The sequence below is a fragment of the Giraffa tippelskirchi genome, chromosome 1 (genome assembly GCF_054371585.1).
Source record: "Giraffa tippelskirchi isolate mGirTip1 chromosome 1, T2T-mGirTip1v1.2.pri, whole genome shotgun sequence".
Taxonomy (NCBI): Eukaryota; Metazoa; Chordata; class Mammalia; order Artiodactyla; family Giraffidae; genus Giraffa; species Giraffa tippelskirchi.
Genome location: NC_137275.1, coordinates 48,213,051 through 48,357,229, shown reverse-complemented (window position 1 = coordinate 48,357,229; position 144,179 = coordinate 48,213,051). Strand labels below are relative to the sequence as shown.

Sequence of the window (144,179 nt, the reverse complement as noted above, 5' to 3'; positions counted from 1 at the left end):
AAGGCAGCAAATAATCATCTACATTTTGTACATGTGAAAATAATATGTTCCCTCTAGCTTTGTTCCCTTTTAACAGGGCTACATTGACAAACTCAAGAGTATATTTCCATAGAAATGATCTAGAAGAGCATCTCTTAAAATGAATTCTGTGTAATACTAGTTTGATTAGATTTCCTTTTTCAAAGTGAGAAAAGCATTATGTGATCAAATGGTTTAGGGAAACTGGTTAGACAGACTCCTTTACTGCTCAAATACTTAGCAGCTTCAAAATGCTATTGTGTATCATCTATCTCCAGAAAGGAGATAAAGAATATTGTATTTTCCAAACATACTGACTACAAAATCTTTATTCAACCCTAAAGCATCTTGTGGGAATATTGTTCTACTAAAAACACTTGTAAAATCTCATTCATGTTAATGACAACAGAAGTGGAAGGTCTATTAATTGAGAAAACTGGTATGAGTTAAACAAAGGAGACTACAGAAAAAATCAACAAAACTAAAAGCTGGTTCCTTGAGAAGATAAATAAAATAGACAAATCATTAGCCACACTCATCAAGAAAAAAAGGGAGAAGAATCACATTAACAAAATTAGAAGTGAAAATGTAGAAATCACAACAGACAACACAGAAATACAAATGATCATAAGAGACTACCATCAGCAACTATTTGACAACAAAACGGACAACTTGGAAGAAATGTATGAATTCTTAGAAAAGTACAAGCTTCCAAAACTGAACCAGGAAGAAATAAAAATCTTAACAGACCCATCACAAGCACAGAAACAGAAACTGTAATCAAAATTCTTCCAACAAACAAAAGCCCAAGACCAAATGGCTTCACAGGTGAATTCTACCAAAAATTTAGATAAGAGCTAACACCTATCCTATGCAAACTCTTCCAGAAAATTGCAGAGGAAGGTAAACTGCCAAACTCATTCTATGAGTCCACCTTCACCCTAATAACAAAATCAGACAAAGATGCCACAAAAAAAGAAAACTACAGGTCAGTATCACTGATGAACATAGATGCAAAAATCCTCAACAAAATCCTAGCAAACAGAATCCAAAAACATACTAAAAAGGACATACATCATGACCAAGTGGGCTTCATCCCAGTGATGCAAGAATTCTTCAATATTTGCAAATCAATCAATGTGATACACCACATTAACAAATTGAAAGATAAAAACCATACGATTATTTCAATAGATGCAGAGAAAGCCTTTGACTAAATTCAACATCCATTTATGATAAAAACCCTCCAGAAAGCAAGCATAAAAGGAACATACCTCAACATAATAAAAACCATATGTGATAACCCCACAGCAAACATTATCCTAAATGGTGAAAAATTGAAAGCATTTCTACTAAAGTCAGGAACAAGACAAGGGTACCCACTGTCACCACTACTATTCAACATAGTTTTAGAAGTTTAGGCCACAGCAATCAGAGCAGAAAAAGAAATAAAAGGAATCCAGATTGGAAAAGAAGAAGTAAAACTCACACTATCTGCAGATGACATGATCCTCTACATAGAAAACCCCAAAGACACCACCAGAAGATTACTAGAACTAATCAATGAATATGGCAAAGTTGCAGGATAAAAAATTAACACACAGAAATCCCTTGCATTCCTATACACTAACAATGAGAAAACAGAAAGGGAAATTAAGGAAACATTTCCATTCACCACTGCAACAAAAATAAATAAATAAATAAATAAAATACTTAGGAATACATCTACCTAAAGAAACAGAAGACCTATATATAGAAAACCATAAAACAATGATGAAAGAAGTCAAGGATGACACAAATAGATGGAGAAATATACCATGTTCATGGATCAGAAGACTCAATATAGTGAAAAAGAGTATACTATCTAAAGCAGTCTATAGATTCAATACAATCCCTATCAAGCTACCAAAGGTATTTTTCAGAACTAGAACAAATAAGTTCACAATTTGTATGGAAATACAAAAAACCTCAAATAGACAAATCAGTCTTGAGAAAGAAGAATGGAACTGGAGGAATCAACCTGCCTGACTTCAGACTATATTACAAAGCTACTGTCATCAAGACAGTATGGTACTGGCACAAAGACAGAAACACAGATAGATGGAACAAAATAGAAAGCCCCAGAGATAAATCCACGCACTTATGGACACCTTATCTTTGACAAAGGAGGCAAGTATATACAATGGAAAAAAGACAATCTCTTTAACAAGTCGTGCTGGGAAAACTGGTCAACCATTTGTAAAAGAATGAAACTAGAACACTTTCTAACACCATACACAAAAATAAACTCAAAATGGATTAAAGATCTAAATGCAAGACCAGACACTACAAAACTCCTAGAGGAAAACATAGGGAAAACACTCTCTGACGTAAATCACAGCAGGATCCTCTATGACCCACCTCCCAGAGTAATCGAAATAAAAGGAAAAATAAACAAATGGGACCTAATTAAACTTAAAAGTTTTTGCATAACAAAGGAAACTATAAGCAAGGCTAAAACACAGCCTTCAGAATGGGAGAAAATAATAGCAAATGAAGCAACTGACAAAGAATTAATCTCAAAAATATACAAACAGCTCATGCAGCTCAATTCCAAAAAATAAACGACCCAATCCAAAAATGGGCCAAAGAACTAAACAGACATTTCTCCAAATAAGACATACAGATGGCTAACAAACACATGAAAAGATGCTCAACACCACTCATTATCAGAGAAATGCAAATGAAAACCACAGTGAGGTACCATCTCATACCGGTCAGAATGGTTGCTATCAAAAAGTCTACAAAAAATAAATGCTGGAGAGAGTGTGGAGAAAAGGGTACCCTCTTACACTGTTGGTGGGAATGCAAACTACTACAGCCACTATGGAGAACAGTGTGGAGATTCTTTAAAAAACTGGAACTATAACTGCCATATGACCCAGCAAACCCACTGCTGAGCATACACACCAAGGAAACCAGAATTGAAAGAGATGCAAGGGAGACACAGAGATAAAGAATAGACTTTTGGACTCTATGGGAGAAGACGAGGGTGGGCTGATTTGAGAGAATACCATTGAAACATGTATATTACCATATGTGAAATAGATTGCCAGTCCTGGTTCGATGCATGAGACAGGGTGCTCAGGGCTGGTGTACTGGGACAACCCTGAGGGATAGGATGGGGAAGGAAGAGGGAGGGGTTTCAGAACGGGGGACACATGTATACCCATGACTGGTTCAAGTCAGTGTGTGGCAGAAACCACTACAATACTGTGGAGTAATTAGCCTCCAACTAAAATAAATAATTTTTTTTTAAGTAAAACAGGAATACTTAGAGAAATAGCTGATTCCAGTGAAAGTGCAAGATAATTCTGGAATAACTTATTGTGCCAGAAAGTCTGAGAACCCTCACAAATGAGGAGTCATGTACAAATTACACAAGAGCCAATTTTGACAAATTTCCCACTGTTGACCAAATTTGAGAAGTAAATCTTCAAAATAAGTAATGACGGTTGAAGAATTGATGCTTTCAAACTGTGGTGCTAGAGAAGACTGTTGAGATCCCTTGGACTGCAAAGAGATCAAACCAGTCAATCCTAAAGGAAGTCAACCCTGAATATTCCTATGAATATTCCTATGCTGAAGCTGAAACTCCAATACTTTGGCCACCTGATGGGAAGTGTTGACTCATTGGAAAAGATCCTGATGCTGGGAAAGATTGAGGGCAGGAGAAGGGTACGATTGAGAATGAGATGGTTGGGTGGCATCACCGACTCAATGGCCATGAGTTTGAGCAAACTCTGGGAGATGGTGAGGACAGGGAAGCCTGGCATGCTGCAATCCATGGGGTCACAAAGAGTTGGACACAACTGAGGGACTAAACAACAACAAAATGGATTAAAACACAATAGATATTAAAAAAAAAATTCAGTTCAGTTCAGTCACTCAGTTGTGTCTGACTCTATGCAATCCCATGGACTGCAGCACAGTAGGCTTTCCTGTCCATCACCAACTCCCGAATTATTGTGGAGACCAAAGAGATGCAGTAGGACAATGCAGATATATAGCAGTTCGCACTATCAATTAACAGTGAGAATATTTTCTTGTAAAATTAAATGGGAAGAATTTTACTTGTTTAGTTGTATACAGTATACAAGTATTTTAAAAGAGTAAATGACTCACTTCATTATAATTTCCTAGATGGCCTCCTGATGCAAAGAACCTATTCATTGGAAAAAAAAAACCCTGATGCTGGGAAAGATTGAAGGTGGGAGGAGAAGGGGACGACAGAGGATGAGATGGTTGGATAGCATCACCGACAGGATGGACATGAGTTTTAGTAGGCTCCAGGAGTTGGTGATGGACAGGGAAACTTGGCGTGCTGCAGCCCACGGGGTTGCAAAAAGTCAGACAAGACTGAGCAACTGAATTGAACTGAAGGATGCTGTGAAAATAAAACAGATCTAGTCAATGAAAACAAAAGACAACAAATATGAAAGAACTCATGATTTACATATTAACACTAAAAAACAAGCAATCAAATAAATTGAGGGAGAAGGGAAGGCTCTTACAGTAGAAATCTGACTGATAATTGCCAAAGAATGATAGAATATGCAGAGTGACTCAGAAAACTCAAACCAGGGCTCTGCAACAACCCAGAGGGGTGGGTTGGGGAGGGTGATAGGAGGGAGGTTCAAGAGGAAGGGGATATATGTATACTTATGGCTGATTCATGTTGATGTTTGGCAGAAACCAACACAATCCTGTAAGGCAATTATCCTTCAATTAAAAAATAAATAAATTTAAAATTTAAAAAAGAATGACAGAAAAATCACTATTCTGCAATGTATACGGTAATGATAAATTCAGGCAAGAATGGTCTTTATAGAGTATTTTTTTCTACATTATCTATGGCTTAATTCTTTGTAAGTGAAATTATGAGCAACAATTATAATGTGTAGGCCGTATAAGGAGAAGGAAATGGCAACCCACTCCAGCACTCTTGCCTGGAAAATCCCATGGATGGAGGAGCCTGGTAGGCTGCAGTTCATGGGGTCACTGAGAGTCGGACACGATTGAGCGACTTCACTTTCACTTTTCACTTTCGTGCATTGGGGAAGGAAATGGCAACCCACTCCAGTGTTCTTGCCTGGAGAATCCCAGGGACAGGGGAGCCTGGTGGGCTGCCATCTATGGGGTCGCACAGAGTCGGACACAACTGAAGTGACTTAGCAGCAGCAGCAATAGGCCATATAAATATAAAAAATAAGATTTTATAGAAAAGTTTTATTAGAAGTCTGCATGCTGAACTGACGGTTGTCTTTTTTCATGAAACTATCCTGAATTTAATGATGTGACTTAGAATTCTTAGCAACATTTTGACCAATTATCTAAACTGGGTAGCTTAGACTTCTGTCTCTAGTCTTCAGTCATTATCTCTTTTCTTGATGAATTCTGATGCACCATATGTTCTTTTCCAATTTTCATTTTTGTATCATTTCAGCTAACTGCAGCTAACATCCATGTAGAAAACTGACTATTTTTACCAACACACTCCTTGTTTTGTCTTTTATATAATTGTTTTCTTTAGATATTTCATTGCTAACCACCTGATGTGCAGTACTTTGCATCTACTTTAAAATTTTAAGAACAGTTGCTTATATTTTATATGTTGGTGAAAATTAAGGAAACAATAAAGACATTTATAAGAAATAGTAATAATCTTGGAAAAATTGTTAGCAGCTTTCTAAATTTATCAATTACTTTTTTCAGTTAAATCCATTTTAATAATACTAACTTAAAAAACCATATAGTTTTCACATTCTAAAGTAATAAGTGGTATTTTAGCTAGCTTTGTCAAAATCACTCACAAAATTGTAAGTTTCTACAATTAATGGGACTTGTTTCATTCTTTTTTATATCTTCTTCCCTGGTTTCTAGGAAAGTACAAGTATGCATTATGAGCCTAGAAGATAATTTTGACTTGAGACTAAAAACTAGAAAAAGTTAGTTATTGAAATAGAAAGTCATTTGACAATGTTTGAAATGTATTTATACACACACACACATATGTATACAGTATATATGTTATTGTCTATTTGCTATAAAATGGTTGTGGCTGCAAGCTGTGAACTATGCCAGGATTCATGGCCTCCAGAGGAGAGGAATTTGATCCAGGGCCAGAGACAAGGCTTGATCACTCATATCTTTCATTTAGCATAGTTTTATGAAAGTATAAAAAGAGATAGAGAAAGCATCTGACATAGACATCAGCAGAAAGAGTGCCACCTTACTTGTTTTTAGCAAGGTGTTTTATACCTGCTAGCAAGATGCTAATTAGATAAAAGAAATGCCTTAAGACTGAGAGAGTTGCACCGGGACCCTCTCCCATAATACGCACTTTGAGATAGAATGGTACAAGGGTAGTCATCTTCTGCCATAAAACAATTGAAGTGAGTCCTGAAGAAAGGCAGGTTTCCAAGCAAATACATAGCTTCATTAACATAGTTTAAGAAAACATTTCCAAGAGTAAGACATATTGGTTTGGTGTTATTATTGGCTCAAGGTTTGAGAAAAAGGTTAGTCTTAGATGAATCTGATTTGAAGAAAGGCAGATTCCAAAGCAAATACATACTTTCATTAACATAGCTTTAGAAAAACATTTCATAAGAAAAGAGCATTGGTTAACTCAAGGTTTGAGAAAAGTTAAGTTCAGGTGGAACCAGGTGTAGTCATGACAACACAGGATTAGAAATGAAAAAAAAAAAAAGTCTGCCACTTCAAGTTTATTTCCTCTGCCTCTTGGGGACCTCTGGCCTCCCTGTGGAGGCTATTAACCTTTTCATTATGTCTTTGCAACCCCATGTACTGTAGCCCACCAGGCTCCTCTGTCTATGGGATTTCCAAGGCAAAGAATGGTTCTGGAAGGGGAACACATGTACACCCATGGTGGATTCATGTCAATGTATGGCAAAACAAATACAATCTTGTAAAGTTAAAAAATAAATAAACTAATTAAATGAAAAGAACCCAAACAAAAAAGACAACAACAAAAAAATAAAGTGGGTTCCCATTTCCTTCTTCAGGCAGTCTTCCTGACCCCAGGGATCAAGCCCATGTTTCCTGGTTGGCAGCAGATTCTCAGATTCTTTAGTACTGAGCCACTGCAGAAGCTTATATATATATACACATATATATGTGTGTGTATATATATGTATATATATATAAACATATGTGTATATATATATATATACACATATGTGTGTATATATATACATATATATACACACACATATATATGTGTGTATATATATATACACACACACATATATATATGCAATTTTTGTACAATATACAATGTTATATACACAATTTTGATGTGTTACAAACCTTAGTGTAGTCAAATATCTTGTCATAACGAACATCTGTTTTATCACTACTTAAAAATCTAATTTGGGATATCTTTGATGATGTAGATGAAAACTGACAAATTAAAAAATTATCAAATAAACTTATCTCAGTATAGATGGCTATTAAAACTGCTCAGTCATTCCTTGATTTACCAAATATCCATCTTCTCTGATATAGGGAAATCAGATGTCAAGGCATTTGACAATACTTGCTCTGTAACTAGAACATGTGTTGTGAGAAATCATCTGCACTACATAACATAACTTTGTGTTCTTGTACATTAAAATACCTACACAGTGATCTAGTTTTAGGGTCACTTCTTTAAAGATATTGTCCATGGAAGAAGAATAGAAAATCTAATCACTGAAGAAAATGCAAACATTTTGTTATTAGTCTGAAGAGAAGTGAAGTGGCTCAGTTGTGTCCAACTCTTTGTGACCCCATGGACTGTAGCCTACCAGGCTCCTCCGTCCATGGAATTTTCTAGGCAAGAATACTGGAGTGGGTTGCCATTTCCTTCTCCAGAATATCTTCCCAACCCAGGGATGGAACCCGGGTCTCCTGCATTGCAGGCAGACGCTTTACCTTCTGAGCCACCAGGGAAGCCATTATTAGTCTATGTATATCCAAAATCAACTGGACATGAATTTAGTCCTCCTTTAAAAAGTAGTGCAAATAGTTCTGCTCTTCATGAATTAATAATTACAGCAAACATTGTTTAAGTTTAAAGGGAAGTCGCTTAGTCGTGTCCGACTCTTTGCGACCCCGTGGACTGTAGCCTACCAGGCTCCTCCGTCCGTGGGATTCTCCAGGCAAGAATACTGGAGTGGTTTGCCATTTCCTTCTCCAGGGGATCTTCCTGACCCAGGGATCGAACCCAGGTCTCCCGCATTGGAGGCAGACGCTTTAACCTCTGAGCCACCAGGGAAGTCCAAAAGACCTAGATCTTTTTTTCTCCCTTTAGGTAGAAAAAAAATTATGTCAGTTAGCTTGGCAAGATATTGCAAGAACAAATTAGTCGTCTTCTAAATGGTCTCAAAGCAGTTTATTACAAAGGAAAAGCATAAAGGATAATATCCAACTTCACTGATGTGGAATTAGGGAATATTATCTGAACTGCTGAAAAATCAGAATCATTGGAAAATCACTTAATGACAATCAATTCCTACAAAGAACATAAAATATAAGGTCATTTTAAATACTGCTGCTAGATAAAAATAGTTTACCTGAGCATGCTTTGTAGACTACATCACAATTATGATTAGATTTAGACATCAATTTCTCCTCTGTTAAAGGTAAGAACAAAGGCTATGCTCCATTTAACTTTGCATATGAGATGGCTAACTTACATTATATATGACATGAACATAATACAACTATTCTGCATATAAATGATTGAATGAATGGCTGAATGGATAAAAATGTTTGAGGAGTTTATTTCAATTGAGCAAGATACCCCATAAATTAGTTTTTTTTATCTATAATAATTATATTTTACTTAAAGGTAAAAACTTAAGTTCCATATATAGACCACTAAGAAAATTAGATATGGCTTCACTTTAGTTAAAAAGAGTGCTGGGAGACTATAAACTCAAAAGAATTTGTTGATCATGTGTTCTGGTTTTTAAGACAACAGTTTTATTCATTAAAAATCCTATGTTAAAAAAATACTTAACTGTAGTAATACTTTAATAGAAAATTTAGAAAAAGGCTCTGGGATTAATTATTTAATTCAAAATTGTCACAGAAAGCCATGGAGAAAAATTAAGTAAAGAGTATCAGTTACAGTGAAGAGAGAAGAAAGATGTTGGTATTTAAATGAGTTAGGGGAAGGCTTCCTTGATAAGGTAATATTAGAACAGAGACCTGAAGAAAGAGAAGAGACTAATCATGAAGACATCAGAAGGAGGCTTTTTCAGGCAAAAGGAACAGCAAGTACAAAGTGTGACCTATAGTGTGAGTGGTATATTTGAGCCAACTGCAAGGAAATGTGTATGACTGAGGTGGGAAGACTAGGAAGAGAGTGAAAGTAGATAAAGTCCATAGGATAGATAAAAATTAGGTAAAGTCAGTCAGTTCATGTAACCTGTAGGCCATTTAAGGGACTTAGGATTTTTACTTGAAAAAGATTGTCATTGTTCAGTCACTCAATCATGTTCAACTCTGCAACCCCATAGACCGCAGCACACCAGGCTTCCCTATACTTCACCAATTCCTGGAGCTTACTCAAGCTCATGTCCATCAAGTCACTAATGCCATCCAACCATCTCATCCTCTGCTGTCCCCTTCTCCTCCTGCCTTCAGTCTTTCCCAGTATCAGGGTCTTTTCCAATGAATCAACCCTTCTCAGCAGGTGGCCAAAGTATTGGAGCTTCAGCTTCAACATCAGTCCTTCCAGTGAATATTCAGGGTTGATTTCCTTTAGGATTGAATGGTTTGATCTCCTTTCAGCCCAAGGGACTCTCAAGAGTCTTCTCCAACAACACAGGTCAAATGCATCATTTCTTCAGCATTCAGCCTTCTTTATGGACCAACTCTAACATCCATACATGACTACTGGAAAAACCATAGCTTTGACTAGGTGGACCTTTGTTGGCAAAGTAATGTCTCTGCTTTTTAATATGCTATCTAGGTTGGTCATAGCTTTTCTTTCAAGGAGCAAGCGTCTTTTAATTTCATGGCTGCAGTCACCATCTGCAGTGATTTTGGAGCCCCCCAAAATAAAGTCTGTTACTGTTTCCGTTGATTCTCCATCTATTTACCATTAAATGATGGGACTGGATGCCATAATCTTAGTTTTTTGATGATTGAGTTTCAAGCCAGCTTTTTCACTTTCCTCTTTCACCTTCATCAAGAGGCTCTTTAGTTCCTCTTCACTTTGTGCCACAAGGGTGGTGTCATCTGCATATCTGAGGTTATTGATATTTCTCTCAGCAATCTGATGTACTCTGAATATAAGGTAAATAAGGAAAGGAAAGTGAAGTCACTTAGCCATGTCCAACTCTTTGTGACCCCATGGGCTGCAGCCTCCCAGGCTCCTCTGTCCATGGGATTTTCCAGGCAAGAGTACTGGAGTGGGTTGCTATTTCCTTCTCCAGGGGATCTTCCTGACTCAGGGATCGAACCCAGGTCTCCTGCATTGCAGGCAAACGCTTTACCCTCTAAGCCACCAGGGAGAAGGTAAATAAGCATTGTACAATATACAGCCTTGACATACTCCTTTCCCAATTTGGAACCAGTCTGTTGTTTCATGTCTGCTTCTAACTGTTGCTTCTTGACCTGCATATAGGTTTCTCAGGAGGCAGGCAAGGTGGTCTGGTATTCCCATCTTTTTAAGAATTTTCCACAGTTTGTTGTGATCCACCCCGTCAAAGACTTTATGTAGTCAGTGAAGCAGAAGTAGATGTTTTTCTGGAATTTCTTGCTTTTTTCTATGATCCAATGGTTATTCGCAACTTGATCTCTGGTTCCTCTGCCTTTTCTAAATCTAGATTGAACATCCAGAAGCATAGCCAGTGGGCTGCAGCCTCCAAAGGGAGTTGCAGTCAAAGATTTAGAGCCCCCTACTGGGTCATAATCTTCTCAGTTCACATACTGTTGAAGCCTAGCTTGGAGAATTTTGAGCATTACTTTGTTAGCATGTGAAATGAGATGGGATGTCTTTAAAATGTTTTGAGCAGAGGATTAGAATGATCTGATGTGCATAGGTTTCAAAAGGGTCACTCTGGTTCCAAGAAGAGAAAAATAAAGACTCTATTCAATTCCGTTAAGATGTAATGGTGACTTATTCTTGTGAACAGAGCTTTGGAAGTGCTAGAAGTATCCATTAACTTAATAGAATTTTATGAAAAGCCAACAAAAGATGTAATGGTGACTTATTCTTGTGAACAGAGCTTTGGAAGTGCTAGGAAGTATCCATTAACTTAATAGAATTTTATGAAAAGCCAACAATATTTGCACTTAAATGTTTGGTCAGGGATGAGCCCAAGGTTTTTAGACTGAACTGCAATCTTGAAGGCTGAAGTTACATTGTATAAAATGAAGCAGACTAAAGGAGGAACATACTTGAGAAGATACATATCAAGATCTTGGGGCAGGACTATGAGTCCCATGGGAGAACCAAATCAGGATGTTAAGTTGGCAGCTGGAGTAGAGTTCGTGGATGAGATGGAAACTGGGAAGTCATTAGCATTTAGATAGATAATGTATACTAGATGAAATCACATGGGAAGTGAGTGCATTAGTAAAGAAAATAGTCTAAGGACCAAGATCTATCTACAAATTCTTATACCTTTAAAATAAAATAGAAGACCTTTAAGTTCCTTTATCAGATCTATCAAGTCCCATACTTGCAATTATTGAAAATGAAGATAGCAATAGCTGGTCATTTGTATTCATTTATGAAGTAGCATTCACTTTGAAAATGAAAGTTGCCCAGTCATGTCCTACTCTTTACGACCCCATGGATTATTCAGTCCATGGAATTCTCCAGGCCAGCACAGTGGAATGGGTAGCTGTTCCATTCTCCAGTGGATATTCCCCACCCAGGAATTGAACCGGGGTCTGATGCATTCCGGGTGGATTCTTTACCAACTGAGCTATCAGGGAATAAAAAGAAACACGAGAAAATGTATGTATGAGAGGTCTTGCTTCTGTTTACAAACTTATGTGTGATTTTTCAGGCCCAATCATCAGTTCAGTTCAGTTCAGTCGCTCAGTCGTGTCTGACTCTTTGCAACCCCATGAATTGCAGCACGCCAGGCCTCCCTGTCCATCACCAACTCCCGGAGTTTACCCAAACCCATGTCCATAGAGTCAGTGATGCCATCCAACCATCTCATCCTCTGTCGTCCCCTTCTCCTCCTGCCCTGAATCCTTCCCAGCATTAGGGTCTTTTCCAATGAGTCAACTCTTCGCATGAGTTGGCCAAAGTATTGGAGTTTCAGCTTCAACATCAGTCCTTCCAGTGAACACTCAGGACTGATCTCCTTTGGGATGGATTGATTGGATCTCCTTGCAGTCCAAGGGACTCTCAAGAGTCTTCTCCAACACCACAGTTCAAAAGCATCGATTCTGAGGCACTCAGCTTTCTTCACCGTCCAATTCTCTCATCCATACATGACCACTGGAAAAACCATAACCTTGACTAGACGGACTTTTGTTGGCAAAGTAATATCTCTGCTTTTAACTATGCTATCTAGGTTGGCCATAACCTTCCTTCCAAGGAGTGAGCGTCTTTTAATTTCATGGCTGCAATCACCATTAGCAGTGATTTTGGAGCCCCCCAAAATAAAGTCTGACACTGTTTCCACTGTTTCCCCATCTATTTCCCATGAAGTGATGGGACCAGATGCCATGATCTTAGTTTTCTGAATGTTGAGCTTTAAGCCAACTTTTTCACTCTCCTCTTTCACCTTCATTAAGAGGCTCTTTAGTTCTTCTTCACTTTCTGCCATAAGGGTGGTGTCATCTGCATATCTGAGGTTATTGATATTTCTCTCAGCAATGGCCCAATCATAGGCAATTACAAAGGTTTTAGCTGGTGGGCCTCACTGGGAAAGCTGCCTTCTCCACACCAGAATTGAAGCATAGCCGGTGGACTACAGCTTTTGAAGGGAGCTGCAGTCAAAGATTCAGAGCCCCCTACCTGGTCATAATATTCTCATATTTTCCTTCTTAGTCCAGGCACCTTCTGTCCCAGGTCTTTATCTGGGGCCTTGGGTAGACCAAGGAAGGAGTTCTTTTTTTTTTTTTTTTTTTTTTTTGTAAAATTATATTTTTATTATATTCTTTTTTTTTTTTTTTTTTATAAATTTATTTATTTTACTTGGGGGCTAATTACTTTACAATATTGTAATAGTTTTTGCCATACATTGACAAGAATCAGCCATGGGTTTACATGTGTTCCCCTTCCCGAACCCCCCACCCACCTCCCTCCCCCTCCCATCCCTCTGGATCATCCCACTGCCCCGGCCCCGAGCCCTTGTCACATGCATCGAACATGGAATGGTGCTCTGTTTCACATATGACAATACACATGTCTCAATGCCATTCTCCCAGAACGTCCCACCCTCACCTTCTCCCTCAGAGTCCATAAAATTGTTCCATGCATCTGTGTCTCTCATTCTGTCCCGCATATAGGGTTATCGTTACCATCTTTCAGATTCCATATATATGCATTAGTATACTGTATTGTTGTTTTTCTTTCTGGCTTACTTCACTCTGTATAATGGGCTCCAGTTTCATCCATCTCAGTAGAACCGGTTCAAATGTATTTTTTTTAATGGCTGAGTAATATTCCATTGTGTATATGTACCACAGCTTCCTTATCCATTCATCTGCTGATGGACATCTAGGTTGCTTCCATGTCCTGGCTATTGTAAACAGTGCTGCGATGAACATTGGGGTACACGCGTCTCTTTCAATTCTGGTTTCCTCGGTGTATATGCCCAGCAGTGGGATTGCTGGGTCATATGGCAGTTCTATTCCCAGTTTTTTAAGGAATCTCCACACTGTTCTCCATAGTGGCTGTACTAGTTTGCATTCCCACCAACAGTGTAAGAGGGTTCCCTTTTCTCCACACCCTCTCCAGCATTTATTGCTTGTAGACTTTTGGATAGCAGCCATTCTGACTGGTGTGAAATGATACCTCATTGTGGTTTTGATTTGCATTTCTCTAATAATGAGTGATGTTGAGCATCTTTTCATGTGTTTGTTAGCCATCTGTATGTCTTCTTTGGAGAAATGTCTGTTTAGTTCTTTGGCCCATTTTTTGATTGGGTCATTTATTTTTCGGGAATTCAGCTGCAGAAGTTGCTTGTATATTTTTGAGATTAATTGTTTGTCTGTTGCTTCATTTGCTATTATTTTCTCCCATTCTGAAGGCTGTCTTTTCACCTTGTTTATAGTTTCCTTTGTTGTGCAAAAGCTTTTAATTTTAATTAGGTCCCATTTGTTTATTTTTGCTTTTATTTCCAATATTCTGGGAGGTGGGTCATGGAGGATCCTGCTGTGATTTATGTCGGAGAGTGTTTTGCCTATGTTTTCCTCTAGGAGTTTTATTGTTTCTGGTCTTACGTTTAGATCTTTAATCCATTTTGAGTTTATTTTTGTGTACGGTGTTAGGAAGTGTTCTAGTTTCATTCTTTTACAAGTGGTTGACCAGTTTTCCCAGCACCACTTGTTAAAGAGGTTGTCTTTTCTCCATTGTATATTCTTGCCTCCTTTGTCGAAGATAAGGTGTCCATATGTGCGTGGGTTTATCTCTGGGCTTTCTATTTTGTTCCATTGATCTATATTTCTATCTTTGTGCCAGTACCATACTGTCTTGATGACTGTGGCTTTGTAGTAGAGTCTGAAGTCAGGCAGGTTGATTCCTCCAGTTCCATTCTTCTTCCTCAAGATTGCTTTGGCTATTCGAGGTTTCTTATATTTCCATACAAATTGTGAGATGATTTGTTCTAGTTCTGTGAAAAATACCATTGGTAGCTTGATAGGGATTGCATTGAATCTGTAGATTGCTTTGGGTAGAATACTCATTTTCACTATATTAATTCTTCCAATCCATGAACACGGTATATTTCTCCATCTGTTTGTGTCCTCTTTGATTTCTTTCATCAGTGTTTTATAGTTTTCTATATATAAGTCTTTTGTTTCTTTAGGTAGATATATTCCTAAGTATTTTATTCTTTTTGATGCAATGGTGAATGGTATTGTTTCCTTAATTTCTCTTTCTGTTTTCTCATTATTGGAGTATAGGAATGCAAGGGATTTCTGTGTGTTAATTTTATATCCTGCAACTTTACTATATTCATTGATCAACTCTAGTAATTTTCTAGTAGAGTCTTTAGGGTTTTCTATGTAGAGGATCATGTCATCTGCAAACAGTGAGAGTTTTACTTCTTCTTTTCCTATCTGTATTCCTTTTATTTCTTTTTCAGCTCTGATTGCTGTGGCCAAAACTTCCAAAACTATGTTGAATAGTAGTGGTGAAAGTGGGCATCCTTGCCTTGTTCCTGACTTTAGGGGAAATGCTTTCAATTTTTCACCATTGAGGATAATGTTTGCTGTGGGTTTGTCATATATAGCTTTTATTATGTTGAGATATGTTCCTTCTATTCCTGCTTTCTGGAGGGTTTTAATCATAAATGGATGCTGAATTTTGTCAAAGGCTTTTTCTGCATCTATTGAGATAACCATATGGTTTTTTTCTTTCAATTTGTTAATGTGGTGTATTACATTGATTGATTTGCGGATGTTAAAAAAACCTTGCATTCCTGGGATAAAGCCCACTTGGTCATGATGTATGATCTTTTTAATATGATGTTGGATTCTGTTTGCTAGAATTTTATTAAGGATTTTTGCATCTATGTTCATCAGTGATATTGGCCTGTAGTTTTCCTTTTTTGTGACATCTTTGTCTAGTTTTGGAATTAGGGTGATGGTGGCCTCATAGAATGAGTTTGGAAGTTTACCATCTTCTGCAATTTTCTGGAAGAGTTTGAGCAGGATAGGTGTTAGCTCTTCTCTAAATTTTTGGTAGAATTCCGCTGTGAAGCCGTCTGGTCCTGGGCTTTTGTTTGCTGGAAGATTTCTGATTACACTTTCGATTTCCGTGCTTGTGATGGGTCTGTTAAGATCTTCTATTTCTTCCTGGTTCAGTTTTGGAAAGTTATACTTTTCTAAGAATTTGTCCATTTCTTCCAAGTTGTCCATTTTATTGGCATATAGCTGTTGGTAGTAGTCTCTTATGATCCTTTGTATTTCTGTGGAATCTGTTGTGATCTCTCCATTTTCATTTCTAATTTTGTTGATCTGATTCTTCTCCCTTTGTTTCTTGATGAGTCTGGCTAATGGCTTATCAATTTTGTTTATCTTCTCGAAAAACCAGCTTTTAGTTTTGTTGATTTTTCCTATGGTCTCTTTTGTTTCTTTTGCATTTATTTCTGCCCTAATTTTTAAGATTTCTTTCCTTCTACTGACCCTGGGGTTTTTCATTTCTTCCTTCTCTAGTTGCTTTAGGTGTAGAGTTAGTTGATTTATTTGATTTTTTTCTTGTTTCTTGAGGTACGCCTGTATTGCTATGAACCTTCCCCTTAGTATTGCTTTTACAGTGTCCCATAGGTTTTGGGTTGTTGTGTTTTCATTTTCATTCGTTTCTATGCATAATTTGATTTCTTTTTTGATTTCTTCTGTGATTTGTTGGTTATTCAGAAGCGTGTTGTTTAGCCTCCATATGTTGGAACTTTTAATAGTTTTTTTCCTGTAATTGAGGTCTAATCTTACTGCATTGTGGTCAGAGAAGATGGCTGGGATGATTTCAATTTTTTTGAATTTACCAAGGCTAGATTTATGGCCCAGGATGTGATCTATCCTGGAGAAAGTTCCATGTGCACTTGAGAAAAAGGTAAAATTGATTGTTTTGGGGTGGAAACTCCTGTAAATATCAATTAAATCTAATTTGTCTATTGTATCATTTAAAGTTTGTGTTTCCTTGTTAATTTTCTGTTTAGTTGATCTATCCATATGCGTGAGTGGAGTATTAAAGTCTCCCACTATTATTGTGTTATTGTTAATTTCCCCTTTCATACTTGTTAGTATTTGCCTTATATATTGTGGTGCTCCTATGTTGGGTGCATATATATTTATGATTGTTACGTCTTCTTCTTGAATTGATCCTTTGATCTTTATGTAGTGTCCTTCTTTGTCCCTTTTCACATCCTTTATTTTAAAGTCTATTTTATCTGAAATGAGTATTGCGACTCCTGCTTTCTTTTGGTCTCCGTTTGCATGGAATATGTTTTTCCATCCTTTCACTTTCAGCCTGTGTGTGTCCCTAGTTTTGAGGTGGGTCTCTTGTAGACAGCATATATAGGGGTCTTGTTTTTGTATCCATTCAGCAACCCTTTGCCTTTTGGTTGGGGCATTCAAGCCATTTACATTTAAGGTAATTATTGATAAGTATGATCCCGTTGCCATTTACTTTGTTGTTTTGAGTTCGTGTTGAAACATCCTTTCTGTGTTTCCTGTTTAGAGAAGATCCTTTAGCATTTGCTGGAGAGCTGGTTTGGTGGTGCTGAATTCCCTCAGCTCTTGCTTGTCTGTAAAGCTTTTGAATTCTCCTTCATATCTGAATGAGATCCTTGCTGGGTACAGTAATCTGGGTTGTAGATTATTCTCTTTCATTACTTTAAGTATGTCCTGCCATTCCCTTCTAGCCTGAAGGGTTTCTATTGAAAGATCAGCTGTTATCCTTATGGGGATCCCCTTGTGTGTTATTTGTTGTTTTTCCCTTGCTGCTTTTAATATTTGTTCTTTGTGTTTGATCTTTGTTAATTTGATTAATATGTGTCTTGGGGTGTTTCGCCTTGGGTTTATCCTGTTTGGAACTCTCTGGGTTTCTTGGACTTCTGTGACTATTTCTTTCCTCAATTTAGGGAAATTCTCAACTATTATCTCCTCGAGTATTTTTTCATGGCCTTTCCTTTTATCTTCTTCTTCTGGGACTCCTATGATTCGAATGTTGGGGCGTTTCATATTGTCCCAGAGGTCCCGGAGGTTTTCCTCATTTCTTTTGATTCTTTTTTCTTTTTTCCTCTCTGCTTCGTTTATTTCCATCATTCTATCTTCTACCTCACTTATCCTATCTTCTGCCTCCGTTATTCTACTGTTGGTTCCCTCCAGAGTGTCTTTTATCTCCTTTATTTCATTATTCATTCTATATTGATTCCTTTTTATTTCTTCTAAGTCCTTGATAAACATTTCTTGCATCTTCTCAATCTTTGTCTCCAGGCTATTTATCTGTAACTCCATTTTGCTTTCAAGATTTTGGATCATTTTTATTATCCTTATTCTAAATTCTTTTTCGGATAGATTCCCTATCTCCTCCTCTTTTGTTTGGCTTTGTGGGCATTTCTCATTTTCCTTTACTTGCTGAGTATTTCTCTGCCTTTTCATCTTGTTTAGATTGCTGTGTTAGGCGTGGCCCTTCTGTATTCTGGTAGTATGAAGTTCCTCTTTGTTGTGGAGGTTCCTCACTGCGGTTGGGGTTGGACAGGTGGCTTGTCAAGGTTTCCTGGTTGGGGGAGCTTGTGTCGGTGTTCTGGTGGGTGGAGCTGGATTTCTGCTCTCTTGAGTGTAATGGAGTGACCAGTATTAATTTTTGAGATGTCTATGGATTTGGTGTGCCTCTGGGCAGCCTGTATATTGATGCTCAGGTCTATGTTCCTGCGTTGCTGGAGAATTTGCGTGGTATGTCTTGCTCTGGAACTTATTATCTCTTGGGTGGAGCTTGGTTTCAGTGAATTTATGGAGGCTATTGGATGGTCTCTTATTAATTAATGTTTCCCCTGGCTTTCAGTCTTATTCTTGCAGTAGCCTCAAGACTTCTCCTTCCATACAGCCTCAATAATAAAACTTTTAGGTTAATGGTGAAAAGATTCTCCACAGTGAGGGATACCCAGAAAGGTTCACTGAGTTACATGGAGAGATGAGGTGGGGGGGGTGGGTTGAAGTGACCAGGAGGGGAAGAGGGGAATTCAAATGTGGAGAGAGCAATCTAGCCAGTAAGCACTTCCCTCTGTGCTTTCCACAGTTTGGAACCCTCAGAGTGATTCACAGAGATACATAGAGAGGGGGGAGGAAGGTAACAGAGGTGAGCATGAGTAGAAAGGGAGGAATTAAGAGGGGAGAGAGAGATCTGGGCAGTATCCTGTTCCTGAAGTGTTCTCCGGTACCCAGAACACCCTCAGAGATTCACAGAATTGGGTTGAGAAGAGAAGGAGGAGGGTGGGAGATAGAGGTTCCCTGGGGGAGAAGAAAGAGCATCAATAGGGGGAGAGAGTGATCAGGCCAGTGATCACACTCCTGAGTAAAAATGGGTCCTAAAGATTGGGTTCTTAAATGTACAAAGTTGATATCAAATATGTAAAACACAGATTAAAAATCTAGAGTAGAGGTTAGACTCTTATAAAACTTACAATCTAAAAAAAAAAAAAAAAGAAAAAAGGGAACAGTGTAAAAAGAAAAAAAACAGTAAAACAGTAAAAAAAGAAACAGTAAAAAAATGTAGAACAGGAAAAAAACATTAAAAAAAAAAAAAACACAAAAGGTATAAGATATATGTATGTAGTTTGCTTCAAAAATAGGGGTTTTTTGTTTTTTTTTTGCAAGTTAATAGTGGGTTATGAAAATGAAAGTTAAAGGTGTAATAGAGGACTTGAAGAAAAAGGAAAGAAGAGAAAAAAAAATTTTTTTAATTAAAAAAAAAATAAAAAAAAATTAAAAAAAATAATAATAGTAAAAAATATATATATCCCGGACTTTCTCTGGAGCTGTTGTGAGCAGTGTGGGATCTGCTCAGTTTTAGATAGATCCTTATTCCTGCTTATACTTTTCAAGATCTGTAGGTCCTTTTTAATGCAGTCGGTATTAGCTACAGGGATCTTAATCTGTTGGCCTGTCCCTTCCAAAGCACTTCCCTCTGTTTATTTGGCTTCTGTTTGGAGATCTCTTCAGTATCTAATTTCCGCCCTGCAACAAAGCGGTGGAGGTGATCTCTTTAGGTTCGCTTGTTCAATCGTGCTGTGGGGAGGAAGGAACACTGCAATTCTGGCGTGTGTGTGGTAAGCTCGCAGTGTCTCGGCCGCACTGGGTTCGCCCCCGCTCACGGCGTGTGTGCTTTCCCCGTCTACCCTGCTCAGGCTTCAGGTTACTCGGCCGGGGAGCGGGCCCTGAGCTGCGTGCACTTCCCAGGACTAAGCCGCTCAGGTTCAGGCTCCCGGTTACTCCACAAAGGCGCAGACTCGATTTTGCCCGCGGCTTGTGCCGTTCCCGGTCGGAGCTGCCCAGGCGGCCAGGAGTTTGGCGAGGGCGCTGTCCCCTGTTGGGGCGGTGCGGCTTATCACCTCCCTGGTCCCCGCCTCGGTTTACGGGCGCGCCCGGCTCCGGTGTGCTTTGTGTCGGTTCTGGGGAGCTGGTCTCTGGCTGCGACCCTCCCGGCTGCTGTCGACCCTCCGGGATCTCAGGCAGTCTTTGCTTAAAAACTGGGAGCCTGTTTGCAGTTTGGTAGGGGGTGCCCTCTCTGGAGCCGAGTTTGCCCCTTTCCGGCTCTGGCGGGCCCCGCCTGCCCGCTGTGTCCGGCGGGGGATGGCGCAGTCCGCAGCCGGCTAGCTCTCCTCTGGTATCGCTCAGTCCTTTGTTCTGTGAGCGGGCCGGCAGTGCCTTAGAGTTGGGCTTTTCGCGGGATAGTTCTCTCTCTCTCTCGCTGTCCCACAGTTTAGGTTACTATCTCACGTTAGCTCCCTCAGATTGCCCTCGGGGCACTCGGGCCCGGTCCTTACCCTAGGCAATGCCGCCCGCTCCTCTCCGTTCAGCCCCCACTTGCTGGTGGCGGATGATGCGAGCGTCTGGGGTTCTTTGCTGGGAGTTGCTTTAGGCACGTAATCTGTCGATTTTATTTATTTTTTCCTCCCAGTTACGTTGCCCTCCGAGATAAAAAATCCTCCCCCACACCCGCCGGTGAGAGGGTTTCCTGGTGCTTGGAAATTCCTCCTCTTTTACGACTCCCTCCCCGGGACGGGTCTCCGTCCCTAACTCTTTTGTCTCTCTTTTTATCTTTTATAATTTCTCCTACCTCTTTTGAAGATAATGCGCAGTTTTTGTGAAAGCCTGACGTCCTCAGCCAGCCTTCAGAAGTAGTTTTGTGAAGTTTGGTCAGCGTTCAGATGTTCTTTCGATAAATTTGTGGAGGAGAGAGTGGTCTCCCCGTCCTATTCCTCCGCCATCTTCTGCTCTCACCGGACGGAGTTCTTTTAAAGAATGAGCTCTAAAGCAATCGAATGACCATTTTGAAGAGAGTGATCTTTCTTCAAGAAGGTCACATTAAAAAAATGGCTAAAATATTCCTGTAGTTTGGAAAACAATATTATAAAGGAAAATTCTTGACTTTGGTGAGATGTGGTTGTGACTGTTTGACATCTGCTGTCTTTGAAGTTGCTTAATGATTCTTGATTCAAAAAGTTGGGTCTTATGACCTCAAATGTTTCTACACAAATTCTTAAAACTAGTATATATTATCCTGTATCTAGAAGAAGTTTTTGAAATAGAAATGAATAACATATTTTTCATATACTGTAAAGACTTTTGATTTAGATATTCAAGATGAGATTCGGAATACTTGAACCATATTTAGTTATTCTGAAACTGATAAATGAAAAACTCAGGTGATGTATTTAATGTGATTGGATATAGTAGATGGGTAGTGGTCTGTTTTACTCTAAAGGACTTTTGTTTGTTTCTATAGAAAGACCAGGTGTAACATATGTCAGATGATTACCACTGACAGTCATATAGTCAGAGTTTCAAAAAACAAAAAACATTTTGAAACCTGAAATTTGTAAATGTATCCTTGGGTAAATATCCATTGAAACTCAGTGCTCAACACTTAGTGAAGGTTTTATATATATATATTTAGAAGAATTGGAAGTTAGAAATATTCAGTAGAAAAAATGATGGTGGCAATTAGAGAAAAGCTGAGTCCAAAGTCTTTGTTTGCTTGTATGTGTTGAGTGGCTTGTGACTATTAAAAGCTGTTACCAAAGAATCATATTTATATTCCAGTATATTTCAATAGAAATAAAACAATAGCAAGATTTGTCAAGCACTTTGTGATTATCACAAATAGGTTATTTTCATTTTTCACAGTTTACTAGAAAATGTTTTAGTTTGTTGTTACTTGTTATTTTTATGACTTTTAAAGTCTTATTTCATTAATAGCTGCTCTCATCTATCCCAAGGGCAGTTTGGCTGCACTATATTACTTTGTTAAAGTAGTTTTGAAATAATAGTATGTTTATGTTTGTAGTATTTCAACAATTTAGAAATAAATTATTGTTCTGAAATATCATCTAGAAAAATAATTCATGATGTTTATAATAATATTTCACATTGAGAGCCACCATTTCTAATGTTTCTGTGACTTGTTAATTTATTTTGATAAAATAAACCACATTTCTTTTATCCTTCTCCATATCAAGCCATGAAATAAGGAAACAACACACACACATGTACATACACACACACACACACACACACACACAATGTATTTAGTCAGACTAATCCAAGTTCAACTGTTACTCCAAAATTTAACAACAGCATGACCTGAACAAATAACTCTAGTACCAAAACCTTCAGTTGTTGTTCAGTAGCTAAGTTATGTCCGGCTCTTTTGCAACCCAGCAGACTGTAGCCCACCAGTCTTCTTTGTCTATGGGATTTCCCAGGCAAGAATACTGGAATGGTTTGCCATTTCCTTCTCCAGGGTATTGTCCTGACCCAGGGATTTAACCCATGTCTCTCCTGAGTAGGAAGGAGGATTCTTTACCACTAAGCCACCATAGTGAAGTCTTCCAGCATCTAATTTTCAAATAATTACCTCATAAGGAGATTGGAGGAATTAAATGAAATAATGTATCAAGCATTGCTTGATACATTTAAGCACATGTTGATACATTTAAGCACTATTTAAGCACATGGAGACAATGAATTTTCTTCCCTGATAGGGCTCCATTTCCTAAATTTGCCCCCTCCATGGCAAAGAATTATTCAAATGGTAGAATTAAAGCATCCATAAAATCATTTAGTAAGCTTTTCAAGATGACTCTAAATAAAATGTATTCCATAATTGTGTGTGTGTGTGTGGCAGAGAAAAATTAAAGATGAAGATTGAATGAGCTTAGAATATTCAACTTGGAATAACTCTTCAAAAATACTATTATTGAAAACCCCTTAGTACATATATTTTTCTTCATTACTTAATATGGTTTAAATATCTTCAATAATGGTAAACTTGCCTGAAATAAACAATGTATAAATCCTTTTTCCAACTGCTATTTTTCTTGAAATATTAAAAATATATTTGTGTATGTGCATATTTATTGCTATAAGTTCTTGAGCTAGCAGTTTTAAGTTGTCATATGTATGATATTGTGGAAATGGAAATTTTGTTTTAGGAAAACCCTCTGGGAAGCTCTATCTTTGATCTCTGTGAGGTATTGCTGGTCACAAACCTCTTGGGTCATCATTTTGGAAGCTTTTAGCCATATGTAGCAAATAATATTCTCTGTCAGGTATGGAGCTATGATTGATGAATTTTATTTGTAGAATTTTATATAAAATATAGGTAGTATATTTTATGCAACAGGTCTGTAATTTTATTTCTTTTTTTTCTTTTATGGTTTTCAGATTTTAAAACGTATTTTCTATAAAAATCAAATTGAGAGGTTTTAAAAACTTATTTCTTGTCTATTTCTTAAAATGTAAAATAGTTTCTTATTAAATGTCTGACTCCACTGCCTCTCCCTCTTGATTCACATTGTTGTGGAAATACCTAATACTTTTATGTCAGTCTTGCCTATTTCATGTTGCCTTGCTATTATTGTGTAATTGCACAATGTATTCTAAAATGTCTCAATTATTTCCCTATTTGAGGTTTTATCTCCTTTACATTTACAACTTTGGTTACATGAGTTATCTGTTTTTGTTATTCTCTCATGTTTTAAAAGTGATTTTTCCCTTTTACTTTGTAATTTCCTGCCTGCGTTTATCAATGCATGTTATATTTATCAATTTATATATTTTTTCTTATTATTTTTTTTCTGGTTTTCCTGCATTTGTTGTACTGTTTGATTGAGCTTTTATTCAGTCCTTTTTGTTTTTACTAATTGATAATGATAGCACTAAACTGCCATTTACCTGATTGTGTGTGTGTGTTAGTTGCTTAGTCGTGTCCGACTCTTTGCAACCCCATAGACTGCAGCCTACCAGGCCCCTCCATCCACGGGATTCTCCAGGCAAGAACAATGGAGTGGGTTACCATTTCCTTCTCCAAAAGGAACCATAGAAAGAAAGAAAGTGAAGTCGCTCAGTCGTGTCCGACTCTCTGTGACCCCATGGACTGTAGCCTACCAGGCTCCTCCATCCATGGAATTTTCCAGGCAAGAGTACTGGAGTGGGTCGCCATTTCCTTCTCCATTTACCTGATTATGTATATATATATTACAGTCCATATTTTTTTAAAAGAAAAATTTTGTAGATTTGTTGTAATCAAGGTATAATTATGACTTCTCTTTTGAGTCTTTATTTCAATTTTTCTTTCAAAAATAGTTATTTATTTTGTCTTATGTGATAGCTGCTTTGGCCCTTGACTATCTAAAGCTATAGAGAATGATCTATTAATCAATAATAAATGTGGATTATATACTTATAAAAGCTACCACTTATATAAGTGCTACAAAGTGAATAGTTAGGGCTCAGATCAATCATATACAGAGAATAACTAGGGAGGAACCCACATTTATTGAGTAGTCAGAGGATACCTCCTTTAGATTACAATTAATCTTAGATCTACCATATAAGAAAGGCCAACAAAGCAAATTGTAGGTGAAATGATAGCCTTAGCAGAAATAATAAATTATGCCAAGGTTCTTGTTGTGAACCCTCAGAGTCTTTGAAATGGCACTAGACTAACTTGCAAATGTTTGCAAGTCCAGATACTGCAGAATGTTCCAGGAAATAAGTAACTTAATTAAGTCCTACCTCTTAACTGAAGGAAGGTAAACAATCACATTGTAAAACAAAGAAAGAAATAAATCATATATGCTGTAAAGTGTTGTGGCAACCATTTTTGGAAAACACAATCTGCTGTGCAACAGATTCAGTAAATAATGGAGCTCTGAAAATATGATTTGATACATATGATTTCAAAGAGCCAGTCACATCTTTACTTCACTGAATATATCATTTTCATTTAAATGCTATTCTAATTTTCATCTTGATAGTTTAAGGAAAGCAGGTCATGGTTGAAAACTACACCATTATGAAGCCCATTAGAAAACATACATTTTCCATAATAGTAAAAAAAGCATTTCAGCTTATTAGCTTTCTCTATGATGAATCACAAAATGAATCAGCTTTATACTAGGAAGTCAGCATGGCTCAATAAACTAATCAATGAACTAAGGCTTGAGCATATGGCATACACACTGTACTCCCCCTAAGATATTTTAAGCTTGTCTAAATAGTCCAAACCAGATGTAGATCCATTTTTTTAATGCAACAATAAAGTTTATCCCATAAATGATTTTTTACACATCCTTTGGAGGATTTCACAATATATTCTCATGTATTCTTGTATGTCTATTTTCATCATGGTTCAACCAATCAATCAAAATGTAGTGGAAAGCAACTCTAAAAACTGAGGAAACCTGTATTACAATTGGCTCTTCATAATTATGTATTTATTGGTAAAGGTTAGAAAAGTGATAAAAACATTGAATTAAGACTTACGTGGAGATTGATACCAATGCATTCATCATTAGCATATGCTCAGCATCATAGAACGTGAAATAGGAGACTTGTGAGATCCACAGTTCATCTAGGCACACATGTCTGTCAATAATAATTTTCTGCAGGCAAGTCTCTTTGCTGTTTTCTTCCCTTTGCTTCCTTTAATGCTTGTGATAAGCATATACAGTGTCTGGAAGAATAGAGGGTTTTTTCCCCTTTTTAAAAAAAATCCATGAGGATAAGAAATTCTGGCATAAGTAATATAAGGCTTATATGACAGTTCATCAGCAATATAATGATCTCTACTTTTTCTGTACATCAACTTTTGCACTTAGAAGTCTTCTGTCTGAATCCAAGAAAAAGAGAAGCTGACAAAAGCTGACAGGACTGTGACTGTTTGCAGATACCAGCCTAGTATATTTCTTAAGAAGAAAAAGAAAATCTTGCTAAGGGGGCCACCCAGGCATTTTCTTACATCTACTTAATGAGAATTGGATCATATGGTCATCCTTAGATTATAAGAATGTATGGGAAAATGAATATCTGTTTTCTTTATTTGCCACAATAGTAGAGAAACACTAGAAGACAGAAAGGTATTTATAATATTTTTTTTATTGAAGTATAGTTGTTTTACAATACTGTGCTGTTATAGGTGTACAACAAACTTATTCAATTATATATTTATATGGGCTTCCCAAGTGGCTCAGGGTAAAGAATCCTCCTGCAATGCAAGAGACACAGGCAGATGTGGGATCAATCCCTGGGTCAGGTAGATACACTGGAGGAGAGCTTGTCTGGAGAATATCATGGACCATAGAGCCTGGTGGGCTACAGTCCATAGCATCTCAAACAGTTGGACACAACTGAAATGACTGAGCACACACAAACACACATATATATATACTTTTTCCTACTCTTTTATAATGTAGGTTACGGCAAGATACTGAAACAGTTCCCTGTGCTATAGAGTAAGTCCTTGTTGTTTTTCTATTTTATATATAGAGTGATGCCTATCAGTTAATCCCAAACTCTTAATTTCTCTCCTCCACTTCCCCTTTGGTAACCATAAACTTGTTTTCTACATCTGTGAGTCTATTTCTCTTTTGTAAATAACTTCATATGTATCATTTTTTAGATTACACAAATGAGTAATGTCCTATGATATTTATCTTTCTCTGGAATATTTCTTTGGCACTTCACTTTACAGTATCTGCCTTACATTCTACAGAGCTGGTGCATTTATTATCATTCATGTTGGTCAGCTGAGAGGAATGTGGCTCAAGCCTTGAAGGAGTTAAATGGTTTTCCTAGTGCCATGTGCTCAATAACTAGTGGATATGGGCTGCAAACTTAGCATCTGAATTCCAAGTCACATTTCCAGCTGCTATAAAAAATTTCTTCCTATTAAGTTATTGACCAAAAAATCATTTCAAGAAATCTCCCATTCCCAAGTCTTTTGCCTCATGGAAAGATCAAGTGCACATATTAACAATTTAGGAGCAACTGCAAGGAAAAAATTGTTTTCATAAATTATCTTTAAAAGATACTTTGAAGTATATGTTAGCCCAATTGTTAGACATAAAAAAAAAAATAAACAAGGCTTATAAAGTTAAGTAATTTGTCCATGGCCACACAGAAGCAAGGGAAGGCTAGGATATGATTTCAATCATGGATAACATCAAAACTGTTTCTCTTTTTTACTCTACAACACGGTTTTAATTTTCCTAATTATAATGACTATCGCTGATGCCACTCACCTAGTTCTAGTCTAAAAAGAAAATTATGGAAGTAATTTATCTTCTGTATAGCTGTACATTTAGATGTGTAGTCATATATTTCATTTCAGTTCAGTTCAGTCACTCAGTTTTGTCTGCCTCTTTGCAACCCCATGGACTGCAGCACGCCAGGCCTCCCTGTCTATCACCAACTCCAGGAGTTTACCCAAACTCATGTCCATTGAGTCGGTGATGCCATCCAATCATCTGTTCCTCTGTTGTCCCCTTCTCCTCCTGCCTTCAATCTTTCTCAGCATCAGGGTCTTTTCAAATAAGTTAGCACTTTGCATCAGGTGGCCAAAGTATTGGAGTTTCAGCTTCAACATCAGTTCTTCGAATGAACACCCTGGACTGATTTCCTTTAGAATGGACTGGGTGAATCTTCTTGCAGTTTAAGGGACTCTCAAGAACTTCTCCAACACCACAGTTCAAAAGCATCAATTCTTTGGCACTCAGCTTTCTTGACAGTCCAACTCTCATATCCACACATAACTACTATAAAAACCATAGCCTTGACTAGATGGACTTTGGTTGGCAAAGTAATGTCTCTGCTTTTTAATATGTTATCTAGGTTGGTCACAATTTTCCTCCCAAAGAGTAAGAATCTTTTAATTTCATGGCTGCAGTCACCATCCTCAGTGATTTTGGAGCCCCCAAAAATCAAGTCAGCCACTTTTTCCACTGTTTCCTCATCTATTTGCCATGAAGTGATGGGACTAGATGCCATGTCCTTAGTTTTCTGAATGTTGAACTTTAAACCAACTTTTTCACTTTCCTCTTTCATTTTCATCAAGAGGCTCTTTAGTTCTTCTTCATTTTCTGCCTTAAGGGTGGTGTCATCTGCATATCTGAGGTTATTGATATTTCTCCCAGCGATCTTGATTCCAGCTTGTGCTTCCTCCAGCCCAGTGTTTCTCATGATGTACCCTGCATATAAGTTAAATAAGCAGGGTAACAATATACAGTCTTGAAGTACTCTTTTTCCTATTTGGAACCAGTCTATTGTTCTATGTCCAGTTCTAAATGTTGCTTCATGATCTGCATACAGATTTCTCAAGAGGCAGGTCTGGTGGTCTGGTATTCCCATCTCTTGAAGAATTTTCGAGAGTTTATTGTGATCCACACAGTCAAAGGCTTTGGCATAGTCAATGAAACCGAAATAGATGTTTTTCTGGAACTCTCTTGTTTTTTCAGTGATCCAGTGGATGTTGGCAATTTGATCTCTGGTTCCTCTGCCTTTTCTAAAACCAGCTTGAACATCTGGAAGTTCACGGTTCACATATTGCTGAAGGCTGGCTTGGAGAATTTGAGGATCACTTTGCTAGCGTGTGAGATGAGTGCAATTGTGCCATAGTTTGAACATTCTTTAGCATTGCCTTTCTTTGGGACTGGAATGAAAACTGACCTTTTCCAGTACTGTGGCCACTGCTGAGTTTTCCAAATTTGCTGGCATATTAAGTGCAGCACTTTCACAGCATCATCTTGTAAGATTTGAAATAGCTCAACTGGAATTCCATCACCTCCGCCTGCTTGGTTTGTAGTGATGCTTCCTAAGGCCCACTTGACTTCACATTCCAGAATGTCTGGCTCTAGGTGAGTGATCACACCATTGTAATTATCCAGGTCATGGAGATTTTTTTTGTATAGTTCTTCTGTGTATTCTTGCCACCACTTCTTAATATCTTCTGCTTCTGTTAGGTCCATACCATTTCTTTCCTTTATTGAGCCCATCTTTTTTTGAAATTTTCCCCTGTTATCTCTAATTTTCTTGAAGAGATCTCTAGTCTTTCCCATTCTGTTGTTTTCTTCTATTTCTTTGCACTGATCACTGAGGAAGGCTTTCTTCTCTCTCCTTGCTATTCTTTGGAACTCTGCATTCAGATGGGTATATCTTTCTTTTTCTCCTTTGTTTTTCGCTTCTCTTCTTTTCTCAGCTATTTGTAAGGCCTCCTCAGACAGCCATTTTGCTTTTTTGCATTTCATATATTTAGCTGTGATTAAAAAAACAATAAAATTTGTTTCTTAATCTGTGTAGTTCAGTTGTGTTAACTACATATACTTTATTGTGCAGCAGCTCTCTAGAAGTTTTCCATCTTGCAAAACTGAAACTCTGTTTCCATTGCACAGTTGACAATTTCTCTCCTCCCCAAGCCTTTGTACCCTTCTACTTCTTGTTTCTATGAATTTCACTGCTTTAGATACTTCATAAAGGAGAAACTTCAGTGCACATATGCCCCACTTTTCAAAAGTTTACCTCATGCCACTTCACTTTTATGGAAAGACCTTCATTGGTACTTGATTTTACTGAAATAAAATCCTAGGAGGATTTTCACTTTTACAAAAAAGGCAAAAAATGAAAATACTGTTCAGCATTTGTGCACCAAGCTTCTTCTCCAGGAACTACACAACATCTCAACATCAGTCCACCAGAGCTCTCAACTATATAAGTGTATGTACTTTACTTATTTTGAGCATCTGTTAGCAAGATGTGTTTTAAGGTAATTGTCTCCTTGCTTTACATGGTTTATAGGAAAGATTTCATAGTCATTATCTGCCTTTGGATAGCTGGGGAAACCTGTATTTGTCTTCTTATGACTGGCTTATTTCACTTATTGGCCCAAATTTTATCCATGCTCTAGCATGTGACAATTTTTTTTCTTTTTAAAAGCTGAGTAATATCCCTTTGTATGTATAAACTACATTTTCTTTATCCATTCATCTATTGATAGTTATAGGGCTTCCCTTGTAGCTCAGTTAGCAAAGAATCTGCCTGCAATGCAGGAGACCAGAGTTCAATCCCTAGGTTGGGAAGATCCCCTGGAGAAGGAAATGGCAATCCACTCCAGTATTCTTGCTTGGATAATCCCATGGACAGAGGAGCTGGCGGGCTACAGTCCATGGGGTTGCAAGAGTTGGACACGACTTAGCAACTAAGCCACCACCACCATATATAGCTCTTGGTTTGCTTCCACATTTTGGCTCTTGTAGATCATTCTCTAATGAACATGGGTGTTCAAATATCCCTCTGAGATCCTGCTTTTAATTCTTTTGGATCATTGTAGAAATAATTTTAATTAATAAAAAGCTATAAAACCTGAAATCTGTAGATTCCATTTGGATGTTTCCCCTTTTTTCTTCCTCCTTAATCCCTGCAGTCTCTTGCTAGGACAATTAACATTTGTCCTCTGACTTCCCAGTTATATAGATTAATATAAATAACATTGTTTCTCCAATTTGTCAGACCCTTACTGAAATCTTTTGTTTTTAATCACATTATGAACATTCATCTTCTGCTATTTTCCAAAGTGATAGACTTCTCTCTCTATATATATATATCAGTTCAGTCGCTCAGTCATGTCCGACTCTTTGCGACCCCATGAATTGCAGCACGCCAGGCCTCTCTGTCCATCACCAACTCCTGGAGTCTACCCAAACCCATGTCCATCGAGTCGGTGATGCCATCCAACCATCTCATCCTCTGTCATCCCCTTCTCCTCCTGCCCCCAATCCTACCCAGCATCAGGGTCTTTTCCAATGAGTCAACCCTTCGCATGAGGTGGCCAAAGTATTGGTGTTTCAGCTTCAACATCAGACCTTCCAATGAACACCCAGGATTGATCTCTTTTAGGATGGATTGATTGGATCTCCTTGCAGTCCAAGGGACTCTCAAGAGTCTTCTCCAACACCACAGTTCAAAAACATCAATTCTGCGGCGCTCAGCTTTCTTCACCGTCCAACTCTCACATCCATACATGACCACTGGAAAAACCATAGCCTTGACTAGACGTACTTTTGTTGGCAAAGTAATGTCTCTGCTTTTAAATATGCTATCTAGGTTGGCCATAACCTTCCTTCCAAGGAGTAAGCGTCTTTTAATTTCATGGCTGCAATCACCATCAGCAGTGATTTTGGAGCCCCCAAAAATAAAGTCTGCCACTGTTTCCACTGTTTCCCCATCTATTTCCCATGAAGTGATGGGACCAGATGCTATGATCTTAGTTTTCTGAATGTTGTTCAGAAATGTATATATATATACATATATATATACACACATATATAGTGTATATATATGGCTGGGTATATATGCATGTATATGCACATATATATGTGTGTGTGACATCTATTCATATTAATATGTTAGGAGTCAGGCTGAGTATGTGGATCCTGTATGCTTAGAGAGGCAATTTGTAGAGTGATGTAGAGAACAGACTCTTAGGCGGGCATACCAGTGTTTAATCCCAGGTGTACTATTCACTTTCTCTGCATCCTTGAACAAGTATGTCAAATACTCTGTGCCTCAACTTCCCTGTGTGTAAATTACAAATAAATTACTAACTACTACTTCGGAATGTTGTAAAACTTAAAGTAGTTAATATGTCAAGTATACATTATGTACTGGTTAAAATTACTTTTTCTTTTTTTGTTTTTTTTTAATTTTTTTTCTTATTTTTATAATTTATTACCCACTCTTTTTTTCTCAGAAGCCATTTCCTCTCCTCTCACAATTCCTCCTAGAAAAACATGGCTCATTCTCACTATACTTAGATCAGTGTGTCACCTTCAATTTCCTATATTATAGTTATTTGTCAAAGGTAGTTAAATCAGAATTGAACTATAGTATATTTGTGTATCACAGATGTTCAATTACAGACCAGTCAATAACATCAATATATTTTGAAGTTTCACCCTTATATGTGATTGAATTTTTGTAAATAGTTCTGGGTACATAGTGAAAACTCAGCATATGCTATTACACTTTAGTTTATAACAATTATTGAAGTCGGAAAGTGTCATATTCCTTGTTATAATCCCAGGAAAAAGGGAAAAGCTAGAAAGACCAGAATACTGTCTCTCTTGGTCCTGCTTCCTCCATTCAAATAATCAAGAAAAAGAGGTGTACAGTATAGACAAACAAACAAACAAAAATAACAAACACTTAAAATAATTGGAATTTTGGTAACAAATGTCAATTGAAAAAAAAAATCTATAAATTTTGCCCTTAGAACAAACATATACCTAAAAATGCACTGTATCATTGTGTCAAAATTAATACCTGCAGGTGTCAGAGAAAATAGTACTGAGGACAGACAAGCTTATTTGATGCATAGGTCAAGTTTGCCAAAGCATTCTAGTCTATCCTTGGCTAGTGACTGTGCAGTTAGAAGCACATAGCTCAGAGATTCCAGAGTCTGCCTTAACTCTGGTTTTCCAGACAGAGAGAAAATAATTATGCAACCATAAAGTTCATTAACTGGGTAACGAGTTCTTAAATTTCTCAGTGAAAAAGTGAAAGTGAATGTTAATTGCACAGTAGTGTCCAATTCTTTGTGATCCCATGGACTGTAGCCTGCCTGGCTCCTCTGTCCATGGAATTCTCCAGGCAAGAGTATTGGAGTGGATTGCTATTTCCTTCGCCAGGGGATCTTCCCAACCCAGGGATCGAATCTGGGTCTCCTGCATTGCAGGCAGATTCTTTACCAATTGAGCCACTAGGGAAGCCCTAAATTTCATAATAGGATCCTCAAGTGTTGTTCTGGATGCTTTCCACTTTGCCCTCCAAAAATCTCCAGTCTTATGATTTCTTCTCTGTGTCTCAGAAAATGGACCTATATGAATTAAATCAAATGTCCTTTGCTCTCTGGCTTCCAGTTAAGATTTGCCAATGAAAATCAATGTTGTGGCAATCCAAGTGTGGATTGGAAAAGAATTTCCAGACGCAGAGTATTTCAAATGGAGGTGAGTTTATTAAGGGCAAGGAGCAGAGATAATGAAAGTGCTGCAAATGCAGTGGGCCAGGGAAAGCTGACTGTTAGGACAGAGGGCCAGCTCATGTGACCCATGGTCTATAGCCCAGGAGACGTCTCTGTCTGTGGAATTTTCCAAGCAAGAATATTGCAGTGAGTTGCCATTTCCTACTCCAGAGTATCTTCCCAAAACAGGGATAAAACCTGGATTTTTTATGTCTCCTGTATTGGCAGCTGGATTCTTTACCACTGCACCATCTGGGAATCCCTTTCTTGGGATTCTTAGTAGCCAATTTTTATAGCCTAGAGACAAAGAAAATTCCTATTGGAAGGGTAGTGTTAGGTGATTGGCCCGGGTGCTATAGAGTGAGTACTGGGGTGGGCATTTTTGCCTAATTTGGAGTCAGGAAGCTGCCTGGCAAAGATCAGGGGGCTTTTGGCAATGGTTACAAAAGGACTCAGTGAGTTTCAGAGGTGACTTTGTTCTAGGCTCCACACCTGTGGCCTCAGTTTAGAATGCCACAAGCACTTAACAGATGATCAGAAGGAAGAAGGGAAATGATGTTTTTCCAGAAGGTCCTCCAACAGGGTTGCCACAGGTTGCCAGTGTCCTTCAACTGAAGATCATAGCACCTGTCAAATGTCCCTTTGCCTACAGTTACTTCTTTCTTGCTCTCTGCAACTACTCCCTCCCCTCTGATCCTTTGGCACCAGCCCTTCCTTCTGGAATTTCAGGATTCTGGAAGATGCCTAGGGACTTTCCTAATGCTCACATTTTTGTAAAGTGTCCTTTTGTTAAACCCTCCTCAAGTTACACAATTAAACAATCCCATCACGCTCCTGGGACTATGACTGAAAAACACATTAAAACACTTTTAGTTAAGAGTACATTTTCTTATTCTTAGTTTTTTAAGGAGTTTCCATACTGTTCTCCATAGTAGCTTATCAATTTACATTCCCATTAACAATGCAAGAGGGTTCCCTTTTCTCCACACCATCTCCAACATTTATTATTTGCAGATTTTTTGATGATGGCCATTCTGACTGGTGTGAAATGAACCTCATTGTAGTTTTGATTTACATTTCACTAATAGTGAGTGATGTTGAACATATTTTCATGTGTTTAGTAGCCATATGTATGTCTTCTTTGGAAAAATGTCTGTTTAGGTCTTCTACCCACTTTTTGATTGGGTTGTTTTGTTTTGTTTTTCTGGTATTGAGCTGCCTGAGCTGCTTGTATATTTTAGAGATTAATCCTTTGCCATTTGTTTCATTTGCTATTATTTTATCTCATTCTGAGGGTTGTATTTTCACCTTGTTTATAGTTTCCTTTGCTGTGCAAAAGTTTTCAAGTTTAATTAAGTCACATTTTCTTATTTTTGTTTTTATTTCCATTACTCTAGGAGGTGGGTCATAGAGGATCTTGCTGTGATTTATGTCAAGGTGTGTACTGCCTATGTTTTCCTCTAGAAGCCTTACAGTTTCTGGCTTTACATTTAAGTCTTTAATCTATTTTGAGTTTACCTCTGTGTATGGTGTTAGGAGATGTTCTAATTTCATTCTTTTACATGTAGCTGTCCATTTTTCCCAGCACCACTTATTGAAGCTGTCTTTACTCCATTGTATATTCCTGCTGCCTTTGTCAAAGATAAAGTGCCAACAGGTGCATGGGTTTATCTCTGGGCTTTCTAGCTTGTTCCACTGGTTTATATTTCTGTCTTCATATCAGTATCATACTATCTTGATGATTGTAGCTTTATAGTAAAGTCTGAAGTCAGGAAGCTTGATACTTTCAGCTCTGGTTTTCTTTCTCAAGATTACCTTTACAATTCAGGGTGGTTTTTTTTTTTTTACACATTTCCATGCAAATTGTGAAAAATTTTGTTCTAGTTCTGTGAAAAATACCATTGGTAGTTTGATAGGAATTGCATTGTATCTGTAGATTGCTTTGGATAGTATAGTCATTTTCACAATATTGATTATTCCAACCCAGAAACATGGTATGTTTCTCCATCTGTTTGTGTTATTTTGATTTCTTTCGCCAGTGCCTTGTAGTTTTCTGCCTACAGGTCTTTTGTCCTTTTAAGTAGGTTTATTCCTGAGTATTTTATTCTTTTTGTTTCAGTAGTGAATGGGACAGTTTTCTTAACATGTCTTTCTGATTTTTCTTTGTTAGTGTAAAGGAATACAAGCAATTTCTGTGTGTTTGTTTTATATCCTGTGACTTTACTGTATTCATTAATTAGCTCTAATAATTTTCTGGTGGCATCTTTAGGGTTCTCTATGTATGGTATCATGCCTTCTGCAAGCAGTGAGAGTTTTGCTTCTTCTTTTCCATTCTGGATTATTTTTAATTTCCTTCTCTTCTCTGATTGCTGTGGTTAGGACTTCCAAAAATATGTTGAATAATAGTGGCAAGAGTGGCACTCTTATTTTGTTCCTGACCCAACAATTCCAATACTGGGCATATGCTCTGAGGAAATCATAATTGAAAAAGATACATATACCCAAATGTTCATTGTAGCACTATTTACGATAGCTAGGACATGGAAGCAATTTATATGTCCATCAATAGACGAATGGATAAAGAAGTTGTAGTTCATAAATGCAGTGGAATATTACTCAGCCATAAAAAGGAATGCATTTGAGTTAGTTCTATTGAGATGGATAAACCTAGAGCCTATTATACAGAATGAAGTAAGTCAGAAGGGGTAAAACAAATATTGTATATTAACACATATATATGGAATCTAGAAAAATCATACTGATGAACCTATGGTACTGATGAACCAGCAGTGAAGACACAGACATAGAGAACAGACTTGTGGACATGGTGGGGTAAGAAGAAGGTTGGAAGAATAAAGAGAGTAGCATTGAGACAGATACATTACTATATGTAAAATAGATAGCCAGTGGGAATTTGTTGTATGACACATGGAGCTCAACCCTGGGCTCTGTTACAACCTAGAGGGGTGGAATAGGGTGAGAGAGGGCAGGGAAGTTTAAGAGGGAGATGATGTATGTATACTTGTGGCTGAATCATGTTAATGTTAGGTAGAAACCAGCACAATATTGCAAAGCAATTATCCTCCAATTCAAAATAAATTTAAAGAAAAGAGTATAGGTTCTTTCTTTCCTTATTCATTCTTGAGAAGAGACAGGGAAGGTGGGAGGGATTATGCACACAGTACAGATGGCTCTAATTCTTCTGTAATGTTCCTTAAAATCCAGAGTTTACGTTATAAACTTACAAGCAAAAGACTTGAACCTGACATGTGCCATGTTATCTGTGTCACCCAAGCCTATGGCTTCTAGCTGACCAAATGGAATGCTTACTATTGGTTATTCATGAGGCATAAGCTTTGTTACTTGTCAGCTGAGAGCATTAATTTAAAAATGTGTAGCAAAAGATTATTCTAATACTAATTATTAAGATTAATGCAAAGTGAGATTTTCACCGTTTCAGAATAATCTTTTGAAAAGGCAAGCCATAATGAAGAGTTGAATTTTTTGCACAGAATTTGAAGGTAAAAAGTTAAAAATTAAAAATCTAAATCTTAATATGAATATAAATAATTTTTCAGTAGTGTACTTGAATCAGTATTCAGAGATTTATGGTAAATGTTGAATATGTCATTACTAAAGTTACCTATTATATAGTATTATATTAAAGATGCTTTCCTATTTAGTCAGAGTATACAACTTTTAACAAACTAATTTTTGTGACTATTGGAATTGTAAATTTTAATTACTGAAGTGCACATACTGAAATGCAGAGAGAAAGCACATGAGTAATGTGCAAAGTAAATCAAATATTTATTCCAATAAAGTTATTCAGAAAGAGCTGTTCAGATTTTGATACTGGGAAAAATGTTAAAAGCAAGATAATACATTGGCACAAACAGCTTTAATGAAGAAACATACTTTATGCTGTCTAAAGAGGGAAAATATTAAAATTACTTTAGTAGTTGCATTTATCACTTTTCTTTTACTTAAAGCTTCTTGTGTCAATTTTAATGGTAGCAGCACTCTTCTCTCTAGATTAATCTACTTTATCTACTTCAGAAACATTGAAATAATTATGAAGCATGCATTTGAATTAATAAAACAGATTCACAACAGTTTTTTAAGCAGATTAAAAAAAAATAGATCATAGCTGTAACTAATGTCTCTGAGAGGAATTGAGACTGGAAAGTACAGTGAAGAGCAATGAATTGCATTCTTGGGTTGGCCAGAAACCTCATTCAGATTTTTCTGTAAAATATTATGGAAAAATTCACAAAAACTTTTTGGCCAATGCAGTATTTTTTAAAAATTAAGAAAATGCATTTAAAAACATGTGATGCCTTTTAAATAGCACAATAAAGTTATTTCAAAACAGGAGGCAAATTTTTTTCTGTGAAGTGCCAGAGGGTAAATATTGATGCTTTATGGACCACTTGATCTCTGGTACCTACTCAACTGGGCTTCCCATCGGCCAATGCAGGAGACATATAAGAGGCATGGGTTTGACCACTGGGTTGAGAAGATCCCCTGGAGGAGGGCGTGGCAATCTATTCCAGTATTCTTGAGAATCTCATGAATAGACAAGCCTGGTGAGCTACAGCCCAAAGATTTGCAAAGAGTTGGACACGACTGAAACACTTAACACATATGCACACACACCTCTACTCAACTCTGACAATACAGTAGAAAAACAGCCCCAGACAATACATAGATGAAGGGGTATGGCTGTGAACCAATAACTGTTGCTCTGATAGAGTACCACCTTCTTTTCTAAAAGCTAAATGTAGGCATAGCTCACTTTATTGTGCTTTGTAGATCTTGTATTGTTTACAAATTGAAGATTCGTGGCAACCCTGGGTCAAACTAGTCTGTTGGCGCCAACCTGTCCAACTGCATTTGCATATCCTATTTCTCTGACACATTCTGGTAATTTTCCCAATATTTTGAAACTTCCCACTGTTTGTTTTGGTAATCTCTTATCAGTGATCTTTGCTGTTACTCTTATAATTATTTGGTGGTGCCACAAAGCATCTCAGATAAGGTGGCAAACTTGATTGTTGAAATGACAACAAAAAATTGAGAATATTACATAAACTTAGTTGACAAAGCCAAGGTAGGGTTTGAGAAGATTAACTTCAATTTTGAATGATGGTCTTCTGTGGGTAAAAAGCTATCAAATAGCACTCCCTACTACAGAAATATAATTCTTGAAAAGAAGAGTCAGTTGATATGGAGAACTCCATTTTTTGTCTTACTTTAAGAAATTGCTGCAGCCACCCAATCTTTAGTAAACACAACCCCAGATCAGTCAGTGGCCATTAACATCTAGGCAAGACTCTCCACCAGGAAAAAGATTATGGCTTGCTGAAGGTTCAGATGATGATTAGTATTTTTCAGCAATATTTTAAGTTAAGGTATGTACTTTTTTTATAAACAAAACTATCATACACCTAATAGACTATAAGTTTAAATATAAGCTCACTATTAACTGTATTGGGAAACCAAAAAGTTTGTGTGGCTCATTTTATTGTGATATTCATTTTATTGCAGAGGTGTAAAACTGAACCCACAGTATCTCTGAGGCATGCTGTGAGGTCTGTATTATATTTGATTAGATATCAGGGTAATTTTTCAGAACACTTTAGCACCTGTTTAAAATGTTTCAGCTGACATTAAGTCCACATTTGATAAAGATTATGTTCTTACTGAATAATATAAGATTTCTGTGCCTCAAACACAATTGAGTAGTTTTTTTTTTTAAAGTCTAAATGCCTCTTTTGGAAAGGAATCTTGTTCTAATGTTGAAATATGAACAATTATGTTGTCATCAGAGTAGTTTCTTGTAATTGAAAGAGAAGCATCTGTACAACTTAAGGTACATATGTTTCTTTAGGTATGTGAGCTTAGAGAATGCATTTAACATATTGATCCTCAAATTTTCCATATGTTACATATAACTCTTTACTTTGAAGACTAGGCTATTCATATATAATGCACTTAAAGTTCTAGATACATGGCAAGTGCTCAAAAAACGCTAAAACCTCCCACATCTTATTCAGTTTTTTATAAAAACAGCATTGGACTTTAAAGAAGACTCACAACCACCACCACCACCCCCCCCCACCCCCGCTTTTTCAAAGTACTGTATTTTAGTGGTAGAGAATTTTCCTTCACTAGCTGTTTCCTCAAATGAAATAATAAATTTTCATAGCAGGGTATTTGGAATGGCCCGGGTATTAATCCTAGCTAATATATATTGTTCTCATAGATTCATATGGGGAATACTATCTGGCTGTTCTGATTAAGATGAAATCACAGGTTGTTGAAATAATCCAGAGATTCATTGTTTTTGCAGTGAGAATCATGCATAAACATTAACTATCTTTGCCTAACCTTTTAGTTCATTTAGCTTAATTCATTTTCATATCTCTGTGTCAAAGAGAAACTCTTAAATTTATTTCCTTAATTGGAAAAAATGTGAAATAACTTTATCAGAAATTAACTTCGATGCTAAAATCATGATTACATATTGAGAACCAAAAAAGTGACCTATTTGTATGAAAACTACAAAAAAGACACGTTGTAAGAGAATGTAATTTTTTATTTCATAATAAGTTACTGTATTTATTTGCACTTAGAATCATTAAAGGACAGAAGACTGATAAACTGAGATACTTTTGCCACACACTCACAAAATGCTCCTCAAAATGATGAGTCAGAAGCTGACAATAGAAGCCATTGCAATCACAAGCCATAAAGTTTTATTATACAAAGTGACTATGTATGGACACAAATAACTGTTATGACAGTGGTTTATCAAGATCTAAACCATTTATATTTAGATCATCTATATCTTAAAAGTCTTTTAATTAGTAACTCTTTTCAGCTTAACTGCATTATAGTTATCACAGCCTCATCTTAACTATTCACACAGATTCAAAGGTAACAGGTACATTCCATTGTCCAACAATAATTTATTTTGAGACAAATATTTCAGAAATTGTTTGAGAATCAGAATTCAACTTCTTGGATTTGTCTGGTCAGCAGCCTATTTGTCTCAGCAGCCTATTTCTATTCACACTTCTCCTCCCATCCTCTCTTTGTCCAAATATAGTATTTTTCCTTAGTTAGAAAGAAAGAAGAGAAAGTTACTTGAAGAGAAAGCCCTTTCAGTGAGGGAACAGATTTTTACAAAATAATAATAATCTGGACAGATTGTACTTCAGGAGATTATTCTTGTTTGTCATCCCTAATGTGGGAAAACCTTAGATCAGTAGGAAAAATAAGCATTTGATTAAAATGTTACAAGTAACAACAAGATCATAATATATCTGAAATTACCTTGTAATGTTTTAGTGTCAGTTTACACTCACATACCTGCTATGCAATACAGGATCCCCTTTCTTACACACAGCATGTTGCTTAGTTAATTCATCTGTTAATCACAGCTTCTTGTTTCCCATTTTTTCCTTTTATTTCAGGATCTATCTTTCACCCTACTCCATTGAACTTCTATTCCCAGCATACTGACCTTCATTCTCTCTCCTTCCATGTATTATAGTAGAAGCTTCCTGACTGGTTTTTCTTATTCTAAACATCACACAGCAATAGGATGAAACTTTTGTGATATTAATAATGATGATTCTGTACTCACGTAATATCATAAACTCTTCAAGAATTGGTATCACCCAGTTCAGTTCAGTAGCTCAGTCATGTCTGACTCTCTGCGACCCCGTAGACTGCAGCACGCCAGGCTTGTATCACCCAGCCCTCTGAAATTTGTATTCTTGCCTCTCTATCATGGGGCTAGACATACCTATCTGGCTTCATCTTTGCTGTACCTGTAAGAATTTTAACCTTCAATTAAAATGAACTTTCATTTGTACCCAAATAAAAGCAAACTTTTATTTGATTCTGTTTTTTTTATTTAAGCTGTTTACTCAACTGGAAAATGTGTTCTCTATTAACCTCACCTATTGATATATTGAATTCTCAAACTTCCATTTCTAAGCACATATTCTCCAAGAAACTTTCTCAGAGTTATCCTCCCTCCCTTAAATTGTATAACTAGTCTTCTGATTATATGATAATTTTCCTATGGAAAGTTCATTTTTATATCCCCTATTGTACCTCATTACCTTATACATAGGAAGTGCTGCATAAATATTTGAATTAGGTTATTTTCAAAATGCAAACACAAGAAAAGCAGACCTGACCTTACACTGACTAGAGTAGTGTGGTCAATAGTGTCTGGAAACTCCATTTAGAAAATTTTGTTAGAAGTTTGGGAATGGTTTCCATGACTTTACTATGCTTTGTCAAAGGCTCTCCAGCAGCAAAAACCATAATGACCAATAGAAACAATAGCAAGTAAGTCTGGACTTTGTTTGGTGTGACATGGGAGTTACATAAATTTGATGATGTAAAGAAAAATAGCTTGGTCAGAAATTATTTTCAAAATGTTATTCTTGGGACAAATGCTAAATCATTAAATGTCTATGGAACCACTTACACTCCAGCACTAAGATCAATGAAATATTGTAATTGCAAATGTGGTAACTTGCTGAATTTTTCAAGAGTGAAAATAGGCACTGGTATAAAACTTTGGGGACTTCCCAGGTGGTTCAGTGGTAAATAATCTGCCTGCCAATGCAGGAGACACAGGGAGTACAGGTACAGTCACTGAATCAGACATATCCCCTGGAGGAAGAAATGACAACCTGTTCCACATATTCTTGCCTGAAAAAATCCCATAGACAGAGGAGCCTGGTGGGCTACAGTTGATGGGGTCATAAAAAGTCAGACATGACTGAATGACTGAGCAACAAATAAATAAACTGGTGATTTTATACATGTGTTTATTTATTTATTATGCATTTATTCAATTATAGGTAATCAATTTAAATTTTAAATTCCAACATATCATCTTATCTAAATCTCTTGCATAATCAAAGTATAAGATGCCTTTCTTCACAACACGCTTGACTTGAAATACAATTTCACATCTTACAGTTATGGGCCTTTGATGTGGGAGCTCTGTCAATCATTATTTTTAATGCTGAATCCTTGGAAAGGATGTAGCTCTCAATATGTGTCTTGTTATTAAGCTGAAATATAAGATATTTTAAGATTAAATTTAATATCAGAATATGGGAACACACTAAAGGGGGAAAAAACCCTGGGGGTTGTTTCTATATTTACCCACATTTATTGTGAAAAGTGAAATGTTAGTCACTCAGTTGTGTCCAATCTGTGACCCCATCAACCGTAGGCAGCCAGTTTCCTAAGTCCATGGAATACTCCAGGCAAGAATACTGAAGTGGGTTCAGTATATCTTAGTATACTGAAATACTGAAGCTATTCCCTTCTCCAGGGGATCTTCCCAACCCCTGCCTGCAATGGTGAATGAACCTGAGTCTACCTCATAGCAGGCAGGTTCTTTACCATCTAAGCCACCAGGGAAGCCCATATTTATTGTACTTTAACCTAAAGTTAACAAGTTTTAAAAACTCCTTAATGAAATCTATATCTTTAAAATATAATGTATCCAATGAATTGTCTAATTTCTGCTTACATTAACACCTTCTATTTAGTTAGATTTACACTTGAATTATGCCCTTTCCATACTGACTTCTCAGAAAATCTAAATTCTTTTTTTTTTTTCCAGAAATGACTTGACATTTTAGGAATTTGATTTCAATTGAGTCTATATGCAATTCAAAAATAGATAAAATATTTTCATTCAATCATAAATCCAAGAGAATAAAATCATGCTAGTCATGGTTTTCCTTTTCAATACTTCTAGATCCTGGAAATATATTTAGAGGATAGTGCTATGTGAATTAACACTTCTCCAAATTATTTTAAGTCCCTGTGGTCCAACTATCCTTTCTCTATCTATATCTTTTTTTTTTTTTTTTTTGGTGTGCATTATTCGGTGTATATTTAAACAGTCAGAAAACACAACCAGTGAATCCAATAAAATCAAGATGTAGCTCACCTGGAGAAAGAGGAAGATTTGTTTTTAAGAATTCTTTCTTAAGATAATAAAACTAATACTTGAAAGAAGAGAGAAACAGGGATTAGACTGCATTTCCTTTTAAACTAAGATCTACTTGATTTCTTGTAAAAATAATCTAATTGGAACTTCTTTTCATTCTCATTTTTAGAAGGAATAAAATTGTACACACTTCCCTTTCTGATCTGTATGTTTAAATAGAACTGCTCAGAATACCACTGGCTTTGAAAACAAATCACATGTCTTGATGGTATATACAATGAATGTATGAGGAAAGGATCTGTCATATTTTTATATAATTTTTATCATCGTATTTTATTTTCACTTATTCACAATGTGAATATTGTTAACAGTAAAGTCGAGTTATTGGAACACAGTGAGAAAAGCAAAGTTGTTGATATTAATTTTTAAGAATTTTGAAGTATGGTCATGCTCAGATAGACTTGAAAGAATACCAGAATTAAAACTGCCCCCCTAATAATGAGCAGGCTAGAGCTTAAAATGTGGAAATATCCATGATACATTTTAGTGAAATGATTTATTCTTCATTGGTACTTCATTTTTCATTTATCTTTAAATGAATGTTTACCTTAAGAATATCCGTCAATATGCAATGTTATAAAAATGAAAGCATGAGCACTTTGTAAGTGAATATATACATGGCCAAAGTTTAATTTGGCTCTCCATTCAAAAAAAGCAGTGTCGGTGGATATTTGGGCAGTATCACTTAATTTATGGTTACTTTTCCCCAAGATTTATAAGCAAAGTGAAAAAATTCAGATGTAGGCTGTTCTTACAAAATGAAATATAATAGACTAGAAAAACCCCTATATATTCTAAAAACCTAAGTATAACCATGCCAGAGCATACTCATGTATTCACTAACCACATGGTGTCAAGTGCACAAGGGAGAGCTTCCTCCACATACCATAAGATGGGTCAGGATCATCAAACTCTTTGTCCTGATAGTTGCTGTTGACAATGCAAACAATTTTTAAAGGCTACCCTCAGGATCACCCTGGTGATTTTCCAAATGATTAGGTGACGGTGAATGAATAGGGAGTTCTTATAAATAATTGATATGCTAACTAGTTACAGGAATATAGTAATTAAAGCCTGAGTTTAACTCGCTTCTTAACAAAACAGACATTTGGAAACTATTAACTAACAGGCTCTAAACTATAGTAAAATTATTTTTGTTCCTGTCTCTCAGAGTTGAGAGAGTTCCATACACTCATTTTCATTAGAGGAACCGCTAACAGAATTTCACCTTTAATATAATTTCTGTGCCTGCTCACATTTTCTATAAAAAGAGAATGTCATTACAATTTATAACAAATTCGTAAAGCTGACCAAGTTGAAATTTAGGAACTGGAAAAGACAATATACAACACAGGCCTGAAACTGTGTTTCCAGAGTATTACTGGTCTGAAAAATGTTAATAGCATGTACTTAAGACAATATCCTCAAATTGAATTTCAGATCAATTTGCTGGATAATATTCTTTAGCCACATGAGTAAATACAAGCCCTGTTCCTCAATGTTTGTTGTTGTTGTTAATTTAAGGAATATAACACTTCTGTAGAAGGTTAAGAAAAAGTCATTTAATTTCAAGGTTGGTAGATATAAACATTTCAGTATTAATCTCTTTGTTCTTCATAAATGCTATGAGACAGAGAATAAAATGGTTAAATGTAATATTTTTCATTTCTTTTCACTGCTTATTTAAGTGTCTTTGATAGTTTCCATCCTAGTTTGCAAGCCACCAAACCTAAATATTTCATCAGGAAATGAACTAGATTAAAGGTAAGCTAAAAACTGGCTTTTTGTTCTTTAAAAAATTAAAATTAAAAATCAATTTGTTTGGAGGAGTAAAGCTTCTTAGAAATCAACCCAATGAAATCATGGTTTAATGTTTTCAACTAGTTATATTCCAAACAAAGCATAAATATAAAAAGCAAAAAAAAAAAATCAAATTAACACTATTTTCTAGGCAAAAAAAGATTACATATTATTAGGCATTAGATTAGGCTACCATTACAAATGATTGGTTAAATTTAAATAAAATTTGTAATAAATTATTCCATCTTTAAAATATGAATCACAGAACTCATAAATTCAAACTCCTAATAAGATATATGCAAAAATAAAGAAAATTAAAGTACAAATATACAATATTATTTTAATAGGCTAAATTTTGAAATAATCCATTTTACATAAAGTACATTAATCTGAAAGCTGCTACTTTATTTGCCTATGAAAGCCATAAAATAGGTAAAATAACTATTCACATTTAAACCATTGGTTTCTCTGCATTTTGAATTCAAACTTCATGCTATTGAAGGACAGTAGATTATATTGAATTTAGTCAGACTTCTTTTTCATTTTCCTAGTAAGTAGAATTTATAAGTAAAGATAGCCAACCCAATAAACCAGATTGAACAGGGCAAAAGCTGTTGGGAAAAATATTCGAGAATAGGAATCAATTTTGGCAATGCGTATGTGTATCCTCCCTTCCCTCCACGACCCTGTTCTGCAGTCTTCAAAGCAACAGAAGAAGCTGGCACAATCTTTGCCCTCCAAACACTGGTAGCCATAATCATCTTCTCCTTGCGGCAGAGAAAGGCTATTCATTGGAATCAGAGTAGATCCAGGATGGAGTCCAGAGGACATCTGAGTAAGATAGTAAATGAGTGTTGAGAAAAAAATAGCATAAAAAAGATCAATTTGTCCCCTCAAGGCAAACTCTTAAGAGTGATATGCGGTAAAAAATAATCTTATTTTTCACAAATCAAACAAATATTCAATCTTAACATCTGTTTTAGACTATATTTTGTAGCATATAAAAATATTATTTTATATTCCAAAGATTTTGAAGGAAATAGACACTAAAAAATGAAATATATTTTTATACCTATAAAAAGATGATCTACTAACTTATCGTTGACCATGAATCTAATTATAAAATGAGGATAAACTATATTTTTCTATGATATTTTACAGTAAAATATTTACAATACTATAAACGTCTGTTGGTTTGCTGTGGTTATACTCTGTACTGTATTTTAGTCATAATGAGAACAAATAATAAAGATTGACAAGTTGGTATTAATTTTCTTATCACTTAATAGTTAAATAGCATATGTTCCAGTGTTAATCAGAGTGAAAGTGGTTAAAATACAAGATTGTTAGTACCTGATTTTGATAAAGCAGAAAATTTTGAAAAGGTGTAAATGAATAAAAAATATTTGAGGTCTGGAGTTGTGGCTAAGCACAAAGCATTGTGTTTGGGAGAAAGAATGTGCGGGAGTTAAAAACTCAGCTTGGAAACAACTGATATTCAAAAGTTTGCTCATTCTACCAAAATTCATCTCATTCCAGTCCTCCCCATAGCTGGGGAAGAATTACCTTAATGAATGCTTAAACAAAATGGCAAGTAAATTATGAATGAAAATCGCAGTCTTTAGTAACCCTTATTCTTCAGGACATCCACGTATTTCAGGGGTTATTTTAGATGTGAATCTCACAATATAGTATAATCAGTGGTTTTATTTTGTAAACATTGAATACAATGCCAAGATTATAACAATTGTTTTATCCTGATTTTAAATTCTAATGAAAATGTTTATAAAAATTTTTCATCCTAAATTCTAAAATAAATCTCAAAGCTATGAAAATTAAACACTGCATGAGAAAGATTTTGAAAATTAAGAACAAAAATGAGAATTTAAAAACATTTGGACCTATATTCAAACCCACTTTATTTTTAAAATAAACATAGAATCTGAACCACTAAATATTAAACATTCAGTAGATGCAAAAAGCAAATAATCACATTTAGTGATGTTTTAAAAAGACAAATCCATCACACAAGTTATACTATCCATATTAGAAACAAATTGTGCAGCCCAAAGATAAACAATGCCCTAAAAACAAATAAATTTGTGGCTGAACTTGTGCACATGTATCATGAAAAACAGAGGCAATATATTATTATGTGTTAATGATGATCTTCTGAGATTGTCACTTGGGGATACTTGACTCCTAAATTTTAGTGGAGCACTAACTTATGTACAAAAATGAGACAAATTGGTATTAATTTTCTTATCACTTGATACTTAAATAGCATATGTTCCAATGTTAATCAGAGTGAAAGTGGTTAAAATGTAAGATTGTTAGTATGCAATTTCAAGGCTATAAGACATAAAACATATTCCCTTTATCACTCAGAACTGCCGTAAATGGAGACAGTGTGTTTGTTGGAAGATATCAATTTTGCATGAGAAGGATGATCAAACATTAAAGTGCACAAAAATGGAGGAAAACTGCAAATGTTTCACTTAAAATATGAACCAATCCCTGGTGGCCAAAATCATGGAGAACATCTACTGCAGTGACACTTTAGATTGATGGTTTTCTAGTTTCCTGCTATCTCCCTCAAAATGCCACTAATCATAAATTGAAACTATACATCATTAAATGATGAATGTGGCTTGAAGTGAATTTTCTATGTGCTGAGAAAAATAGCTAAAGAGTTGATATAGTATCAGTAAAATAAAATATTTGTGACATACAGATTTGTAATCTGGAACCACTGAAATATCAAAAATATAAACATTATAAACTTTACTTATCTGAAGTACAACTGCATAGCCTACCTTATAATTTCTCAAATAAAGATCCTGATGTCCCCCCAAAATAACAAACATTGAGAATATAAAATATATCTGTTTAAATAATATAAAGAAAACAACAATCAAATAGAATTTTCTTTTACTTCAAACGATGTAGTTTTGAGAATATACATCTTTTTGTTATTTCAAAAAAATCACTAAGAATATAGCTGAACTTAATATTTTGAGAAATCAATCCCATTGTATTAAAGATACGTATGTATCTGGTTATATACTAAATACTCTATTACTTATAGATTAATCATATAGTTAATATTCAAAATATATTTTAAGCACCAAGGCCAATACTTACTATTTAGATCATATACTACTACTATTAATAATATTAAGTATTAGCAATTGGCAGACATTGCAGACATTATTAGGTCATGTTATTGGTATTATGAAATATTGACTAGTATCACTATAATTAATTTTTCATCAAAAAGTTACACATGAGAATAATTAGCTAATTATCAGTCAAAATTTCAAATATTACAAAACCATATTAGTGTTAAAATAGACATGAGGTAGATTTTCATCATTCTGAGTTGTCAGTCTTGGTACTTCAAGAATATAGAAGTTAATGGAAATAATTATCAGAGGAAAGTAAAAAATAGAAAGTTAAAAAAAACAAACAAATAAACCTAATTCTGAGGGTTGGGACTGAGAGAGTCATTTCCTAGGCAGGTTGATAAGAAGTCCAGGGGTCCCCAAGGGGAGAAGGGTCTGGAATTCTCAAGGAGGAAGAAAGGACAAACTATTTTTTTTTCCCTCTACATTCCTTAGGATTATATAACAATAATGTATCCTGCTTGAGGACAGTCTCTGGAAAAAACCTTCTGGCTAATTCTGTCATCTTAAATTGTAAATTATGGGAGTAGGTCTGGTGAGGTCTTTACAACCTCCAGACATTCTTTTGATTCACTGTAATAACTAATTTGAGAGTATATAATTCCACTGCTAACGCTAGCAAGGGGGTACTCTTTCTGCCCCCTTCTGATGTCTATGTCAGAAGCTTTCTCTATCCCTTTTATACTTTAATAAACTCTATTGCACAAAAGCTCTGAGCGATCAAGCCTCGTCTCTGGCCCCAGATTGAATTCTTCTCCTCCAGAGGCCAAGAATCCCGGTGTCTTTTCGTGGGTTCAACAACAACCTTTTAGGACCAAGGCTGCTAAGCAGAGAATTGTATTTTCACTTGTACATTTATACATTATTTGATTTGTTCATTTGTTTCAACCATACACAAGTAAGCTTCTTACTGTATTTCAGATTTCACTAATATCAAATAATCATTCCTGGGAGCTTTACCAAATACCATTATAGGAAAGAAAGTTTATAATCGGTGAAACTTTGTATTGATACAGCTTTTCATTATTTTTGTGCTCTAAAAGGTGGAAGATACCTTATTCATAAAGATATGATATGTATTAGCTGAAGAATGGGCTGTGGGTTGGTTACTGTGGCCAAAACAAATACACGCACACAAAAATACCTTTCACACTTTTTTTCCACTCTTATTTCTAGTTCCATTCTCAGTAATCTGTTACATCTTGAACTTTTGCAATAGTCTTTATCTCCTTGCTTCTGTTGTAATTCAAATGTATTCCATGCTACTTATAATTGTCTTTCGAAAATATAGAAACAAATATGCCATCTTCCTTGAAAACATTCATAGCTTATCAGTGCTGACAGGGCAAAATTTAAATTTCTTAACATTGTGCTGGAGACTTCAACATCTTGGCGATAAACTACTTTTCTATCCTCAACTTTGTTTAATTTCTTTCCTAAGATTCCTATTTTCAAACCAGCACTGTCCAGTAGAAGTTTTTACTTGTTATATGTGGCTATTAAGCACTTAAAATGTGACCACTGCTACTAAGATATAAATTTTAAAATTTTGGTTGATTTTAGTTAGTTTAAATCAACCTAGCTAGTGGTTATTGTATTAGGCAAACAGCTTGAGAAATACACCAGTCTGCTTTTTATTCTTATATGTAAACCTCAACATGGATTACATGGTTCCTTCTCTCAAATGTTCTTGCTAATTTGTTTTCCTGAAAACTGCAATCTATTCTTCAGAGAACTACTTCAATGATGTGCTTTCTCTGTAGTTTTCTCTATCAAATTCCCACTTGGAAGAATTAGTTTACATACATTTTGAATAAATTATTTAGAGTGAAATGAGAGAAGCCCACCCACTGCACTGTCGCTCACAATGGTGTAGCCTCTTTCAACACTATGTGCTTATTAGTGCTTCACAAACTATATTCCATAATGTCTCAAGATTCCCTCTGTGTATGAGACAGCCCACTTAGTTCAGACTCTGTGGTGGCTATCTCTATTTCAGTAAGAACATCGTCAAATATTCTTAAGTTATACCTGTCTTAGAAAATATATTGCTGCTGAAAAGGTATTTGAAACCAGTCATCTAACTTCTTCCTTACAGTGTCTTTGTTTACTTTTGATTTTTACTTGGACTGTTATTTGTACTGTATTTCTTATCTTCTGTTTATACTTCTAATTCATTTTGCCACGACTTGATTTAAAGATTCCCTGAAAGCAGAGAATGCATTCTGTCATTATTCTCTTCATAGTGTCTTGTCCATTCTTAGTCACTCAGTCATGTCCAACTCTATGCAACTCCATGGACTGTAGCCCACAAGGCTTCCCTGTCCATGGAATTCTCCAGGCAAGAATACTAAAGTGGGTAACCAACCATTCCCTTCTCCAGAGGATCTTCCTGACCCAGGGATCTAACTTGGGTTTCCTGCACAGCATGGAGATTCTTACTTCAGAGCCACTAAGGAAGCCCGTCTTGTCCATTGTTGGTGAAATAAACTTCAAACATTTAACATTTCCACTGAGAGATTACAAATAAGAAAGTTCCATCTGCAAATGGGTATACCAGGCTCCTAATATAGGTATAAAATAGTTTTCTGATATTTTTATCATCAAGGGGCTGAATATTTGAGTTTTAAAATGAATGACTCTTTATTTGGATTGTTTATTACTATTGCTTTTCTGAGATCTTTACTTATTTCATAGGGGATCTTGATTCTATAATTCAATATATTTAGCATACTAGATTTAACTGAAAATAGATATTGATACAAACAAACCTGAATCATAGTCTCAATGAATAGAAATAAAAACCTAGTAAAATATATTCAGTTCAGATGCTCAGTCGTGTCCAACACTTTGTCACTCTAGGGACTACAGCATGCCAGGCTTCCCTGTCCGTCACCAACTCCTAGAGCTTGCTCAAACTCATGTTCATCCAGTCAGTGATGCCGTTCCAACCATCTCATCCTCTGTTGTCCCCTTCTCCTCCAGCCTCCAATCTTTCCCAGCATCAGTGTCTTTTCCAATGAGTCAGTTCTTCGCATCATGTGGCCAAAGTATTGGAGCTTCAGCTTCAGCACCAGTCCTTTCAAAGAATATTCAGGACTGATTTCCTCTAGGATTAACTGGTTGGATCTCTTTTCAGTCCAAGGGACTCTCGAGAGTCTTAAACATAACAGTTACAAAGCATCAATTCTCTGGCTCTCAGCTTTCTTTATAGTCCAACTCTCACATCCATACATGACTACTGGAAAAACCATAGCATTGACTAGACAGATCTTTGTTGGCAAAGTAATGTTATTGGCTTTTTAATATGCTGTTTAGGTTTGTCATAGCTTTTCTTCCGATAAGCAAACGTCTTTTAATTTCATGGCTGCAGTCAGCATCTGCAGTGATTATGGAGCCCAAAAAAGTAAAGTCTCTCACTGTTTCCACTGTTTCCCCATCAATTTGCCATAGAGTGATGAGACTGGATGCCATGATCTTAGCTTTTTGAATGTTGAGTTTTAAGCCAGCTTTTTCACTCTCCTCTTTCACCAAGAGGCTCTTTAGTTCCTCTGTATTTTCTGACATAAGAATGGGGTCATTGGCCTATCTGAGGTTATTGATATTTCTTCAGCAATCTTGATTCCTGCTTGTGTTTTATCCAGCCCAGCATTTTGCATGATGTACTCTGCATATAAGTTAAATAAACAGGGTGACAATATACTACCTTGACGTACTCCTTTCCCGATTTGGAAGCAGTCTCTGGTTCCATGTCCAGTTCTAACGGTTGCTTCTTGACCTGCATACAGATTTCTCAGGAGGCAGTTCAGGTGGTCTGGTACTCCCATCTCTTTAAGAATTTTCCAGTTTGTTGTGATACACACAGTCAAAGGCTTTGGCATAGTCAATAAAGCAGAAGTAGATGTTTCTCTGGAACTCCCTTGCCTTTTCAATGACCCAATGGATGTTGGCAATTTGATCTCTTGTTCTTCTGCCTTTTCTCAATCCAGCTTGAGCATCTGGAAGTTGGGTTCACGTACTGTTGAAGCCTGGCTTGGAAAAATTTGAGCATTAGTTTGCTAGTAAGTGAGATGAGTGCAATCAAGCAGTAGTTTGAACATTCTTTGGCAGTGCCCTTCTTTGGGATTGGAATGAAAACTGACCTTTTCCAGTCTTGTGGCCACTGCCGAGCTTTCCAAATTTGCTGGCATATTGAGTGCAGCACTTCCACAGCATCATCTTTTAAGATTTGAAATAGCTCAACTGAAATTCCATCACCTCCACTAGTTTTGTTTGTAGTGATGCTTCCTAAAGCCCATTTGGCTTCACATTCCAGAATGTCTGACTCTAGGTGAGTGATCACACCATCATGGTTATCTGGGTCTCAGAGATCTTTTTTGTATAATTCTTTTGTGTATTCTTGTCACTTCTTCTTAATATCTTCTGCTTCTGTTAGGTACATGCCATTTCTGTCCTTTATCGAGCCCATCTTAGCATGAAATGTTCCCTTGGTACCTCTAATTTTCTTGAAGAGATGTCAAGTCTTTCCCATTCTATTGTTTTCCTCTATTTCTTTGCATTGATCACTGAGAAAGGCTTTCTAATCTCTCTTTGCTATTCTCTGAAACTCTGCATTCAAATGGGTATACCTTTCTTTTTCTCCTTTGCCTTTAGCGTCTCTTATTTTCTCAGCTATGGTAATAAAGACCAAGTCAAAATGGCACTGACATTCATAATAAAAGATAAAGAAGAAAGAAATAAAGAAATACGGACATAAGAAAATGACAGAAGGAAGAAAGGAAGGACAAAAGATGGAAGGAAGGAAGGGGGGCATGTACCTAACAGAAGAAGAAGATATTAAGAAGAGGTGACAAGAATACACAGAAGAATTATCAAAAAAGAAGTAAGAGAAAGAGGGAAGAGGTCTATTATATAATATCACATGGATAATAAGGTAGAAAGCATTTTTATTAACTTATATTTTTCTTAGAGGGGTCATTGAAGCTGAAAATCTATTGTGTTCAAGTATCATCTCTTTCTCCTGGAGGAGGGCATGGAAACCCACTCCAGTATTCTTGCCTGAAGAATCTATGGACAGAGGAGCCTGGACGGCTACAGTCCATAGGGTTGCAAAGAGTCAGACACAACTGAAGCAACCTAGTACGTATGCATGCATCATCTCTTTCTAAGCAAAATAAATTGAACTTTTCAGGGATTCTCAGCTAAGCAGGCAAAGAGATCTCAAGAATGGCCTTGAGTATCATTTAAAAATAGACACATTGACCTTTCAATAACTACAGGCACGATCTTTGGTCCTGGCCCATTGCCATAAATAATTTGGTGAAGGAAAAGAAATGCTTGGTTTTAAACTTTTCACAATTTGGAACTTATAAAATAAAGTAGGGTGGTGGCAGAACAGAGAGATAGAGAATGAGAAAGGAAGATAAACTCACAAACTATTGAAACAGGTGTAAAGGCAATGTGCTGCAGCACATTTCTGCAAGATTTCTGGGTCTAGGCTTGTATTTGATTCTCCTGGCTGGAACAGAAGAAAAACACAGATTCCACAAAGCCCTTAAATAGAACATTTTGAGACAACAGCACACAGAGCCATCTATTCTTCATAAAAGTGTGTTCTGATTTACCTGATTAGCGAGACCATATGGTTGAACACTGCACTAGGCAGGGAGTCAGCTTTGATTAGTGATCCAGTTTTTCACTCAAAGTGTCATTTAGTATTGAAAGAGCTAATGAAGCATGTAACTGAACAGAAAGAAGATACTATAGAATTTCATTTTAGATGGCTCTACATATTTTTCTTCTCTAGGTAGTCAATTACTTGTTTAACTTTTTGATATTTATAATTTATGCTTTTAAGCACTCATTTATTTTTCTCATTTATTTTTTATTCCTTAATTTTTTAGCTTTAGTATTTTGCTTTTAGGGCTTGGTGATATATTGTAAATATTCAACATATAGATAATTTTTTCTTAAATAACTATACGAGAACAATACCTAGAACCTGGGTGTCCTTAATAAATATTTGATGAATGAACGAGTACATGAACATCATGATTTTAAAGCTTGCACTCCAGTGTTTCAGCTTCCTGAGCGAGGCATCTGGTAATGTGGTTGAGAGCACATGACCTGGAGTCGAACTGATTATCTGTAGTCCTACAATAGCCTTAGACAATATTAGTATCTATATTACATATTCTTAGAATGAAATTCTAGAATCCATGTGAGACTGTACATTGTTAACCTATAAAGTCAATTATTTTTATTTTAAATATTTTCATTCACAATGTTCAGAAATAAAATTGTCAAGGTAGTAATTGAGCATAGTTGTGGATGAGTAAATGATGAAATGGAAAATCCAGAGAGGATGCTTGGCTTGGATTAAAGGAAGAAAGTAGAAAACCTGTGCTTTTCTTTACTTAAAAAAATAGCAAATGGTTATTAAACTTGAAATCATCGCCTCCTGATGCTTTATCCATTCAGAGACCATAGTAAATCTTATTAATAAGCTAAAATTACATCAGCTTGAGAGAATCACAGGCTAATTCTGCCACGTAAGTTCTGAAACATGTACCACCAACAATGTGTTCTTCCTTCTTGGAATATTGTGGGAATCTGGAAGCAAATATATAAGGCTTTGTCCTTGGAGTACAACATAGAAAGTAAAATATTATTTTAAAGTATGGGAAAATTATATAAACAAACTGATGAAAAATGAGGGGCAGGAGAAAAAGCATTATATCCTAGAACTTACAAATTTAGCACATAACCTGAAAAATCCCATACTTCATTATGTATCTGCTATGGTAGGTTTGGGCTTCCCAGGTGTTGCTAGTGGTAAAGAACCCACCCACCAATGCATGAGACACAAGAGACTCGGGTTCAATCCCTGGGTCAGGAAGATACCCTGGAGGAAGATCCCCACTAGTCTGGCTGGCTACAGTTCATAGGGTTGCAAAGAGTCAGACACCACTGAAGCGACTTAGGACACACGCACGCATGGTAAGTTTACAAGCATGCCACTCATGCATAACTGTTTTATATAGTTTTCAAGTATATTGTTATTATAGAACAAATCTGCTTGGAAAGCATTTAGTGAAATTAGCAGTGAAGTGTCTTATTTTTCAGAATCTTTTAAGAACAGACAACATAAAAGAAGGGTTACAAGCTTGACCTCTGGAACCAAAAAAGACCTGAGTTTGTCTTGGATTCTTCACTTTCTAAGGTTGTCCTTGTGCAAAGTATTTACTAGGTGCCTATGAGCATAAATGAAAACATGTATGTAAAATAGAGGAGTTCCAGGCACACTCAGTAAAAGTTCAGTTCAGTCACTCAGCCGTGTCCAACACTTTGCGAACCCATGAATCAGAGCACGCCAGGCCTCCCAATCCATCACAAACTCCTGGAGTTCACCCAAATTCATGTCCATCAAGTCGGTGATGCCATCCAGCCATCTCATCCTCTGTCGTCCCCTTCTCCTCCTGCCCCCAATCACTCCCAGCACCAGAGTCTTCTCCAATGAGTCAACTGTTCGCATTAGGTGGCCAAAGTATTGGAGTTTCAGCTTCAACATCAGTCCTTCCAATGAACACCCAGGACTGATCTCCTTTAGGATGGACTGGTTGGATCTCCTTGCAGTCCAAGGGACTCTCAAGAGTCTTCTCCAACACCACATTTCAAAAGTATCCATTCTTCAGTGCTCAGCTTTCTTCACAGTCCAACTCTCACATCCATACACGACTACTGGAAAAACCATTGCCCTGACTAGACGGACCTTTGTTGGCAGAGTAATGTCTCTGCTTTTAAATATGCTATCTAGGTTGGTCATAACCTTCCTTCCAAGGAGTAAGCGTCTTTTAATTTCATGGCTGCAATCACCATCTGCAGTGATTTTGGAGCCCCCAAAATTAAAGCCTACCACTGTTTCCCCATCTATTTCCCATGAAGTGATGGGACCAGCTACCATGATCTTAGTTTTCTGAATGTTGAGCTTTAAGCCAACTTTTTCACTCTCCTCTCTCACTTTCATCAAGAGGCTTTTTAGTTCCTCTTCACTTTCTGCCATAAGGGTGGGGTCATCTGCATATCTGAGGTTATTGATATTTCTCCCGGCAATCTTGATTCCAGCTTCTGCTCCTTCCAGCCCAGTGTTTCTCATGATGTACTCTGCGTATAAGTTAAATAAGCAGAGTGACGATATACAGCCTTGACGTACTCCTTTTCCTATTTGGAACCAGTCTGTTGTTCCATGTCCAGTTCTAACTGTTGCTTCCTGACCTGAATACAGGTTTCTCAAGAGGCAGCTCAGGTGGTCTGGTATTCCCATCTCTTTCAGAATTTTCCACAGTTTATTGTGATCGACACAGTCAAAGTCTTTGGCATAGTCAATAAAGCAGAAATAGATGTTTTTCTGGAACTCTCTTGCTTTTTCAATGATCCAGTGGATGTTGGATCTCTGGTTCCAATTTGATCTCTGGTTCCTCTGCCTTTTCTAAAACCAGCTTGAACATCTGGAAGTTCACAGTTCACGTATTGCTGAAGCCTGGCTTGGAGAATTTTGAGCATTACTTTACTAGTGTGTGAGATGAGGACAATTTTGCGGTAGTTTGAGCATTCTTTGGCATTGCCTTTCTTTGGGATTGGGATGAAAACTGACCTTTTCCAGTCTTGTGCCACTGCTGAGTTTTCCAAATTTGCTAGCATTTGAGTGCAGCACTTTCACAGCAGGATTTGAAATAGCTCAACTCAAATTCCATTACCTCCACTAGCTTTGTTCGTAGTGATGCTTTCTAAGGCCCACTTGACTTCACATTCCAGGACGTCTGGCTCTAAGTGAGTGATCACACCATCGTGATTATCTGGGTTGTGAAGATCTTTTTTGTACAGTTCTTCTGTGTATTCTTGCCACCTCTTCTTAATATCTTCTGCTTCTGTTAGGTCCATACCATTTCTGTCCTTTATCAAGCCCATCTTTGCATGAAATGTTCCCTTGGTATCTCTAATTTTCTTGAAGAGATCTCTAGTCTTTCCCATTCTGTTGTTTTCTTCTATTTCTTTGCATTGATGGCTGAGGAAGGCTTTCTTGTCTCTCATTTCTATTCTTTGGAACTCTGCATTCAAATAAGAATATCTTTCCTTTTCTCCTTTGCTTTTCGCTTCTCTTCTTTTCACAGCTATTTATAAGGCCTCCTCAGATAGCCATTTTGCCTTTTTGCATTTCTTTTCCATGGGGATTGTCTTGATCCCTGTCTCCTGTACAACGTCACAAACCTCTGTCCATAGTTCATCAGGCACTCTGTCTATAAGATCTAGTCCCCTAAATCTATTTTTCACTGCCACTGCATAATCTTAAGGGATTTGATTTAGGTCATACCTGAATGGTCTAGTGGTCTTCCCTACTTTCTTCAATTTCAGTGTGAATCTGGCAGTCAGGAGTTCATGATCTGAGCCACAGTCTGCTCCTGGTCTTGTTTTTGCTGACTGTAAAGAGCTTCTCCATCTTTGGCTGCAAAGAATATAATCAACCTTTTTTCGGTACTGACCATCTGGAGATGTCCATGTGTAGAGTCTTCTCTTGTGTTGTTGGAAGAGGGTGTTTGCTATGACCAGTCGTTTTCTTGGCAGAACTCTATTAGCCTTTGCCCTACTTCATTCCATATTCCAAGGCCAAATTTGCCTGGTACTCCAGGTGTTTCTTGACTTCCTACTTTTGCATGCCAGTCCCCTATAAGGAAAAGGACATCTTTTTTGGGTGTTAGTTCTAAAAGGTCTTGTAGGTCTTCATAGAACCGTTCAACCTCACCTTCTTCCGCATTACTGGTCGGGGTATAGACTTGCATTACCGTGATGTTGAATGGTTTGCCTTGGAAACGAACAGAGATCATTCTGTTGTTTTTGAGATTGCATCCAAGTACTGCATTTGGACTCTTTTGTTGACCATGATGGCTACTCCAGTTCTTCTAAGGGATTCCTGCCCACAGTAGGAGATATAATGGTCATCTGAGTTAAATTCACGCATTCCAGTCCATCTTAGTTCGCTGATTCCTAGAATGTTGATGTTCACTCTTGTCATCTACTGTTTGACCACTTCCAATTTGCCTTGATTCATGGACCAACATTCCAGGTTCCTATGCAATATTGCTCTTAACAGCATCGAACCTTGCTTCTATCACCAGCCCATCCACAACTGGGTGTTGTTTTTTTGGGGGTCCATCCATTCCTTCTTTCTGTAGTTATTTCTCCACTGATCTCCAGTAGCATATTGGGTACCTACCGACCTTGGGAGTTCATCTTTCAGTGTCCTATCTTTTTGCCTTTTCATACTGTTCATGGGGTTCTCAAGGCAAGAATACTGAAGTGGTTTGCCATTCCCTTCTCTAGTGAACCACATTCTGTCAGACCTCTCCACCATGACCCGTCCATCTTAAGTTTGATATAATGTCATTATAAAAAGAAATTATAGTTAGTCATCCAATACTTAAGTATTTTAGAGTCAGTAGAATTAATTCTAATTTACCAACTTGATGTTTTATGGTAAGGTAGACATATGCTTAGGAAGGGCAAGTAAGTGAGTACAACTGTATCTGTACAAAAGCCAAACAGATATCTTTTCTATGACATAGAACGCTGCATCTTCCAAACACAGTTGAATACCAACATTAAAGAGAGATATTTATCTCTAAAAATTAGGTTTGTGGGGCAACCATATTAGAAATTAAATCCTATGACAAAAATACATTCAAAGAGAGAGCTTAAATGAGTTTTCTAGGGCAAAGAATTTGCTACTTGTGGAACACTTCACAGCACAATAACCACTCTTTGCAGAGGTAATTCAAAAGTACTTTCTAGGAAAAAAAATATAAGTATACTTCTGCTAGTGGGAAATGTTACGTACTCAGTTTGATTTTAATATTTTTTATATTTGTCAGGGTACCTCTAGCATCTATATCAGTCTAAGAAAATATAACATGAGAACTCAAAAGAGTATCTCCAACAAAAGTTGTTTATATATATATATATATATATATGCATATATATATATATATATTTTTTTTTTTTTTTTTTTAACATACCGAGGTCTTGATTTTTGGCTTTTTTTCTCTAGTAGTCTTAACTTTTTTGTTGCTGGTAAAATAATGCAAGGTGCCATACTCCATCAAAGCTGCAAAAACAAAAATGAAACAAACAGAAACAAAGAGATCCATCGCAGTCACATAAGAAACCTTAGGTAAGGACTTCCTGGCAATTGTACTCAGAGTTGTCATAGTCAGCACTGTGGTGATACCTGTGGAGGAAGGGAAGAACAATAGATGATGAAAATGATCTTAGACCATTTTTATTATTCCATTTGATATGGCATATTGTTTGCATAAATAAGCAATAGAAACAAAAGAATATGATTACTCATGATTTACAGGGGAAAGAAATCTGGTAACCATAGCTACATTGTGTTCAGTGTGTTCTTTGTATGACTTTTAATCATGTAAATTCTCTGGACTGCAAGTAGGTAACTCTCCATTCCTGTCCTTGCCTTCTTCCAGAATAATAGACTATCCAATTTTTAGCTGGCCTGTGCCTGCCTGGAAGTACACATTTATTTGCTAGCTTCCTTTAACTATGTATGGCCACAGGCTGAAATGTAGCCAAGAAGAATCAAGTAAAGGGTGTAAACAAGGACCAAAGATGTCCTTAGACATTAGAGAGATAAGAAATGCCCTTCTTTTCCTCTTTCTCAATTGATTTCTGCTGGAATATGGTGGTCAGACCATCAGAAGCCACGTTAGACCTCTGTCTAATTTAATCTACAGTGATTTAAGGTTTCTTGTCACACACAGTTAAAATTAATCCAAATTGCCACAATAATTTTATAACTTGTATTAAACCTATTTTTTAGTCTCAGTAAAGAATACAGGCAAAATGATATCAAGCTACTATTTTAAAAAGACAAGAGTAAATCATGTTTTGAAGAAGTCAATATATAAAATGAGGATGTCCCCCTGGACCCAAGCCCTGTATAGGGATCTTTGAGGCTATTTCTTTTTATCCATGGCCTTCTTGTGGTTTTTACCACTGCTCATTTTAGTCCCCCTTACAGATGCACATGCGCTATCTCTTCTTATCTAAACTGCCTTAATTCTCATTCTTTGTCTCATGAAATAGAGCACCATTAGTGGAATTGTTTTCTCTCCAAGAAGTACTAAATACAATGCCAGATGAATCTTAATTTGGCCAATTATTTACAGACTGGCAATATCTGGGTTGAAAAAAATAGCACCTCTTTTGTATGATGAAGTTAATAGTCAACTTTTTCCTTCATGTCTACATTCAAACACACCTTAATAATAATGCTTTTCATATGCCCATCTTTTTATTTTTGTCATCACTTAGGATTGAAAAAAATTAAGGAAGATACAGTTGCGATGGATTGGAAGTCATGGAGACAAGTTAAGTTCAAATTCTGACCTATTAACTCTGTGACCTCAGGGAAGTTTCTTAACTTCAGGGAAGTTTATAGTTTAATATATTAGAAATATTCATCTAACTACAGTCAGACAAAAATGGACAGATACTCTAGTGCAGTGTGATGTTGAAGTGAATATATGTAAACAAGTAAGAAATAGAATTGTAAAAACATGAAAATCTCAGAAATGTTTTTAATAGAGATCAAGGGAAGCATAAAAGCTAAATAAGAATTAATGCATGAAAATCATACATAATCCATGCATCTTAAACGTGGTCAGTATTGTCAATACTTTTCATCAAACTTAGTTTTTAGCTGAATCACTAATAGGCAGTATTTATTGACTAGTGTGTATTTAGAAGGCTTTGAAATCCCTGTTCTTACAATGGTACTAATGAATAGTCAACTATTCCAAAGGACAGGGACAAGAAGTTTCTGGGCTTCTGTTATCTATAAAATGTGTTATTATTCTGTGAACTTTTGAGAGTTGCCTGTATAATAACACTGATTAAAAGGGTAATTTATAATTTGTACTTGATAAAAGAAACTTTTTCTTTCTTTCTTTAACAATCTGTTGCAATAATCAGTGTAATCAGTAATTAGGCATAAGAAAATATGTCTAATCACTATACATTTGTTTAAAAGAAAATGATAACCTAAACTCTTGTATAGATATACAAAAATAAATTATTGATTAATTGATTACTTCCCCACATCAGTATAGTACATGAATCTCACTACTGATAATTGTGTCTTAAAAACATAAAAAATGTTGGGACAGTTTCTATTTTCAAAAATAAAGAGATTTTCCTGTGGTTCTATTGCAGCTGGTAAATAACTCCATTTAGTAAATGATAAAAAAAAAATTGTAAATTGTAAATTATATGTTTATAAACATATAAAGTTGTATGACTCTATAGCATAATATTACATCATACCCAAAGATGTTCTTGCAGGTACTGCATCTTTATTGATCCAAAAAGATACCCAAGAAAGTACAACTGTCAGAATACATGGAATGTACGTCTGAATAGTGAAATATCCCATTCGTCTGCTCAGGTCAAAGAAAATTGTCATGATAATATAGTCCCCTGGAAGAAAAAAATATATTTTGGCTATAAAATACAAATAAGTATAGGATTTCAAGCCATAGATTTAAATACAAATGCCGCTTGATGCTAGCATTAGTCATTGATTTGTGTTCCTTTCTTACCAGAGATTGTGTGAGAGATTTCAGTTGTGTTCCGTAATCCTACAAATGCAAACTGATATAATCTCCAGTATTTAGGATCAGCCACTTCTACAGAAGGTTTTTTCCACTTATACTCAATTTCATTTTTAGGGTATCCATCTAGGTAAAAATTAAAATTATATATATATACATTAGCAGATCCAAATCTGTTACTGTTGCAATACCAACATTATCAAAAGACAAATGTTTTGAAATTCTTTCTCATTTTTACATGTTAATATAGAAAAATACTGCATAAAATTGGTGAGTATAGTATAAAGAATAATCCTAATGATTAAATAATGATAGTCCATGCTAATTACACTTAAATCAAGTAATAAAATCTTGCTAGCATCTAAGAAAAACCATGCATCCACTCCAGTATAGTGTTTCCTCTCTCAACCAGAGATAACCACTGACCTGATTTATGTGATAATCCTCTCCTTATGATTTTGGTTATATATATATATATATATATTTGAGAGGCAATTATGAAAAATATAGTTTAGTTTAGGTTCTTTTTGAACTCTGCTTGATTTTTGCCATGCTGGATGTATTATTTTGTATCTTATTTCTTTTAATATAGTGTTTATAATCATCATTCATGCTATTTTATGTAGCAGTAGTAAATTTGTTCTGTTGTAAAGATATGCCAAAATTTATTCATCCATTTTACTGTGTCCACACTTGTAATCTTTCCTGTTGGCTATTACTAACACTTCAGTTTACAATATTACTGTACATGTCTCACAAAACATATATATGCAAAAATCTCTCTGGTATAAATACTTAAACATGAAATAGCTGGGTTGTGGATTACATATACTTCCCACTTTATGAGATAGTGTCAATCTTTTTTCCATAGAGAATATATTAATCTCATCTCTCACCAGCCAGAGTTTGAAAATGGGTGTTGATCCATGTTCTCATTAAAGTTTATGTGGACAGGCTTCTTTATTTTCACTGTAGAGTGTATTTTTTTTTTTCCTGAATACAAATAAAATCTAGAACAAATTTCACGTGCTTATTAGATTCTTGAGTTTCTTCTTTGGATCATTGCTTATTCAATTGCTCATTATTTTACTGTTTTTTTTTTTCCTATCTTTTCTTGGTCTGAATTCTTATATATGTTCTGGATACTAGACCTTTGTTAGTTATTTGTGTTGAAAACATCTGCCTTCTCTATAGCTGTCTAGAATGGAAGTGCATTCTTTTAAAAAACACATGCTTTTATTTTTGTTACATGTCCTAGAAATACACAAGGCTATTTTGGACCAAGTTAAGGAAATTTGGGAAAATCCAAGTTGGGTGGGCTTGTGATTAAATCCTCGCAAGGAGTTAATTCATTCAGGTATGCTGATTTAGACCTTAGTCAAATAAGACAGTGAGCTAGTTACTTAACCACTCTAAATTTCATGATTTTGAGTCTTAAAATGGGAACTATAATGACATCTTCTAAATATATTTGTTGTGAAATATTAGATGGAGAAGGCTTAATTCTCTATTGGACTCATACAGAGTGTGTGAAAAAAAGATGATTATAATTATTATGTTGATGTTAGTGACACCCAATTGCACTAACAGGGATAGAATATTCCCAGTAAAGACAGTCAAAGCTAAAGAGATACCACACCAAGATTTTAGGCATGATATCTAGAGGAGAATATAGTATATCTTCAAATATTTGTGTATCAGCTATCCCTTGAATGCTCCTATTAATCAAATCTTTGTTGTTAATTGACTGTTTTATTCATTGAGAGGTCAATGCTAGAAAATCAAAGCAGAGAGACATGAGATTATGAATTAAAAAGGACATTTTAGTGAGATGAAAATTTTAAAAAGTCAAGAAAATCCTTAATAAAGGGCAACAAGAGATACATGAGAATGCTTAAAGTGAAGAAGCAGGATAAAGACTTATGAATACTCATAATCTACTGTAAGTAAATTCCAGAACATGATATCTTAAAAAAAAATCAATTTTAAAATAGGAAAATAGAATTATATCATTCATAGACATAGACAATATCATTTTTAAAGGCATTTTATGTGTTTTAAAGACTTGCTCAATTATATATTATGAAGAAAAATATTTTTATAAAAACATCTGTGAGAATAAATATGTTAATAAATATAAAATAAAACTGATATTAGTATAGAAAGATTATAGCTATTTCCTTGCAACAAATATTCAGTTTGCGTACCTAAATTATTTCTCTCTAGTAATTTCTCTTTGTTTCATTCATTCTTTTGAATGAAATAAACTTATTTCTTCCTTGATTTTTCCAATTCATTAAAGTCTTCCTAAATATTTGCTACTTATGTGGTAAAATTCTTCACCAGACCAATTAAATATATTTTAAAATACAATGTAATAAACTTAAATTGGGCCTCCTGGAAGATGAATAAAATTTCGATCAACTTTTTATTCATGGCAGTGTAAAAATATTTGAATACAAATCTATCTTCAGTAAGTCCTTTAGTTAATCAAAATAGGAAAAGGACAAGATATAATGAATATATGTAAATAATAAGATATATATATTCAGTATGCATTTATTATCACTTTTTAAAGTAAGAAATAAATGTTATTTATAAATTTATCTAAGACAGTTAAACATAATGTAAACTTCTGATAATTGTGTAAATTATGGTTTATCTCACATCATTGTACATTTTTAAATAAAAAGGACCATAGGCTATAAAGTTCTATGAAAATATTAAGTATTTTATCACTTACAACTTGAAAATTCCAATGGACATGAATGTTCATCCATAGGAAAGTTATGAAGCTGAAGGTAACATTCTGCATTAATTGTCAGTCTATTTAGATGGAAAAATAAATATTAAATAATGAGATATAATTTCAGGCATTAAAAATATTTTCTCTAATTTTAAAACATAATTTTGTCTAACAATAATGGACTGTGATACAATATAAAATAATATTAATTCTGAAGTCTCAAAATCTTGAGTAGTAATATTGTACCATTCATAAATGATTAATAAAATTCTGACATTTTTCTCTCCAGCAAACTAAGGTGCCTAAATTAGCCCAAGTGTGGTTTCTGTGTTTGTGATTAAAATTTTATACTTCAGAATCTCAACAAACACACAGGCATGCATACATAGGCAGATTAACAGAGTGTACCCAGTTAAGTATGGTAATTTTTTTCCTTTGGATTATAAACCACTTTCCATTAAGAGATGATTTATAATGCATCAATATGTTCAAGACAATGAATTAAATAACTTGAATCTTACCTATCAACCCTTATTTAATCCTCTGTTAGGGATGTTTTACTACACCACTGAAAATCAGAGCATTTTAAAATGTTATAGCTGGGTGGACTCCTAAAGAAAATCTTTGTCAATCATTTGCCTTATAGGTTTAAAAATATAGTGTTTATGCCACAGCCTTTTCTGCTTCAAAACAGGGAAATCAAGTTTTTCCTCTTTGCTTTCAGTCCTATTCACATAATGGTAACGTCAAGCTTAAACAAGTGTTTCCACAATATTTCACCTTTTTAAATTTTAGTATATAAAAGAAGCTTCATATTTATTACTTCGCAACTTTGAAAAAGGGAAATTTGTGAGTTTGAAATATTAATATGGAAACTAAATTAGAGCAACTACAAGATTTTTTTTTTAAACAGCAATACCTTAGAGTATATAGAACTCGTCCATCATTCCATATTCGAAGAAGACGATTAGGAGTTGTTATCCAATGAGCATCAGATTTTCTTGAGTTTCTGAAGAAAGTGTCAGGAATCCAAATTTTCCCAACCATATTACTGTTAAGCATGAGCACTTTCATGGTACTATTGAATTTTAGACGACTATCAAGCCAGGTTTGAGCAAAAATTATATCTATTGTGTATTCCTAAAGGATAGAAAGAGAGTAATGACTCATGATAGTAAAGCTTCTATTTTAGACATTCTCTTCAGAAGTTTGAACTGTTATATTTTAAAATTTCTGTAAGTAAATAGCACTTGAACTCAGTCTTTTCATAGAAAAGTATATGCCATTATCTTAACCTTCCTTTTTCATTGTTTTCATGAGTCATGTAAAATAAAATCCAAAGTTTCTAGCAATAACTGCTGTCCAGTGTCACTTCACATACTTTCTGTAAATTGTATTCAACATTTTATAATATGGTTATTAATATAAAGGTCAGTCACTTTCATGTTAACAACTATATTAAATTTTGTGATATTTATGAGTGATTAAGTCACACAAAAAGGCACAAACTAAAATATCAAAATTTAAGCATTCACCAAATTATCTAAAAGCCATCACATTATCCTTTGTCCAGAAAACTAATTTCAGTCATTTAGATTCAAATGTTTTAAAGCAACCACACTCTCTTTCTCTCTCTCTCTTTCTTTCACACACACACACACACACACACACTCCATTAAGCACTTATAATATGCTAAGTATTGTGTTGAGTTTTGCCAGTATCAAAAATTGAGACAGAGAGAGAGAAATAGAGTTTTGCATGTATCAGGACTTCCCTGATAGCCCAGTTGGTAAAGAATCCACCTGCAATGCAGGAGACCCTGGTTCAATTCCTGGGTAAGGAAGGTCCACTGGAGAAGGGATAGGCTACCCACTCCAGTACTCTTGGGTTTCCCTTGTGGCTCAGCTGGTAAAGAATCCACCTGCAATGAGGGAGACATGGGTTCTGATCCCTGGGTTGGGAAGATCCCCTGGAGAAGGGAAAGGCTACCCACGCCAGTATTTTGGCCTGGAGAATTCCATGGACTGTATGAATAGTCCATGGGGTTGCAAAGAGTCAGCCATGACTGAGCGACTTTCACTTGCAAGCATCATGTCATTAAATTCTTACTACAGCCCTATGAAATAAGTACTACTATAATATTTATTTTTAAGGAATGTTTATTAATGGAGACATAAAATAATTCTCCCTACATCATGGAGTAGATGGTATGAAAGCTGAGGCATTGTAAGTTGAATCCCAAATCCACATATATAGCAACCACATATAATGGTCATCATAGTGAAGCCTGATGGGTGCCATAATTAGAGAAAAACCTCTGTTCATAATCAGAAAGACTATAAATAGGAAATTGCATGGTTACGAGAGAATTCTTAGAAGTAGGTGTTTAGGTATAACCTACCTTTGTATCCTGACAGTTATGCCTGCCATATTATAAAAGTAAAAAATAATTTGATAAAATTAATGAATAAGAATGTGTAACCAATGCTACTGAGAAAGGAAAGTAAGTGTATGTATGTGTGAAACTTTGATGTTAGAAGATTAGGAAAAGAGTAAACTGAAAAGTATGAAGTTTTATATGAGTCATTTGAGGTGGGAGAGATTGCTTGCTCACTCTTGATGTAATGCTAGCTCTTGTCCAAACTTACCCAGAAAGAAATATTTAATATAATAAATAGAAGTATAATTGAGAGTTTGACTAATGAAATAAAAATCTTTAAATGGTAGAGAGAACTGAACAGCAGAAACTGCTTAAAATAAAGTAAGAGGCTAACATGCCCCACCAGGATTATGTATTAGCAAAGATACAACATTGGTTGGTAAAGGAAACCTTAAGCTACTTAGTAGGTATATTGGCTGCAGTATTCCTAATGAACAGGGCATTAAAAATGACACTTGAGAACTAGCTTGTATAGGGCTGGGAAACAGCCCAGCAAACAGTTGTGGATCCGGTTTTTCAGCTGACAGTTCCTTCTTTAGCAGACCTGTTAGTGCTAATCACTGTTGGATGAGTTATGACTTCCAAAGGGTCAAATTCCCCCAAGCAGAGATTTTGGGGAAAATGGGAAGATTTTTTTTCTGCTCACAATTCCCTCAATCTAGGTTCAAGAAGAGAAAGATACAGAGCATGTGTCTTGATAATCCATCCTTCCTAAACTTTTTGCAGAGGTTAATACTTGGAAGCTCTTTTAAATTACTAATCCTTAATAAATGCTTCATTGAGATAAGAAGTTATTCAAGCCTGTGCCATTTTATATGTAAATGAAAATTCCCATTTTATTTGCTCGTTTGTATTAGTGTAGTTTCAAGAAAATGATCAAACCATGTTCTTGTACTTCATGTTCCTATTTACAGGTTATAATTATCTACATAATAAATAAGCAAAAGAAACATGAAAAGGAACTTCCAGTCACTCAGAACAACAAGCAGAATAGCATCTAGGATAAACATTTCAAGATGAGGAGCAGTGCATTTAGCATTTGAGATTGTATGTACATTATGAAACTTTGCCTCTTTGTAGTTAGCCCAGAAAATAGCATTAATGGGTAAAGGTGAAGAACTGAGCCCTCTTGACTTCTAACTCAATCAATCAAACCATAATTGATGAAAGTGAGTGTCATGCCCTTTTCCTACTTCACTGTCAGCTTTGCAATTATGTGCTGTGTCTAAAACTTAAATGCACAGGTTAACTCTATCATTTTTGGTAATGAAATTAACATCATACAAAATGCAGACCTAAATAATTAACTTAGGTGCATAATTACATCATGAAATTGGGTTGATTCTCATCTGATCTTATGAACCTGGCACTCATCTCTCCCTAAACTATTGATTCACATGGCCAAAACAGTAAGATAGATCAGTGGTTAGCAGTGAATCAGATACTAAGGCTATAAACATGTAGAGAAAATGTACAAGTGTAGCTAATCACCAGCACAAATAGCTTCAGTGATGCAAGTTCATAGGATTCTTCCCCACTTTACTCAATTATTATAAAAGCGCCAACTTCTTGATACTGTCACAAGATAAGAAAAAGACTCGGTTTCCTTCTTTCAAATGGAAAAGAAAAAAAGGTTTTTCAGATACTTAAATCGTTAAAGTCAGTCATCAATACATTAAAGGATATTATGACATAAGTCCTGCATTCAGTTACCAACTGGGTTCTATTTTTATGTTCGTAAATTTAGATTGCCAAAAGTACATAATGCCATGTACATTCATCAAATAAATTTTTAACAAATATTTTTCAGTGCTCAAGTTACTTCTGTATTATTCTCAGTTTACAAAGATGAATGTGAAGTTTTTCTGTTAGGTATATTTACATAATAAAATTGGAAATTAATACTACTTAGGAGAGACAGAATTAAAGAGAAATAAAAACAATAGAGATTATTTTCAGCTAGGAGAAATTAATAAAGACTTCATGATGGAAATTATATTTAACCTGAATTGACTTTTAAACAGTTGCAAACTAACATTAGAGATTTATATCTCTAAAACAAAAGTTAGTTATGCTGTCCAAGTTCAAATACTAACACAAACATAGAATCAGAGAATTTCTGACATATCAGTATGCTACTAGGATAGAACTCTTCACAGTATTACTGGAAGTGCTGGCTTCCAGTGTTTACTTCGGTAGGTTAGATCAAATCTGTACATATCACAAAATGGAGTGCTCTTTGCAGATAAAAATCAAAGCCTATTGCAGGACTTGCACAGCTTCTCCTAGAGAGATTTGTCATGATTTCCATTATAGCAAAACATTAAAAGTGGAGACATTTAACAAAATTTATCTACTTCAGATTTTAATAAAACTGATGTGAGTTAAAATCCATTGCCAATCTGAAACCTAAGGTTTTCATACATTATTTAAAAGACTTTGAACTGAATATATATATACATATATATATATATATATATATACACATGTATATATATGTATATATATATAACACAACTAAGGACTAGGACATTGTCTTTAATTGTATACATAATTTTAAATACTTTTAAGATAAACTACAACAAATACATCAAATGTGTGTTATAGTGAGAAGTTATGATGTAATCTAAAGAATACTGGTTGAATGGAGACAGGAAATCATGTCAGACTCCCAGTTCTGTGAGTTCCTAAAGTAGGAAGCTGATCAAGTCTTTTAATCTTTCTCAATGGAAAAATGAGGGCACTACATAAAATTATCATTCTTATCTTTCCTAGCTGTAAGTTTCAGTGATCATAATCTAAACATAAATAAGAATAAAGGCATTATGGACATGATAGCATCCAGTGACCTATCCTCATAAAAATACTTCTGATCTAATGGCATTGAGAGAGTCAATTCCTAGGCAGGTTGATAAGAAGTCCAGGTTTCCCGAGAAGGAGATTTTTTCTTTTTTTTCTTTTTTCTCTACATTCCTTAGTGTTAGTCACATAAAATGTTTTTTTTCTTTAAGCCCTGAACTGATGATTACACAAAAAACAACTCAGTTTAAACTCTGCACTAGGGATTATATAACAACAATGTATCCTGCTTGAAGGCGGTTTCTCCTTCCTGAAAACCTTCTGACTAATTCTGATATCTTAGAATGTACATTATGGGAGTGGGTCTGGTCAGTTCAGTTCAGTCACTAAGTCTTATCTGACTCTTTGAAACTCCATGGACTGTAGGCCTCCCTGTCCATCACCAACTCCCAGAGTTTACTCAAACTTACGTCCATTGATCAGTGATGCCATCCAACCATCTCATCCTTTGTCATCCCCTTCTTCTCCCGCCTTCAATCTTTCCGAGCATCAGGGTCTTTTCAAATGAGTCAGTGCTATGCATCATGTGGCCAAAGTATTGCAGTTTCAGCTTCAACATCAGTCCTTCTAATGAATATTCAGAATAGATTTCCTTTAGGATGGACTGGTTTGATCTCCTTGCTGTCCATGGGACTCTGAAGAGTCTTCTCCAACACCACAGTTCAAAAGCATCAATTCTTCAGTGCTCAGCTTTCTTTACAGTCCAACTCTCACATCCATACACGACTACTAGAAAAACCATAGTTTTGACTAGACGGACTTTTGTTGGCAAAGTAATGTCTTTGCTTTTTAATATGCTGTCTAGATTGGTCATAATTTCTCTTCTAAAGAGTAAGCGTCTTTTAACTTCATGGCTGCAGTCACCATCTACAGTGATTTTGAGCCCCCAAAAATAAACTCTGCCACTATTCCACTGTTTCTCCATCTATTTGCCATGAAGTGATGGGACCGGATGCCATGAACTTTGTTTCTGAATGTTGAGCTTTAAGCCAACTTTTTCACTCTCCTCTTTCATTTTCATCAAGAGGCTCTTTAGTTCTTCTTCATTTTCTGCCATAAAGGTGGTGTCATCTTCATATCTGAGGTTATTGATATTTCTCCCAGCAATATTGATTCCAATTTGTGCTTCATCCATCCAGCGTTACTCATGAATTACTCAGCATAGAAGTTAAATAAGCAGAGTGACAATATACAGCCTTGACGTTCTCCTTTCCCGATTTGGAAACAGTCTGTGGTTCCTTGTCCATTTCTAACTGTTGCTTCCTGACCTGCATATGGATTTCTCAAGAGGAAGGTCAGGTGATCTGGTATACCCATCTCTATCAGAATTTTCCAGTTTATTGTGATCCACACAGTCAAAGGTTTTGGCATACTCAATAAAGCAGAAATAGATGCTTTTTCTGGAACTCACTTGCTTTTTAAATGATTCAGCGGATGTTAGCAATTTGATCTCTGGTTCCTCTGCCTTTTCTAAAACCAGCTTGAACATCTGGAAGTTCGTGGTTCACGTATTGTTGAAGCCTGGCTTGGAGAATTTTGAGCATTACTTTACTAGCGTGTGAGATGAGTGCAATTGTGTGGTAGTTTGAGCATTCTTTGGCATTGCCTTTCTGTGGGATTGGAATGAAAACTGACTTTTTCCAGTCCCATGGCCACTACTAAGTTTTCCAAATATGCTGGCATATTGAGTGCAGCAATTTCACAGCATCATCTTTCAGGATTTGAAATAGCTCAACTGGAATTCCATCACCTCCACTAGCTTTGTTCATAGTGATGCTTTCTAAGGCCCCCTTGACTTCACATTCCAGGATGTCTGGCTCTAGGTGAGTGATCACACCTTCGTGATTATCTGGGTCATGAAGATCTTTTTTGTATACTTCTTCTTTGTATTCTTGTCACCTCTTCTTAATATCTTCTGCTTCTGTTAGGTCCATACCATTATTGCAGAGACATTACAACAGAGACGTTATTTGCTGTAAGGTCCATATAGTCAAATTTATGGTTTTTCCAGTAGTCATGTGTGTATATGAGAGTTGGAGCATAAAGAAAGCTGAGCATCGAAGAACTGAAGCTTTTGAACTGTGGTGTTGGAGAAGACTCTTGAGAGTCCCTTGGACTGCAAGGAGATCCAATCAGTCCATCCTAAAGGAAATCAGTCCTGAATATTCACTGGAAGGACTGATGCTGAAGCTGAAGCTCCAATACTTTGGCCACCTGATGTGAAGAACTGACTCATTGGAAAACACTCTGATGCTGGCAAAGATTGAAGGCATGAGGAGAATAGGCAACAGAGGATGAGATTGTTGAATGGCATCACCGACTCGATGGGCATGAGTTTTAGCAAGCTCCAGGAGTTGGTGATGGACAGGAAAGCCTGGTGTGCTGCAGTCCACAGGGTTGCAAAGAGTTGGACATAACTGAGTGACTGAACTGAACTGAACTGAATCTCTAAAATGGTGAAATATGATCCCTTTGAAGTGATCGTTAGTCCATGATAAGTCATTACCTTATGTGCTAAACTGCTTTTTCCTATTCATTGTTTTTCTGTTTTTTTAATAAATATCATTAGCAACATATTACCATTTGTCACTCTCATGTAAATAAGTTTTATATTAAGAAATGAAACAAAGTGGTTGCCTAATAACTTTGAACTCATCTTTGAAAACCCTTGGTGGGTACCATATAACTCAATTTAAATAAAGAGGTGAAAACTGTAGACTTATAAGGTATAGCTCTATTAACTATAACATTTGACAAATGAAATAGGGCCTTAAATTAGCTCGATAGGAAGCAAAGCTAAAAACCAGATTTTAACCACATTTTGACAGAACTTTCCCCCTAATCCTAACCTGAGGCCAGAACTGCCAAGCAGTACTAGCCCATTATAGAACATTCTATATCTACTAGTTCATAAAGAATTCAAAATTATAGCTAACCTGGGAGGCATATCATTAAGAAGGACTTCAACATTAGACACCTCCAAAGACTGACCACAGTATTGGATAATGAATTATTAAATATATTTTAATATATGAGGCAATATTTAATGATATTTTTAAACAGAAATTAAGTGCAATAATAGTCATGATATAATACATGGAAAGATACCATGTTATAGTAAAAATATGTGTAATAATATAGCATTTGGGGAAACCATGTACATAAAGTTATTAAAATGTTAAAATAGTAGCTAACAGTGGTAACCACTGTATAATGATAATCCATGATATTATTTGAAAATATTTTAGAAAATATAGCATAGGGTCACCATTTGCAAGTTAAAATATGTATGGATTCATAACAGGATTTTTCCTGACCCTTCCTCCTGTGTATTGATCTAATTTAATATTTTAAGCCATCCTCCCACTAGGTTTTATGCTTCTCCAAAGAAGGCCATATATTTTCTAACTTAGTAATCAATGTATCAACTGTCACAATAGAAGTATTACATAAATAAAAGACAAATAGGATCACAGAATAAAAATTTTAAAGTGTTTTTTAACATTAAGAAATAGTATAAATTATTTTAATAATTTTTGGAGTTTTAGAGATCAATTTAATTTCTTTATTAGAGGAACTCTTAACTGCCTATTCTTAGAGCAAATGAGCATTCCGCATCAAAGCAGCACAGAGATGAAAATAACACTCATTTATTTATAATTTTTAATTTTATTTCTGTTAGTGTTGAGTCAAAAGGTACCTAAATTAGAGCCAGTGAAAAGAAATTGACTTTAAAGGATATAATTAAAAAAATAAATCTTAATGTAATATGCAAAAAAAGAAATAAAAACTATGGTAGCAAGCTTTAAAATATTGTATGAATGAAACAAACAAACTTAATGTGTTGCTGTTTTATAATTCCTAAAAGTAATATAGCTGGCAAGGAGTGACTATTTCCTGTTAATACAGAAAGAAAAACGTGGGGTTAATTTAATATATAGAAGCTATGTTTAAATCTTTGTTTCCTTAAATCTGGAAGCATCAGTAATAAAAAAAGAGAAGAAAGAAAGAAGAGAAATGGGAAGGGAAAGAGAGTAGAGAGAAATAAACCCCGAGAGAGAGAGGGGCAGGAAGAGACAAAAACAGAGAAATGGAAGAACTTATGAACATTGGGTGGAGAAGGAACTGGCAATCCACTCCAGTATTCTTGCCTAGAGAATCCTATGGGCAGAGGAGCCTGGCGGGCTGCTGTCCATAAGGTAGCAAAGAGTCAGACACAACTGGAGAGACCTAGCATGCATGCATTCATTGGAGAAGGAAATGGTGACCCATTCCAGTATTCTTGCCTGAAGAATCCCAGGGACAGAGGAGCCTGGTGGGCTGCTGTCTATGGGGTCGTGCAGAGTCAGACACGAATGAAGCAACTTAGCAGCAGTAGCAGCATGAACATTGGGACCGATTGTATGAACCATGCTAAAGAAATGTGCTCCTTGAAAGAAATTCATGGTTCATGAAGAAAAAAATTCTCCCCGAGCACCAGCTTTCTCAGTATATTTGTAATGGTTAAACAAAAGTTATATGTCTAGGGATTTAATTATAAACATTGAGTTTGATAAAATAAGGTAAAATTTTAAAAAAATCTTAAAAGTCAGTTCTCACCATTCTCAAATAAATTATTTAACTATACCTTATCCTCTAACTATACCTCATGGGCTTCCCAGGTGGCTCAGTGGTAAAAAAAATTTGTGCTAATGCAGAAGCCACAGGAGACACCTGTTTGATCCCTGTTTCAGCAAGATCCCCTGGAGAAGGAAATGGCAACCCACTCTAGTATTCTTACCTGGGAAGTCCCATGGACAGAGGAGCCTGGCATGCTACAGTTCATGGGATCACAAAGAGTTGGACTTAACTTAGTGACTAAACCACCTCCCTCTCTATGGTGGCTCAGTGGTAAAGAATCTGCCTACAATGCAGGAAGCCTCAGGAGCCAGGGTTCTGTCTCTGGGTTGGAAAGATCCTCTGGAGTAGGGCATGACAACCCACTCGAGTATTCTTCCCTGGAGAATCCCAAGGACAGAGAGGCCTGGCAAGCTACAGTCCATGGGGTCGCCAAGAGTCGGACACGACTGAAGTGACTTAGCATGCACACAGGCACCTTCTATACAGACATTTGATGCTTGCCCATTCTGCTTAAATGATGGAACAAAACTTATTTACTGAAAAAACTCTTAACCCCCTTATTTTATTTCCATGCAATAATAATTAATGTTTATAACTTTTGTAGGTTCACCTATACTTCAAGATTATTTATACTTTTATAGGGAACAGTTGAACTTTCCTTTTCTGGTAAAAAGGGCCTGAAAGGGGGCATTATTGTTAAATATTTCTACACTGGCCAGAAAGAAAACAACTTGTCTTTTGCTAAATTCAATAAATCCCATTTGTGTACTGCTCAGACCCTGATGCTGGGAAAGATTGAAGGCGGAAGGAGAAGGGAATGACAGAGGATGAGATGGTTGGATGGCATCACTGATTCGATGGACATGAGTTTGAGTAAACTTCAGGAGTTGGTGATGGACAGGGGACGCCTGTCATGCCCAGCCCAGGGGGTTCCAAAGAGTCGGACACGACTGAGTGACTGAACTGAACTGAACTGCCCTGTGCTGTCACTACAGCAGGTGGTTACTCTGGAGTCTAGACCAGCTGGTGCCCTGGCTTCTTTCTAATTTTCCCTCTTTATAACAGGTGCCTTCATTCTTCGGCCCTGTCTCCAGTACCAAAACCAATAAAAATTTCAAGCCTGAAGAATGTATCCAGCTTAGGAACCATATTCTCAGATCATGTGACCTATGACCCTGGCATTTACAATGATATAAAGTTAAATTCTATAGACATGATTTGGGATCTTGTTCTTGAGAAGTTTTTTATCACTGTTTTTCTCTCTGGTCTGACACTTTCAAAGAACCTATACTGATAATCTCTTAATATTGTGCTATATAAGGGTGTACTACTTCCTATAAGTAAACCCATGTCCAAACTATAGCTTTAATTTTCAGTAATTACTGTTCTGTACTTACTCCCCTTGTGTTAGATACCCATTATATCATCTTGGAGTCACTGGAGCTTTCACTGATTTTTACTTTATTCAAGGAATTTCATAACCCTTGACTGTTATATGTGCTACCAGAGGATAACTACAATTGTTTAATTATCCTGATACATTTACTCAAAAGAGTGAAAACACATAATCTCCTCAAAACCTGAAAAATTAAGAGGATGAAATGCTTTAATTTCAGTCTAATAACCTCTATTAACATTTTGTGCCTTCAGTGTTTATTGTATTTTTTTTTCTGCTTACATTTAGATAGTTTTAATTAGAGCATGCATAGTTGAATGGCCTCTTTCCAAGTTAGTTTTTTTTTTTTTCATTTCTGATTAGTTGCACCTGATACTCACTTTTCACTCAAATTTTCAAAAATAGAAATTATGGGATAATCTATTTATTGACTAATTTATTCATTCTTTTAACATGAAATTATTGAATACCCAATGTTTGACAGTGACACCAGGATTGAATCCATTAACCTAACCTTGAATTTAAAAAAAAAAAGAGGAAAAATATATATGATTGTAGAGTGATACTGTTTTAAGTCATATCAATAATCTACAGATACTATTTTATGCAGCCAAGTTTGAAAAATAAAAAGCATTTTGTACTAAACCATATTTTATTTCATTTCAAAAAGTAAAATTATTAAACCTATATAATAGCTTTGTTCCTTATCAGTACCTTAAGTTGTATATGTAGTCAAGAGGGGAAAAAAGACTTGCTTAATTCTATTCAAGTCTGCTTGTTTTATTACAGTCACAGTCAAAGCAATTCTATTCATTTTATAATAATTGAATTCTAATGTTCCTGCATTGTTTAGTTAAAAGTTTTCTCTGTAACCTGTTCCTTTGTTCCTAGTATGACATGCTTCTGTTTCAATAAACACTATTAAATATTCTAGTTTTTTTCTTATATGTGCTTTAGTATCACCAATTTTAATAGTAATTTCACTTAATTAGCTTTAAAATAAAAACTATCACTGTCCAAGATTACAAGTGTGTGATTTGCCCCACTGGAAACTAAATATTTAATACTATGAAACTTTTATGCAGGAATATCATCACAGAAGTCTCTTGATAGCTATTCTTGTCAAAGTATTTCTGGAATACTAATTCAGTCTTGAATTCTACTTCTTTTTAATAACCACATTTTTTCTTTAATGAATTCATTCAAATTGAAGACAAAAAGCTCAAATAATAAATATACAATGCAGGAAAATTTAGACTTCCACATCCCCAAATGGGTTTACCTAAGCATTAGTAGAGATTGAATATTTTAAGATTCTTTTAAAGAGAAAATTAACATCTTAGTAAGGCATTACTTTATAAAATCTTATATTTGCATAATGTTAAATTAGTACACACAGCTATATAAACTTCTTTATCTTTATGAAAACCAAGTTGTTGTATACATCTTCGTTTGGAGTTAGAAGGAAAACTAAAACACTTTCAAATTTTACCTTCCTTTGCTTTATCTTCATTTTCTTGTCAACTTATCAGTTTAATTTGCTATCTCAGCTTCATCTTTCAGGTCCTTAAATGTATATATTCCTCAAGGTCTGATATTGTTTATTTTCCCTTGTCTCTTTACTTTCAGACTTTCCATTTCCTCGGAGGTTTAGCTAATGCCTGACAAATATTTGCTCCAACCCTTTACCCTGAGAGCCAGTTCCAATTTTCAGACTATCAAATTCAACTTATCCACAGTCAGTTCATATTCATTTGCATTAAGGCGACAAAGATGTCCATTATTGTGTGGCCAGAATCCTGTCACTATGGTGATCAATATAGGCAGCTGTGAAAATTAATGACAATCACATGAACATCATGTTGAGTAAGAGAAAAACCGATCATGACTGTAATACTATAGGATAAAGTATACATAGATAATTGTTAGGTTTATAATGATGATTATCCAGGTAAAATAAAGGGCTTCCCAATTGGCTCAGTGGGAAAGAATCGCCTGCCCATGCAGGAGGTACAGGTTTGATTCCTGGGTCAGGACTATCCCCCTCAAGTAAGACATAGCAACCCACTCCAGTATTCTTGCCTAGGAAATCCCATGGACAGAGGAGCCGGGTGGGCTACAGTCCGTGGAGCCACAAAAGAGTCAGACATGACAATGACTAAACAAAAACATTCAAGTATAAAATGGTTAAGATTAGAATAAGGGGACAATTTGTTGTAATAATGAATAAATGAAGTTGGGGAGAAAAATCATCAAAGCATTAGAAAATTATCTTTGCATGGTATTATGCACTGAACGGTGTCCTCCCACAATTTATATGCTGAAGGCCTAACCCCCTATACCTTAGAATATGACTGTTTTGGGAGACAGGGCTTTTAAAGAGATGATTAACTTAAAATGAGGTTGTTATGGTGGACCTGAATCCAATCTGACTGCTGTTCTTATAATAAGGGAAAGTTTGGATATTTGGATGAAATTTGGATGAAAATTTGGATACACAAAGAGCACAAGGGAAGCAGATGCACTGAAGAAAGCCCGTATGATTCAGCAAAAAGAAGGACATATGCAAACCAAGGAGGGCGGTCTTAGAAAATAGCAAAGTTGCTGACACCTTGATTTGACTTCTGTCCTTCAGAACTTGAGACATAAATGTCTATTGTTAGAGCCATCCATTCTTTGATACTTTGTTATGGCAGCCTGAGAGGCTAACATGCTGCTGCTGCTGCTGCTAAGTCGCTTCAGTCATGTCCGACTCTTAGCGACCCCATGTGTGTGCGACCCCATAGATGGCAGCCCACCAGGCTCCGCCGTCCCTGGGATTCTCCAGGCAAGAACACTGGAGTGGGTTGCCATTTCCTTCTCCAATGCATGAAAGGGAAAAGTGAAAGTGAAGTCGCTCAGTCGTGTCCACCTCTTAGCGACCCCATGGACTGCAGCCTACCAAGCTCCTCCATCCATGGGATTTCCCAGACAAGAGTACTGGAGTGGATTGCCATTGTCTTCTCTGGAGGCTAACATGGGTGTCCATCTAAGGAGATGAATATAACACATGATAGAACCCGTTGAAAGGCATCAAGTAGTCTGACTCAGAAATGGGATTATTAGGGTTTGCATCAGTACATTTTCAATCTACTTGAAATAATGTCTATGGCTTATATTGTAGGTGTTAATTATGTCTTTCAAATGATATGAAAAACTACTCATTCTACATGTAAGAGATAAAGCATAGTTACACACTTTTATTAGTTTTCAGCCTAAATGACCTTCCCTTGGCATTTTTTCATATTCTCTCTCTTGCTCTTATTTCTCTTACACTCTCTTCCCTCTCTACCATCAACTTCTTATCTCATTCTCTTCTAAGTCAAGTTTCTTAAAATAGTAGTTATAGTGTAAGTCAGTTTTCTCAAAATAGTAGTTCATAAAATTAACCTGCATTCCCACTTAATCTACATCACCTTGAAATCAGCACATGGTTTCATGTCTGTTCCTGCAGAACCTGTATTTCACGGCTCTGTGCCAAGAAGTTGGGTATGAGACCAATTTTGAGGCTGGAGGAGAGACATATGATTCAGCTCTTAATCTTTTCTTACTTTCAGCATTCCTCTGAATTTTATCTGAGAGAACCAGTACCATCTAGCCAATATCAGCAGGCCCAATTTAATTCATTTATCATTGGATTCTCACGCACATAGACAATTGTTTATTAATTCCTTCTTCTTCATCCTCTTTTCTTCCTCAGATAATTTAATATCATCTTCTCCCTGCTTCTCTTACCCTCTGACTTTTCTGAGTATGTCCCTTTTCTGCACTTCTCTTTTTTCCCACCTGTAGTTTATACACATTGGCCTCATTTTACCATCTGATCATCAGATCTGTGTTCTTCTTAATATGCATCTCCCTTGGATCACTTCTTGAGGCTTCAAACTATATCTTATACTGCTTGTTCTTCCTCCCTTCTCAATTTATATCTATTTCCAAATCAATTTATTCCCTGAACTTAAAATCCAAATCATTGCTGGACAGTTCCTCCTGAGTGTGCCTTTAGCATTTGAGGGCACATGTGACTATATTCTCAATCTCAAAAGATGACTCGGCTGTCCACAAAGTCATCTCTATACCTTGGAGTCACCCTATGCACAACTGGTGAATCACTGCACCTTTTCACCCTGAACTCATTCAGAATTAGCTCTCAGAAATTGCTTACATATTCATTCTATTGCTGTGGTATGTACTCAAGAACTGTATGCAAATAATAATTTTTAATATTCATAACTCACCATATTTATGGGATCAACTGGTCCAATGCTGTTTACATAAACATCAGTTTCAATTACTGTGGGCCTCACTGCAAAATACCAATACCAAAGAATGTTCAAAGATATAATCAGAGGGGGTGTTAAACCTTATTTAAATAAGTCTTTACTAATCATTAATACTTTATCATTTTAGTTATAAAACATTTTTCACTATGAAATGAAGAAGCATGACTCATTTTATAAATATAACAATCTTTTAAATCAATTATGTAACTAAAAATGACCATTTTTGACTAAAAATATTCCAGTGTACAGCCTAAAAATGTTAAAACTGTTTAAACCGTCCATGAAAATTAATAAAGTTAATTCAGTTAAAAATGTTAGATAATTTACTCTGCAACAGTTATAGAATTTAGGATCAGATGGATTTTAGAGCCTAAATATTGTTATTTAAGCCTGTGTATGCACATATATTCAGTCACTTCAGTCGTGTCTGACTCTTTGCGACTCTATGCACTGTAGCCTGCCAGGCACCTCTGTCCTTGGTATTCTCCAGGCAAGCGGGAGCGGGTTGCTATCCCCTCTTTCAGGGGATCTTTCTGACTCAGGGATCGAACCCGTGTCTTCTGCATTGCAGGTGAATTCTTTACAGATAAGCCACCTGGGAAACCTGTTAATCTACTTAGTGCATATCAGTGGTGTGCTAGCAAATGTTACCAAGCTTACTCTTAGAGATGAGTGAAAAAGCCCTGATTTGTACCTTTTGCTGATTTTAATGTTGCAAATACTCCCACAGTGACTGATGTAGAGATACCAGTGTGAAGTCACTGAGTGCAGAGTGGGGACAATATGTAATTAATGGCTGTTGTGAGCCAGTATAAACCAGTTCCAGCAATACTAGAATTTGAAGCACAGTTATGATAATTAAAGGAGGTGATGAATGTAAAGCATCTACCTCTAGGTCTGATTCTTATGAGGAGCATAATCTATGTATTTACACCTCCTTCCTCCCTTGTTAACAATATTCCTTTGGATTGTTTATAGTTGGCTCCAAGGAAAGGTGTATTTTCATCTAATTCTCAGAGTATACTGTATAGCCACCACTGTGAACTTCATCTGTTGTGTTTTGTACACAGCCATTTGTGCTTTCTGAGTTAGTCTTTAAATGTCTACAGTCTTATATTCTATCAAAATGTGTAGCACAGGTCAGCCTTTTAAACATTTACTGAATCATCTGGTTAACTAATACCCTCAATAGTGAATATATTGTAATTACTAAATAGTGGTTGTGATTTAGGCTTTCTACCTTTGTCAGGTATTTTTGGCTTCCTATAATGAGATTTACCATAGTAATGATAATTTATACTCATGAGATTTTTTTGTTTACTATGAAAAACATTTTCACATAGTTTCTTTTTATTCCCTACTCCTCCAAAGGTTCATTTATTGTTTCTACAAATACTTGTTGAAGAATACATGTAAAGGTTTCGTAAGTAGACAAGAAGGGAACAAACATTGTGAGAAAAAAATCTATAATAGATCTCATAGAGATTTACATAGAGGTAATGCAAATTAAAGCAGAAAAACCACCTTGTACATTAAAAGTTTCTAAAGTAAGCATGTTTCTAGTAATATTTATTCAGTCATCCTTTCTGGATAACTTTATGTGATTCCCTTTCTGGCCCAGTGTTTATCATTCTTTCAATGCAAACACTATATTAGACCTGGCAGGATGAATCTTCTTTATTGTGTAGCTGAGTCTGCTTGTCTGATTCCCTAGCCTGTCCCAAATCTCCCTGCCTTGGTAACCTACTCTGGCAGAGCCTCCAGGCTGGTAAGCTTCCACGGAAAACTTAAGGCATTTTGAGAAACAGTGCTCATATTATTTTAAAACTATATTTATTTTTAATCTTTGATATTGTAAATAGTCTCAGTATGCAAAACTATACGTTTCTGCACTTCAGTGCTCAGTTGCTCAGCCCCACTCTTTACATCTGACTCTGTGACACCATGGACTGCAGTCTGCCAAGCTCCTCTGTCCATGGGGTTTTCCATGCAAGAATATTGTTCAGTTCAGTCGCTCAGTCATGTCCAACTCTTTGCGACCCCATGAATCGCAGCACGACAGGTCTCCATATCCATCACCAACTCCCAGAGTCTACCCAAACTCATGTCCACTGAGTCGGTGATGCCATCCAACCATCTCATCCTCTGTCATCCTCTTCTCCTCCTGCCCCCAATCCTTTCCAGCATCAGGGTCTTTTCCAATGAGTCAACTCTTCACATGAGGTGGCCAAAGTATTGGAGTTTCAGCTTCAACATCAGTCCTTCCAATGAACACCCAGGACTGATCTCTTTTAGTATGGACTGGTTGGATCCCCTTGCAGTCCAAGGGACTCGCAAGAGTTTTCTCCAACACCACAGTTCAAAAGCATCAATTCTTCGGCACTCAGCTTTCTTCACCATCCAACTCTCACATCCATACATGACAACTGGAAAAACCATAGCCTTGAATAGACGAAACTTTGTCAGAAAAACACTGTCTCTGCTTTTTAACATGCTGTGTAGGTTGGTCCTAACTTTCCTTCTAAGGACCAAGCATCTTTTAATTTCATAGCTGCAATCACCATCTGCAGTGATTTTGGAGCAAAAAAAATAAAGTCTGACACTGTTTCCACTGTTTCCCCGTACATTTCCCATGAAGTGATGGGACCAGATGCCATGATCTTAGTTTTATGAATGTTGAGCTTTAAGCAAACTTTTTTACTCTCCTCTTTCACTTTCATCAAGAGGCTTTTTAGTTTCTCTTCACTTTCTGCCTAAGAGTGGTGTCATCTGCCTATCTGCTATTTCTCCCAGCAATCTTGATTCCAGCTTGTGCTTCTTCCAGCCCGGGGTTTCTCATGATGGACTCTGTATATGAGTTAAATAAGCAGGGTGACAATATACAGCCTTGACATACTCGTTTTCCTATTTGGAACCAGTCTGTTGTTCCATGTCCAGTTCTAACTGTTGCTTCCTGACCTGAATACAGGTTTCTCAAGAGGCAGCTCAGGTGGTCTGATATTCCCATCTCTTTCAGAATTTTCCACAGTTTATTGTGATCCAAACAGTCAAAGGCTTAGCATAGTCAATAAAGCAGAAATAGATGTTTTTATGGAACTCTCTTCCTTTTTTGATGATCCAGTGGATGTTGGATCTCTGGTTCCAATTTGGTCTCTGGTTCCTCTGCCTTTTCTAAAACCAGCTTGAACATCTGGAAGTTCACGGTTCACGTATTGCTGAAGCCTGGCTTGGAGAATTTTGAGCATTACTTTACTAGTGTGTGAGATGAGGACAATTGTGCAGGAGTTTGAGCATTTTTTGGCATAGTCTTCCTTTGGGATCGGGGTGAAAACTGATCTTTTCGAGTACTGTGGCCACTGCTGAGTTTTCCAAATTTGCTAGCATATTGAGTGCAGCACTTTCACAGCATGATCTTTCAGGATTTGAAATAGCTCAACTGGAATTCCATCACCTCCACTAGCTTTGTTCGTAGTGATGCTTTCTAAGGCCCACTTGACTTCACATTCCAGGACGTCTGGCTCTAGATGAGTGATCACACCATCGTGATTGTCTGGGTCGTGAAGATCTTTTTTGTACAGTTCTTCTGTGTATTCTTGCCACCTCTTCTTAATATCTTCTGCTTCTGTTAGGTCCATACCATTTCTGTCCTTTATCGAGCCCATCTTTGAATGAAATGTTTCCCTGGTATCTCTAATTTTCTTGAAGAGATCTCCAGTTTTTCCCATTCTGTTGTTTTCTTCTATTTCTTTTCATTGATTGCAGAGGAAGGCTTTCTTATCTCTCCTTGCTATTCTTTGGAACTCTGCATTCAAATGGGAATATCTTTCCTTTTCTCCTTTGCTTTTCACTTCTCTTCTTTTCACAGCTATTTGTAAGGCCTCCTCAGACAGCCATTTTGCTTTTTTGCATTTCTTTTCCATGGGGATGGTCTTGATCCCTGTCTCCTGTACAATGTTACGAACCTCCGTACATAATTCATCAGGCACTCTATCAGATCTAGTCCCTTAAATCTATTTGTCACTTCCACTGTATAATCATAAGGGATTTGATTAGGTCATACCTGAATGGTCTAGTGATTTTCCCTACTTTCTTCAATTTAAGTCTGAATTTGGCAATAAGGAGTTCATGATCTGAGCCACAGTCAGCTCCCAGTCTTGATACTTGATATCCTGTTCAGAATACTGTAGGGTGTTGCAATTTCCTCCTCTAGGTATAGGCTTCTAGACTTACAAAATACATGACAATGTAATTGGATCTACTAACCAACAATTAGATTTCTTAAATAAAAGTAGGTCCTATAAAGTAGAGAAGGTTTTATAGCTTAACTTAAACTGATGACTTCCAAATGAGTTCTTTTAATCAGCTGCCATTTATTTTTGACTAGCTATGAGTTGTAACAAATAAATATCATGTTATTATGCTAATTATAACTAGACTCAGAGTGGTTTTTATGCAAGTCAATTAATAACAAGACAACAGGTTTATTAGTTTCATTTGCAAGTAGATTTATTACTTGTTATAAGCAGTTAACTGCAGTGTACCTGTCTTATTTGATTAGATTTTTGGTTCATCTGATAAACCAACAAACACTGAATACCTGCTCTTTATTGCATCATACTTGAGGCCGTACATAGTCTACACCAAGAACTAAATGATTCTTGAGGACATTATTGGGCTTCCCTGATAGCTCAGTTGGTAAAGATACCACCTGCAGTGCAGGAGACCTGGATTCGATTCCTGGGTTGGGAAGATTCCCTGGAGAAGGGAAAGGCTACCCACCTCAGTATTCTGGCCTGGAGAATTCCATTGATTGCATAATCCATGGGCTTGCAAAGAGTCAGACACGACTGAGCAACTTTTACTTTCACTTTCAATCATTAAAAATGTGAGCATCTTTTCATCTGCCTGTTGACAAGCTATGTGTATTCTTTGGAAAAATGTCTGTATATGTCTTGTGCCTACTTTGGGATTGGGTTATCTTTTTTTTTTAATATCGAGTTGTAGTTACTGTTTGTATACTTTGGATGTTAACTCCCCATTGGTCACATCATTGCACATATTTTCTCCTATTCCATAGGTTGTCTTTTTGTTTTGTCAGTGATTTTCTTTGCTGTGCAGAAGCTTTTAAGTTTAATTAGGTACAAATTGTTTATATTTTGCTTTTATTGATTTTTCCTCAGGGTACTAATCTAAGAAAATATTGCTACAATTTATGTCAGAGAATGTTTTGCCTATGTTCTCTTCTAGGAGTTTTATGTTGTCATGTTTTTATTTAGATCTTTAAGCCATTTTGTGTTTATTTTTGTGTATGGTATGAGGGAGTGTTCTAATTTCATTGATTTATAAATAGTTGTTGAGCTTTCCCAATACCAGTTTTTGAAGAGACTAAAGTCATTTATTATATATACTCTGAGATGAAAAGATAAAATGCTACTTTGTACTGTACATTTTGTTGTTGCTGTTCAGTTGTTAAGTCATGTCTGACTCTTTGTGACCCCGTGAACTGCAGCACGCCAGACTTTCCTGTCCTTCACTATCTCCCAAAGTTTGCTCAAACTAATGCCTATTGAGTCATCCAACCATCTCATCCTCTGTCACCCCTTCTCCTCTTGCCTTCAATCTTTCCAGCATCAGGATCTTATCCAGTGAGTCAGCTCTTCATATCAGGTGGCCAAAGTATCAGAGCTTCAGCTTCAACATCAATCCTTCCAATGAACATTCAGTGTTGATTTCCTTTAGGATGGACTGGTTGGATCTCCTTACTGGCCAAGGCACTCTCAAGAGTCTTCTCCAATGCCACAGTTTGAAAGCATCAGTTCTTCTGTGCTCAGCCTTCTTTTGGCACAACATCCATACATGACTACTGGAAAAACCATAACTTTGACTATATGGACCACTGTCGGCAAAGTGATATCTCTGCTTTTTAATATGCTGTCAAGGTTGTCATAGCTTTCCTTCCAAGAGCAAGTGTCTTTTAATTTCATGGTTGCAGTCACCATCCAAAGGGATTTTGGAGCCCGAGAAGAGAAAATCTGTCACTATTTCTACTTTTTCCCCATCAATTTGTCATGAAGTTATGGGACTGGATGTCATGATTTTAGTTTTTTGAATACTGAGCTTTAAGCCAGCTTTTTCACTCTCTTCTTTTTCCCCCATCAAGAGGCTCTATATTTAGACAAAAATTAATTAAGAAAACTTGAATTTAGATGTACTTGCTTAGCCATAATAACACGTTTCAATACTCAGTAGTCAATAACCATTTTCAAATATCCAATACTCATAAATATAAGGCTATTATTAATATATATGACATATAATTAATACATATAAGTTTAATTATTGAGAGTGTCTTGTTAGAGAATGAAAGACTGATCTCTAGTTCTGAATAAATGTCTCTTTAGGCAGAAGGCTGACAAACTTACTCCAGGGCTTATACCTAATCAAGAGTGAAGAAAAAGAGGAGTGGTAAGATTTAAAGAAAGAGAAGTAGTGGAGTCTATAGACACCCACTCTTTAGAATGTCTCAGTTCAGTTCAGTTGCTCAGTCATGTGCGACTCTTAGCAACCACATGGACTGCAGCACGCCAGACTTCCCTGTCCATCACCAACTCTTGGAGCTTGCTCAGACTCACCTCCATTGAGACAGTGATGCCATTCAACCATCTCATCTTCAGTTATCCCCTTCTCCTCTAGCTTTCAATCTTTCTGAGCATCAGGGTATTTTCAAATGAGTCAGTTCTTCACATAAGAAGACCAAAGTATTGGAGTTTCAGCTTCAACATCAGTCCTTCCAATGAATATTCATGACTGATTTCATTAGAATTGACTGGTTTGACCTCCTTGCCATCCGAGGGACTCTCAAGGGTCTTCTCCAACACCACAATTCAAATAAATCAATTTTGGGGGCTTTGCTTTCTTTATACTTCAATGCTCACATCCATACATGACTACTGGAAAAAAAATAGTTTTGACTAGATGGACCTTGGTTGGCAAAGTAATGTCTCTATTTTTTAATATGTTGTATAGATTGGTCATAACTTTCCTTCCAAGGAGCAAGCATCTTTTAATTTCATGGCTGCAGTCACCATCTACAGTAATTCTGGAGCCCCACAAAATAAAGTCATTTACCATTTCCATTGTTTCCCCATCTATTTGCCATGAAGTGATGGGACCAGATGCCATGATCTTAGTTTTCTGAATGTTGAGCTTTAAGTCAACTTTTTCACTCCCTTTTTTCACTTTCATCAAGAGGCTTTTTAGTTCTTCTTCACTTTCTGCCATAAGGGTGGTATCATCTGTGTATTTGAGGTTATTGATATTTCTCCAAGCAACCTTGATTCCAGCTTGTGCTTCATCCAGGCCAGTGTTTCTCATGTACACTGCATATATGATAAATAAGCAGGGTGACAATATACAGCCTTGATGTACTCCTTTTCCTATTTGGAACCAGTCTGTTGTTCCATGTCCAGTTCTAACTGTTGCTTCCTGACCTGCATACAGGTTTCTCAGGAGGAAGGTCAGATGGTCTGATATTCCCATCTCTTTAAGATTTTTCAACAGTTTTCTGTGATCCACACAGTCAAAGGTTTTGACATAACCAATAAAGAGAACTATATGTTTTTCTGGAATTCTCTTGCTTTTTCAAATACCCAACGGATGTTGGCAATTTGATCTCTAGTTCCTCTGCCTTTTCTAAAACCAGCTTGAACATCTGGAAGTTCACGGTTCAAGTATTGCTGAAGCCGGGCTTGGAGGATTTTGAGCATTAGTTTACTAGCATGTGAGATGAGTGCAATTGTGTGGTAGTTGAACATTCTTTGGCATTGCCTTTCATCGAGATTGGAATGAAAACTGACCTTTTCCAGTCCTGTGGCCACTGCTGAGTTTTCCAAATTTGCTGGCATATTGAGTGCAGCACTTTCAAAGCATGATCTTTCAGGATTTGAAATAGCTCAACTGGAATTCCATCACCTCCACTAGCTTTGTTCGTGGTGATGCTTCCTAAGGCCCACTTGACTTCACATTCCAGGATGTCTGGCTCTAGGTGAGTGATCACACCATTGTCATTATCTGGGTCATGAAGATCTTTTTTTGTACAGTTCTTCTTTGTATTCTTGTCACCTATTCTTAATATCTTCTGCTTCTGTTAGGTCCATACCATTTCTGTCCTTTATTGCACTCATCTTTGCATGAAATAGTCCTTTGGTATCTCTAATTTTCTTGAAGAGATCTCTTGTCTTTCCCATTCTATTGTTTTCCTCTATTTCTTTGCACTGATTACTGAGAAGGGCTTTCTTATCTCTCCTTGCTATTCTTTGGAACTCTGCATTCAAATGGGTATAGCTTTCCTTTCCTCCTTTACCTTCACTTCTCTCATTTTCTCAGCTATTTGTAAGGCCTCCTTAGAAAACCATTTTGCTTTTTTTATATTTCTTTTTTTGGGGGATGGTCTTGATCACTGCCTCCTGTACAATGTCACAAACCTCCGTCCATAGTTCTTCAGGAACTCTGTCTATCAGATCTAATCCCTTGAATCTGTTTGTCACTTCCTTATGTATAATCATAAAGAATTTGATTTGGGTTATACCTGAATGGTCTAGTGGTTTTCCCTACTTTTTCAATTTAAGTCTGAATTTTGCAGTAACGAGTTCATGATCTGGGCCACAGTCTGCTCCCGGTCCTGTTTTTGCTGACTTTACAGAGCTTCTCCATGTTTGGCTGCAAAGAATATAATCAATCTGATTTCAGTATTGACCATCTGGTGATGTCCATGTGTAGAGTCTTCTCTTGTGTTGTTGGAAGAGGATGTCTAGGATATTTTATTTTCTTATGGGTACCATTCACATGAAAGGAAAATATCTGGACCAGAGACAACGTGCCATTTTTTTGGCTACTAGCAGTACATATCTACAGACTAGATTGTTGATGAAAGTAGATAACACAGGTGAAAGATATAGAGTATCATCCTAGATCCAAGTCAAGGAAATGAGCAATTTAAAATGTCTATGAACAACAGCAAAAGCATTCCTATACTCCTACCTATGAAATAGTCATTATGTATATGCTTGCTTCTCAACTTAAAAATGCAGATGTGAGTTCTATGCTATTCTTTGATCACTCCTCCCCTTGGTATATTTGTTCTGTCACTGTATAGCAATAGTGTCTAAACAAAATACAGTGGCTTAGAACTTGTTCCTGTCCCACAGGGATTTAAATCAGACAATCCACAATCAACTTTCCCTCATGGTATGCACTAATTCCTAAATTGTGTATGTGCACATGTGATGCTGAGAAACAAATATAAATCAGCTTCTGAACTCTAAATTAATATGTAGAGATTTCAGCTATTTAGAGAAGTCTAGGGCCACCAAGTAGAGGGAATCCTAGTACAACACTCAGGCTATAAGTTGAGAAATTTCAAATGGCTGTGCCATAGGACAAATGAAAGTTTCACAAAATGAAATACACCAATTTTGGCCAAATGAAGTTTGGCCAAACTCAGCCTGACTACACAAGCAAAATTACATCAACTTTGCAGGAAGTAACATCATCTAGAATGTCTATTGTTTTTAATATGCCTTAGTGGCATTCAATAAAAAAAATTAACACACATTTCATGAAACAGAAGCAAATCACCTTTAACTAAGACATAAATTTTTCAAAAATTTTTTGAAAGTTACACAAGTAATCAAGTTATTGTGATTATCAAAGACTTTAATATAACTATGAGAAAATAGATGAGATGATGTCAAATTTGATAAAATGCCTAAAGTTGATTTAAAAGTTATTAATGTTTATTCTCCATTGTATATTCTTGCCTCCTTTGTCAAAGATAAGGTGTCCATAGGTGCGTGGATTTATCTCTGGGCTTTCTATTTTGTTCCATTGATCTATATTTCTGTCCTTGTGCCAGTACCATACTGTCTTGATGACTGTGGCTTTGTAGTAGAGCCTGAAGTCAGGCAGGTTGATTCCTACAGTTCCATTCTTCTTTCTCAGGATTGCTTTGGCTATTTGAGGTTATTTGTATTTCCATACAAATTGTGAAATTATTTGTTCTAGTTCTCTGAAGAATATCGTTGGAAGCTTGATAGAGATTGCATTGAATCTATAGATTGTTTAAAAGTGATTTTTAACAAAAATAATCAAAGAAAATGGAGTAATGTGTATAAATTTTGAAAAGGCAATAATAGCCATTCTGGGGTTTTGCATACATTGAAAATATTATTCAAACTGAAGGCCACACAAAAGTATTTTCATATAAAAACTGAAATAAATTTTTGCCAGGACACTTACACCAAAAGAAATACTATAGGGCATATGTCTCTAAATGGAAATACAGTTCTGAAAAGAGGAAAGAATATCAGAAAGAGTAATTTCTTGGTTAAAGTTAATTGTTGTTCAACATTTTAAAATAATAGTTTCTTTTAGTATTTATGAAACTCCAATACTTTGGCCACCTCATGCGAAGAGTTGACTCATTGGAAAAGACCCTAATGCTGGGAAGGATTGGGGGCAGGAGGAGAAGGGGACGACAGAGGATGAGATGGTTGGATGGCATCACCGACTCGATGGACATGGGTTTGGGTAAACTCCAAGAGTTGGTGATGGACAGGGAGGCCTGGCGTGCTGCTATTCATGGGGTCGCAAAGAGTCGGACATGACTGAGTGACTGAACTGAACTGAACTGAACTTAGTATTTCAAAATATAAAATGAAAATATGTGAATGTAATAGCAAAAATAAATAAGGACTAAAGTTTATGTAGTAAATGGCTTGTGAGGTCCTTAAATCATGCTAAAGTTACTAATGTATGAGTAAATCTAATAAAGAAGGCATATTTTAATCACTAAAATTGATAAACAATTGTATATATAATAAGAATAAATAATAATAAAAAAATAAAATTATAACTAGATGAATTCAAAAGAGGGAATGAACTGAGGAAAAATAAAATCTGGATAAAATTGATAGTACAGCAAAAAAAAGAGAGCCAATACATTGGAAACCATGCAACCCCTCACTCACCAACAACCAAATATACACCACCCACAACAACGAATCCATTCAAAGTTGAGATTTTGCTGTACTGACATAAGAAATACTGATAAGCTAGTAATCTTACAAAACATTCATAAATAGCAGAAAGAAAGGAAAATAGCAAGGAAAGGATCCATATCAAAATGTTGAAGAAATAAGAAATCAATTCAAATTAACTGTGGAAAATCCCCTCAATACATATAAGCAGAAAAAAAAAAAAAAACTGTTAAAAAAATCCAAAAAATAGTTACACATAGTCAAGCAATCACTTGGGGATAAGAAAAACCTCCTTGTTTCAGAAACTCAGAAACTAACAATGTGCTTTTCCCCCTATACAAACATGTACATAGGAAGAGATAAACAGGAAATTTATTGAACTTAGGAAAGAAATGGAAGGCAATATTATAACAAAGAGAAATAAATAAATGAACTAAAAATAATGAATAAAAATCAAAGAAAATATCAAGAGAATATAAATGAGTTAAAGAGAGAATTCAAAGAGAATGATAGAAAATAGAAAGCTATGATTAACACACTTGTAACTTAAAAAGAAAAAAAACAGTTAAAGAGAATCAATATTCAACACTATAATGTAATAAATAAATAAATCTATCCAGAGATGAAAGAAAACCTGAAATTGCATTTTAAAAAGACATTGATTACCCAGAAAAAATGCTACCCAAAATGAACAACTCTAAGATACATCTTAACAACAGTATCCAGCTGAAAGACAAAGAAAAATCCATAAAGTCCTCTAGCTTTCATAAAACAGAGATTGAATCAATAACCAGGGCAAGAAAATTGTATTGGCATCAGATTTTCTCAAAAATGACACTACAACTCAACATCAAAAAAATAAATCTAATTAAAAAACAGGCAGAGAACCTGAATAGATGTTTTTCCAAAGAAGACACACAGACATATGGAAAAATGTCCAGCATCACTAATATCAAGGAAATACAAATCAAAACCACACTGAGGTATCACTTCATGTCTGTAAGAAGGACTTTATCAAAATGACAAAAAATAACAAGTGTTGGTGTGGATGTAGAGAAAAAGAAGCCCTAGTGTACTGGTGTGTGTGTGTGTGTGCTCAGTCACTCAATCGCATCTAACTCTTTGTGGTCCCGTGGACTGTAACCCACCAGGCTCCTACGTCCATGGAATTTCCAGGCAAGAATACTGGAGCGAGTTGCCATTTCCTAACCCAGGGCATGTTCCCGACCCAGACTTTGAACCCATGTCTCTTGTGTCTCTTGCATTGGTGATGGGTTCTTTACCACTAGCACCATCTGAGAAGCCCAGGGCACTATTTGTAGGAATGTAAATTGGTAGGGCCACTTTACAGGAAAATAGTCTTGGAGATTCTTTAAAAAATTAAAGATAGTTATTCTGCCCATTTTTTAATTGGGTTGTTCATTTTTGATGCTGAGTTGTATGAGATGGTTATATGTTGGATACTAAACACTTATCAGTCATATTATTTGCAATTTTTTTCCTATTAAGTAGTTTTTCATTTTATTTTTGATTTCCTTTGCTGTGTAGAAGTTTTAAGTTTAATTAGGCCTCATATGTTTAGTTTTTCTTTTATTTCCTTTGTTTTAGGAGACAGATCTGAAAAAATATTGCTATGGTTTATGTCAAAGACTAATATGCCTGTGTTTTCCTCTAGGAGTTTTATAGTTTCCCATCTTACATTTAGGCCTTTAAGCCATTTGGAGATGTTCAACAGAACTAGTCATGTTGCCATTTGCAACAATATGGGTAGATTTTGAGGGTATTATGCTAAGTGAAATAAGTCAGAGTAAAACAAAGTAAATTTAATCTCACATGTGTAATCTGACAAACAGACAAACCACCCCTCCCGCCTGCCAAATGCAGACTAATAGATACAGAAAACAGTTAATTGGCATAAAGGAGAGTGGTGGGGTAGGGACAAAATAGGTGAAAGAGATTAAGAGGTACAAACCTACAGTTATAGAATGAATAATTCATGGGTATATAATATAAAACATAAAGAATATGATCAATAATAGTTTTACATTTTATCAGACCAGGCAATTACTAAATGTATCATGGTGACCATTTCATAATGTAAAGAAATGTCAACCACAAAGTAGTACACTTGACACAATATTGTACCTCAGCTATATATATATTTTAAAAGAAATACACAAAGAATGTCAGCTCTGAAACAGTCTAATAAAAGAAAACTCAGTGAAGGAAAGCATGAGCTAAGAAGATCATATGCAGCCAATGTGTCTTTAAAGCACTGGGTCAATGAAAAAGAGTTTTCAACATAGAAAAACTTCTCAAAAAAATGTACTCAATTGGAGAGAACTGGGAAAATAGCAGGAAAAAAAAATGCTAATGGTGAGCCTTTTAACACATATCCATGCTGATCAAATACTAAAACAAATATTGAGACAAGTATATGAGACTAATCTATAATTGTTATATGTTGTTGTAAAGCAGAAAATATGCTAACTAAAAATAATAAAGCATTGGAGAGGAAAAAATTGAAACCAAGAAAAAGGTTGCTGATTCATGGATAATAGGTGGGAGTTAAATTATACCAAAATCATCTGATAATAGAAAGATCAAAGACTTTTAAAAAGGGGACTAATCCCATTAGGAAAGTTAAAAATATAAAGGTAAAGTAGAACAAAAATATAAGGCTTTAAAAATACTAAAATACAAACATTATCAATTAACGTGCAAATAATCCAATCTCATATAGAAAGACAGTAACTATGACTAAAATGTTATGACAGAATTGAGAACAAACCTATCAGTCATATTGACAAATATAATGGAATCAAATGATCTGTTGAAAGAAAAATACCTAATTGTCTTTATCTTGGACTACAGAACAAGACCTAATGACATGGTGCATACAAGAGACACAGCTAAAACAAAGAGATCTATAGAAGCAAAAATTAATGAGGACAAAAAGATACAGGCAAGTGGAAACAGTCAGAATACAAGGATTAGCAATATCTTGATATCAGATGAAGGAAAATGTAAGTGAACAAGCCTTGCGATCTGCTGTGCTCAGTCATGTCTGACTCTTTGTGACCCCATGGACTGTAGCCCATCAGGCTCCTTTGTCCATGGAATTTTCCAGGCAAGAATACTGGAGCAGGTTGCCATTTCCTCCTCCAGGGAATCTTCCCAACCCTGGCATTGAACCCATGTCTCTTGTGTCTCTTGCAGTGGCAGGCAGTTTTTATTCTTTACCACTGAGCCACCAGGGAACCCCTCAAAAACCTTAAAGGTGACAAATAAGTTCTCTTTTTAATGTTTAAATCCATAAGTCAGTATGAAGCTATAACACAAAATATTTCTACACTAAATAAAAAGCAGCTACTTTTGCTTCCCTGGTGGCTCAGCAGTAAAAGAATCTGCCTGCAATTCAGGAGATGCAGGTTCAATCCCTGGGTCTGGAAGGTCCCCTGAAAAAGGAAATGGCAACCCTTCCCAGTATCCTTGCCTGCAAAATCCCAAGGACAGAAACCTGGTGGGTTACAGTCCATGAAGTCACAAAAGAGTCAGACACAATGACAAAACAACAACATTTATGAAGTAAAATATACATGGGGAAAAAAAAAGGGAAACACAGAGAGTAACACACCAAAACTTAAAGAGGGAAACTAAATCATTAAATTTCAAGCTCAAAAAACACAAAACAAAATAAAATACAAAATAAAATAAAATAAAGGTTATAATAAAGACACAGTAGGAATTATGAGATAGTTGGTAGAAAACCACTAGAACTAATTTGCTATTATAATAAATGGAAATCCTGAAAAAATCCACCACTCATAATTTTCTTCATTAGAAAAAATGGGCTAATAATACAAAATATAAAGTAGGAAATAACAAATGGGAACTAAACATTGAAGCAGAAAAAAAAAGATCAAATGATTAACTATTTCCTAATAGCACAAGACCTGGATGAATTTATAATAGAATTCTACCAAATTTCCAAGAGTCAGACAATGCTAACATCTGGACAAAGAAAGTGTTAGATCTTTGTTGAGCATCTTTTCACATGCCTCTTGGCCATCTGTATGTCTTCCTTGGAGAAATGTCTATTTAGATCTGTCATTTTTGGGGGGGGGGGTTGTTTGCTTGTTTTATATTGAGCTGCATGAGCTATTTGTATATTTTGGAAATTAATCCCTTGTTGGTAATTTATTTGCAAATATATTCTCCAACTCTGAGGGATGTTTTTTCATTTTGTTTATGGTTTATTTCACTGTGCCAAAGCTTTTAGGTTTAATTAGGCCCCATTCAACATCATTGTTTACTAGAGAAATACAAATCAAAACTACAATGAGGTATTCTCTCACCCCAGTCAGAATGGCCATCATCAAAAAATCTACAAACAGTAAGTGTTGGGGAGGGTGTGGAAACAAGCACATATACAAAGTTGGTGGGAATATAAATTGATAGAGCCACTGCAGAGAACAGACACGGAAGCTCCTTTAAAAACTAAAATAGAGCTACCATATGATCCAGCATTCCCACACCTGGGTTAATATGTGGAGAAAAGCATGATTTGAAAAGATTCATGTAGCCCAATGTTCTAGACCATTCAGGTATGACCAAAATCAAATCCCTTATGATTATACAGTGGAAGTGAGAAATAGATTTAAGGGACTAGATCTGATAGACAGAGTGCCTGATGACCTATGGACAGAGTTTTGTGACATTGTACAGGAGACAGGGATCAAGACCATCCCCATGGAAAAGAAATGCAAAAAAGCAAAATGGCTGTCTGAGGAGGCCTTACAAATAGCTGTGAAAAGAAGAGAAGTAAAAAGCAACGGAGAAAAGGAAAGACATTCCCATTTGAATGCAGTGTTCCAAAGAATAGCAAGGAGAGATAAGAAAGCCTTCCTCAGCGATCAATGCAAAGAAATAGAGGAAAACAACAGAATGGGAAAGACTAGAGACCTCTTCAAGAAAATTAGAGATACCAAGGGAACATTTCATGCAAAGATGGGCTCGATAAAGGAAAGAAATGGTATGGACCTAACAGAAGCAGAAGATATTAAGAAGAGGTGGCAAGAATATACAAAAGAACTATACAAAAAGGATCTTCATGATCCAGTTAATCACGATGTTGTGATCAGTCACCTAGAGCCAGACATCCCGGAATGTGAAGTCAAGTGGGCCTAAGAAAGCATCACTACGAACAAAACCAGTGGTGGTGATGGAATTCCAGTTGAGCTATTTCAAATTCTGAAAGATGATGCTTTGAAAGTGCTGCACTCAATATGCCAGCAAATTTGGAAAACTCAGCAGTGGCCACAGGACTGGAAAAGGTCAGTTTTCATTCCAATCCTGAAGAAAGGCAATGCCAAAGAAGGCTCAAACTACTGCACAATTGCACTCATCTCACACACTAGGAAAATAATGCTCAAAATTCTGCAAGCCAGACTTCAGCAGTACTTGAACCGTGAACTTCCAGATGTTCAAGCTGGTTTTAGAAAAGGCAGAGGAACCAGAGGTCAAATTGCCAACATCTGCTGGATCATCGAAAAAGCAAGAGAGTTCCAGAAAAAACATCTATTTCTGATTTATTGACTATGCCAACGCCTTTGACTGTGTGGATCACAATAAACTGTGGAAAATTCTGAAAGTGATGGGAATACCAGACCACCTGACTTGCCTCTTGAGAAACCTGTATGCAGGTCAGGAAGCAACAGTTAGAACTGGACATGGAACAACAGACTGGTTCCAAATAGGAAAAGGAGTATGTCAAGGCTGTATATTGTCACCCTGCTTATTTAACTCATATGCAGAGTCCATCATGAGAAACCCTGGGCTGGAAGAAGCACAAGCTGGAATCAAGATTTCTGGGAGAAATATCAATAACCTCAGATATTTAAATGACACCACCATTATGGCAGAAAGTGAAGAAGAACTAAAGAGCCTCTTGTTGAAAGTGAAAGAGGAGAGTGAAAAAGTTGGCTTAAAGCTCAACGTTCAGAAAACTAAGATCATGGCATCTGGTCCCATCACTTCATGGGAAATAGATGGGGAAACAGTGGAAACAGTGTCAGACTTTATTTTTCTGGGCTCCAAAATCACTGCAGATGGTGCTTGCAGCCATGATATTAAAAGATGCTTACTCCTTGGAAGGAAAGTTATGACCAACCTAGTAGCATATTAAAAAGCAGAGACATTACTTTGCCAACAAAGGTCCATCTAGTCAAGCCTATGGTTTTTCCAGTAGTCATGTATGGATGTGAAATTTGGACTGTGAAGAAAGCTGAGCGCCGAAGAATTCATGCTTTTGAACTGTGGTGTTGGAGAAGACTCTTGAGAGTCCCTTGGACTGCAAGGAGATCCAACCAGTCCATCCTAAAGGAGATCAGTCCTGAGTGTTCATTGGAAGGACTGATGTTGAAGCTGAAACTCCCATATTTTGGCCACCTCATGGGAAGGGTTGACTCATTGGAAAAGACCCTGATGCTGGGAAGGATTTGGGGCAGGAGGAGAAGGGGACAACAGAGGATGAGATGGATCATGGCATCACCGACTCGGTGGACATGGGTTTGGATAAACTCCAGGAGTTGGTGATGGACAGGGAGGCCTGGTGTGCTGCGATTCATGGGTTTGCAAAGAGTCGGACACAATTGAGCGACTGAACTGACCTGAATGTTCTTTTCATTTTCATTTAGTTGCCAGGTCATGTCTGACTCTTTTGTGACCCCATGGACTGTAGCCTGCCAGGCTCCTCTTTCTGTAGTATTTTCTGGGCAAGAATAACTGGAGTGGGTTCTCATTTCCTTTTCCAGGCGATCTTCCCAACCTAGGGATTGAACCTGCATCTCCTGCATTGCAGATGGATTCTTTTACTGCTAAGCCACCAGGGAAACCCAACCCCAATGTTTAGTGTAGCACTACGTACAACAACTAGGATGAGGAAGCAGTTTAAATGTCCATCAACAGGGGAATGGATAAAGAAGATATGGTACATATATGCAATAGAATATTTCTCAGCCATAAAAAAATAAATAAATAAAGCCATTTGCAGCAACATGGATGAATCAAAAAATTGCTATGCTGAGTAAAGTAAGTCTCACAGAAGGAAATAAAGATCATATGATATCACTTATATATGGAATCTAAAAAAAATGTACAAATGAACCTATTCACAAGTAGAAATAGAGTTACAGATGTTGAAAACCAACTGATGGTTCCCAAGGGGGAAACAGGTGGGAGGGATAAATTGGAAAAATTGAAATTGACATATATACACTACTATCTATAAAATAGATAACTAATAAGAATCTAATAAATAGCACAGAGAACTCTACTCAATACTCTGCAATGACCTATATGGAAATAGAATCTAAAAAACCATGGATATATGTATACATATAACTGACACACTTTGCTGTACAGCAGACATTAACACAACATTGTAAATCAACTGTACTAAAATAAAAATTAATTTTAATAAGTGCTAGACCTTTGAGAACGAAGGAAAACACCCGTTCATGAAACAAATGTAAAAGGTAACAAAACATATGAAAATGTACTCAAAAATAAAATGGAAGATGAATATCACTTATAAATACCAATGCAAAATACTAAATAATATAATAGCAAGCAGAATCCAACACCTTGATATGTATATCTTTAGTCCAGAATTCAAATAGTTTCAATTACTATTCTATACCATACTAATAGATTTAAGGAGAGTAAAACTCAAACTTATTTCCATAAATGTTGAAAAAGATTGAAAGATTTCAACATTGATTCTTGATTTTAAAACTAAATCAAATGAATCAAGGGATAAGTTCTTAATGTGAATATTCATATAAAGAGATACTTGAATCGTTTCCATAAGAACGAGAACAAGACAAAGTTACCCATCATCTCCACTATTATTTATTATATTAGACAATGAGACATTGTAATGTTTTTAGACAAGAGAATTCAATAAATTTCATATGAATTGATAAAGAAAAAATATTTTTTTGCATATGGTGTGATAGCAAAATTTTGAAAAGAAATAATGCTTAAACTAACGAAAATTGATTAAGGTAATAAGATAAAATAAACATTAATAAATCAATAGCTGCTGCTGCTGCTAAGTCGCTTCAGTCGTGTCCAACTCTGTGCGATCCCATAGACGGCAGCCCACCAGGCTCCGCCGTCCCTGGGATTCTCCAGGCAAGAACACTGGAGTGGGTTGCCATTTCCTTCTCCAGCGCATGAAAGGGAAAAGTGAAAGTGAAGTCGCTCAGTCGTGTCCGACTCTTAGCGACCCCATGGACTGTAGCCTACCAGGCTTCTCCGTCCATGGGATTTTCCAGGCAAGAGTACTGGAGTGGAGTGCCATTGCCTTCTCCATAAATCAATAGCACTGAAATACAAAAACAACAATCAGAGGACATTATGTTTGAGGAAGTATCATTTACAGAAGAAAAACTTAAATATATAGGATTCAATTTAAGAACTGTGAAAAAAATCAATGACTAAATCTTAAAACATTCCACAGAGATATAAAATAAGCATGAAGATTTAGAAAGACAGCCCATGCTCCTGTTTTAAATGACTCAATGTTATAAAGATGCTAGTTCTCCCAAAGTTAACTCACAAGTTTAACACAATCCCAATAAAAATACCAAAAAATCTTTTTCAAGTGGATATAAACTTGTTGTTCCTATATACAGGAATAAAGCTATGTGTATATATATATATATATATACATACATACACACACATATATACATATATATATACACATACATATATGTATATATATACATATATATACGTATGTATATATATATATATACACATACGTATATATATATATATATACACATACGTATATATATATATATATATATACACGTATATATATATATATAAAGACACACAATAGCCAGGAAAACTTAAAAGGAAAAACAAACTAAAATGAAAATATGAGGTGGGGCCAGCTTTAGGGAAGGCATTAAAATACTTTACAAGGCATTACAAGTCTCAAAATATTATTGAATCTCTACTGTTAATATAGTGTGGTGGCAAATAAATAGAAAAACAAGTAAGACAATGGAATAGAAAGGTCATAAATAACCAAAATACATAAGAAAATATAATATATAGTTGACATCTCAAGTAATGGAAGCAAAGATTGACTTTTTAATAAATCATGCTGAGTCAACAGAAAAGCCATTTGAAAAAGATAAAAATTAGATTCATACTTTACACCATACACAGGATAAAGTTCAAGTGCATTAAGGAATTAAATGAAATAAAACCATACAAATGCTTAAAGTAAATATAGATGAATTCCATTCAAAGTGGAATATAATCAGTAACACTGAAACCAAACTGTTAAAAAATGAGTAACATAACAACACCAAACAGGGATAGGGAAGAAAAGAACTAAGTAACTTTGGGGAACAGTGCTTTCATTACATACTTCAAAAATAAACACAAAAATAATTGTACATGAAGTGTTTTATTCATGTTAATTTTTAATAAAATTATAGAGCCACTTTATGTATTTATTAGAATTGAACAAACAAGAAAATATACGATGGGAAGATGAGAACCAGGTACCTATTTGTTGGAAAAAAGAAGTTACAAACAAGGAAAAGTGAAAGGTTTGGACTCATGGTTCATAATACATGTGCACATGGATACACACAGGAATGCCTGTGAATGTGTAAGTAGAACGTATATTTTCTCTGTCTGTCCAATGAAATCAAGAAGCAATGACCCTCACTATTAATGAATATACCAAGGACCCTTGTACGGGTGTCTGACATTGCGACCCCATGGACTTATACATTCCATGGAATTCTCCAGGCCAGAGTACTGGAGTGGGTAGCCTTTCCCTTCTTGAGGTGATCTTCCCAACCCAGGTCTCCCGTATTGTAGGCCGATTGTTTACCAGCTGAGCCACAAGAGAATCCCAAGACTACTAGAGGGGGTAGCCTATCCCTTCTCCAGGGGATATTTGCAACCCAGGAATCCAACCAGGGTCTCCTGCATTGCAGGTGGATTCTTTACTAACTGAGCTATCAGGGAAGCTTCCCTCATAGCTCAGTTGGTAAAGAATCTGCCTGCAATACAGGAGATCCAGGTTTGATTCCTGAGTTGGGAAGATTCCCCTGGAGAAAAAAAAAGGCTACCCATTCCAGTACTCTTGCCTGGAGAATCCTATGGACAGAGGAGCCTGGCAAGCTACAGTCCATGGGGTCACGAGAGTTGGATGGCTTAGCGACTAAACCACCACCACCACCAAGTACCCAGATCTTGGTTTCTAAATATCATTCTACAAAATGAGGATCCAGGAATTTTTAGAGATATAGTGAATTCCATTCCTGGATCAAGATGAGCCTGAAATATCTTATGTGCTAGAAAGGAAAGGATATGCTCAGGAAATTATATAAAAGTGAAAGGAAAGAGCAGTCAAATTATAGGAGGTTGTAGTTCAGTCCCTAAGTCATATCTGACTCTTTGCAACCCCATGAACTGCAGCAGGCCATCTCCTGTAGTTTTTTAAAATTCATGTCCATTGAGTTGATGATGTCATCCAACCATCTCCTCCTCCGTTGTCCGCTTCTCCTCCTGCCTTCAATCTTTCCCAGAATCAGTGTATTCTGTAATGAGTCTGCTCTTTGCATCAGATGGCCAAAGTATTGGAGCTTCACTTTCAGCATCAGTCCTTCTAATGAATATTCAGGGTTGATGTCACTAAGGATTGAATGGTTTGATCTCCTTGCAGTCCAAGAAACTCTAAAGGGTCTTCCCTAGCACCACAATTCAAAAGCAGCAATTCTTTGGTGCTCAGCCTTCATTAGGGGGCTTCCCTCTTTGCTCAGTTGGTAAAGTTGGTAAATCTGTCTGCAATGAAGGGGACCAGGGTTCGATTCCTGGACAGGTAAGACCCCCTGGAGAAGGAAATGGCAACCCACTCCAGTATTCTTGCCTGGAGAATCCTATAGACAGAGGAGCCTGACAGGCTACAGTCCATGTGGTCACAAGAGTCAGACACGACTTAGCGACTAAACCACCACAGCCTTATTTATGGTGCACTCTCTCATCTGTACATGACTACTGGAAAAAACATAACTTTCACCATAGGGACATTTGTCAATAAAGTGATATCTCTGTTTTTTAATAAACTGTCTAGGTTTGTCATAGCTTTTCTTTCAAGGAGCAAACGTCTTTTAAATTTGTGGCTGCAGTCACCATTTGCAGTGATTTTGGAGCCCAAGAAAATAAAATCTGTCACTGCTTCCATATTTTCCCCTTCTATTTGCTGTGTAGTGATGGAACCAGATAACATGATCTTAATTTTTTGAATGTTGAGTTTTAAGCCAGCATTTTCACTCTCCTCTTTCACCTTCATCAGGACACTCTTTGCTTTCTGCCATTTGAGTGGCACCATCTGCATATCTGAAGTTACTGATATTTCTTCCGGCAATCTTGACTTCAGCTTGTGATTCATCCAGCCCAGCATTTCACATGATGTATTCTGCATATAAGTTAAATAAACGGGGTGACAATACATAGCTTTGTCATATTCCTTTCACAATTTTGAACCAGTAAGTTGATCCATGTAAGGTTCTAACTATTGCTTCAGGCTTCACAGGAGACAGGTAAGGTGGTCTGTTATTCCCATCTCTTTAAGAACTTTCCAGTTTGTTGTGACCCACACAGTCAAAGGATTTAACATAGTTAATGAAGTAGAAGTAGATGTTTTTATGTAAATCCTCTGCTTTCTCTATGATCCAATGAATGTTGGCAATTCGATCTCTAGTTCCTCTGCCTTTTCTAAATCCATCTTGTACATCTAGAAGTTCTTGGTTCATGTACTGCTGAAGCCTCGCTTGAAGGTTTTTGAGCATAACATTACTAGTATGTGAAATAAACACAGTTTTATGGTAGTTTGAACATTCTTTGGCACTGCCTTTCTTTGGGATTGGAATGAAAACTGACCTTTTCCAGTCCTGTGCCCACTGTTGAGTTTTCCAAATTTGCTGACATATTTAATGCAACACTTAAACAGTGTCATCTTTTAGGATTTTAAATAGCTCAACTTGAATTACATCACCTCACTGGCTTTGTTCATAGCAATGATTCATAAGGTCCAGTTAAGTTCACACTCCAGGGTGTGTGGCTCTAGGTAACTGAACACACCATAGTGGTTATCTGGGTCATTAAGACATTTTTGTATAGTTATTTTGTGTATTCTTTCCACCTCTTCTTAATCGTTTCTCCTTCTGTTAGGTCCTGTTTCTGTCCTTTATTGTGCCCATCCTTGTAGGAAATGTTTCCTTAATATCTCCAATTTTCTTGAAGAGATCTCTAGTCTTTCCCATTTTATTGTTTGTTTCTACTTCTTTGCATTGTTCATTTAAGAAGGTCTTCTTTTCTCTCATGTTATTCTTTTTGTGTGTGTGTGTGTCTTTTTTTTTTAATTTGTTTATTTTCTATTTTTTAACTTTACAATATTGTATTTGTTTTGCCATACATTGACATGAATCCACCATGGGTGTACATGTTTTCCCCTTCCAGAACCTGAATTCTGCATTCATTCAGGTATATCCTTCTCTTTTTCCCTTGCTTTTCATGTCTCTTCTTTCCTCAGCTATTTGTAAAGCCTCCTTAGACAACCACTTTGCTATCTTGCATTTCTTTTCCCGTGGGATTGTTTTGGTCTACCAGATCTAATCTCTCTATCAGTTCTAATCCCTTGAATCTATTTGTCACTTCCACTGTATAACTGTAAGGGGTTTGATTTAGGTCATACCTGACTTGCCTAGTGATTTTTCTTACTTTCTTCAATTTAAGTCTGAATTTTGCAATAAGGAACTGATGATCTAAGCCACGGTCAGTTCCAAGTCTTGTTTTTGCGGATGGTATAGTGCTTCTCCATCTTCGGCTGCAAAGTTTATAATCAATCTGATTTCACTATAGACCATCAGGTGATGTCCATGTGTAGATTTGTCTCTTGGGTTGTTGGAAGAGGGTGTTTGCTGTGACCAGTGTGTTCTCTTGGCAAAACTCTGTTAGCCTTTGCCCTGCTTCATTTTGTGAGCACATGTGCAGAAAAGCACAAAATATCAGTCTGTGGTATTCTTGGCAAAAATGCACTAGCATAATTCAATAACAAAAATATCAGACAAATTGAGTGGTTTACTCTGGCTAATATACTTTAAAGTTATCAAGTTCATGAACCAAAGAGAAAAACTGAGAAACTATACCAGATTGGAGGAGAGTATGGAGACATGAGTACAAAATGCAATGTATGACCTTGGTTAGGGTTCTGAACGAGAAAAAAAGGTCATTAGTGAAGTATCTAGCATAATTTGAATAAGGTCTGTAGATTAGTTAATATTATTGTATTGATACTACCAATTTATTGATTTAGGTAATGGTTCTATGATTACATAAATGTTAACAGTAATTTAAAAGGTTTATAGGAATTCCATGTACAGATAGCATTTTGTTGTTGTTGAGTCACTTAGTCATGTCTGATTCTTTGCAACCCCATGAACTGTACCCCTCCAGGCTCCTCTGTCCAAGGGATTTTCCAGGCAAGAATAGTAGAATGGATTGCCATTTCCTTCTCGAAGCAATCTTCTTGACCCAGACATTGAACCCACATTTCCTGTACATGCAGGAGAATTCTTTCTACTACCGAGCCACGGGGGAAGCCCAGATAGTATTTTACTAAGTCTAAATTCTATTTTGAAATGAAATATTTAAAACAATGTAGGAACACAGGAAATTAAACACACAGAACATAAATTAACATAATAAACAAAATAGTGACATTTAAGAAATTTTCCAACAAAGAAATTTGACAGAGCCAATATTTCATTTTATGACAAACTGATAAAAAGTTTTGAGTCCTTCAAGATTTATTCATAAGTGAAAGAATGTTTATCAATATGAGTGACAAAGGGGAAAAATCCTTAGCGCTAAAAATCACTAAAAATATCAAAAAAGTTTTATGAAACAATTTAACATTAGTAAATTTAAATTCCTTGAAAGCCCACCAAAACTGATTATTGAAGTAATTGAACTGTTAAAAATTTTTCCTAAAATGCAAACTCTAGGTCAACATGATTTTACCAAATAATCCTTTCAAATTTCTAAAAGAAAGAGTACCCATTTAAAATAATTCTTTCAGTGAAGAAAAAAAGGGGAAAACATAACTCATTTGTAGATGCTAGAATAATCTTGACTTTATAACTGAAAAAAAAATTTTTAAGTAAAATAATTTTCTTCCTGAACATATATATAAAATTCTAAAACAAAATATTATCAAATGGAATCTAGTGATATTTTAAATATCTTACCATGTCACAACCAAGTGACATTTATTATAAGCATGCAAATTTGGTTGATGTTTTAAAAATCAGTCAAATTTATAGAACAAATGGTAATAGAATAAAGAACAAAATATGATCAATATGATTGTTTCAATAGATGCACAGAAACATTTTAAACATTAGGGAGGAAGAAAGAGCCCTAGCATAATTTTTGAAAATGAAGTAAAAATTCATTATTTGAAAAATGGACACTATTGGCAAAGTAGTCATTACTTATAATAATCATCATTCAATACATAAAGTTGATATATTTAGCAAGGCTGCTGAGGATACAATAGATAGAAAAATGTCTATTGTATTTCCATATGCTGCTAATAAAAACTTACAAAATAAAATTTAAAAAAAAACTATTTATCAAAAACTCCAAATATAGACAATTAAATGTAGCAAAATATATTCAGAACTTCTTTCAGAAAATATTAATAAAAATATAATACCTATAGAAGGATATATGATGATCATAAATTTGGTTTGGTAAAAATTCAATATGGTAATATTTCAATTTCCCTATATTGATCATAGATTGAATGCAATTTCAATAAAAATCTTTGCTGACTCATTAATGTATTTTGCTCCTTTATTTTAAATTGTCACGGGAGAAACAGAAGTTAATCATGTTATAAGTTGTATACAAAAATACACAGAACTGAGACTAACAATTTTGACAAAGAAGAACAAAGTTGGATTACCTACACTAAATATACTCTCAAGGCTTATAATTCTACATTATCTAAGACAATGCAGCAGTACTGTACAGAATTAGAACTCTTAGTTACGTTTGAAATATTCTGTTTTATGAAATAACTCTTAGCATTTCATCAAAACTTGGATGGCTATTTTCTCAAAACTTTGCTATTGTACCCTTTGTTGTAGCAGTTGTAAAATAATGACATCAAAAATATTTAGATATCTTTCCACATCAAACTGTGAATCTTTCGAAGCAGTACTAGTCTAACTAATAAGTGTCAAACCTAGCAGTTTATAACATTTGTCAGAAAATCAAGAAATATGGATATGATTAAAGTAACATCAGTAAGTGTGGCTTTCATAGGCACCAAAATCCCAAAATGATTACTCAAACTTACCTCCTATATCTGGGCGAAGTTTATTGTCATAGCCTTGAAGCAAAGAGTTGAGAATTTGTGTTATATCTCCTTCGTGAATCTTTGGTGCCAAGACCCAAGTTTTGTTCACTGTTAAGTCCTCATCATCTTCATCATCTGCTTTATCAACACTAAGGAATTCAAAGAAAAATTTGTATGATATTTCAGTCAAAAAAGGATTTTAGAAAATAGTTTAAGGTTGCTATAATTGTGTGTGGGAGTAATAAGAGATGAAAAAAAAACATTAGAAATATCTTATACTAAGTAAGCCTAATACCTAATACCTTTATCATATGAACTGTCCTATTTCAGTAATATTCAAAAATGAAGAAATCAATACAAGGAATAATCATGTAATATTAATATAATAAAATAAAATTTTTCCATCCCACAACTGTTGTTTACAATGACAGAGATCATGCAGATGATAGTGTGAGTAGTGGCCACAGATTTGCACAGACCACAATCTGCAGAGTCATATAGTGATTCTAAACCAGACACTAAAATAAAAATTAAAAGGTGAATATATGTAGGAAAAGTTACAATAATTAGTCTAGGAAATGTATTTAAAATACAAGTAGAAAAAAGAAGACAAGGAAAGATGAGTGAAATAGAGTTCAAAGAATAAAAAGAAGAAGTGTTAAACACATCTGGTCACAGCAAACACCCTCTTCCAACAACACAAGAGAAGACTCTACACATGGACATCACCAGATGGTCAACCAAAATCAGATTGATTATATTCTTTGCAGCCAAAGATGCAGAAGCTCTATATAGTCAGCAAAAACAAGACCAGGAGCTGACTGTGGCTCAGATCTTGAATTCCTTATTGCTAAATTCAGACTTAAATTGAAGAAAGTAGGGAAAACCATTAGACCATTCAGGTATGATCTAAAGCAAATCCCTTACTATTATACAGTGGAAGTAACAAATAGATTTAAGGAATTAGATCTGATAGAGTGCCTGAAGACAATGGACGGAGATTAGTAACATTGTACAGGTGGCAGTGATCAAGACCATCCCCAAGAAAAAGAAATGCAAAAAGGCAAAATGGTTGTCAGAGGAGGCCTTACAAATAGCTGCAAAAGAAGAGAAGCAAAAGGCAAAGGAGAAAAGGAAAGAAATACCCATTTGAATGCAGAGTTCCAAACAATAGCGAGGAGAGATAAGAAAGCCCTTCTCAGTAATCAATGCAAAGAAATAGAGGAAAACAATAGAATGAGAAAGACTAGAGATCTCTTCAAGAAAATTAGAGATACCAAGGGAACATTTCATGCAAAGATGGGCACAATAAAGGACAGAAATTGTATGGACCTAACAGAAGCAGAAGATATTAAGAAGAAGTGACAAGAAAACACAGAAAAACTGTACAAAAAAGATCTTCATGACCCAGATAATCACAATGGTATGATCACTCACCAGAGCCAGGCATCCTGGAATGCGAAGTAAAGTGGGCCTTTGGAACAATCACTATGAACAAACCTAGTGGAGGTGATGAAATTCCAGTTGAGCTATTTCAAATCCTAAAAGATGATGCTGTGAAAGTGCTGCACTCCATATGCCAGCAAATTTGGAAAACTCAGCAGTGGCCACAGGACTGGAAAAGGTCAGTTTTCATTCCAATCCCAAAGAAAGGCAATGTCAAAGTATGCTCAAGCTACGGCACAATTGCACTCCTCTCACACGCTAGCAAAGTAATGCTCAAAATTTTCCAAGCCAGGCTTCAACAGTACGTGAACCATGAACTTCCAGATGCTCAAGGGATTTAGAAAAGACAGAGGAACCATAGACCAAATTGCCAGCATCTGCTGGATCATTGAAAAAGCAAGCGAGTTCCAGAAAAATATCTACTTCTGCTTTATTGACTAAGTCAAAGCCTTTGACTGTGTGGATCACAACAAACTGTGAAAATTCTGAAAGAGACAGACCACCTTACCTGCCTCCTGAGAAATCTGTATGCAGGTCAAGAAGCAACAGTTAAACTGGACATGGAAAAACAGATGATTCCCAATCAGGAAAAGACTTTGTCAAGGCTGCATATCGTCATTCTGCTTATTTAAGTTATATGCAGAGTACATCATGAGAAATGTTGGACTGGATCAGGCATAAGCTGAAATCAAGACTGCCAGGAGAAATCTCAATAACCTCAGATATGCAGATGACACCATACTTACGGCAGAAAGTGAAGAAGAACTAAAGAGCCTCTTGGTGAAAGTGAAAGAGGAGAGTGAGAAAGTTGGCTTAAAGCTCAACAATCAGAAAACTAAGATCATGGCACCTGTTCCCATCACTTCATGGCAAATAGAGGGCGAAATAATGGGAACAGTGACAGACTTTATTTTGGGGTGCTCCAAAATCACTGCAGATGGTGACTATAGCCATGAAATTAAAAGATGCTTGCTCCTTGGAAGGAAAGTTATGGCCAATCTGGACTGCATATTAAAAAGCAGAGACATTATTTTGCCAACAAAGGTCCATCTAGTCAAAGCTATGGTTTTTCCAGTAGTCATGTATGGATGTGAGAGTTGGACTATAAAGAAAGCTTAGTGCCAAAGAATTAATGCTTTTGAACTGTGGTGTTGGAGATGACTCTTGAGAGTCCCTTGGACAGGAAGGAGATCCAACCAGTCCATCCTAAAGGAAATCAGTCCTGAATATTTATTGGAAGGACTGATGCTGAAGCTGAAACTCTAATACTTTGGCCACCTGATGCATAGAAATGACTGATTTGATAAGACCCTGATGCTGGGAAGAGAAGTGGATTATAGAGGATGAGATGGTTTGATGGCATCACCGCCTCAATGGACATGAGTTTGAGAAAGCCCCGGGAGTTGGTGATGGACAGGGAAGCCTGGAGTGCTGCAATCCATGAGGTTCCAAAGAGTCAGACCCTACTGAGTGACTGAACTGACTGAACTGATGCTTCTTCCTTCTAAGTGAGAAGAACCCAGACCCCAGACACTTATTCCAACAATTTGGTTGGAGATTGTCTTTTCAAATCATAAGTGAATGACTCACTCTCCATATATACATAATTGAAAACTCTGATTATCAAATCTTAGGACTAGAATTTAGACTTTAGGGATCAAATAACCCACTGCCTTATTTTGTAAAGAGGAAACTGAAGTTTGCAGGGAACTAAAGAAAGCACAAACTCATTTGTTTGCAATACTGAAACTCAAAACCTGGTCCCACAGCAAATGTTTCTTGCTATACCTATGTGTTTAACAAGCATAACGTTTCAATTTACTTAGGAATTATATTAGAAACATATTGTGGTAGCAATGTGTGTGTGTGTGTGTGTGTGTGTGTGTGTGTGTGTGTGTGTGAGCTCAGTCTCTCAGTCATGTCCAACTGCTTGCGATTCCCTGGACTCTAGCCACAAGGCTCCTCTGTCTATGGAATTTTCCAGGCAAAATACTGGAGTGGGTGACGATTTCATACTCCAGGGAATATTGCCAACCCAGGGACTGAGCCCAAATCTCTTGCATCTGCTGCATTGGCAGTCAGATTCTTTACCACTGTGCCACCTGGGAAGCCTCAGCTGCAATATATTCATCTTTGAAAAGTCAAAGTCGCTCAGTTGTGTCCTACTCTTTGCCAGTCCATGGTATACTCCATGAAATTCTCCAGGCCAGAATGCTGGAATGTGTAGCCATTCCCTTCTCCAGGGAATCTTCGCAACCAAGGGATCGAACCCAGCTCTCCCACATTTCAGGCAGATTCTTTACTAGCTGAGCTACTAGGGAAGCTGAGGCACCAGGATGAAAAATATTCATCTTTATTACCCATGAATTATCCAATCATCATTTGAGTGAGATCATCCTAGACTTACACTCACCTTTAGTAAATCTTAGTCCCCAGTGAAAAATATATATAAACTTTTATATTGGTAAAATTAGGTAAATCTATAATAAATTATTTACTTACATACATTTCAGAGATGGGCTTCCCTCCCACAATAGATATTGATGTTTATCATAATAGCTTTAGTTGTTATTTCTACACTATTCATTCAGCTCTCTTTTGCTGTGGACCTAAACATCTTAGCTAATTCAGTCCTTATCTCTTTTAGCATTTTTTCCAGTTTTATTGATATATAATTGACTTACAACGTTGTATATGTGTAAGGTGTACAACACAATGATTTCATCTATTTATACAGCAAGATGACTACCACAGTAAGTTTAGTTAACGTTCATCCTTTTTATTCTTGTAAAGAGTATAAATTAACATTGTAAATAAAAACTTAACCTTTGAAATATTTGTGCCTCGTTTCATCTTCACAGTCCCTATATTGATAGTTATTAAAGATAATGGGATGTGTTAGTCTTCTCAATATTTCTCATCTTCTTCCTGTCAGATAATTATAGTTTTCACTTCACTGGCTTCTAACTTGGTCATGTGACCTGAGTTCTCCTTCCTCAAAGAGAATTATACATCCCTGACTCACTAAACTCAAGTTTGGCTCAGTAGTTTGTTTTGCCTAATGGAATATGTAACATGTGCCACTACCAAGCAGAAGATCTAATGTCAATGCATGTTTACCATATCTTTCTTGTCCTTCTGTGAAAAGACCCAGTCACACTCAGAGGCGACTACTCTATGACTTCTCTATCAGAGTGAAGGCAACCTAAACAGAGCCACAGTTGACCTACAATGGACACGTAGCCTGAGTGAGAAATAAACATTTAGAATTGTAAGTCACTAAGATTTGGGAGTAGTTTATTACTAGAGTATATAATTTTATCCCTTTTGTAAGCTACTGAGACTTGGGGGTAGTTTATTACCACAGTATACAAATTTTACACTCCTAATATATTAACAAATTTTTAATGAAGTGTTCATTCATAATTATTTTGCTGTATTTAACTTAAAAAGCATATACTACTGAAATATAGTTATATGATTTCCTTCAAATAATTTCCTATTTTCTCTCAATAAAAGGTATATATATGTACATAGATACATTCATTTATGAACTAAGGAGTTGAAAATACTGAAGTATTAGGAATCCCTGCTGGTGTGTCCTCCAGCAAAATTTTATGAATTAGAATTGCTGAGATATTGTCAATAACCAAAACTTTAAGCCATACATCTAGCTTTAAACCCTGGTTTTATAAAAAAAAATCTGATGGATAGAGAAGATCATTACACATAAAAGAACTTGATTTTTCTTTGCAATATGATTGTAGTCAAATGGATGTTCCCAGAAAATATAAAAGCTTTCCCTATTTTTTAGGGCAACAAAATCTTGGTAATCCCAAAAGTACATGCTCACACTGATGTATATTCCCATTTTCCCAGAAATCTCAGAGGTAATATTAAAATTTACCTGAATGATATTACAAAGCTAACTTTCCTCAGTTTTGGTAATAACAGAAAGGAAATTTCATTATATTAATAGTTTATTATTCTACATTTTCTTCTACGTTTTCTAAATTGCCTTCAGAATATTAACTACTTTAATATCATATTGGTATTATTTTATGGATTAAAAAACACTTGTAATAGGTTAAACATAGTTTACGCAGCATATCAATGTCTCACTGTCTTTCATAGGCTGGAAGATCTGTAACATTTATGCATGTTGAGTGAACATTCATTTGGGGGAAACAAGTAGTATTTTCTTAGGAAATTTCCCTGGGAATTTCTAGATTCATTCTCAAGCACTTCTTTTAAATAATTTGAATAGATATAATTTTATCATTCCTGGAAATACATAGACCCCTCAGTATATAATTTTATAATTTGTTTATTTTAATGATTGAAGTTTTCATTGTTATTATCAACTGTTGAGTGCCGGTAATGCACCATTAAGTTCCTATTATGTTTTCTGAACTGTGTGCAAAGTTTCTTCCATATTAAGTTATGCTATTTAATACAGAGTAATCCTATTAAATAAATATTACTATTCCTATTTTACAAATGAGAAACAATAGATATACAGAATTTCCAGGACCCACACTATTAAACAATAGAGGCAGAATTTGAAACAAGATTGATTTAGTTTGAAGACTCATTTTCTCTTTGAAGTTTCCGTGGTATCTTATCATTATTAAACAATCCAGTGTGGTTGAATTTTGAGTCTTCTACTTTATAAGAACACAACACTTGTAAATAGTTAGCAAGTGCATTTGGGTTGTGCATGTGTAGGATGCTTAGTCGCTGCTTTGAGTTCTGAGAAGTTAGGATGATAATTTCAAGGAATCACACATGCTATCTCTGATGAAAAAGATTTCCTCACAGGTATGCTTGATCTTCAATCCAATGCTTTCATTCATTTATAGAGGAAATAACAAGTGCTACAAATATGTCAACTACAGAAAACATAAAGACAAATAAAGCTGTATTCCTGATCTAAATGATCATGTCATTGTTATTGTTTAGTCACTAAGTTGTGTCTGATTTTTTGGAACCCCATGGACTGTAGCCCATCAGGCTCCTCTGTCCATGGGATTTTCAAGGCAAGAATATCAGAGTGGGTTGCCATTTCCTCCTCCAGGGGATCTTCCCAACCCAGGGATCGAACCCGAGTCTCGCACATTGGCAGGCAGATTCTTTATCACTCACCCCTGTATGATATTATTTTCTATTAAAGGAGATAACTATTCAAACAATCGGGCTTCTGTGGTAGCTCAGCTGGTAAAGAATCTGCCTTCAATACACTCCAGTATTCTTGGGCTTCCCTTGTGGCTCAGACAGTAAAAGTCCACCTGTAATGCAAGAGATGTAGGTTCAATCCCTGGGTCGAGAAGATCCCCTGGAGGAGAGCATGGCAACCCACTCCAGTATTCTTGCCTGGAGAATCCCCGTGGACAGAGGAGCTTGGGAGGTCAGAGTCCGTGGTGTCTCAAAGAGTCAGACATGACTGAGCAACTAAGCACAGCACAGCACATTCTAACAGTACAGAAAACCATTATATACAAAGATGCTTATCACAATGTTATGTCTAGTAGCACAAACTTTAAACAGCAAGATCATGTTTAAGTAAATTATTATATGCCTATAGCATCTAATGGATTTATCCACTCAATTGGTGATTGTGAAGTGTCTTGTAAAAATATAAAATTATTTTCATAATTTAGTGTTATATGCAAAGTAACATAATAATTTGCTTTTATCAAACCCTAGGTATAAAGTAGTGAAATATTTAATAAGAAAGTAGTATAATGAATGTACTAAGTGTTCTACACTCATGGAGCTATAGAAAATTTAATTTTTATGTATATTAATAGTATGCTGCTATAATTTTGCATAATTTTATAATATAAATACATGAAAAGCAGTTCATTTGACATTAATACCTACCTAAAAATGAACTGCATCTTCCTATACACCAGATAATTCCCTGAAATAAATTTCTAATCATAAAAATTAAATAATTAAATAGAGGCTTTTATGGAGAGAAGTAGAACTTTATATTCTGCCAGGAAAATGAATATGGCAGCCCTAAAAAGTTGCCACTCAGCTCTCCTGGGATGGGAATATGGTTTACTGACAGCCCAGCTGCCAGTTCTCTGGACCAGCACTGTGTCTGCACCAGATCCAAGCTCCCCAGGGCAGCTTTCAGGCAATAACTCCCCATTGTGGCAATGGTAGTACAGACCCATTCCTCCAGGATGATGGCAACTTTGGTGGGATGAATCCGGAAGGCCTGACTAAAGCTTGTTGAGAGGGTACTCTATTCTGAGACACTTTTGAATCAAACATTTTCTTTGCCTTATTCTTTCATAGGGGTCAGATCTCCATTATTATCTGAAGGCTCTCTCTGCTTACTTCCACTTCCTCTCCTTTACCCTGCTGGGCATCTCTCTCACAAATCTTTTACATGTCTAATCCCATCTTCGCATCTGCTTCCCTGAGGCTTTTGCTTCTCACATTCCTTGATTGACCCTTGTGCCCAGTTACTAAAGAAAGCTTTTTGAGTCGCCTGTATCAATATTGGGCTTCCCTGACAGCTCAGTTGGTAAAGAATCCACCTGCAATGCAGGAGACCCTGTTTCGATTCCTGGATTGGGAAGATCCACTGAGAAGGGATAGGCTACCCGCTCCAGCATTTTGGGGCTTCCCTGTGGCTCAGCTGGTCATGAATCAGTCTGTATTTATGTCTTACTAAGCTATTTTAATACATTTACAAGTCTGATTATAGTAAATATATAGTAAATTATTCAATGTAAAAATACTTTAATGAGTATATTACTCTTCTTAATACAGTAAGTAAAAATTTAAACTTATGATAACTAAGAGATAGGTTAAGTATAGACAAGATATGCTAATGCATATAATCATGAAAGAATTCATCTCTACAACTAGAAAAAAAAAAATATATATATATAACAAGTCAATCAATCAATATAAACTATTTTTCATAAATAGGGTAAACATTCATCAAGATTTGCCCAGGACAATCTTGATTTGCACCTGTTGTCCCAGAATAATTATAAATAGTACACTCTTTCACTCACAAAAAGCCTAATTTGAATTATAAATTGTATAGTCACCCTGTATATAGTTCATATAAAGTTGACTTCAATGCAGGTGTCCTTGTTCTGACATCTGGGGAAGATCCTTCCATTAATCTGTTAAGTCAGTGCAGATGAAACTCAAAAGCCAGTTCTCGTCGGTGAACTGTTGCTCATGACAAATTAGTGTTTTTTTTGTAAACATCAGATACATTTCCATAAGTCACCTGACAGATTCCAGGGAAGAAATATAATGTTCTAACGCTTCTAAGTAGACTCTAACTTAAAGTCAAAGCCTACAGGAGCTAACTTTTAAAGAGTATTTTGGTCTGAGCGCGCCTGCGTGGTGCGCTCCACTCGGGGAGGCGGCGGCGACGCACGGGCGGCAAGATGGAAGACTACCAGGCCGCCGAGGAGACTGCTTTTGTTGTTGATGAAGTGAGCAACATCGTAAAAGAGGCCATAGAAAGTGCCATCGGTGGCAACGCCTATCAGCACAGCAAAGTCAATCAGTGGACCACAAACGTAGTGGAACAGACCTTAAGCCAACTCACCAAGCTGGGGAAACCATTTAAGTACATCGTGACCTGTGTGATCATGCAGAAGAATGGAGCGGGCCTGCACACGGCAAGCTCGTGCTTCTGGGACAGCTCCACCGACGGGAGCTGCACCGTGCGATGGGAGAACAAGACCATGTACTGCATCGTCAGCGCCTTCGGACTCTCCATCTGACAGCCTCGCCCCCCACACTTTCTCCTTCCACCCCATCACTTCTTTCCCATCTTCTAACCACCAGCTGTCTATTCATTGATGACCTTTCTCATTCTAAGTGTGTTTGTGGCACGCTCAACATGTAGAGGAAAAACCAAATGACCACACTGCTCTCGGACCCGCACACCGAGTCAGAGGCTCCGTCATCGCAGGCCGTCAGGAACCCGTTCTGCCCCTTGTCTTAACTCGGAATGTTTCTTCTCAAAGGTGCTAAAAGCCGAAATCTGCTAGTGCGAAACTTTTCTCTACTCTCTGAAACGATTCGAATACACTAATTTTCCATACTTTGTACTTTTTGTTAGAATAATAAATTATTCTGATTTAAAAAAAAAAATAAAGAGTATTTGTAGGCACTGATTTTAGATTTAAAAGTGAGAGAAAATAAAATTTTAAAAATTTAATTCTTTTTCTTCTTTTTGCCTGTATATTCTACAGCTTATTTATTTAGTATAGAGTTCTTCTTAGGGTAGTGATGCTGAATCATTTTCATTGTTGATAAATGTTGGTAGGGAAGCAAAGTAAGTAAGAGTGATAGATAACAATGTTACAGATTTGAACCTTCAGAGGTGAAATGATAGTCTACTCAATTCTGTGATTATCTTATAAGCACAAAAGAATTTGGGACCCATCACTTAAGGCACTAGAGAAGAATGAATGCTTTGGAAGCCTGAGGAGGGAGAAGGGAAGCATGCCTAGAGTATTAAGTAAGTGTATTCCACCCTGTGCTTCCAGTCTATTCAGTGCTTAACTCTATCATAAATTAATCACATTGCATCTTATTCAATTACTTTATTTATTTATGGTGCTCTATAAGCTCCTTGAAAGCCAGGGCTAAGCTTTTCAATATGATAACATTATTGCTTAGTCTGACATACAGTGCACAATAAAAGAAAATTCACAAAATAAGTGAATAATAATGTAAAGAATATTAGAAATCCTCTTGATGTTCATAGGTAAAATTATAGTGACTAAAGAAAATAAACGACTAAGAACTGTAAATATTGGCTTTAATCAGAGAATTCATTATTGTTCAGTTCAGTTCAGTCGTTCAGTCATGTCGGACACTTTGCGACCCCATGGACTGCATCACACCAGGCTCCCCAGTCCATCACCAATTTCTGGAGCTTACTCAAACTCATGTCTATCGTGCCGGTGATGCCATTCAACTATCTCATCCTCTCTTGTCCCCTTCTCCTCCTGCCTTCAATCTTTCCCACCATCAGGGTCTTTTCAAATCAGTCAGTTCTTTGCATCAGGTGTCCAAAGTATTGGAGTTTCAGGTTCAGCATCAGTCCTTCCAATGAATATTCAGGACTGATTTCCTTTAGGATGGAATGATTGGATCTCCTTGCAGTCCAAGGGACTCTCAAGAGCCTTCTCCAATACCACAGTTAAAAAGCATCAATTCTTTGATGCTCAGCTTTCTTTATAGTCCAACTCTCACATCCATACACGACTACTGGAAAAACCATAGCTTTGACTAGATGGACCTTTGTTGGTAAAGCAATGTCTCTGCTTTTTAATATGCTGTCTAGGTTGGTCATAGCTTTGCTTCCAAGGAGCAAGCATCTTTTAGTTTCATGGCTGCAGTCACCATCTGCAGTGATTTTGGAGCCCCCAAAAATAAAGTCTGTCACTGTTTCCACTGTTTCCCCATCTATTTGCCAGGAAGTGATGGGACTGGATGCCATGATCCTAGTTTTGTGAATGTTGAGTTTTAAGCCAACCTTTTCACTCTCCTCTTTTATTTTCATCAAGAGGCTCTTTAGTTCTTCTTAAGCTTTCTGCCATAAGGGTGTAAACTGCATATCTGAGGTTATTGATATTTCTCCAGAAATCTTCATTCCAGCTTGTACTTTATCCAGGCCGGCATTTCACTGATGTACTCTGCATATAAGTTAAATAAGCAGGGTGACAATATACAACCTTGACATACTCCTTTCCTGACTTGGAAACAGTCTGTGGTTCCATGTCCAGTTCTAACTGTTGCTTCTTAACCTGCATACATTATTGTAATTTTTACCTAATATAAAATTAATTTTAAAAACACAGTAGCTTTCTCATTCTAGTACTAATCTATCATAAACTTCAGAAAAAACAATGACAATACAATCTAAAAAACAGTTACAAAAAAAATAGCAGGAAAGGTGTACATCTATGTGAGGAAACTAAAAAACTAATTGAAGAATATAAATAGAAAAAATAAAGGTAAAGCAAATATTTTGGCTATAAAACAGTCATATTAATATATAATTCTCAAACTAGTTTATAAATCTAAGAAATCTATATTTTAAAAATTTTGTTGATGTTTTGCAGAAACTAAACCAATATTGTAAAGCAATTATCCTTCAATTAAAAATAAATTAACAAAAAGAAAGCTTCAATTAAAATCCACAGTTCCTATGTAAAATGTTAAAATCGTTATACTGTAGTTAACCCTCAATATGAAGATTACAAGAAATTTTTGAAAAATAGATTGTGAGATGAAATTTGCCTTGCCAGAATAAAGAGAAAAACAAAGTAAAGTTACTGTAATCAAAACCATATTGTGATAACACAAAAAGAAATCAGTGAGAATGAAATCAAACATTCAAAGTGAGATACCAAGTGTCCAGAAATTCAGTATATGATAAATGTGACTAGTCAGCGTAGAAATGAAAACCACTACAATATTGTAAAGTAATTATCCCCCAACTAAAATAAATAAATTTATTAAAAAAAAAAAAAAGGAATGAGAGCATGAGTAATTCAGTAAATGCCTGTTAAAACATTTAGAAAAAATAAATTACTACTTACACAATAAATTACTGATATACCCAGGTGGGACTAGTGGTAAAGAAACTGCCTGCCAATGCAGGAGAAACAAGAGATGTGGTTAAATCCCTGGATCTGGAAGATCCCTGGAGAAGGAAATGGCAACCCATTCCAGTATTCTTGCCTGGGAAATCCCATGGACAGAGGGACCTGGAGGGCTATATAGTCCAAGGGGTCTCAAAGAGTCAAAGTGACTGAAGCGACTCAGCATGCATACTAAAGATCAAAATATAATAAAGTATAAAACAATTAAAGAAAATATCGAAAATATTTATTTTCTAACTTTTTGGGGTAAAGAGTTCTTTCTACACAACATATTGTCAAACCAGGAGAGTAAAAAAACTGACAAAAAAGGAAAAATAAATTATGAAGGACATTAAACAGAATTCAGACAAAAACTAAAGACAAAGGATAAAACAAAGATATTTACAACATAACTTGTACAGGAATTTCAGAGGGAAGAGAAGACTAATAAATACATGAAATTATGCTAACATTTACTGGTAGCAAGGGAAAATAAGTTTAAAATGTGACAAATTTTAGCCATCACACTGGTAAAACATTAAAAGTTTTGGTACTAGTATATTCAGTACTAGCAATAATATAGATAAATGGCATTTTTATAACCATTTGCGTTCAGTCACTCAGTCATGTTTAACTCTTTGTGACCTCATGGACTGAAGCACACCAGGCTTCCCCATTCTTCACTATCTCCTGGAGTTGCCTCAAACTCATGTCCATTGAGTTGATGATGCCATAAATAGAATAAATTACTCTAATAGAACAAATTGGGTAACATGGAAACATTGATGAAGTAATGAAATTAAAACATGAGAATCCAATGGACAGAGGAGCCTGTGCAGGCTATAGTGCATAGGGTTGCACGGAGTCGAACATGACTAAAGTGACAACACACATGCAAGCACATATGTATATATGAACACAGTAATAAAACACCTGTGTGACTTGGAAGAAAAGCTATGACTAACCTATACAGCATCTTAAAAAGCAGAGACATTACTCTGCCAACAAAGGTCTGTAGAGTCAAAGCTATGGTTTTTCCAGTGGTCATGTATGGATGTGAGAGCTGGACCGTAAAGAAAGCTGAGCACCATAGAATTGATGCTTTTGAACTGTGGTGTTGGAGAAGACTCTTGAGAGTCTCTTGGACTGCAAGAGATCAAACCAGTCAATTCTAAAAGAAATCAGTCCTAAATAGTCATTGGAAGGACTGATGCTGAAGCTGAAACTCCAACACTTTGGCCACCTGATGCAAAGAACTGACTCATTGGAAAAGACTCTGATGCCCGGAAAGAATGAAGGCAGGAGGAGAAGGGGATGAAGTATGAGATGGTTGGATAGCATCACCGACTCGATGGACATGAGTTTGAGCAAGCTCCGGGAGTTGGTGCTGGACAGGGAAGACTGGAGTGCTGCAGTCCACGGGGTCATAAAATGCTGGGACATGACTGAGCAACTGAACTGAGATACTTAGTCCCTCCTTTTAATGATGATGTGGTATTCTATATTACAGAAGTATGATTCAGTTAGTCCATAAACAGTGAAGAGGAACTAAAAAGCCTCTTTATGAAGGTGAAGGGGGAGAGCAAAAGAGCTGGCTTAAAACTAAACATTAAAAAAAACTAAGATCACAGCATCTGGCCCCATTACTTCACGGCAAATAGAGGGGGAAAAGGTAGAAGTAGTGACAGATTTCCTCTTTCTGGGCTCTAAAATCACTGTGAATGGTGACTGCAGCCATGAAATCAGAAGACATTTTCTTCTTGGCAGGAAAGCTATGACAAACCTAGACAGTGTGTTGAAAAGCAGAGAGATTACTTTGCCAACAAAGACTGTAGTCAAGGCTATGGTCTTCCCAGTGGGCATGTACAATTGTGAAAGCTGGACAGTAAAGAAGGCAGTTCAGTTCAGTCGCTCAGTCGTGTCCAACTCTTTGCTACCCCATGAACTGCAGCATGCCAGGCTTCCCTGTCCATCACCAACTCCCAGAGTCCACCCAAAAGAAGACAGAGCAATGAAAAATTGATGCCTTTGAACTATGGTGCTGGAGAAGACTCCTGAGAGTCCCTTTGACAGCAAGGAGAACAAATCAGTCAATCTTAAGGGAAATCGACCTTGAATACTCATTGGAAGGACTGAGGCTGAAGATGAAATTCCAGTATTTTGGTCATTTGATGCGAACACCTGACCCACTGGAAAAGTTCCTGATGCTGGGAAAGATTGAGGACAGACGGAGAAGAGGGTATCAGAGGATGAGGATGGCTGGATGGAATCACCGATGCAATGGACATGAACTTGGGCAGATTTAGGGAGATGGTGAGGGACAGGGAGGCCCGGCATGCTACAATCCATGGGGTTGCAAAAATTCAGACATGACTAGGCAACTGAACAACAACAACTAAGTATGTGTATATAAATCTAGAAAAATACTTTTGATATTAGTTGTGTGACAAAAACAAGTGTTAGATTTCATTTGTATAAAAAAATGTACACACAAATGTGTATACACATACTTGTTTAAACTTACAGAAAAATCTGGAGGTATAGGCTTCAAATGGCTAAGTAATTTTGAGGAGTAGAAATGTAATAAGTATTATTCTATTATTATTAACATTACATGATCAAAAACATTATGACACTAGGGAAAAAAGTTTTATTTTTTTCCATGTACTTCAACAACATATAGGAGAAGGAAATGGCAACCCACTCCAGTATTCCTGCCTGGAGAATCACAGGGACAGAGGAGCTTGGTGGGCTGCTGTCTATGGGGTCGCACAGAGTCAGACACGACTGAAACATCTTAGCAGCAGCAGCAGCAACAACATATATGTATATCATTAAGAGATTATTTAAATTATTTAAGAAAATAAAGAAAAATAAATTCTAATTATTTGTGGTAAAAAAACTTAAAATATTTTATGTCCACAGAATAGAATAGAAATTGGATTAAATATTAATGATTCTACAATTTGAGAAGTGGAATATTAGTCTAGAAGAAAAAATAAAATATGATATCTTCACCCACTGTGAACTTTACGTGACTTTCTTGATAAAGTAGAATACATAGAATCCTTCAAATTACATTAAGGTTAAGAAAATAATGGCCATAGAGATTGCTTGGGCACACAGTGCTTCATTCTTAGTTTCAAAAAGGAGTATGACAAATTCCTAAATCTAGTAAAACATAGTTTGATCTGATTAGACTAGATATAGGAATGTAGAGTTATAATAGTTAATAAGTAAAGGGAAAGACTCATATCAGAATATATTTTTAAAAATTAATTAGTATAGTGACATATATTTAGAAAGAGAACAAAAGAGAAAATTACAAAATAAAACAGCTTAATTTTTCTTAACTTCTTTGCTCATAGTTATGAAATTCTCATGGTTTAGTGATTGATCCAAAATTACTAATAATAAAACAATGTTTTGTGCAAATTTGGGATTTTTTTATTTGCTTTGTTTGGTACACCAATTCTATTTTCTTGAAATTTTATGAAACTGGGAGCCATGCTTCCAAAGAATAATATTTAGGGAGGTGGTGAATACACAGAGATTATAAATGTTTTTTGAGCCTGTTTCCAAGTGAATATTTTTTGGAGGAAGGGAAATAAACCACAATTTTCTTCAGTCTATTAAAAAATTACTGCTGGATTGAAAGTATATTAAAATGAACACCAAGTTTTTCATTATTTCACTTTATATTCATAGAACACAACACAACATAAATTAGACTTAGAAACAATATAACTCTTAATGACATTCACATTCTCTAAGCCTTTGATGCTCAGATAAATTATATAAGGCTGCTAAAATTTTTGCAAAATTGAGGCATAATATTGAGGTTATTAAATTATAAAAGATGAAAAGATCTTTAAATGGAAGAAAGAAATGAGAATTTGTTCTTTTGAATGCAGAAAGGTATACTTTTTCCTAAGTCTTGAGATCGTAAAGTAAGAGGTAAAATATTTTCACTGACTTAAGTATCCTCTCAGAACTTTCACTTGAAAAGGGAAAGAATACAAATGAGTGGAACAGAAACAACAAAACACTCTAGTCAACTACAGGTATGACAATCAGAAGGCTTTCAGAAAGAATTGTTGCTAAGGAAACGACAGGAACAAATGTACACTCACAAATCACCTGCACAGAGTAAGAAATCAGTTAATAGAACACAGATGTCTGATTAAAACTTAAATTTAATCTAACCAATAGAGCTACCTTGTTTCAGTCAATATGGCTCTTTAGTAGAAAAGTAATCCTTGCTCAAAACCCTCTACTACATGTGTTGGGAAATTATTCTGACAGTTATACACACCTAGGATGACTGAGAGGTGAATGACGTGCCTTTGTTAAAGCAATTCTCAAATTCTGCAAGCACGAATCATGGTCCTAGTAACATACCCAAAGATTAACTTGTTTTCCAGAACCCTTGATTCTAATAGTCCTATAGTTATGTAGCAAACTGAATCATACCCTGATCATAACAGTGTTAAAGTTTTATATTAAACCTACTATTTTCTAATCATAAGCCTTCTGATATGCCCATCCACCTACAGGTTGAAGTTCAGGATCTATTTTAATTTTCTTTCTATATCCCTGTGTTACTCAAAATATTTGTCTAAAAGTAAGGAGAAATGTTAAATCTCCAAATGGATTGTATTCAGGAGGAAAGGATTTCTACAGTTCAAAAATTTACTGTTTAACTCAATTATATGGATTTTAACAGGATGTTAGAAAGTGAAAGTCACTCAGTCGTGTCTGACTCTTTGTGACCCCATGAACTATACAGTGCATGGAATTCTCTAGGCCAGAATACTGGAGTGGGTAGCCTTTCCCTTTTCCAGGTGATCTTCCCTACCCAGGGATCAAACCCAGGTCTCCCGCATTACAGGTGGATTCTTTACCAGCTGAGCCGCAAGGGAAGCCCAAGAAAACTGGAGTAGGTAGTCTATCCTTTCTCCAGTGGATCTTCCCCACCCAGGAATTGAACCAGGGTCTCCTGCATTGCAGGCGGATTCTTTATCAACTGAGCTGTCAGGGAAGCATTGCCATTTTAATGAAACACATTCAATGACCAAAGTAAAGAATATCCTGGGAATATAGTTTACAAAAGGCTCACCAAAATGTAAGGCTATATCTCTGGCCACAGAATATAGTGTTCTCTCTCTATGCATATTTTTTACTAACACTGACCTGAACTTATGTATATGACAGCTAAGAATATTAGTCTTTTCCTAGAGTTGCAACTGATGCCAGTCTCCTTAATACCTCATTATAGCTCATCTAGAATTCTGAGGAAGAGTTATAGTATTTTATTGTTTTTACTTTTATATTGACAGACCATTTCAATACCAACTACTAGAATTTAAGTCCATGGGGGGTGGGGCTGTGCCTTCTTTGTCCAGCACATATACTATCACATATATGTCCTGTCTACAATATACAAACACTACTAGGACAAAGACTATGTCTTGCTTACCACTATATCCCAGTTCCCAGACTCTGCTTAATACATAGTAGGTACTGAGTAAATATTTGTTGAATGAATGCTAATGTTTAATAACTGTTTACTGAATTAATAGCTAAGACTCTTTCCTGAAACATGGGGCTTCAGTTGGCTAAACTATTTTAGTACAGATAGAATTAGATCCTGAGCTATTTAAAAATAGAAGAAAACCATAGATTTCATCTCCTGCTAACAAGTTTCTGCTAAAAGTCTAGTGATAAGGCATCTGTTACTTTGTTAGAAGACTTTTGTATGGATGAAAATCTGTCTTCACATAGCTTTCACTACTTAGTTATGGATTGTTTATAACATCTATACGTAGTAAATTCAAGCATGATTTTCTCTGGCATCCTTAAGAATATAAGATGCCTCAATACAAGTTTCCTGCATTCCAAATTCTTGCTTTTAACTCTTTATCCAGTGGGGTTTTTTTCTAGATCAAGAAGTTCAGTTTGTTGAAGTTTTTTTTCCTAAAATATTTAATCCAGCACCTCACATAATATTCTAGATTATGTGTCAGGTACGCAGTGGATAGTACCTACTGTGCCTCTCTCAATTGCACTCAAGTGTCTCCTCCCCTCTCTTCTCTGCTCCTCTCTTTTTCTCTCCATTCCCTTCTTCATCCTATCCCTCCTTCCCTTGCTTTCGTCATCCACAGTTATGTTAATGGCTTTGATTTACATGGCATTTGTAATCTTAGAGGAAAGGTGATTAAAAATGCGGGTTCTGTGCAGAGAGCACGTGGATCTGAGTCATGGATTCAGCATTATCAGCAAAATGATCTTTGTTTTTGTTTATTTAGCTGCTCTACTATGTATCATTTTGGGCTTCCCTGAGAGCTCAGTGGGTAAAGAATCCGCCTGCAATGCGGGTGACCTGGGTTCCTCCCTGGATTGGGAGGGTCCCCAGGAGAAGGGATAGGCTACCCACTCCAGTATCCTGGCCTGAAGAATTCCATGCACTATACAGTCCATGAGGCAGCAAAGAGTCGGACAGGACTGAGCGACTTTCACTTTCTTTCTATGTATTATTTATTGCCTACTCTGTATTATTTTTTGGGCTCCAAAATCACTACAGATGGTTACTGCAGCCATGAAATTAAAAGACCTTTGTTCCTTGGAAGAAAAGCTATGACCAACTTAGATAGCATATTAAAAAGCAGAGACATTATTTTTCCAACAAAGGTCTCTCTAGTCCGAGCTATGGTTTTTCCAGTAGTCATGTATGGATGTGAGAGTTGGGCCATAAAGAAAGCTGAGCACCGAAGGATTGATGCTTTTGAACTATGGTGTTGGAGAAGACGCTTGAGAGTCCCTTAGACTGCAAGGAGATCAAACCAGTCAATCCTAAAAGAAATCAGTCCTGAATATTCATTGGAAGGACTGATGCTGAGGCTGAAACTCCAATACTTTGTCCACCTTATGCAAAGAACTGACTCATTGGAAAAGACTCTGATGCTGGGAGAGATTGAAGTCAGCAGGAGAAGAGGATGACAGAGGATGAGATGGTTGGATGGCATCATCGACTCATGTCTGAGTTTGAGCAAGCTCTGGGAATTGGTGATGGACAGGGAATGGATGCAGGGCGTGCTGCAGTCTATGGGGATGCAAAAAGTCGGACACAACTAAGCGACTGAATTGAATTGAATTTAGCTATGTAGTTGTGTCAAACTCTTTTGTGAACCCATGGACTGTAGCTAGCCAGCCTTATCTGTCCATGGGATTTCCCAAGCAAGAATACTGGAGTGGGTTGCCATTTCCTCCTTCAGGGGATCTTTCAGACCCAGGATCAATCCTGTGTCTCCAGCATTGCAGGAGGATTGTTTACCACTGAGATACCTGGCATCTTTAGTGAATTCCTAAAAATTGATGTGCCCTGATTTTTCCATCTGTAAAATTGGGAGAATAACAATATCTATTCATTGGAGAAGGCAATGGCACCCCACTCCAGTACTCTTGCCTGGAAAATCCCATGAACGGAGGAGCCTGGCGGACTGCAGTCCATGGGGTCACTGAGTCGGACACGACTGAGCGACTCCACTTTCACTTTTCACTTTCATGCCCTGGAGAAGGAAATGGCAACCCACTCCAGTACTCTTGCCTGGAGAATCCCAGGGACGGGGGAGCCTGGTGGGCTGCCGTCTATGGGGTCGCACAGAGTCGGACACGACTGAGGCGACTTAGCAGCAACAATATCTATCCTTTATTTTTCCTTCATGCTTGATTGTAGTTTCACTAAATATAACATTCTAGGTTGAACATGTGTCTTTATTTTGGAGACATTTCCTCCATGGTTTTCTGGTATTGTCAATGAGTAATCTCATGGTGTTCTAATTTTCTTGCCTTGAATGTAATATTTTCTATTAGCACCTTCTAACCTTAAAAATTTATACTCCTCTGTTTATCTTTGGAGTTAAGGTGTATTTCCTTATTTTGACTACAAGACATTTTCCTTTAAGTAATATCATAAATCTCAGCCTTAGCAGTGAGTATAACAGTAGTGAAGTGAAGTCCCTCAGTCGTGTCCGACTCTTTGCGATCCCATGGACTATAGCCTACCAGGTTCCTCGGTCCATGGAATTTTCCAGGCAAGAGTACTGGAGTGGGTTGCCATTTCCTTCTCCAGGGGATCTTCCCGACCCAGGGATCGAACCCAGGTCTTCCACATTGCAGGCAGACACTTTACCGTCTGAGCCACCAGGGAAGCAGATACATAACAGTAGTACTCATGTAAAATACTGGACACAAGTACTGTCCATATGGTTAGTACTCATGTCTAGTTTATTCACCACTGTAAACCCAGCAAGTTGTACTGTGTAGAGCATAGCCGGTATTCAGTAAATATTTGTTGAATGAAAGACTGATCTTTCTCATAATTCAAAACTGAAAGTGTGAAAGTGTTAGTCACTCAGTAGTGTCTGACTTTTTGTGATCCCATGAACTGTAGCCCATCAGGCTCCTGTCTGTGGAATTCTCCAGGTAACAATATTGGAGTGGATAGCCATTCCATTCAGAATTCCAGGAGATCTTCCCAACCCAGTCTCCTGAAATGCAAGTGGATTCTTTACCATCTCAGCCATCAAGGAAGCTTCTGATGGCTCGATGGTATATCTAATTCAAAAGAGATTTAATAATATGAAAAGTAGTTTCATAGTTCAGTTCATTGTAAGATATTTAATAATAATGCATAAGAATTCAAGGAGTTTACTGAGCTTGACTTTAACTAGAATAAATAATTCTAGAGTTACTATGATTCTGAGAATATCTGTTATGTCATTTCAGTTAAAAATTTAGGTGACATTACTTTGCACAAATTTTCTCTCTTGGTCTTAAAACAAGCTCGAAAGGTAGATGTCATTTCTGCTTTTCACAGATGAGGACTCTGCCTCAAAGATTTGCCTGAAATCACCCTAGTGGGAAGGGGTGTAGCTGAAACTAGAAGTTATATCTAATGATCAGGTCCAGGATTCTCAGTCGGTAGCATGCATATATGTGAATTAATCTCTGGAGGCCTGTGGCAGTCATTTCACCATATTTTGATATTATCTCAAGAGCCAATTTTTTTTTTCAGTTTTCCACCCTGCTTTGCCTCCTCTTGGCTGGGACCCCACCATCATTATTATTTTCTTAGATAAATCTTAATCACCTGTATATAAATATAAAACACCAGATTTGTCTATTTCATTTTTAAATGAAAAATCAGACATTTCCTTTTGTTGCTTAACCAAAAATGTGTCTCATAGTATATAATGGGATAAAAGGGAAGAAGAGTATACCGAAAAGACTCTATAAACATGGGATTTATTAATTATGCACTTGCATTTTATCTTCAAAATTATTTTGTCTCTCATTTCTTCTTTGAATATTTAATTATTATAGAACATTATTAGTCATTTTGTCTATAAATTTGCACCCATATTTTATTAGATAATGAAGCCAAAAACCAAAATGTCTAAAGAAAAACCATGTATTATCATCTCCACAAAATATATTACTAAAATTATTTGAAAATAATATATTTTAAAAGCAGTTATACTTGAATATTGTCATTTAGGCAAATGATTGCTATATTGTAGGATTATTGATTTAAGAAATTGTTTTTAAAAATAAAAATGAGTTTTATTCCTTGAGCTCTCTCAAAATATAACTTCTTAATCAAAGCTCACTGTAAATTGGTTTAGAACAGCCAAAATCTCACACCACTTTTTCAATTCTTTTCCAAAGTCTGATCAAAATGAGATTGTTTTCAGCATTACAAGTAAGACAGCTCAAGCTTGAGAAATTTTAACCAAATTGCCAAGATGCCATAGAGCCTCAATGAGAATAAAACACAGGAACTGTGACTTCAGGTTTTAGCTACAACAACAGGATCAGTTTTCATAGTTCAGCAATATAAAAATGAATAAAATGTCTCTTCTTTATACTCTTGATGAAAACTAATGAGGAAATGAGGAAACAAGCTACTGTCTCTGATTAGATACAAAAAAATAATGGCTTCCAATTTGGTAAATTCCAAAATAGGTGACTTTGAAGACTTAATTTAGAAACTGGCGTCAGACATCAAAATTCTTAGAAAGAGCCATCTGTGGTTAGTTTTAGGAAGGTCTCTCAAAAAAGGAGAAAGGAAGAAGAAAATATGAATATAACTGGTTTATACATGTCTACATCAATTATCTTCAACTAAATATTAAAAGGGTGAAAAGTTCATCACAACTGTAGCTACTTTGAAAAGTACATACATTCTCATCATTGAGACCCTAAGAGCTAATTACAACAGCAACATATAGCTTTATTTTTCTTACTATGTATTTATTCACTGGCCAGAAAAATTCATATTTTGTTTGGTACTATGATAAAATAATTCATCTACTTGAGCTGTTAACACATTTATCTCTCTCTCACTTATCCATAATGGCAAAAAATGTACATGACATTCCCAGTTAAAATTTCCCTCTTGAAAACTACTAAGAAAAGCCAATGACATGACTGCTGAGTTATTTGGTTTCAGTTGAAACCTTGGACATATTGTATATGAAAACTTGAAGAAATCATAAATGATCCACTACTCTCCTTCATTTCCTAAATGAAGAAACTGTGTTCAGAGAGATTAAGGACTCTTGACAGATAGAATCATGTCTCCAGACTGCCAGAGTCCATCTCTGTCTACACCACCACAAAACTCTCTAATTCTGAGCAGCTTGAAAGAGAGTTCTGGAACCTTGATAATGCAGATATCCTTAAGAAGAAAATATATTATTTAAAATCAAACATCTCTTTAGAAAGACAGTATGCCCTTTAGTAAGCAGCTTGTCTATTAGGGTGCAAAAGAAACGCACTTGGAGTGATAAAGGAGCATACAGGTTACTATTTTAGAAAACCACTGGGAAGCCTGTTTTTACTTATGAGAACACAGATTCATTTGCAATATTATGAAGATGCAGGAGAACACTGACACATGGCCTACCAAGATATCTTTCATAATTTTATAATATATTCAAAGAAATAAACCATTATGACACACTTAAATATAAGACGTTATTAATTACATAGTATGTGCCGATACAGAATATTTAAGTTTCTAAGGGAAAAGGGTAAATAAACTAAAACCGTAATATTTAAAAAAGTGTCAAACATATTCTGGCAAGACTCATATTACTTAGCATACTTTAGTTTCTATTTTTGGAGAGAAAATACAGTTGTTCTATAGGCCAGTAGTGGCAAAAAATTCACTCTAGCTATATGCTAAAAATAATCATCATCATAATAAATTTTAGCAATGATGCAAGTAGTTATAAAGGCGTGTTTCCATCTCTATAGTGATCACATTTTACACTTGAGTTGTAAACATTGCCCCCGCCTTTCTCTCTCTTTCCTTTCTGTCATACACATGCTTACACACACACACACACACACACACACACACACACGCATCCAGGACAGTCACATCAACATAACACTTTCACTTACTTGTACACAGCCAATTAAAATAAAAACCATTCAAAACTGACTCAATAAATTATACACAATTAATTTCTAACAAATATAACACACTTGCAACCCTAATGGATTTTTTTAGCCATATTTATGATCTTTCTTGACTAAAACTTTGCTTATTTTTTTTCGAATAGCAAAAAAGAAAGGATAAGGGAAAAAGCAATGTTAGTGTATGGAAAAGCATCATACATACCATGCTGCGTAACAAGTTTCTAAAATAACTTTGTCTTTAAAATGCAGATTTATTCAGAAAGTTCAACAGTGGCATTCATTCACTAAACGCAGTTACAAAATCATTTCTACTCCCCTCCCTACTTCCAGTAACTGAGTCTTTACTAGTTTCCACTGCGCTTCAAGTCAAAACCAACTGAGCTAATTGCGGTGCTTCACATATAGGCTCATTTCATTCTATCAGAAAATGAGTAGATCTAATCAAAAAATAAACTGATGGTAAAATATCCCAAATGTGCCCGGGGAAATGCAAATTATTTAACCCAGAATGATTTCTAAAGAGAACGAGGAGGGAGTGGGTAGATACCAAAGAATAGTTTGAAGTCCTTGAATTTACTTACCAGTTTCCCAGATGCACGGTCAGTAACAAGAACATCAACCTCACCGCTCTCCTTTGATTCCACAGAAGAAAAGGGGAGAAGAGAAGAGCTTTCCAAGAACCCATGGGGATCGCTTTTTCTCCTTAGTTCTCCAGCCAGGACTTTTCCTCCCACCTCAGCTGCAGACTGGTGAGTACAGAAAGAAGGTGGAAAGGCTGTACACCTCCCAACCAGGTAGGATGCGACTCCCAGCGGAATTGAGCAAAGCGAGCCAATCAGACTGAGAAGATGCTGGTAGAAATTATCTGAAAAAAAGTTGGGCCAATCAACAGCCCAAGGAGGCGGAGCTTCCCCTACTAGAAATCGAGCCCAGTAGGGAAAAGGGCTCTTTTCTTCCTAAAAGAAAAACAAACCTCTTCTCCCTGGCAGCCTCAGAGAAACAGTTGAGTGGCTCTGACAGATTCCCCTCCCTAGGGAAAGGCGGCTTCCTTCTTTTTCCCCTAGCCTTCCCTCCTGACCGACTCTATTTCGGGAGTCTCTTTCCTCTCCTGCGTTTGGATTATGAATCTATCTACCAAGAGGGATCTGTGGGGAACTTGCCATGCCTAATTGGTTTTCCCCAGGCTAGCGAAGGTTCTGCTAATTTTGGTAATTTCTGTTGTTACTTTGCGAGGGGCAGTGTCTCATATCTTTGCAGACCCAGAACCTGGCATAATACTCCACACAAATATGTTCTCGGGAGATGATGAAATATATAACTGTATGAGTGAATGAGCCAGCTGGGTGCATTCCTGGTAATCACGTTTCCTACCCACCCCTCTTCCGTTGCCGTTACAAGTGAGAGGATTTGCCGTCTCCTCTCTCTGGGCACTAAATGATACTAATGAACAATACCAGGCAATAATTATCTCATTTTACAAAAACATAAACAAAAATCCGATTTTAGAGAGATTATTTTAGTCCTAGGAGCTGTAGATCGACTACATGTGTAATCCTTGTTCTCCCCTTTGCGTTTGTTGAGCTCCAGTGTTTGGTACCTAACTTCAGAGGCTCTGCTTTGAGTTTGCAGCAGAGCCCAACAGTTGCTATGGCAACTAGAAAGCCTCTGGCAGCCTGAACAACTATACAGGCTAAGGCAGTGGTGGCGGTGGAAGCAGGCTCGCTCTGCCCAGCCATCTTCCTCCTCTATGCCCTCCTAGATCGCTGCTTCCCACCAAACCCATGGGGTTGGGGCCTTTGGCTGTGCCCTTAATCATCTCACAACTACCTGGACCTGACTAGATTCAGGAGTGAACTGCAATTTACCATGGAGTTACCTTAGAATATTTGTCTCCCCAGCAAATAGTTCAAGGTAGAAGTAACAATGTTTGTGCATGAGTAGCTGTTGCTTCCCTAGCTTCTGAAATCACTTAAAGGAACTAGATGAGGTAACAAGGTTACAGATATTTTCTTGCCCAAAATAACAGATGATGAAATACAAGGGCTTTTCTTCTCTCTCTTTGGTTCTCCAACTCTTTAGTCTTCTCTGAAAATAGGTGTTGACTTCCTTATTTTTCTTCTAGTACCCATTAATTACTAAGCATTATTCTCTTTCATCAAAGCACATTAGTCAAGGTAGCTGATACTAAATAATTTGAATAACAATAGTTTCATTATAATAAATTTTGAGATGAATTGAATTTAGTTAAAATTGATTTCAATATGAATCTGGGTAGTAGTTGTTGTTGTTTTTCTGGCCAATTAAGAAAGCACTTTGCATAGCTGGTTAACTGTTTCATTGGGTGCACACACTAGTGAATTAGTTAGCCAGTGAACTTAGGAATGAATTTATTAGAAGTATGTGGTGAATAACAAATACTTGTCTAGGTACTCTTTGCATTTTTCAAAGATTAGGTAAGTTTTCTGCATATAATCAATATGATATCAAGTTAACAATATGATATTGCATATATTTTTTTGATTTGCATATATTTATACAATGGTAGTTGAAAGTTCTCCTATCAAAAATTTTACTCTTATTGTTCTAATGCATAACTGAAAGATGCTGAGAGCCATTGCAAAAAATTAATGGAGAGGAAAGGTGAAGGATATATCCTTAGGCTACTATACATTGTTTATTGTTGTAAAAGATAAAGGACTGGAGTAATTTCCAAACTGGAAAATTTTCTGTACTTTCTGAAATACACATTTTTGCCAATTTGGGGCTGAAATATTTCAAATTTATTTAAATCCTTTCTTTCAAACAATGTCATGTGACTTTTTATTTCTATATCTCTTCTTTTGATTTTTCTTTTCCTTTTTGTAACATTTGTCTTCTGGGAAACAGATCCTATTCTGCTGTCACAGTTAATTATAATTCCCTGTAAACTATGTTAGAGGGATCTGTGCCCTCCAGAACCTGATTTTGTATTTCAGCCATGGCTTGACCCTGATAGTCTGTCTCATTTGATTTACTGAATCAGTTGTGTGTGTGTGTGTGTGCGCACGTGGTGAAAGTGGGGGATGACACACAGTGTGAGCTCTGAAAAAAGCCAAGAAGGAAAATGGTGCTCATCAAACCAACCATAGTGAGTCACGGAAGAGCCTTATGGAGAAACAGATTAGGTGTCTTACACAAATCTAGATTAGAAGGTCAGCAGCTGCTATAGGGAAGAGTCTAGACAAAACTCTCTGTCTTCCGTTAAGGCCATGATTTCCAAGCCCGGGCAGTTTTACCTCATAAGACATGTATCAGTGTCTGGAGACATCTTCAGTTGTCACAGCTTGGAGGGCGGAGTGAGCTACTGGCATCAAGTGAGCAGAGTCCAGAGTTGCTACTACACACTGTAAAATGCAAAAGAGAGCCATACCACAGCAAAGAATTATTGAGTTTAAACTGTCAATAGTAAAAAAGATGAGAAGCCCTGCATTATGTATAAAAATAGAAAGAGTAGACTGATTCCCTTGCAGCTGATGATTTCCTAATATTATCATTGAAAACATCATACCCCTTCTCCTTCCTTTGACATGCACGCTAAGTCGCTTTAGTCAAGGCCAACTTTTTGTGACCGTATGGACTGCAGCCTGCCAGCCTCCTCTGTCCACGGGATTCTCTAGGCAAGAATATTGGAGTGGGTTGCCATGCCCTCCTCCAGGGTATCTTCCCAACCCAGGGATCAAAAAACTACGTCTCTTAGGCCTCCTACATTAGCAGGCAAATTCTTTACCACTGGTGCCACCTGGGAAGCCCTTCTTTTGACCGGCTGAGCCATAACCATTACTCATTATCTCATATCTAGTTGTAATGACTATAGACTGATGTTTCACACAATTTTCTCAAAATGTATCCAAATATTAGAATAAAATGAATATTTGAACATTAGAATAAAATGTTTGGAGTATCTACTTAAATGCAAAGACATGGGCTTCTACCCAGACCAAATGAATTAGAATTTTTAGCAAGAATCTCTGGAGCTTCTCATGTGTCAAAATGTTTGAAAAACATAATCTGATACTGCTGCTGCTAAGGCGCTTCCATTGTGTCCGACTCTGTGCGACCCCATGGACGACAGCCCACCAGGCTCCCCCATCCCTGGGATTCTCCAGGCAAGAACACTGGAGTGGGTTGCCATTTCCTTCTCCAATGCATGAAAGTGAAAAGTGAAAGGGAAGTCGTTCAGTCGTGTTCGACTCCTAGCGACCCCATGGACTGCAGCCTACAAGGCTCCTCCATCCATGGGATTTTCCAGGCAAGAATATTGGAGTGGGTTGCCATTGCCTTCTCCACATAATCTGATAATCGTCCCACAAAATGACTAGTGAGACAGTGACCTGATTATGAATGTGCAATTCTGGCCCTGAGAAAGCTAGATTTCCACATGATTCACCTGTCTGTTGTTAATATGTTCATTGAAATATTTATGAATAAATCTTGATGTCAGACACTGTATCTGACATTAAGAATACAGTAGTGAATAAGACTTACCACTTCTTGCCTTGCTTTCTTTATCTATAAAAAGGTGATAAGAATTTTTAGTCTATTGAGTTGTTTTAAAGATCAAATGGATGAACACAAGGGGATTGCTTTGAACAGTATGTGGATAATGGAGATTACACAAAAAATGTTATTTGTCACTGTCATTTACTTGTTGAGAGTGGATTTCAAATATAATTTGTTTACTCCAGCCATTGGTATAGACTCTGGCACAAAGCAGTATTCCTAGAACGTGCAGTCTGACAGGGACTATGGAGAAGATCAGGAGAACACTGATGTTCTCATCCTACCCCCAACATTGTCCTGAAAACTGGCTTCTCCAGAGCAAGAATACAATTGCAGTCATGTTCTAGTTCTCCTGATAACACTTTTCTTCTGATGGCCACAAATTCTATACAGTTAAAACTGTAATTGTAGCTTCCTAAACTTATCATTCAATATCATAATTTTGTGTTTGTTTTGTCCTGTCATATGCTATTCCTTCAGCTTATGGGGCCATTCCTTCTTCTTCATCTGCCTAGTCTCTCGTTATTCTTTGTGAATGTTTAAGTGTAATTTTTCTCCAGAGAGTCCTTATTGATTGTTCACTACTTGCTAGTCTGTGGCACAGTTCTGTCATCCAATAATAGTTAATGTTTATTGAGTGTTTGCTGTGTCACCAGGCATTATTCTTAATGGTTCTGCATTATAGACATATATAATACTCTCACCACTTAGAGTAACCATTTCATATTTGTATCACAGAACATAACACATTTTTTTAAATGTGTTAAAGCTATCTGTATTTCTACCCAAATTATTAATTCTGTGTTTTTAGATTTTACATATAAAAGACTTATAGTACTTCCTAGACCTGTTATTATATTATATATATATTTATATTATTATAGTTTATCTATGTTTAATATCATATGTACATTTTATCAGTACATTTCTCTCCCTAGAATTTAACTCCATGAAGTCAAAGATTTCATTTGTATTCATCACTCACTCCTTTTGTCCAAAGCAATGGCTAGTAAGTAGTAGGTACTTGATAAATATCTGTAGAATGAAAATAAGTGTTCAGAGAATAAATAAACACATGCATGGCTTTGATCCTTCTATAAATTTCTGGAGCCATTAAGGGATCTCTTTCAACAGCATAGGTTCCAAGTGCCCATCTCTAATTAGACAAAATCCAGACCTTGTTGCTTGACTTATTCCTTCTTATCACACCATGGGAATTAATTATTTTTCTCATTTACATATTGCCATGGTAAAAATTAACAAATGCGGCACTTTAATTTATGCAATAAGATTAGTATTTAAATCAAACAGAGGAGAGGGCCAGCATACAGAAATTTCAGAAAACTGAAAGCACACACCCTTTCTTTGTCAATTTGTTCAATCTCCTTAATCCTGTACCCGGCCTCTAAAGTACAGCCAAGAGAGGGAGTACTGATCATTGGTGGCAGATAGCCATGGATTTAAAGCTTCTAAATCCATCTCATTTTTTGGTTTCTATATTGTAATTTCTGATAACCTTTTGCCACTGGTTATCACTATTATTTCTTGTATCTTCTATGCTTTCTTTTCTAGCTGATTTCTTCTCAGAATGCAAATAGGTCCATGAAAGTGAAAGTGAAAGTCACTCAGTTGTGTCCAACTCTTTGCGACCCCATGGACCATACAGTCCATGGAATTCTCCAGGCTAGAATACTGGAGTGGGTAGCCAGCCTTTCCCATCTCCAGGGTATCTTCCCAACCCAGGAAGTTGAGCCCAGGTCTCCTGCGTTGCAGGCAGATTATTTACCAACTGAGCCACAAGGGAAGTCCAAATATGTCCATATAGAACATTAAACTTTGTACATATACTACATTAACCTTATTACCTTCTCAGTTTTTTATACCTATTCTTTACTCCCACTAATAGCCATTCTTCTCTATTTTGTCACCACCCATTCACTCACCAAGCTTTGTGGTCTGGCCTCTGTGCCATGACACTGATGGCTCCAGGTTGCTAAATTCAGTAGCAGTTTCCCATACTCACCTTGTATTTCATTTCCATTGGATCCAGTTGCTTCTCTTTCTCAAAAAACTTAGCATCATGATACCATGCTTTCCTGGTTTGTTTGTTTTTTACATTCCTTTAGCTAATTTATTTTAGGCTTCTTTGCATGTTTATTCTACCTGACCCCAACATTTTTAAATTCCTCAAATATGAGTTCAACTTCTTTTCTATTTTGCATCACACTTTCACACTAAGTGAACTCATCTATTTCCCAAGCTATATACACAATTTTAAAAACTGAAGTGTATCCCCTCAAATTTAAAATCCAAGAATTTCTATTGGGCCATAGATACATATATCAAAGCAACCCCAGCCAGGTAGTCAAATGAGAAACCTCACATTTTTTCTAGATACATGTATTGTCTAACCTGTCATTAACACTTCAATATTTGCAAAGCATATTTCCAGTCACATGTGAGTGTGTGCTAAGTCACTTAAGTCGTGTCCAACTCTTTGTAACCCTATGAACTGAGCCTGCCATGCTCCTCTATCCATGGGGATTCTCCAGGCAAGAATACTGGAGTGGGTTGCCATGCCCTCTTCTAGGGGAGCTTCCCTACCCAGGGATCAAACCCACCTTTCTTACATCTCCTGCATTAGCAGGCAGATTCTTTGCCACCAGCACCACCTAGGAAGCCTGTATCTCCTGTCAACCAATGTAAATAGATTGCAGTGGCCATGGGCTTATAAATAAAATAGCCTGGGTTCAAACTCCAAATCCTCGACTACTAATTGTGTAAGAATAGGAAGTTTACTCATTTTTCAGTGTCTTAATTTGCATTAGATTGATGTGAAAATTAAGTGAGTCAATTTACATAAGAGTCTTAAAATAGTGCTTGGCGTATAGCAAGTGCTCAATCTTAACAATTATTACTATTGTTATTACTCTTCCTATTGTTATTATTATAATCCAACTAGTTCTACTGCCAATTAATCCAAGCAGCCATCATCAGTTACATGGACTAAGTGCCTACCATTTTCAACCTTGCCTACCCCTAAATTATTCTTTATATAACTACCTGAATGGTGCTTTTAAAGTAGAAATCTGATAATGTTTTGCTTATACATTCAGTGATTTTCCTGTTGTACTTAGGACAAAATGCAAAGTTTTATCCTGGACTTTGAGAGCCTCCAGCTTCTGGTCCCTACATCTCTCCCTTACACCATCTTTTCAGCTCTTCCCTTCTCTCAGTGTGTTCCTACCAGAATGAACTTACTTTTTTGTTTTTCCCATTGCCAAAACTCACTGTTAATTTTGGGCTTTACAGATGTTTTCCCTTTATCTTGGTCACTCCACCTCACACTTCACCCTTTATCTGGCTATTCCATTACCCTCTTTTCAGTCTCAGCTTGACTGGCACATTCTCAAAGAAACCCCGATTTCCAAATTTAAATTATGTCCTCTGTTATGCCATTTAGTAGCATTCAGTACTTTTCCTTTCTGACACTTGAAGTATAACTCACTGATTTATTTAATTCAAGAAATAGTCATTGAGCACCAAAGTTTTAAGCATTCTTTGATATATTGAATGTATCATAATAAATAAAACAGATTCATGCTGTCATGAAGCTTACATTTTATTGAGCTTTAATAAATGAATGATATATTTTTCATTCTTAAATATATTTTTCACAATCAATTATTTTTTGCTCTTTAAAAAAATTATTTTAATTGGAGAATAATTGCTTTACAATGTTGTGTTGGTTTCTGCTGTACAACAACATGAATCAGCTATAACTATACAATCATCCCCTCCCTCTTGAGCCCCTCTCCCACCCTCTCCCCCATCTCACCCCTCTAGGTTGTCACAGAACACTGAGCTGAGCTCCCTGTGTTTTATAGCAGCTTCCCACTAGCCATCTATCTCACACATAGTAGTGTGTTTATGTCAATGCTACTCTCTAAATTCATCCCATTTCCTCCTTCTATCCCACCCCACCAGGGTTCACCTATTTGCAGGGCAGAAATAGAGGCACACAGGCATAGAGGATGGACTGGTGGGCACAGCAGGGGAATGAGAGGGCAAGACACATAGAGAGAGTAGTACTGAAATATATAAATTACCTTTTATTTAATTTTTATCTCTTATCTACACTGTAGCTCCTTGATGAAAAGAGATTTTGGCTTTTTTTTTTTCCTTTTGTACATTGTCCCCAATGTCTGTGATTCTGCCCCCATCATATCCATTTGTTGAATGAAGAAATGAAGTACATTTCTACCATCTCTAAAACTTTGGGCAACTTACTTTATTTCTGTAAGCTTACATTTATTCTCTATAAAAAAAAAAGTACATGATATCAGTATGAAGTTTGCAGAGCTGAGGTAATAGTATTAGATAATACAAAAATGCTGAGCACATAATAGACCTCAATATATGCCTAAGATTTGGAATCAGGTGGGTAAACTCTTGTTAACATCTTAAAGTATATGATTAAATTATACTTGTAAAAGTAAAGTGTGTAGAGTCAGCTTACATAAATTTAGATCCTGTCTACACTAATTATTTTTGTGACCTTTGGCAAAACACAACATCTCTCTGAACCTCAGATTTTTCAATTAAAAAGTGAAAATGAAAGCCCCTAAAAAATTGGTATGAAGATTAAATGCAATAACCTTATTATAACTTTTAATAAACAATTATATAATGTAGAAATATTAGTTATGTTACTAATACTATCAGATAACAGTAGCATCATTGTTATTATTCTTCGATGATCAAGTACAAAATGACAGTAATTAAAGAAGATATGACAAAGAAATGTGAAATATCAAGAGCTCACCATTTTTTAATCCACACGGTTTTCTAATAATTGGAATTCTTAATTTGGGTATCTTAATTTATTAAAAGCCTGAAATAATTCTGTGAGATAGTTACTATTGTAACTCCTTTATTTTACAGATAAGGAGATCGATCTAGTAGATTTAGTAACTATCCATGTCAGACAGCAAGTAAGTGACAGAATTTGGATTTGAATCCAGGGAGTCAGCGTTCAGAGCCCACATTTGAACTACTATGTGATATTGTCTTCAGCATGACAGATGAATCATGATTTCTGCTTTAAAGAAGATAATTTATATATTTGCCTTTCCCACCTCAGGTGAACCAACACTGTTATTTTAGTGACTATACCAGGGCATCACTGTCATGAAAACCTTCCATATTTTACTTTAAAGGGCCATCCCATAAAAATGTCAAAGGTGGGAAAGAGCTTTTGAAGAATGATGCTTAAGCAGCTGTGATTCAAAGGAATACAGTCCTGTTCAGCAAATGAGACACTTACAGGAAGAGGTCCAGGACTTGGAGATATATCAAAGCCTGACATTTAATGAAAACCATAAAGGTCTTGATGAAGCTTTATTATATCAATTACTCATTCACCTTGTATATAGCCCAATATATTTTATTTTAAAAACGTCTTGCTAGCAGGACTGGCATTGAAATAGTAGCCCTGAGGGCATCTCTGAATGTGTCCTTATCTAGTACTTAACTCACTACTCATCTAGTTAATAGCCCACAATATGTATATTTATGTGGTTTTGACTAGCAGCTAAAGAATCATATAGTTTCATATGGCCATTATAGTCCACAGAGAGAGAACCTCCTTCTGCTTGCATATTTACTCCCTTATTTGTCTCACAGTAACTCTTGGTCCAACAAAGCATGCAGTGATTACGTGTAAGTATCAGAAAAGCATTGATAGTCCTCAAATCTCCTTTTAGACCCATTAACAGATGCCATGCATACCAAAAGAATTGTTCTTAATCACTCTGGGGAGGCTTTGTGAGAATAAATTCTAAGCCAACTAGATCAGAGTAGAAGAATTATAATGCTGAATTGTCAACATGTGTTGCAATGGATACATTCACTAAGTGAAGATTCTGGATTCAATATGTTTAATCAAAAGTGTTTCTAACAGTTGGCTTCAATGGTTGACTGATCCTTTACCCAAAAGTAACAAGTTATGGAGTTAAAATATCCATGGTACTGAAAAGTAGGTATCCAGAATTTTTAGAAGGGCCTTCTTTGGTGGCTCAGATGGTAAAAAATCTGTGTGCAATGGAAGAGACCCAGGTTCTATCCCTGGGTTGGGAAGATCCCCTGAAGGAGAGAATGGCAACCCACTCCTGTATTCTTGCCTAAAGAATTCTATGGACAAAGGAGCCTGGCAAGCAACAGACAGTCCATGGGGTCCCAAAGACTCAAACACGACTGACTAACACTTTCACTTTCACAAAGTTTTTAGAAGAAATGGACTTTAACATATGGATTTGTCTGGCTTACCAACTCCAATATATAGCCCCTAAATTTGCCCAAGCACACTCCCTTAATTTTAATGTATTCATTGGGGAAGCTCCAGCCACCTTGAACCTCTTGGTGCTGTTACATGTAGGCCAGAGATGATAGTGGGAAATGCTGCCATCAAACTGGATTCCCCAAATCAGTGGGGATAGTGGGAACTCAGGGATTCTCTGTATTCAATAGGCTTGATAGAATTCTAGAATGTCAGGGGCCTAGTGACAACACTTAATAATCAGGGTTAAGGTGGGCATCAGTACAGAAATATATACCAGAGGCAACATAGTAATCAACCTGGTTTGATCCGCAGAGACCTTTCCTGTTGCTGTTGTTTAGTTGCTAAGTTTTGTCTGACTTTTTGTGACCCCATGGACTATAGCCTACCAGGCTCCTCTGTCCATGGAATTTTCATAGTAAGAATACTGGAGTGGGTTGCCATTTCCTTCTCCAGGGTATCTTCCTGACCTAGGGATCAAATCCACGTCTTCTGCTTGGCAGGTGGGTTCTTTATCACTGAGCCACCTGGGAAGCTCCACAGAGATCTGCACTGTTAGCTAAATGGTACTGGTGTCCTTGGAACTGAAGTAGATGATCAGCCTATAGAATCTTATTGATTTGTATAATCAAAAAGTCACTAGGTCTGGTGAAGGTGTGTTTTGAATTATCACAAAAGAGTTCAAGTCCCTCAACCTGTTTCTAGTTTTGAATCTAGAGCCTCTTAATGAAGGGGAAGTGAGATTTGCTTAAAGAAAGTTATAGATACACGTACAAAAATTCATTCTGTAAATTTATGTCCTGGCCTTCCTATAAGTCCTGCTACCATTTATCAGAGTGACTATAGAAGCTGAATAACCAGATTCCTTGAGACTATAAGGCCCTGGTTCTAACTTAAAGCAATTACTGGAGACCTCGAATGCCACCATGGTCCAAGGTGGCCACAATAGGAATCAATAAATTATTTATAGTTTGGCTATGGTTTTTCCAGTGGTCATGTATGGATGTGAGAGTTGGACGATGAAGAAAGCTGAGCACCAAAGAATTGATGCTTTTGAACTGTGGTGTTGGAGAAGACTCTTGAGAGTCCCTTGGACTGCAAGAAGATCCAACTAGTCCATCCTAAAGGAGATAAGTCCTGGTTGTTCATTGGAAGGACTGATGTTGAAGATGAAACTCCAATACTTTGGCCACCTCATGCGAAGAGTTGACTCATTGGAAAAGACCCTAATGCTGGGAAGGATTGGGGGCAGGAGGAGAAGGGGATGACAGAGGATGAGATGGTTGGATGGCATCACTGACTCGATGGACATGGGTTTGGGTAAACTCCGGGAGCTGGTGATGGACAGGAAGGCCTGGCGTGCTGTGATTCATGGGGTCACAAAGAGTCAGATACGACTGAGCAACTGAACTGAAATGATAGTTTGGGATACTCCCAAAGTAGGTCTATGTGCACCTTAACACATCATGTGATTTTATCCCAGTTATACAAGACATAGTTGGGAGGCACATACTTAGCAACTGGTAGAACACTGGATTAATTCTGTGACCTGTGGGGAAAAAGCCCAATTAAAAGTCACAGAACTATTTTTTTACCTACCAATGTAATAAGCAAAATGCGATACTACATCTCTGCCACATCAAAGACATAAAAGATGACAGAGTGGCGCTTCTTACTAAATAGAAATTTAGCTTGTCTGTTTGGCTTATTCATAAGACAGATAGATATAAGAGAATAAGAGTGGATTAGCAAAAATCTAATTGGGTAATGATTCCAATTGCAACTCTTTTCCTAGATGTGATTTCATTGCTGGAGTGAATCTCCTGATACCTGGTGTGTAGAAAATAGATCAGTGGTGAAACTCAGTAGAAGTTTACTTTCAGATGAGAGAGTCAGAATACACTGTTGCTGACTTACCTCAGGGCCAAATCAAACATCCAACCCAGTGACATAACCTAGTCAAAAGAGAGCTTCTGTGTGTGCTAGTTGCCCAGTTACGTCTGACTATTTGTGACCCCATGGACTGTAGCCTGCCAGGCTCCTCTGTCCATGGAATTCTCTAGACAAGAATACTAGAGTGGGTAGCCATTCCCTTCATCAGGGCATCTTCCTGACCCAAGTATCAAACCCAGGACTCCTGAATTGCAGGCAGTTTTCTTACCATCTGAGCCACCAGGGAAACCCTTATTGTATAAGACATCATTTTTTTTTCATTAAATTGATGACACCATTCTGACTGGATCTGGTGAACAAGAAGGAACTACTCTAGACACCTTGATAAGACACATGCATACTAGAATGTGGGGAAAGAACTCCACAAAAATGAAAGGCCTTATTTACACCTTGATGAAATTACTAGGGGTTCAATGACCTGGGCATAGAGATACTCCTGTGAAGGTGAAGAAAAACTTCATGCATCAAGTCCTTTCTATTATGAAAGAAGGAACATACTGTCTCTTTGGATTTTAGAAGCAACATATCCCTTGTTTAGATTTATTTCTCCAACCCATTTACCAAGTAACTTTAGAGTCTCTGTTTTCATTAGGGATTTTATTATTTTTATTAGCACTTAAAAACAGAAAACTCTGCAATAGATTTAGACTACTGCACAAGAGCCTCTACCACTTGAGCCAAAAGTGAATGCTAATCCAATTATGTCTGAAAAGATTTTAGCAGATAGGGATACTGTATGGCACTTATGAACAGACTTCTGTTGGTGAAACACAAAGTAGACTTTTAAAATTTTAGAGCAAAGCTGTACCATCCTCTTCAGAGTAATATTCTCCTTTTAAGAGATAGATTCTGGCTTGCTAGAGGTCTCT

The 144,179-nt window shown here is 36.4% G+C and overlaps 2 protein-coding genes across 4 annotated transcripts; one reads left to right on the top strand and one right to left on the bottom strand.

The window, feature by feature from the left end:
• Positions 1–43,586: 43,586 nt before the first annotated feature.
• Positions 43,587–132,121, bottom strand: GABRG1 (gamma-aminobutyric acid type A receptor subunit gamma1). Of its 3 annotated transcripts, none has more exons than XM_081519208.1 (10): positions 131,455–132,121; positions 131,063–131,346; positions 106,900–107,048; positions 80,347–80,414; positions 65,673–65,893; positions 64,751–64,833; positions 61,996–62,133; positions 61,721–61,873; positions 59,395–59,606; positions 43,587–45,971 (listed from the first exon to the last, which is right to left on the bottom strand). In XM_081519208.1, the coding sequence occupies exons 2-10, from the start codon at positions 131,164–131,166 to the stop codon at positions 45,702–45,704; spliced, it is 1,398 nt and encodes a 465-aa protein (XP_081375334.1). In that variant the 5' UTR covers positions 131,167–131,346; positions 131,455–132,121; the 3' UTR covers positions 43,587–45,701. The 3 variants fall into 3 exon arrangements, with proteins under 3 accessions (XP_081375334.1, XP_081375405.1, XP_081375468.1); XM_081519342.1 differs by having other exon boundaries at positions 45,676–45,826; positions 45,886–45,971; positions 131,063–132,106; XM_081519279.1 differs by having other exon boundaries at positions 131,063–132,109.
• Positions 115,725–116,491, top strand: LOC145517136 (dynein light chain Tctex-type 1). The gene has a single exon (XM_081519435.1). The coding sequence runs from the start codon at positions 115,773–115,775 to the stop codon at positions 116,112–116,114; it is 342 nt and encodes a 113-aa protein (XP_081375561.1). The 5' UTR covers positions 115,725–115,772; the 3' UTR covers positions 116,115–116,491.
• Positions 132,122–144,179: the final 12,058 nt, after the last annotated feature.

What these genes read in the sequence shown, in the direction of transcription:
- LOC145517136 (XM_081519435.1), top strand. Translation starts at nt 115,773, where the DNA reads ATGGAAGACTACCAGGCCGCCGAGGAGACTGCTTTTGTTGTTGATGAA.
- GABRG1 (XM_081519208.1), bottom strand. Translation starts at nt 131,166, where the DNA reads ATGGGTTCTTGGAAAGCTCTTCTCTTCTCCCCTTTTCTTCTGTGGAAT. An exon ending in ACCGTGCATCTGGGAAACTG is followed by an intron (nt 107,049 to 131,062) that starts GTAAGTAAATTC and finishes TGAATTCCTTAG; the next exon opens with TGTTGATAAAGCAGATGATG. An exon ending in CGAGTTCTATATACTCTAAG is followed by an intron (nt 64,834 to 65,672) that starts GTATTGCTGTTT and finishes CCATCTAAATAG; the next exon opens with ACTGACAATTAATGCAGAAT.